The sequence below is a fragment of the Camellia sinensis genome, chromosome 11 (genome assembly GCF_055761805.1).
Source record: "Camellia sinensis isolate YWXY chromosome 11, ASM5576180v1, whole genome shotgun sequence".
NCBI classification, from domain to species: Eukaryota; Viridiplantae; Streptophyta; class Magnoliopsida; order Ericales; family Theaceae; genus Camellia; species Camellia sinensis.
Window position 1 is genome coordinate 98,770,517 of NC_138971.1, and position 144,179 is coordinate 98,914,695.

At 37.2% G+C, this 144,179-nt stretch overlaps 5 protein-coding genes, 1 long non-coding RNA gene and 1 pseudogene across 13 annotated transcripts; 4 read left to right on the plus strand and 3 right to left on the minus strand.

Annotated features, from left to right (window-relative positions):
* Positions 1 to 35,312: 35,312 nt before the first annotated feature.
* LOC114285583 (uncharacterized) lies at positions 35,313 to 43,604 on the minus strand. 7 transcript variants are annotated; one of them, XM_082894386.1, is made up of 9 exons: positions 43,148 to 43,549; positions 42,849 to 42,901; positions 38,632 to 38,723; positions 38,389 to 38,550; positions 38,187 to 38,261; positions 37,719 to 37,830; positions 37,456 to 37,549; positions 37,161 to 37,310; positions 35,313 to 35,539 (listed from the first exon to the last, which is right to left on the minus strand). In XM_082894386.1, the coding sequence occupies exons 3-7, from the start codon at positions 38,709 to 38,711 to the stop codon at positions 37,514 to 37,516; spliced, it is 465 nt and encodes a 154-aa protein (XP_082750512.1). In that variant the 5' UTR covers positions 38,712 to 38,723; positions 42,849 to 42,901; positions 43,148 to 43,549; the 3' UTR covers positions 35,313 to 35,539; positions 37,161 to 37,310; positions 37,456 to 37,513. The 7 variants fall into 7 exon arrangements, 6 of the variants coding, with proteins under 6 accessions (XP_082750512.1, XP_082750514.1, XP_082750515.1 ...); XM_082894388.1 differs by lacking the exon at positions 43,148 to 43,549 and having other exon boundaries at positions 38,389 to 38,440; positions 38,504 to 38,550; positions 42,849 to 42,987; XR_014344265.1 differs by lacking the exon at positions 43,148 to 43,549 and having other exon boundaries at positions 38,504 to 38,550; positions 42,849 to 42,987.
* Positions 43,605 to 52,863: 9,259 nt separating this feature from the next.
* LOC114287378 (uncharacterized) lies at positions 52,864 to 55,091 on the minus strand. Its single transcript, XR_014345304.1, has 4 exons — positions 54,887 to 55,091; positions 54,704 to 54,766; positions 53,041 to 53,419; positions 52,864 to 52,922 (listed from the first exon to the last, which is right to left on the minus strand). It is a non-coding gene; the product is annotated as an uncharacterized LOC114287378 (long non-coding RNA).
* Positions 55,092 to 66,170: 11,079 nt separating this feature from the next.
* Positions 66,171 to 66,656, plus strand: LOC114287376 (uncharacterized). Its single transcript, XM_028230705.1, has one exon. The coding sequence runs from the start codon at positions 66,171 to 66,173 to the stop codon at positions 66,654 to 66,656; it is 486 nt and encodes a 161-aa protein (XP_028086506.1).
* A 1,397-nt stretch (positions 66,657 to 68,053) lies between these two features.
* On the plus strand, positions 68,054 to 69,322 carry LOC145802504 (uncharacterized). The gene is made up of 2 exons (XM_082895224.1): positions 68,054 to 68,663; positions 68,766 to 69,322. The coding sequence occupies exons 1-2, from the start codon at positions 68,054 to 68,056 to the stop codon at positions 69,320 to 69,322; spliced, it is 1,167 nt and encodes a 388-aa protein (XP_082751350.1).
* Positions 69,323 to 70,432: 1,110 nt separating this feature from the next.
* On the plus strand, positions 70,433 to 87,301 carry LOC114307467 (transcription termination factor MTEF1, chloroplastic pseudogene; annotated as a pseudogene).
* Positions 87,302 to 98,362: 11,061 nt separating this feature from the next.
* On the minus strand, positions 98,363 to 112,988 carry LOC114291663 (uncharacterized). 2 transcript variants are annotated; one of them, XM_082894381.1, is made up of 6 exons: positions 112,699 to 112,988; positions 112,130 to 112,600; positions 107,642 to 107,788; positions 105,165 to 105,281; positions 99,769 to 100,196; positions 98,363 to 99,215 (listed from the first exon to the last, which is right to left on the minus strand). In XM_082894381.1, the coding sequence occupies exons 1-6, from the start codon at positions 112,769 to 112,771 to the stop codon at positions 98,589 to 98,591; spliced, it is 1,863 nt and encodes a 620-aa protein (XP_082750507.1). In that variant the 5' UTR covers positions 112,772 to 112,988; the 3' UTR covers positions 98,363 to 98,588. The 2 variants fall into 2 exon arrangements, with proteins under 2 accessions (XP_082750507.1, XP_082750508.1); XM_082894382.1 differs by lacking the exon at positions 105,165 to 105,281 and having other exon boundaries at positions 112,699 to 112,897.
* Positions 112,989 to 134,997: 22,009 nt separating this feature from the next.
* Positions 134,998 to 135,483, plus strand: LOC145802505 (uncharacterized). Its single transcript, XM_082895225.1, has one exon. The coding sequence runs from the start codon at positions 134,998 to 135,000 to the stop codon at positions 135,481 to 135,483; it is 486 nt and encodes a 161-aa protein (XP_082751351.1).
* Positions 135,484 to 144,179: the final 8,696 nt, after the last annotated feature.

The window sequence follows — 144,179 nt, forward strand, 5'->3', positions numbered from 1 at the left end:
AATGGAGTGGCAGGGGTGAAAGAGAGGTAATGGTAGTAGTAGTGGTAGTGGTGGTAGTGGAGTGGTGGCGATAGTAGTAGTAATGGTAGTCGTAGAGGTGAAGTGGCTACAGTAGAAGTAATGGTGGTGGTGGAATGGTGTTTGCAGTAGTGGTGAAGGTGATAGAGGAGATGGGTGGTGAGAAAAAGAAATGAGTGAGAGACAGATAGAGAAGAGAGAGAAAGACAGAGTGATGAGCGAGAGAGAGATAAAGAGAGAAAGAGATATAGAGAGAGATAGAGAGGCAGAGAGAGAAATCGATAGAGAGAGACATATAGAAAAATAGAGATAAACAAGAGATGAGAGAGACATATAGAAAGAGAGCGAAAAGAGATGAACAATAGAGAGAATAGAAAAATAGAGAGATAGAGAGAAAAGAGATGAGCGAGAGAGACAGAGAGAGAAAAGAGATGAGAGAGATAGAGAGAAGAGAGATGAGCGAGGGAGACATAGAGAGAAGACAAATAAGAGAGATAGAGAGAAGAAAGATGAACGAAAGACAAACAGACAAATAGACAAACAGATAGATAGACAAACAGACAGAGAAATAAGAGTGATGAGTGAAAGAGAGAAAGAGAATAGTGGTGGTAGTTGAATGGCATTTGCAGTAGTGGTAAATGTGGTAGAGAAGATGGGTAGTGAGAGAGAAAGATGAGTGAGAGACGAATAGAGAAAAGAGATAGAGAGACAGAGTGATGAGCGAGAAAGAGACAAAGTGGTCGCTAAAAGTGCATTTTCTTGTAGTGGATCGATAAATCGATAGGGAGCTCAATAAATAAAGAAGATAGATAATTCAAAACTCTGTTCAAAACTTAATTCAAATCAATTTTTTAAATATTTTAAATATTTAAATATTTTAAAAATATTTTAATTTTGTGAGAGACAGATAAAGAAGACAGATAGAGAGAGAGAGACGCAGAGATAGAGTGATGAGCGAGAGAGAGATAGACAAAGTGGTTGCCAAAAGTGTATTTTCTTATAGTGGATCGATAAATCGAGAAGGAGCTCGATAAATAGAGAAGATAGGAGTAAGAGAGTGAGCAAGTCGAACATAGTGAGGGAGAAATAGACAAATAGACAAGTAGACACAGAGAGAGAAAAGAGTGATGAGTGAGAGAGAGACAGGGAGAGAGAGATAGACAGAAAAAGAGATAGAGAGAGAAAGAAAGAGAGAGATGGAAAGATAGAAAAAGAGAGAGAAACAAGAGATGAGCGAGAGATAGACAAAAAAAGAGAGAAATAGAGCGAAAAGAGATGAGCGAGAGAGAGACACAGAAAAAGAGAGAGACAGAAGGAGAAGAGAAATGAGCGAGAGAGATAGAGAGAGAGATAGAAAGATAAGAGAGAGAGAGAAAGAGAGAGAAAAAAAGAAATGAGAGAGATAGAGATAAGAGAGATGAGCGAGAGAGACAGAAAGAGAAAACAGATGAGAGAGATAGAGAGAAGAGAGATAGGCAAGAGACACAGAGAGAAAATGAGAGAGAGAGAAACAGGAAGACATAGAAAGAGAGAGAGATAGAGATAGAGAGAAATGAATGAAAAGAGATAAAGAGAAGAGAGAGAGATAGAGACAGAGAGACAGGAAAATAAAAAAATGAATGAAAAGAGAAATGTTATATCAAAAGAGTAAGACGACATTGTTTTTTTTAATTTTTTTTGCGACAGAAAAATATCGTTGAATTTATTCAAATCATTTTGTGACTGTATATATATGAAGCTATCTCAAAACCACAATCACCAAAATCTTTTAAAAATTCACTAAATATCAAAAATACAAAAAAAAATACCATAATTCAATACATTTTTTTTGTATTTTTATGTATTTATTAATTTTTAAAAATATTTTTTCATAAATTTTTTATTTTTTAGATACATCTAAGTAAGGTACATCTAAAAAAAATATTTAAAATTTTAAAAATATTCACTAAAAAAAAACACGAAAGCCACCTTTTGTGACGGCAAAAAATGCCGTCTCAAAAAAGCAGAGTATTTGCGACGGCACCATTTGCCGTCTCAAAAAAGCAGAGCATTTGCGACGGCACTATTTGCCGTCTCAAAAAATGAGAGTATTTGCGACGGCAGAAAATACCATCGCAAATACTCTCATTTTTTGAGACGGCAAATAGTGCCGTCGCAAATGCTCTGGTTTTTTGAGACGGCAAATGGTGCCGTCGCAAATACTCTGCTTTTTTGAGACGGCATTTTCTGCCGTCACAAAAAGTGATTTTTTGAGACGGCAAGTGTGCCGTCGCAAATAGTTCCGTCTCATATACCCAGTTTTCTGGTAGTGCTAAAAGTCAGCCGCACACCAAAAATTAGATAAGATAAACAGTATTATTATTTATGTTTAAAATTTAAATCTTTTTTTAGATTTAATGATGGGTACTCTATGAAAATATTTGAATTAACTCTTTCTCTAATTTATTTTATAATCATTAATCAATTATCTTACTATCACACTATTAAATTAAAAAAATAAATTTACAAAAATAAATTTATATATCATTTTCTTAAAATAAAATATCCCCTCGTAAACGAAATTCTACACCACACAAATATATGGAAAATGATACAACTCTTCAAGTCCGAGGGACACTGAGTGCTGCGTCATACATACGTGGCCAGCCTCCGTAAAGCTGTTTTCTTTCTTTAAAAATGGAAATTCTTTCTTTTATAAATAGATATAATTTTTTAAGGGGCAAAAGTATATATAACTCTGAATCAAATTTTTTTTTTTATACTATATCAATTTCGGGCTGAGATTCTCTCAATTATAAAATTATAATGGAAATTTTCTATTATATGATCAAAGGATTGTGAAATAATCATGACAATTAATTAATATTTAAAATTTACAAAGAATCATTACAAGCCTTTAGATTTTTAATTTAGAAAGAAATATTTACAAGTCTTTGAATAATGCAATGGAGAACTCCCATTATAATTTTAGAATGGAGAGAATCATAATCCATCAATTTCTGCCATGACAAAAAATTAATAATATTACCATGAATTAATATTCTTTACTAACATATTTCAGTATAAAAAAAATGAACATATAATTGAAGATATTTTATTATCTGTGTTAACTTAATTACAAAAAAAAAAAAAAAAAAGAGATAATTGTTGAAAAGTCCAACTTGAAGAAGGTATAAGGTATTAAGTCCAGTGGATATTTTTTGTTAGTGAGAAATCCACTATTTGTGAAATACTTCGATGAGAAGTCCTTTTGTTTGTGTTTGTTTTGAAAGACATTTTATTTTTCAATTTTAGTCCTTAATTTTTGTTGTTGGATTTTTTTGACTATCTGTTCAAATTTATATCTATCTGTTCAATTTTTTTCCTATCTGTTCAAATTTTTTCCTTATATATTTAAGTTTTTCCCCTATATGTACAAAATTTTCCCTATCTATTTAATTTTTTTAACCCTATATGTTTAATTTTTTAATCTTTTCAATTCAAATTTCCTTTATCTGTTCAAATACCTATCCAAATAAAACCTATCTGTTGAAATTTATCAGTTCAAAAAATTTTATCTGTTGGAATTGCTAATTTTTTCCTATCTGTTGAAATTTATAGAGCATATTTTTTTTATCTATTTAATTTTGTGACTATCATCTGTTTAATTTTGTGACTATCATTTGTTCTCTCCCTATCTGTTGCAATTTGTTTCTTCATCACCATCATCGTCAACAACAACAACAAAAACAAAGAAAAAAAAAAAAACTAGCATCTATATACTTCCTCGGCATCATCAACTCAATACATGAAAAAACAATCCTACACGTTGAGATCATCCATAAAAAAACATGGCTCAAAGAACGATCCCTCGCTTAGATTTGAGATTCACAACCCCGCCCCGTCATCAAAACTCTTACCAACAAGATTGATAAAGAGAAAGATCTGAAGGGGGGGAGAGAGAGAGAGAGAGAGAGAGAGAGAGAGAGAGAGACCAACAATCCCAGATCCGGATCAACGAAAGCAAAGGCAAAAAATAATAATAATAATAATAATAATAATAATAATAATAATAATAATAATAATAATAATAATAATAATTAATAGATAAGTGACTATCATCTGTTTAATTTTGTGATTATTATTTGTTCTCTCCCTATCTGTTGCAATTTGTTTCTTCATCTTCATCATCATCATCGTCAACAACAACAACAACAACAACAGCAACAAAAACAAAGGAAAAAAAAAAAAACTAGCATCTATATACTCCCTTGGCATCATCAACTCAATACATGAAAAAACAATCCTACACGTTGAGATCATCCATAAAAAAACATGGCTCAAAGAATGATCCCTCGCTTAGATTTGAGATTCACAGCTCTGCCCCGTCATCAAAACTCTTACCAACAAGATTGATAAAGAGAAAGATCTGAAGAGGGGGGGGAGAGAGAGAGAGAGATCAAGACCAACAATCCCAGATCCGAATCAACCAAAGCAAAGGCAAAAAAAAAATAAAAAAATAATAATAATTAATAGATAAGAAGTGGTAAAGGGATTTTTTTGGCCTGGTTTTACTACTAGGAGTAGAAGAACCACTCTCCGCAACACTTTTAGCTTTCTCTTTCTATCCAACACATTTTAGTTTTTTCTTTTTGGAATTTGTCTTCTTCACATCCTTCACCACATCATCACCACAATCACTTTCCTCAGTCCTTTGTCTTCGAGGACACGATGCCACTATCTCCTATCCATCACTCAAATTTTTCACTTGATTTCCCTTACTCTTTCCTAGCCTACTCTCCATTGCCACCCGATGAAAATCATCCCTAAGCTTCCTTGCCAGTGTCTTTCTTTTCGAAACCCCGACCTCATCACCACCACCGCCATTTTTTCCTCCCTTTAAACTCTTAAACTCGAGTTTGCCTTTGTTGGAGATTTGCTTAAACAAGTGGAACTTTTTCATGGATTAAAACAACTAGTACGTAACAGAATCATCAAATTTCAGCCCCAACATTGTGCATTTAGAGTTTTAAAGCTTCAAATATTACCTTGATTCAATATTACATTTCACGGATCGTGTATTCGAACCAACACAGCCTAAATTAACTCAACGAAATGAAATCAAGTGTGAGTTCATACATAGCCACACAGATTGGAAGGACGAAACGCTTTAAACTAGCAAGCATCACCACATATCTATATATATATGTGTGTTTGTGTATTTTCAGCACACAAATATGAAGCATGAAATGCAGTGAAGAATTGAGTAGTATTGCTATTTCTTGATAACAAATTTTCCACTCAAGAGGCGGAGTTCATTTTTGCAGAGAAAGATGTCGAAGAGGGAATTTGCAGAGAATGCTTCTGAAACTACGTGTTCAAAGATGAAAAAAGAGAGAGTCAGGGTTTGAAATTGTGATGATGCATCGTGTAACAACCCCGATCCGTAATTAACTACTAATTTGTAATTAAGAATGCTAACTAAGTGTTTAGAATGGAATTATGTGCTAATTGTGTATTTTGTATGTTATTTGGCTTTCTACCTGTTACTCGTAGAAATATCTGTCTGGAATTCTGCTTTGATCTAAAAATTAAAAGCCTTATTAGCATCTAAAACTGAAATTGTTTACATCAATATGTTATTCGGAATTTTCAGAATCATATGGAAAATTTGATTAAAAAATTGATTCAGTTTGATTAATTAAGTTTCGTTTGGCAAGCCTACTGTTTTAATTCTTGTAGAAAGCCACTTTAGTTATATATTAGCCCTTAAGCTCATTTTTTAGCTCAATTTGCTTCATTTGAGTACAAAATTCTGAAAATTTATTTCAGAGAGAGAGAGTGCAATTCTAGAGAGAGAAAGGAAGAGATTGAAGGAGAATTGAAGATCTTGGCTAAAATCTATCAAGATTAAGCTAGAACAAGAGTAATTTAAGGCTCTAGGTAAGCTTTCGATTGTTAATTCAAGAAGATTATATGTTGTAGAGATGAATTCATCAAGTTGTTATGATCATTTTCATGTATTTCACATAAGTTTGTCAAGAAGATGAAGAATCTGATTATAATTCTCACGTGCATGTATATATAAGTGTTTAATTATCACTTTCATCAGGAGTTTTATCATTTGTGTTGAGTTTGGAGCGTGAAATGTACATGCATGCATATGTCAACAAGTTTTGTAAGTAAATTCCATGTTTGAGAAATCTTAGGAAAGAATTAAGAAGAGAATTCTACATGCATGCCTAAACATGTTGGGTTTTGCCATGTCAAGTTCGATTTTGATCATTCATGTAGAAATTATGGATAATTGGCACATGCACGTTTGGATCATCACATATTACCTCTTAGAATCATGTTCTGAAAAAGAGTTTTGTATATGCTTGAAGACTTAAAGCTCAATTTTGTTAAAGACATGGAATTTGAGAAAAAGAGTTTATGAAACTTACATGCATCGAGGTTTTGAACTCAATTTTGGTTAAATTCATGTGTTTTGAGCAAAGGGTTCTAAAGGATCATGTATTCATATTTTTGGAAAAGTTTTCAAGATTTAAAAATAAGCCATGCATGAGCTTTGCCTTTGAATTCGCATTTGGACGCTCAAAACTTTGTTTTGAAACCCAGTATTTTTGCAGGTCGCTCGAGTGAAGGATTTGCTGCTCGAGCAGACATTTCGAGCATCCAGTAGTTTTGCAATCTATTATAGACCGCTCGAGCGACCACTTGATGGCTCGAGCGAAACCTTTTGTGTATTGTGGGACCACTAAGTGAAGGAGTTATGGCTCAAGCGTAGAATGAGACCATCCAGTACTTTTGCAGGCAGAGCAGTCCGCTCAAGCGACCGAATGTGCGCTCGAGCGGTCAAGTCATTTTCAGCATATTTTCAAAAGACATTTTGTGTTCATATTTCTGTTCCTATACTTTTCTAAGCATATTTAGGCATGAATTATGACTGATTAAAGAGTATTAAGCTAAGAAATGACATAAGTAATTGAATTAGAAAATATGAGACAAATCCGATAATGTGATTCACGTGTACAAATTATGAGAATGGAATGAATAAGAAACCCATGTAAAGAAAGCTAAGCCGTAATGGCCAAGTGCATGTGTAATGATAAGATATGTTTGTGTTATGTACTTTTGTGTTTGTAGGTCAACGTTAGAAGATTGATTGACCGTTTCCAGAAGCCCACTGTGAGTAACGTTATTGTAAAGATATGTTCATATGAATTATGTTCCAAATGTGATTTGATAAGTTATGATTTTTGAAATGATATTTATTTACGTAAATGAATATCCTACGTTTTAAATCTATTATGGCATCCGTAAATAGTCCCAAGTCATGGGGGATGACATGTTAATGCGGGTCCATGACATATATGTGATTACGAGATCTCGTTAGCCACTTGTCAAAGTAGTGATGAGTTTAATCGGTATCCAGAACCGATTACTCTAGTTGGATGATGATGTGATATGTTCCATTGGATGTACCATTATTATGTTCGAATATAAGAATGATTATGTTATGATCTGTTTTATGATTATGAAATGTTCGAATTTTGTTCACTAACCTCTTTACCTTAATGTTATTCCCTGGGCTTTAGCTTACTGTTTGTATATATGTATATGTAGGTGAGCGTGTGCAGGACCAGGCCTAAGGGATTCTGTCTAACATTCATTTTTTCAAGCCAACCATTGTGCCTCACGTGGAGGTTCCTGAAGTGTCGCTTGTTATAAGACTTTGTTTATTTTGTTGGCTGTACTTAAGATGCTTTAGTTAAGTGTGTGGGTATAATGTGAGAATGATTTTTGGTTATGTATATACAGTTTTAAATTATCTGTCTCATATATGTCTACACAACTCAATGGATGATTTATTTATTTATTTGCTTCCGCAGCCCCTTTCTTATATGATTTTTAGGTCAGAGGCCTTTGGTAATCTCAAGATTATTGGCCAGCTACGATGCTAAACTTATAGGGGTGGGTTTGGGTCGTGACACATCGTCTCTGCTGCTTCGTTGCCATTGGTATTAGAGGTGGCGATAGACTTGAATCCTTGTTATCGTCATCATTGCCCGAATCACCGTGGAGATTGGCAATCATATTGGCGGACATTCAACTTCACTTCTTGAGGAATTTTTTGTGCTGGGTGCTGGGCTTCGTAACGTTGCCATTAATGTGGCCTTGGAGGCGGAAAAAATAATAACTAAGCTCGGCGAGCTGAAATCGGATAGAGAAATCTCAGGTTTGAGATCTAAGATCATGCGGTAGCGGCGGTGAAGAGGTTGATCCGGCAGCGACGACGGTGGTGGAAAATGAGGGGAGAGAAATCATTGTGATCAGAAAATCCTAGAGAAAGAGAGAGTTAGATTGCGAAAACAGTTTTGGTTTGGGAATAAACAAACAGATATGCAATATATATATATATATATGGTTATTTTAGTCATTTTACCTAAACAAACTAATTCAACACCTGCACATTTGGCCAAAAAAAATTCAAAATTAGATTTTTTGCCTAGGACCTTCAAATAAATAAATAAATAAAAGGAAAAATTAGTGAAACATCCCTCTCCAATTTTGTGTATTAGGAGAGGTCCAAGATTTTTTTTTTTTTTTTTAGCTAAGGTCCTTTAACATTTTCACGGAGAAAATTCGACTTAGAGAAATTTCGCGCGACTCAGAAAATTTCAGTCAACTCAAAGAAATTTTGGCCTTGACTCAGAGAAATTTTGAAATTTCTCTGGTATGATCACAGAGAAATTTCTCCGTGAAAATTGAAATTTCTTTGAGTCGGGGCAAAATTTCTCTGAGTTGGACAAAAGTTATCTGAATCGAATTTTTTCTACAGAAATCTTGGGGGACCTTAACTACACCTTAACTACTATGAAAATATTGTATATCATTTATCTTATAAAATCTTAATATCATAGACCTTGAAAAAAATTTCCTAAAAAATTATTGTTATATGTTTTTATTTATTAAATTTAAACATTTAAAATTGTACTCGAGATTCTTTCAAAAAAGGAAAATTAGTTTAAGGTCCCTGTCCCATTTTTAGTAATAGAAGAGATCCACAATATTATTTTATGATATCTAAGGTCCCTCAATCCCACACCCATATATTACAGAGAAATTTATCCAACTGCTTATCTAACCCCTCGTTGATTTGTTTCCGATGCAACGGAGCACCAATGATCTCTGATTTTGAGGATCCACCTTCTCCTTGATCTCTATATATATTTTTGTCTTCAAATTCGAGAATTATAGGTCTGGTTGATTGGAAAGAGCAATAGAGAAGATTGAGAAAGGACTGGTAAATTAGGGTTTGATAGAGACGGTAGAAACTAGGGTTTTGATCATGGCTTCTTCACTCCTCTTCTTCTCTCTGATTCTCTTCAACCTTCAAGGTATGTATGTATGTATGTATATCTCTTCTCTTCTTCAATTCACTTTCCATAATTTTCTCTAATTTTTTGAAATATTTTCCTTCAGTTTCCATGGCTGACAGTAACATCACATTCGAAGATGGCTACACAATCAGTACAATCATCGACGGCCACGGATTCCACATAAACCCTCGCTCGATTCTCCCTCAATTTGGATTGTCCAATCTCATCATCCTCGTTCAGCTAACAGTGCCTTTTACATTGTCTCATTTTCCAAATCCAAGGTACCATGTATATATATATATATACGTACGGATTATGTGAATGTGTTTGGAAAAGAAAATTGATTTCAATATTAGCTGTTAATTGTTGTTTAGTGAATGAGAGATGAGTATGTAGTCTGGCTAGAGAAAATACCTATACGAATTATGTGAATGAGAGATGAGTATGTAGTCTGGCTAGAGAAAATCACAAGGCGAGTATGTGATTTGGCCAAAGAAAATGAACAAATTTGTCTGACCATCATACAGAGAAAATTAACACAGAAAATTAAATCAGAGAGAATTTCTCTGGTTTGTAAGTAAACGCCATTGATGTAAAGCTCTCTCTCTCTCTCTCACTCTCTGGGCCACTGTTGTAACAACTCCAACCTGTGATTAACTGTTAAACCATGATTAAGAATGCCTAATAATTAATTAAGATAAAATTATGTGTTGATTGCACGTGTTATATGTTATTCGCATTTGTATCTATTTATCGTAGAAATATCTGTTTGCGATTCTATTCTGTTCTGCGAATTGAAGGTGTGATCGGCATTCGATCACGAAATTGACTTGGTTTTCGTATTATTTAGACTTTTTAGAATTTTATGGTAAGTTTAATTGAAATTTGATTCAGAACAAATTAATTAGAATAATTAATGTCACTTAATTAGTCATTAAGTAAACTCCCCAATTAAGCCTATATAAGGCAACTTGATAACTTAAGGGCCATTACTTACACTTTTGTTTCTCATCTTCTTAAGGCCCAAACATGTGTGTGTGTGTGTGTGTGTGTGTGTGTGTGTGTGTGTGTGTGAGAGAGAGAGAGAGAGAGAGAGACTAAGAGAGAATTGAGATCAGCAAGGGAATTGCTAGAATTTGGAAGGATTTGACTTGGAATCTTATTGAATTCATCACCTAGAGCTTAATTGAGAAGTTGAGGTAAGGATTCAACACTTAGATTACATAATTATAATATCTAGGACTTGAATTCTAGAGGATTAAGTTGAGTTATGCAAGAATTGAGCTAATGAGTTAGTAAGGAAGACCATATCATGCATACATGTTCATTTCACCACAATTTGCGTTTGATTTCAAAGAATTCTCTCATGCATGTACTCTTCTTGCCTTTGTTTTAAGAATTCAACATGTTTTTGTGCCTAACACCTCATTTGAACAAGTTTTGAAAGCTTTGAAACCAAGATACTTCATACATGTTATGTTTATGATATACCAAGTTTAATTTTATACAACTGGCAGGCCTTTGGGACTTGATTTGGAGAAATGGTTTTGAATTCATGATGTTTGACAAGTTTAGACATGTTTTCTCAAACTTTTGGCCCAAAAAAACATGATTTGTGGCTTTGAATTCAAGTTTTGAGCTTGGAAGCAAATCTGGAAATTCCAAAATTCTGCTTCTTCGCTCGAGCGACAGAACCTGTGCTCGAGCAACCACTCTTTGTTTTGCACTTCCGCTCGAGCGACCAAAAGTTGGCTTGAGCGTAAATTGCATGCTCCCAGAAGTTTACAAGTTTTGTAGACTGCTCAAGTGACCATAGTTGCGCTCGACCGAAGATCTCAATCGTACGCCCGAGCGATTGTCGAGCGTGTGTCAAGCGGAAAAAATCAAGCAACTAGTACCTTTGCAAAGTTTACAGACTGCTCGAGCGACAGATGCTGCGCTCAAGCGACCACCCTTATTTTTGACTCTCTGCTCGAGTAAGGACCGTGTTTTCAACAATTTGACGAAGTGTTGAATAGTATGTTTTGGCGTCCTCATTGCATCCTAGGCATTCCTAGACCATGATTGAGACATAACAATGAGGATAAGGACTAGAAACACACTAAGAACGAAATGAAATAAGTTAAGTACTATCTGAGTGTGTGTTTCAATATGTATATTTGTTATGTCTGTGTAGGTCACGCGCCATAAGCTATTTGATTTGTCTGCTCTGTCTTTCTACTTCTAGAGTCATCTGTGAATAATAACTTTGTAAAGCTATGTTCAGATTTAAGTATTTTTCCTATATGATATGATAAGAGATGATTTGTTCTCTGAAATGTTATGTTCTGTATCAATGAATGATTGTCCAATTTTTGACAAGTACTTGTGGCATCCTTAGCACAAGGCCTTTGCCCAGGGGTAACAATACCGTAGTCTATGAGCACAAGGCCCTTGCCCGGGGGTAATAATACCGTGGTCTAATGGCCCCTGCTTGGGGGTAACCATATCATGGCTTAAGTATGTTACATGTTCCCGGTATTAGAGGTTCCTTTATGGAACTGGTCAAGTATGACCCTTAATGCTCTATATCTGATTTGTTAGCGCTAATGGGTGTACCACGTATGATTCTCTGTGAAACTGAATAAGTACATGTTTCTAAACTCTGAATAAGAATATGAATCTGTTTATGCTTTCAGAATCTAATATGGGATATCATTCATTTAACCCTTTACTCTGTTATCATTCACTGGGCTTTCGCTCACTATTTATATTATGTATATAGGTGAGCAAGCGCGTGACCAGGCCTAACCTACTGCCTAGAGAGTTTGGGTCAACCATCCACCGTGTCTCCCAAGGAGGTTCCTGTTGAAGAATTCAAGTTTTGTGAATCATGTTATGGATGTTTTTGTTTTGTTTTTGTTCATTCGTACACTGGGCTACGCCCCCTTTGATAATACCTATATGGTGTTGCATGACTTATGTGGTTATGACATTATATATATATAAAGTTTTAAATTGTTTGTCTCATGTATGCCTACACAGCTCAATGGACATTGTATTTTGTATATTTGCTTTTGCAACCCCTTTCCTATATGATTTTCACGTGAGAGGCCTTTAGTAATCCTAGGATTATTGGCCAGTTACGACGCTAAACATATAGGGGTGGGTTTGGGTCGTGATAGTGTGGTATTAGAGTACGAGTTATACTACACACACGAGTCCATATGAGTTACAGGATATCCTAGTAAGACTTAAGGGCATTCTATCTGCATGTGTGGGTGTATGAACATATTTGAATCAATATGAAACAAATTGAATTGGACTTAAAGACAGAAAATAAGATTATTCTACCTATGTTTATTATTGTCCTATTTATCTATAGCAATGGAAAATACAAGAAGTGATGATACAGTTGGATCTTCTGAGGCTCAAATGTACCGGGTGGAACAAATGTTAGAAGCTTTGACAAAAGCAATAAGACAGCAACAAAGGCAACCACCTGTGCTCCTTTCACCACCTCCAGTGCCAATTGAGCCGGAAAACACTGATATGATTTCGCTGACACAGAAGTTCAATAAAATGAAGCCGCCAATCTTTTTGGGTGGTATTGAGCCGTTGAAAGCCGAAACATGGTTGCTAAAGACTGAAAAGATATTTGAGGTGTTCCCATGCTCCGAAACGCAGAAAGTTCTTTTGGCCACCTATACACTGAAAGAAGAAGCTAGACGATGGTGGATGCTTATCCGAGATGGTAGTGGGATTATGACATGGAGTCATTTTAAAGTAATATTCTATGAGAAATATTTTCCCCAATGTTTCAGAGACTATAAAGTGTCAAAATTCCAAGAACTCAGGAAATGCAAGATGTCTGTAGCCGAGTATGAGGCTAAGTTCACCGAGTTAGCTAGATTTGCTCCTCATATGGTCGACACAGATTACAAAAAGGCTCAAAAATTTAAAGGGGGCTTAGATTTGGATGTGTTTGATCGTGTAGGCATTTTGAAGTTGCCTACATATGTAAAGGTACTTGACAGAGCGTTGATGGTAGAGGCCACCCTGGCAGCAATGAAACAAGCTAAAGCACTAATAATAGAATGGCAAAATAAAAGATCTGGATCCAATTTTCGAAAAGGTCGTTCATCTTTCTCACACAAAAAGCAAAATACGGGATCTTCAAGCAGTTCAAGCCAAAGCAGTGACTCTATGCCAGTTTGTTCTGAATGTGGAAAGAAGCATAAAGGCACATGTTACCATGCATCTGGTGCTTGTTTTCGGTGCGGCAAGACTGGCCACATGATTAGAGATTGTCCGATGAGATTCGACGATACTAACCGTCTTGCGGCAAGTTCAGTCGGATCTACTCCTGCACCAAGAACAAATGTGAAAACCAATATCAAGAGAGAAACTCTGAGGCAAGGCCGAGTGTTTGCATTAGTACCTGGTGATGTATAGAACACCGAGTCAGTGGTGTCAGGTATGATCTCTATTTGTGCTCAACGTGCCTATGTGTTAATAGATTTTGGTTCTACGCACTCTTTTGTGTCGCATGCCTTTTTTTCAAAAATTAACTAGACCCTTAGAACCTTTGAATTATTTGTTATCTGTATTGCACCATCTGATGGCTCTATGTTATGTGCTTATGTGTGTCCTACATGTGACATCGTGGTTGGGGATATGTTATTGTATGTTGATTTGCTACCACTGGATATTACTCATTTTGATTGTATTCTGGGTATGGATTGGTTGACTAAATACTATGCCACCATTGACCATGTGAGTAAATCTGTCGTGTTTCGACCACCCGGTGTGCTTGAGTTTGCCTTTATTGGAAATGGGGTGGTTCCTCCACCGTACTTGATTTTGTTTATGGAAAGCTAGGAAGTTGTTGAGAAAAGGTTGTTGAGGATACTTGTGTTGTGTATTGACTGTGTCTTCAGTTAGTGCTAATGTGGAAACTATTCCTGTGGTTAATGAATTTCCTAATGTCTTCCCAAATGAACTGCCCGGGGATCTAATTGATAGGGAAATTGAGTTTACTATTGATGTAGTACCTGGAACACAACCTATTTCTAAAACCCCTTACAGAATGTCAACCTCAGAATTTAAAGAATTAAAAATCCAACTTCAAGAACTGTTAGATAAGAAGTTCATCCGACTGAATACTTCACCTTGGGGTGCTCTAGCTTTGTTTGTTAAAAAGAAAGATGGGTCCTTGAGGTTATGTATAGATTACTGAGAATTGAATAGAGCAACTATCAAGAATAAATATCCATTGCCTTGAATAGACGATTTATTTGAACAACTCTAGAAAGCCCTAGTGTTTCCTAAAATTGACCTTAGATTAGGCTATCATCAATTGAAAGTTAAGGCAGAAGACATTGAGAAAATCGCTTTCCGGACTAGATAAGAGCACTATGAGTTTTATTGATGATATACTGATTTATTCCAAAAGCAGGGAAGAACATGAAAATCATCTGAAAACTACCTTACAAATCTTGAGAGAAAAGAAGTTATATGCAAAATTATCCAAATGTGAATTTTGGCTTGACAGTGTAGCATTTTTGGGACATGTGATCAACAAGGATGGTATATCAGTGGACCCACAGAAAATTGAAGCCATTGTGGACTGGCTAAGACCAACCAATATGACAGAAATAAGAAGCTTTCTGGGACTTTATGGCTACAACCGCAGATTTGTGAGAGACTTCTCTAAGCTTGCCTTACCATTAACACAACTGACTCAGAAAAATACACCATTTGATTGGAATGACCAAAGAGAGTCTGCCTTCCAAGAGTTAAAGACCAGGTTAGTAACTGCACCAATTTTGACTTTGCCTAATGGTGCTGATGGGTTTCAAATTTATAGTGATGCTTTGTACAAAGGTTTGGGATGTGTATTAATGCAGAATAGGAAGGTGAATGCTTATGCTTCTCGACAACTCCATTCACATAAAAAGAATTATCCGACCCACGACCTTGAACTTGCAGCTGTGATTTTTTGCTTTGAAAATCTGGCGTCATTATCTGTATGGTACAACTTCTAAGGTGTATACTGACCACAAAAGCCTCAAATACTTCTTCACTCAAAAGGAGTTAAACATGAGATAGAGACAATGGCTTGAGTTAATCAAAGACTATGACTTGTAAATTCTGTATCATCCAGGGAAGACAAATATCATTGCAAATGCGTTTAGTAGAAAATCGATTGGGAATTTGTTATGTCTGCTTACCGGACAGAGGGAGTTGTTATGTGACTTGGAGATGAATGAGATTGAAATTGTGTTGCATGAACAAGGTGGGATCCTAGCCACCATTTCTGTCCAACCTGAGATCATTGAAGAAATTAGAGAGAAACAGTTGCAAGATGAATATGTGAAGAAGATTGTGGATGAAATCGACTCAAAACCGAGGCCGGAATTTGTGTTTGAGAATAATGTGTTGAAATTTTAGAATAGACTTTGTGTATCGGATTGTTCTGACTTGAGGAAACGTGTAATGACTGAAGCTCACAATTCTAAATTTGCTATGCATCCGGGAAATACAAAGATGTACCATGACTTGAAACAAAATCTCTAGTGGCCAGGAATGAAGAAAAGCATTGCTGATTTTGTAGCCAGATGTCTGCATTGCCAACAAGTTAAAGCTGAACATCAATGTCCCACTGGACTACTTCAGCCACTCCCAATACCGGAATGGAAATGGGAGCATATCACAATGGACTTCATTGTTGGACTGCCTCACTCCTCTTGAGGTATGGATTCTATTTGGGTCATTGTTGATCGGTTAACTAAGTCTACTCATTTTTTGCTTGTTAAAACCCTTTATAATGCAGATAAATTGGCTAACATCTATGTAAATGAGATTGTGAGATTACACGGCATGCCAGTATCTATTGTGTCTGACAGAGATCCTAAGTTCACTTCGAGATTCTGGCAGAGACAACAGTAAGCTTTGGGAACTAAGTTAAGACTGAGCAGTGCATGTCACACACAGATAGACGGCCAATCATAAAGAACAATACAGACTTTGGAATATATGCTCAAAATGTATGTCCTAGATTTCTAAGTCAATTGGGAGACCTACTTACCATTGGCCGAATTTGTGTATAACAACAACTATTATTCAAGTATTGGGATGACTCCTTATGAAGCTCTGCATGGTAGAAAATGTCGTTCTCCGATCTGTTGGGCTGAGGTAGGTGATAGACCTTTGTTGGGACCAGAACTTGTGCAAGAAACGACGAAAAATGTGAAATTGATTCAACAAAGATTGAAAACTGCACAAAGCCGCCAAAAGAATTATGCTGATGTTCGAAAAAGACAGAGAAAAGAATATGAAGTCGGGGATCAAAGTGACTCCAATGAAAGGGCAAACTCGGTTTGGTGCGAAAGGAAACTGGCACTGAGATATGTTGGGCTATATGAAATCCTTGAGAAGATTAATCTAGTGACGTATTGGATAGCTGTAGACACCTCATTTTTTACGGCACTTACGACTTAGACGTTGTGGAGGAGTGGTTTGGAAATACTCTTCTGATCTGGGGGGACGCTAGTAATCCTCTGCTAGTCACCTGAAAATGAATAAACACTCTGGTTAGGGGTGCCGGAATTAGCACTCCGACGGGCAAGTTAGTCTCTGCACTCAAGATTACTTGTATTCTTAGTTATGCACAATAGTTCTCACATACCTTTCTAGAACTGAAGATCTTGTATTTATAGTATTCTCTTTGGGCCTTGGGGTCTGGCCCAACCCTAATCCTTTACATGTACTTCTACTCGGACCTTGTTTCACTGGAAGGAATGCCGGCTACTTTATTCGGCCCTTCAACTTAATAGGGTCGATGCCGAATAGAGGTTATGTTCTGGACCGGACTGGTCCACTCCTGTTGATCCAATTTTATTCGGCTCCCATAATTTTCCCCCAAACACCCCGACTAGCATCAGTTAGTCGGCGTGTTTGGCTTCTAATCTGGAGGTCAAAAATTCGGCGGTTATTCCTCTTCCCGATGCATGTCAGAACGCGTACATGTTTTTTGGTCATTGTAACGCTTTCCCGCCCCTTCGTACACTGCCTCCATTTAATGCGATTTGGATTTGTCTCTTCGAATGTATGTTCTGAATACTCAAAGATATCTGGCTCGCCTTCTAGTGCAACTCCTACATTCCGCGGCTTCTGCAACCCTTTGTTTCTCACTCTTTCCTTCGTCTCCTGTAAGTTTTCTTCTCCTTCATTTTTGATCCCCCTTCTTTATCTACTTTTAGTTTTCCATAATCCTTGGGTTGGCCAAAATGGCAAAACATCTGAAGGAGCTCCTTTCTGTGGATCGAATCTCCGACTTTCGATGCCATTTCTCCATCCCCGACGACGTCCATCTGTCACTTTTGGCAGAAAACACCACTGATATGGTGAGGGAAGATGAGAGCACAATCGTCTTTCCTCTCCTATCAATTGCTGAGGACGGCGTCCGTTTTCCTATCCATCCACTTTTGAGGGCCGTTCTTCGGTACTGGGGTCTCATCCCTTCCCAGCCCAATGTGAACTTCTTTCGCATCACAATGGGCATTGTAGAGATAAATCGGCGTCTTAGAATTAATTTAGGTATTCCTGCCATTCGACACTGGTCCTAGCCAAATCTACCGGCCGGTTAGGACGCTACTTTCTCAGAGCCAAGGATACTGATCATCACTTAGTGACTATGCTTGCCATCTCTGCCAAGCGTGTCGATGACGTGATGGTCGTTATCCGCGGCAATTGGGAATTCGGCGAAGGTGAAGATCGCCTAGACCCTGTGCCAAGGCGAAAAGGCGAACCAGGTGGCCGATCAGATCACTTTGTTTTTGTTAGTTACTTATGTATGTATTCGGCACTAAGCTCATCTAATCATTTTGTTTATGCAGGCAGCAACTTGAAGAGAGTGTTGGTTTCAGACGACGACGTTGTGTTCGCAGAAATTAAAATTGCGCTACAGTTCGTCGGCCGTCCGGACCTTCAAAAACAAGGAAGGGCAGCCCATAATCTATTGCGGTACGAGCCAACTTACACGACGTTCTCGGCGGCAGACAATAGTTCGATCGCGCGAGGGGACGACCATCTTACAGCCCTCATCTTCCCCAGCTTCAAAAACTTGAGACAGATCAGCTTAGAATCATTTGATTCTGAACACATGGAAGAACTAGTGGCCGAACCAATTGCCGAGGACCTGGACCGGTTGGCCATGGAAGTTGACGATGCTATTAATTCGGCCTTTGAGGAAGCCGAATTGAACTCTTCTGACCCTCCGTCTACATCAGGCCGAGGGGACGCTTTCGAAGATATTTTTTCAAACTTGGGAGACCTTCCCGGCAATTTTTCTAAAGATATGGTTGGGGAAAATCTCACGCCGATGGCACGAAAAAGAAACGCTGAATGCATGGCCGACCGACAAAAGGCTGTAGCCATCCGTTCCGGACTTGTCCAGACTGAATCTGTTGCCCCTACTGTTGTAGAAGAAATGACTCACGTTGTCGTGGCCGAGACAAAAAAGGAGGTCGAGCGCCCGATTACGGAAGGGCAGTCGATTTTGGAGGATCGGGGCAGAAAACGAAGCGCTGAGGGCGAGGACGGCTTCGAAAAGGGTCTTATTGAAAAACGGCCACGCTTGGAGGAGTCAGCTGTGGTTGCTCTTTTCGTTATTGAGCCAAAGATGAAAAACATGCCGATCTCCTCCGAAGCGTCGGCTTTGAAAGATCCAACTGTGGCATTGAGCTTGGCTGCCTTGGTCTCCCTGCCGGCTGACAAGTTGACCTTTCGTACCGAGCCAGATTTGGTGACGATAGTATTAGCCGCCCAGTCGGCTCTTCTGGTACGTGACTAACTCTTTGGTTTGGTTTGCATTCGATGTTTCTTGGCATATGACGATCCTTTGCTTTGCAGACGGTTGGAAGGATCGCCGAATTGGGCCGCCGCCAGCATGACACTGTTGAAAGGATTGGCCGTTTGCAATCTGAAGTCGAGGGTCAAAGGAGCAGGGCGGAGTTTGAGGCAATGAGAGCCGCGATGGAAAGTGCGCGGGCCGAGGCTGAGAAGGAAAGGGCCAGGACTGCTGATCAACTCAGATTTGACGTCGAGGAGAGGGCAATTGCGAGCAAGGAATCGCTCAAGTTAGCCAAGGAGGCGCTTGCCAAGCTGGAGGCCAAGTTGGGAGAGTTGAAGCAGGCTAAGGAGAAAGCCGACTCTAAGGCTTCGGCGGCGTTCGAGGCTGGGAAGAGCTCCGCTCTTAATGACTATGTAGAAGAAGTCCCCAAATTCGAGAATTGGGGATTCAAACACGGCTGGCTCAAAGCCCTTGCTGCCGCTGGAGTTACATGGGCCACGCCAATTTCTTATGAGCAAATGGACATTGAGCCGCTTGAGTCTGACCCTGAGACTTGATTTGGGAGACATTCTAGTTTTGTTAGGTTTTTCTCCATTTCAATATATGTTTTTGTTTGGTAGATTTCTGTTAGTTCAAGGTAATTTTCATGTATAAATTGGTTACTATCTGCGCCTAATTTATTAATGAAAATTTCCTTTTCATTTCATAATTCACTGTACGCAGTTTTTGATATTAACGAAGAGTTCTGCTTTTGCTTTTCACTACTTTGAATAAGATGATCATTGTATGTTGTGCTTGCTAATTATCGATCCGATAGGAAATAGGATCATGAGATGAGTAAATTAAATATCCCATTGCATAGTTGCCGATTAGATAATGGTGTAAATCTGAATAAGTAAATCCATTTGGCGCCGTCGCATGCCCTTGGCCCAGCCAGAGCTCTTGGTGCCGAATCATATTAGTTCATGGGTAATGTACTAGTAAATCAGTTCATGGGACGGCTAGGGCACTCGAGTCGACTAGATTGATGAATCTGCCTTTGCCCCAGTTGGTTCATGAACGTTGGACGCCGAATAACACGTATTCATGAAGTACTGATGGATTGATTCATGGAGCGGCTGGGGCACTCAAGCCGAATAGATTGATGAAGCTGCTCTTGCCCCAGCTGGTTCATGAACATTAGACGCCGAATAACACGTACTCATGAAGTACTAATGAATTGATTCATGTAGCGGCTGGGGCACTCGAGCCGAATAGATTGATAAATCTGCCCTTGCCCCAACTGGTTCGTGAACGTTAGACGCTGAATAACACGTACTCATAAAGTACTGATGGATTGATTCGTGGAGTGGCTAGGGCACTCAAGCCAAATAGATTGATGAATTTGCCCTTGCCCCAGCTGGTTCGTAAACGTTAGACGCCGAATAACACGTACTCATGAAGTACTGATGGATTGATTCATGGAGCGGCTGGGGCACTCGAGCCGAATAGATTAACGTTAGACGCCGAATAACACGTACTTACGAAGTACTGATGAATTGATTCATACAGCGGCTAGGGCACTCAAGCCGAATAGATTGATGAATCTGCCCTTGCCCCAGCTGGTTCATGATCATTGGACGCCGAATAACACGTACTCATGAAGTACTGATGAATTGATTCATGCAGCGGCTGGGGCACTCGAGCTAAATAGATTGATGAATCTGCCCTTGCCCCAACTGGTTCATGAACGTTAGACGCCGAATAACACGTACTCATGAAGTACTGATGGATTGATTCGTGGAGCGGCTAGGGCACTCGAGCCGAATAGATTGATGAATCTGCCCTTGCCCCAGCTGGTTCATGAACGTTTGATGCCGAAAAATAGAGAGAGCGATTGGGTGATTGGGGCACGTGACTCGATCGGCGCCGGGCTGTTGAGGTTTCGATATTAAGGAAATTGCCTCGGAGGTGCTGCCTTTGTAGGGGGTAAAAGGGGTGTGTACTTCGTGAACGAAGGTCTTATTTATATGTTTTGACAGCAACTCAGTCCAGTTCTTAGTGGAAAATTAAACAAGTGTGAATGTCGAATAGACTTTTTTTCAACAGCAGAGATGAAACGAAGACGCTAGTTGAGCTGGCAGGAAACATGAATCGAAGTGGTGAACCTTCACACACGGGCAGTAGGACTTCGAGCGATCGGGAGAGACACCAATCTCCCCGTCGTCGAAGTAGGTCGCTCAGAAGGGACAAGCAGCCATAGCGCAAGTCTCCTTAACCTCGTCCTGGAAGGCAATCCGACGCGACTCCTCGCCCGTTAAGTTTTGCGGGCTTTGTGGGTAATAGACTAATGACAGAGGCGGATTCGATCGTTCGAGATCCAAATGTAGCAGTCGAGTTCGCTCAACATATCTTTTCGCCCGAAGTTCAGCAATCGATGGTAGGTCAGCAGGACTTCGAAGTGTTTCATGAAGGCGTTCACGGGGTGATGAAGGGACTGTACACTGCTTATGAGATCGGCATGCGTCTCAGAGCCGCTCGTTGCGATATAGAACAAAGAGATGAGCGCATTCGGAAGTTAGAAGCTCGCGCCAAGAAGGCAAAGCGTGAGCTCCGGAAAATCAAGTCCACCGAGCCTCAATCGGCCAGCCACCCAAACCCAGTTGTGGAAGAGAGGGTTACTCAAAGGCTGATTAGTGATGCGATCGCCAATCGGAACACGACCAGCATGTTCACGATCGAGACTGCGAGGACTACGGCCTATGAAAAAGGCTTCCACGACGGCCGAAAGGTCGGAATTCAGTAAACCAAGGAGAAACTCACTGAAGAAGTTTACCGATGCGAAAATCGTGGATTTAGGCACAGTTGGATCAAGGCACTTCAGCAAGCTGAGAGTCTCCAGGAAGCAGGGTTGGATCTGGCGTTTCTGTTGTACCAACAGAATGATTTCCCCTTCTCCGCTTTCGAAATTGAGAAGAGTGATGATGAAGAAGCCGCCGAACTGAAGAAAACCTTGTAATGATTACGTAGATTGAAAGTGAAATTATGTATTTATTGGCTGATTTTAATAAAATGCTTATTTCTCAATTTGTAGCGTACTTGTTATCTATGTCAGTACACATTTTATTCCGAATGTGCGCACGTTTTAGATTACGTTTATGCAGCTTGAACAATCTTATTTGAATATTTGCATTTTTTGGCCTTTGTTTACGGAGGCTTTAATTTGGATAATAGTACATTGTATATTACAACTGTTTGTTTCGTTGTAATCTTTATTCGGCACACACGTGTTTGAACAAGTGTATAAACATTGCATAAACATTGAGATAATTGTATAAACATTGACCGACATAGTCGTCACGCGCCGAGGGTGCTCCGAACCCAGAGGTTGTTTCGGCCCAAAGACGTCGTACGCTGATGGGCCTCCGAATTCGGAGTCTTTAATTGCCCAATCGTGATATCCACGAAGGGCGCTCCGAATCCGGAGGCTTTTTCGGCCCAAAGACGTCATGCGCCGATGGGGCTCCGAATCCGAAGTATTTTTCGGCCCAAAAACGTCGTGCGCCGATGGGGCTCCGAATCCGGAGACTTTAATTGGCTAATCGTGATATCCACGAAGGGCGCTCCGAATCCAAAGGCTTTTTGGCCCAAAGACGTCATGCGCCGATGGGGCTCCGAATCCGGAGACTTTAATTGGCCAATCGTGATATCCACGAAGGTTGCTCCGAATTCGGAGGCTTTTATTGGCCAATCGTGATATCCACGAAGGGCGCTCCGAATCCGGAGGCTTTTTCAGCCCAAAGACGTCATGCGCCGATGGGGCTCCGAATCCGGCGACTTTAATTGGCCAATCGTGATATCCACGAAGGGCGCTCCTAATCCGAGGCATTTTCAGCCCAAAGACGTCATGCGCCGATGGGGCTCCGAATCCGAAGACTTTAATTGGCCAATCGTGATATCCACGAAGGGCGCTCCGAATCCAGAGGCTTTTTCGGCCCAAAGACGTCATGCGCCGATGGGGCTCCGAATCCGGAGACTTTAATTGGCCAATCGTGATATCCACGAAGGGCGCTCCGAATCCGGAGGCTTTTTCGGAACACCTTTGAATTGGATGTTGAGAATAAATAGGGATCTTTGCATTACAGAAAATGAGGCGTACATGGCAAACCTTTCAAAACAAGTATCATGCCCCACAAGTCGGGTCAATGATAAAATTTGCGTAAATGCGTCGAATTCCAAGGTCATGGCAAACTCCTCCCTGACATGTCTTTGAGCCGATATGCCCCTACTCCTGCGATTGAATCAATCTGATAGGGACCGTCCCAGTTAAGACCCAATTTTCCATCAGCCGGTTTCTTGGCAACTGGAAGTACCTTCTTCAGGACTAACTCTCCTGGTGTGTAGCGGCGCAGCTAAACACGTTGATTATATAACTTGGCAAGCTACTGCTGGTACCGTGCCATCGACGCAAGGGCACGATCTCTTCATTCTTCGATCAGAATCAAATCCAATGCCAGCATCATGTCATTTTGGCCCATATAAAAAACTTGAGATTTCGGGCCGATCTCCAGGGGTATGATCGCCTGGGTTCCAAAGCACAGAGCAAACGATGTTTCTCTAGCAGATCGCCTCGGCGTAGTTCGATGAGCCCACAATATACTCGGCAATTCTTCGACCCATTTGGCTTTAGCTTTCTCCAGCCTCGTCTTGATGCCGTCCAAGATGGATTTATTAGAGGCTTCGGCTTGACCATTGCTTTGTGGGTAAGCCGATGTAGAAAAGTAAGGCCGGATGCCATATTTGCTGCACAGCTCTCGGTAGACGCCACAATCAAACTGGGTGCCGTTGTCTGAGATAAGAGCTCTTGGCATGCCGAATTGTGTTATGATATTTCTCCATGCAAAACGCTTAACATCAGCATCTCGAATGTGCGTTAATGCCTCCGCTTCGACCCATTTTGTGAAGTAATCTGTCGCGATGATCAAGTACCGCTTGTTCTCTGGGGCCCTCGGCAGTGGTCCTACGATATCAAGCCCCCACTGGGTGAACGGCCAGGGACTGGTAATGGAGCTCAACTCTTCAGCAGGCAAGTGGGTTAGTGGGGAGAACTTCTAACATTGTTCACATTTCTTCACATAACATTCAGCGTCAGCTCTCATTGTCGGCCAGTAATACCCCTGTGTTATAGCTCGATGGGCCAAAGATCGCTCGCCAGAATGGGCATCGCAGCTACCTTCATGTATTTCAGTCAAAAGCTCTTTGACTTTGTCATGGTGTACGCATTCCAAATATGGACCAGATAGGGATTTTTTATGAAGCCTTCCTTGCGGATCCAAGTAGTATCGCAGGGCTTTGTTTCGCAGCTTGTGCGCTTCTTTCTTGTCCTCTGGGAGCTATTCGGAAGACAGGAATGCAGCAGTGGGATCCATCCAACTTGGTCCAGATTCTATAACGTTGACCTGGACTTCCTCCGAAGGGCTGATGCTTAGCTCCTGGATGAAACCTACTTCGATGGTCTGTTTAATCTCTGAGTTAATGGCATAGGCTAGGCAGGCAAGGGCATCTGCATGTGTGTTTTAATCACGTGTTATCTGTTTCAATTCATGATGGTCAAACTTTGCCAGCAAGGAGTTGGCCGTTTTCATGTAAGCCGTTATTCGGTCGTTTCTTGCTGTGTACTCCCCCTTTAGCTGGTTGATCATTAGTTTTGAATCGCAAAATACAAGCAAGTGCCGAGCACCCAAAAGATGTGCATTCCGCAAACCGGCTAGGAGGGCTTCGTACTCGGCTTCGTTATTTGACGCTTCAAAGCCGAGCTTGACGACCTGCTCAATTATTACGCCATCGGGGGCCATGATCACAACTCCGGCTCCACTGCCCCGCTGATTGGATGACCCATCACAGTACAACTGCCAGATGTCCCTAACATAAATTCTCCAGTTCGGCTCTAGTCGAATTTCATTGGACTTGAAATCGGCAAGACCCCCAGTGAATTCAGCAACAAAGTCGGCTAGCACCTGTCCCTTGATTGAGGTTCTAGGTAGAAACTGAATGTCGTACTGGCAGAGTTCAACAGCCCACTTTGAAACACGTCCTGATGCTTCTGCATTTCGTAGTACTGATCGGAGGGGATAATCTGTTCGCACCCTAATGCTATGTCCTTGGAAGTAATGCATCAGTTTTCTTGCCGCCATGACTAGGGCTAGGATGAGTTTTTCCAGCACAAGGTAGCGCGTTTCGGCGTCAACCATTGCCTTGCTCACATAATACACTGGCCACTACTCCCCCAGTTCTTTCTTTATCAATGCGGTGCTGACGGCCCTGTCAGAAACTGCTAGATACAGAATGAGCGGGTCACTAGCAACAGGTGTTGTTAAGAGTGGTACTGAGTGAAGGTAAGTCTTGAGGCTGTTGAAGGCGGCTTCGCATTCGGCGGACCATTCAAAAGCCTTGCCCTGCCGTAGAGTATGGAAGAATTGTCGGCAGCGATCTGTAGACTGACTGATGAACCTGTTGAGTGCGGTGGCCATCCCTATCAACTTTTGAACCTCTTTTATTGAATGAGGGGAGTAGAGTTCCAAGATTGCTGTGATTTGCCTCGGGTTGGCCTCGATTCTCCGGTGGTTGGCAATGTAACCCAAGAAATTGCCGGAGCCGATCCCAAACGCATATTTGGAAGCATTCAGCTTCATTTTGTATTTGCGTAAGATGCCGAACGTCTCTTCTAGATCGGCTAGGTGGGTTTGTTCTTCTCTGGACTTGACCACCATGTCATCAATGTACACTTCCATAGTGTGGCCGAGTTGCTCCTTGAACGTAGTCGTAACCAATCTTTGGTAAGTTGCCCCTGCATTCTTCAGCCCAAAAGGCATAATCTTATAGCAGTAGGTTTCTCTTGGGGTGAGGAATGTAGTTTTTTCTTGGTCCTTAAGATGCATGGCGATCTGATGGTAGCCTCTGTAAGCATCGAGGAAGCTCATACGCTGATGGCGTGCCGTCACATCTACAAGTTGGTCAATTCTGGATAGGGGAAAACAATCCTTGGGGCAGGCTTTGTTCAGGTCCGTGAAATCGACGCACACTTGCCAAGTCCCATTTTTCTTCTTCACAACCACTGTATTAGAGAGCCATGTAGGGTAGGTCACTTTCCTGATTGCCCCGGCTTCAAGAAGCCTGTCAACCTCCTCAATAACGGTGGCAGTGTGCTTTGCGGCTGACCGCCGGCTTTTCTGAATAATCGGCTTGTATTTACAGTCAACATTCAAATAGTGCTGTGAAACAGACGGATCTATACCCGGCATCTCGTATGGAGTCCATGCAAAAATATCAAGGTTGCTCAGTAGGAAAGAGATTAGCTGCTGTCTGTTAGCTTGACTCAGGGAGGCGCCAACCATGAAGAACTTCTCTGGGGTTCCGTCAATTTCAACCCTGTCTAGGCCTTCCGTGGCCTTTTCACTTGGGAGCTGCCCAACATCGTCAAGGCTCTCCCGATCCGGCAACTCAATGGAATTTATCCTTTGTCGTCTTTCCAACGAGGTGATAGCGTGCTTGTGTTGATTTCTAGGAGCTGCGGATTTGCTCAATGCCACATTCCGTCAGGAAGCGTAGCAGCTGATGATACGTACTCGGCATGGCCTCCATGGTGTGCAACCAAGTTCGCCCCATAATGAGATTGTACGGCGAAGGCAGCTTGACGACCAAGAATTCTACATCCACTGTTTGGGAGCCCGCTCGGATAGGTAGTGTGATTTTTCCCAACGGGTACTCTGGATTGGCGTTGAAGTCGAATAATGGATAAGGGACTGGGGAGAGATCTGATTCGGAGAAGCCGAGTTTGGTGAATGTCTTGTAGTACATGACCTCCGATGTGCTCCCCGGATCAATGAGTACGCGCTCAACTATGAATCAGTTTACACGTAACTCAATTACAAAGGGATCAATGTGAGGCAGTGTCACTTTGGCCAAATCTGAATCATCAAAAGTAATGCCTGCGGTTTCATGGGGTCGATTAGCCGGAGTGAGTTGATTTTGAGGGTCAGAGTTCGACTGAATCGTATGCACCGCCGATGACATTGGTAGGCTGTAAATCATATGGATCACGCCGAGCGTAGGTGAATCCTGTCTTAAGGCTATTGCTTTGGTTGGGTTGCCTTTTCGGACATACTGTTGTAGGCGGCCATCTTGTACGAATTCCTCCAAGTGGTCCTTCAGTGCATAACAACTCTCAGTATCATGGCCATGGTCCTTGTGATACCCACACCGTCTATCCCCTCTTCTCGTGTCGGGAGGTCCCACCATTTTCGACGGCCACTTGAAGAACGGAAGATGTTGGGTTTTGGACATAACCACACTGATCGGCTCCGTCAACTCCGTATATTTCTTGTCAGCACGCCTCGTGCGCTTGCAGTCAACTTGCAGTTGTTCACTTTCTCGGTGGGAGCAGTGGTCGCTTGAACGGCGAGAATCTCGCCGCTTATCTCGTTTCACCCGATGTGGTTCAGTCACATTGCCGGCTTTAACCCTCAAGGCATCATCTTCCACTTTACAGTATTCTTCAACTTTCTTCATCAACGACCAAACTGTTTTCGGGGGCCGTCTGGTCAAAGAGCTGCGGAGGGCACTGTCAGGATGCAACCCCATCTTGAAGGCGGTGATGGCCATGGAGTCATTGCAAGCATCGTCTACCAGATTGAAACATTCCCAATACCGCGTCGAGTAGGCACGAAGGGTTTCCCCCGGTTGAATCTATATTGCCCAAAGGGAATTGGCTTGCTTTGGCTAGACCTCATTAGTGATAAACCTTGCCCTGAAGGATTTTTGAAGTTAGAGGAAGCTTTTAATCAAAGTCGGCTCTAGTTTGTAATACCACCTGACAGCTAGTGGTCCCAAACTGCTCGAGAAATATTCTGCACATCAAAGCCTCGTCATCTGCATGCAGTGTCATGGCTTGCTAGTAATGGCGGATGTGACGGTGGGGTCTGATTTACCGTCGTACAAGGTGAATGACGGTGCTTTGAATTTTTGGGTAGCACTGCCTTTGCAATCCGTCGCACAAAAGGATCGTGTTGATCTTCATCCGAACTGTTTCTTCTTCATTTATGCCTTATACGGGGACTCTTTTTAGAAGAACTGGAAGTTTCAGATCGTCCCTTCTTCTTGGGCTCCGGGGATAATGAGTCGGAGTCGTTATCAGTGTCTTGTTGTCGGGCTCGAGATCGTCGACCACCTGCCCTCACAGGTCGTTCCGGATCTTGGCGTACAGCTTGTTTGGACTTTGCCACTTCCAAGGCCAAATCCCGACGGAGACGTTCGTTCTCTGCAATCATGTTCTCCAACCTCTGTTCGTTTTGCTTTGCTTGTTCCATGATCGCCTGCATTACCTCATGCTCTAGAGTCGAGGGTGAGGCGAAGTTCAAAGCACGTCTTACAGGGATAGTCTTCGGTCCAAGCATGTTTGTTGGAGTGAGGTCGTCTCTCTGCGTGGTTTCATCAGTGACTATCGGAGGGTCTTCCGTTACACCCGCCATGGATGTGTTTGAGTATTCCCACAGACGGCGCCAATTGTAAAGGAGTGGTTTGGAAATACTCTTTTGATCTGGGGGGACGCTAGTGATCCTCTGCTAGTCACCTGAAAAGGAATAAACACTCCGGTTAGGGGTGCTAGAATTAGCACTCTGACGGGCAAGTTAGTCTCTGCACTCAAGATTACTTGTATTCTAAGTTATGCACAATAGTTCTCACATACCTTTCTAGAACTGAAGATCTTGTATTTATAGTATTCTCTTTGGGCCTTGGGGTCTGGCCCAACCCTAATCCTTTACATGTACTTCTACTCGGCCCTTGTTTCACTGGAAGGAATGCCGGCTACTTTATTCGGCCCTTCAACTGAATATGGTCGATGTCGAATAGAGGTTATGTTCTAGACCGGACTGGTTTACTCCGGTTGATCCAATTTTATTCGGCTCCCACAGACGTCATCGCTTACACGCCTACTAATGAGTCTATATGCTTGTCAAGTGCTCGAAGTCCTCAGCGGAATGCCACAGCCTTGGGCCTTTCAAACCTTGCACCTCTTTTCAAGCCTGCAACCTCTGGTGGCCTGTCGGCCACGTCTTTGGGCTGCCGGCCATCACTCTTGGTTGCCGGCCACCAGTGATGGCCGGCCGGCCACCAATGTCTTTTACAGATATTTTGTGACAGTTGTGCTAGTTGTATGCACAGATGCTTGCATCTGCTCCCACGTGTATGATTGGATGTTTATGAGAGAAATTCATGTTTTCTACATATAGAGGGCCTTCCTCTCATATTTGGAGATTAGAAAAATTTTGGAGCAAAATTTTTCCTCTCTCTCTACAATTTTCTATCTCTCTCTTACAAATTTCTCAACCTTTGCCTATACACTCTAAACCAAACCTTCTCATCTTTGAGCTGAGGTACTTTTGAGCTTGGTTTGAGCTCTAGAAGGGTGTGCTTGTGTCACGACCCAAACCCGCCCCTAAAAGTTTAGTCCATGACCAGCCTGTACTTAGGCCTCAAAATAAAACTTCAAAATAATATTTATTCAAATACGGGGCCATAAGCGGAAGTAGATACCAAAAATAATAACAGAACGTCCATTGAACAGTGCTTAAATGCCAGGATCTTAAACATTACATCATATATACAAATGTCACATACGCAGTTCATATATATACAGTCCAAGTCATATAGGTATAGCAAAAGTTCATAACCCAAAATTTACATATGAACCTAATGCGCAACAAAAGCCATCCTAGCCTGAACAAAACTAAGCTTGGTAAATTATACTATGTCTCTACATGGAGACACTTCTTGGGTGGCTTGACAGAAAGGCGGACCTTGATACAACTCTAGTGTTGATCCTCGATGGCTCACCTACATATATATAAAATAAAATGGTGAGCTAACGCCGAGTGAGTAATATTAAAGTAAAGAGGTTAATGAATGATGTCCTTAACATTAAGAAAACATATTTCAAAATTCTGAAATGTATTTTAAATCATGTTAAAACAAATATTTATCGTATCAAAATCTATGCTTTTTCAATGGATTACATATCAGAACCCATCACAAAACATTTTGCGTGGTACGTGATACATCCACTTATACAAAGGGTTAGAATCTCATTTCAAAATAGGACATCCATTCATGAATATCAAATAACATTTCGTAAACATGAGTCATATAACGATGTAATAACATTCATATTTATATCATATTTTCTAAATGACTTCGGGTCCACGTATAACAAAACGGCCTCGGGCCCAATCATATATCAAACGACCTTAGGTTGAAATGTATCATATTGTATCATTGTATCTTGTCGTGGAGTAGATGGAACATTGACATGTCTCCACCTCTCCTTGGGCCCAATTCATGTATGTATGGACCCAAGAGGTGTCTCATACGGATTCTAGAGGTGGCTCTCACTGTAGCACTTAGTTCTGTACAGCACTTTGTTCCATACCAAAGTCAATAGATCTTAAAGACTGAACAATTCATATCATGCCATAGCATAAGGAGAACGGATAAACGGAACGACCTTGGGCCCACTATATCATATTACAAACAATTTACATTTCTTGTTCATAACTCATTTCACATTTCTTGGAAACTTGTGCATTTTGAAAAAATATGATATTTAGAGAATCATATTGTACATAAATCATAAATCAAAATAGATAATGAAAAAAAATATCTTTACTATACTATTACTCACAGTGATGGGCTTCTGATAACAGTTGGACAATGTCCTCGTCTTGACCTACAACCACAATTACATAACACAACATATGAATATAACTGATCCCTTTCTTTGCTCTTTAATCAATTAGTTATGTTGGTTCTAAACTCATTAGTCCTCAATAGGTCATAATCTATGTCTAGGAAAATAGGAGGAAACGAAAGGAAACTGGGTTCGAAGAAGAAATAGCATGAAATCGGTAGACAAAAAGTGAACAACCTTCACTAATTTGAGCATATCTATTTTTATAATTAGCATTTGGATGTGAGACCACCACCATTTAAAACTAGACTTTCGGGGCTTGAATTTAGGCTCACGAATCACTTAAAACAAAGTACAGATGAGAGAGATATGCTTATTTGAAGTTGAGCTGAAACAAGGTATTCCGCACGTGCGGGACCAAAACCGCACGTGTAGGAAAATCAGGGCACGTGCGGGGGCACGTGCTTTTATTTCAAAATAAAAAATGTTGCTGGAAGAAGGCCTCTTCAAGTACGGGAAGCCCTACTGCATGTGCGGCTCTGGGCAAAAACTGTTGTCCGAAAATCTCTGTTGGTTCTATCACTTGTTTTTCCATTTTCTAAGCTAGGTTTCAACTCTAATCACTCAAAAACATGTAAAACTACCCCACAACATGATAAACTAACATCACTCAAGTGTAATTTCATCTTAGATACATCAATCTTGCTTAAAGTTAGAAATCAAAGTCTCATCTTTTCCATATATTCAAGATTTCATAATATATGTCCAAAATCATGTAAGTACATCTTACACATGGTTGATTCTCACACCAAATCTTGTTATTCCATGAATCATTCTTAAGATTGAACTCGACTCTGACAAATTCAAGGAAATCAAGGTTCAATTTCTTGAATTCAACCCATTTCATTCATAACCCAAAACCCTAGCTCATTTACTTATTAAATCTCCAATTTAATCCTTGATTTCATGTGGTAGATGAGTTGTCTACAAAGATAATAATTAAAGCCACATACCTTAACTCAAATCCTTACTTTTCCCCTTGAACCTCTCCAATTTTCCCGAGCTTTCATGGTTAATCTTCTTCCTTTCTCTTCTTTTTCTCCTTTCTTTCTTTTTCCTCCGTTTCTCTCTTAAGCCTCCAGAACTCTCTCTTTCTTTCTTTCAAAATATCTTTATCTCACTACAAGAAATCGCACTTTTGCCAACTAAACATTTGGTCGGTAAAAGTCTATTTTTAGTCAGCAAAAGTTATCCGCGACCAATTTTTTTGGTCGCCACTTTGGTCACCAATTGAGGGTTGGCAAAAGTAATTAGCGACCCAAACTTTTTTTAGTCAGGAAAAAGCTAGATTTATCGACTAAATTTTTGGTCGCTAAATATATCATTATTGCGACTAAGCCATTTAGTCGCTAAAACACTTTAGTCTAAAAAGTGACATATTCCAAACCAAACATGTTAGTCGCCAATTGTCACATTCCACGACCAAACATGTTAGTTGCCAAAAGTCACAATCCACAACCAATAGATTAGTCGCTAAAAGTCGCATTCCACGACCAAACATGTTAGTCACCAAAAGTAATATTTGCGCGACTAAAAGTTTAGTCGGCAATAGACCTATTCGCGACCTAACTCTTTGGTTGCCAAAATTAACAATTTTACTGACTAATTATTTAGTCGCCAAATGTACCCTTTTGCCTACCAACATTTTGGCCAACAAAACCACAATTTGGTCGCCAACATCTAATAAAATAAACCTGTAATTGAAGACAAATATTCCATCCAATCCATTCAATATAATCTGTAATTAAAAAAAAATCATTCATACCAACAAAGTATCTGAATCATGAGCATTCAATGAAATACAAAAATCATCTAGTCCTGAACCTGTTTAATAAAAGTCGGCAACTATTATAAGTTTCCATCCACAAGTAATTCCAAAGTACATATTTCTTCAATTAAAATTCCGATTCACATCTATCTAGCATAAAATTTTAAAACATAACAAGTACTTGTTATTATGTTTTAAATTTTTATCCATTCCCATCTATCCGAAAATATAATTACTAGTCTACCCAAATATTTTTCATACACATCTATCCAAAACTATATAATCCTTGAAAAAATGTAACAAGTGCCAACTAATCCTGTACAATTCAGCTTGTTGCCCGAGTTCATCCATCTGTACAGAAGAAAAAGATAAAAAAAAATGTCAGGTAATGTTTCTATGAAAATATTTGCACGTCAAATGATTGTAAAATTGGACAACAAAATAAAAAGTTCCATGGAAAGTAAAGGTAACATAAACAAGAAAGTAAAGGTAGAGATTTCATTTAATTTGGTGTTACACCAGAACAGGGCAAAAAATGTCCAAGCAAACTTTAGTTAATAAATAAATTAATAATCATGGTCACCCTGTCCTGTTTTAGGAAGTGACCATAATCAGGGTTTGTAATCTATTACTCTAGTATCACCTACAAGAATTTGGTTGTTGCGGGGGAGGGGTGACACTAACATGGCATATGAGAGGGATTTGTGCAATTGGGGGTTTGAATCTTATATCTATCAAAAAATTTAACAAATATTTTTTCAAACATATGAACAAAACAGGCATCTATTAAAAAAATGTTCTTTTAAAGTAAATAAAGGATCATAGCAATTTTGAATTTAGACCAGCAGAACATGTAATAGATCAGCAAGAAGGTATTTGACAGTGGACCATCAATTATCCCAAAGTATAAGTACAAACCAAAAAATAGCTTCAAGCCTTATTCTATGCGAACACTGATTTTAGAACCCATGTGCTGAGGTTGTTACTAGCATTCCTACTAGTAATTTAGGTTTAAGGACATACCTCCACTACAGAAGTTCATTTTGCCTCCAAAGTTAAACAATAAACAACAACATTCCATTTTCTGGAATAGCTATCAGGGACACAAAGCCGGCTATAATACTACTGCATCTGATGGAGAGGAGCTAAGAAAACATGAATGCCATTAGTTTGACAATTCAAAAAACAAAAAAACAAGCATATAATTACTTGAAACATAAATAATAAGTTAAAAAAAATTAATGCTGCTGCCGCTGCTCACATTAAGGACACAATATATTAATATATGAGAGGAGACTTTTAATGCAGCATTCCATGGGATGAGTGCAACTTCCTTCGCAAATATATATATATATATATATATATATATATATATATATATGTGCTGCAATGCTGCTCAATGTGTATTGTTATATAGAGAGAGAGAGAGACGAATCATTTTGAACCATCAAAGAGGCGATCCGAGTTAAAATGAATGGAAAAACAGAGAGAGAGAAGAAGATTGAAGAGCAAAGACATACCCATAAAAAGCAATCAGTGATTCACTGAAGATTTTAAGAAGATTGGGACTGATATCACTACAACAAATTTGGGATTTAAAGACGAAACAAATTTGTCCCAAAATGTATATATTTCGTCACTCAAACTAATTACGACGAAAATTTTTCGTCACCCGTTTTGTCGCCAAAGCGTCGTCGCTAAAGGGTCTTAGAGACGAAAAAACAAATTCGTCATTTAAAATGATAAATTTGTGACGAATTTTTTTGTCTCCAATACACTCTGTTGGAAACATACTTGTAAGTAATTAGCGACAAAATATTTTGTCATTAAAGAAAGAAATGAGAGACGAAAGTATTTTGCCATAAATATAAGAAATAGAGACGAAATAATTGTCATGTTTAATATAAACGAAGACGGAAATTTTTTGCCAAAGAAGCTACCAATAGAGACAAAAACAAATTCATCATTAAAAATGATAAATTTGTGACGAATTTTTTTGTCTCCAATACACTCTGTTGGGAACATACTTGTAAGTAATTAGCGACAAAATATTTTGTCATTAAAGAAAGAAATGAGAGACGAAAGTATTTTGCCATAAATATAAGAAATAGAGACGAAATAATTTTGTTACATTGAATATAAACGAAGAAGAAAAATTTTTGTCAAAGAAACTACCAATAGAGACAAAAACAAATTCATCATTAAAAATTATGAAATAATGTCAAAATAAAATCGTCACACATTGAGGGTAATAGTGACAAAATGTGAAAATATTTTTCGTCGTGACAAATTCATTTAGCGATGAAATAAAGAATTCATGACAAAATTAATCTTCCACCTAAGCCAAATAAGAGACGAAAAAACCTTCTTTAGGGATGGAAAATTTTGTCACTAATTCCATAATATTTTTTTTCACATTATATACCTATTTTATCAAAATCTGAATTTTAGTTCAACAAATATAACCCTGTTCATGTTGAAACCTGTTGAATATAACAATTCCATTCACAACTTAACCAAACCTGTCATCAACACATTTACGAATTAACAAAATGAAAATATTCATTCATCATAACAAATAATTTCATCATAATACAATAAAATAGTTCAATATCTACAAAATATCCAAAACTTATAACTTGTACAATTCTACCAAACATCCAACAATAACTAGTGCAACTCCACAAAGTATGTGTATCCTTATCAAACAAAATGAACATTCAAGCAAATTACATCATTGTTGCACGTCAAAAATGCCACCCCAATCCAATCTGCAAAAAAATAAATTAAAAGCTTTAGTAATTAATTAATTATACAAAAGATTAAAAACATTAGTAACTCATCAATTTACAATTAGATCAATTATATAATTTATCCCTCTAACAGACTTTTTTTCGAGATTATGAGAACAAAAAATTAATTTAAGGCTAATTCACAAATGGTGCATCCCATTAATGTGCCGTAAGTTCATACAACTTATATTGGTCCCTCCTAAGGTGTTTCTGTTGGATCCTATACAAATCTGTGGTTGTGTGATAATTTAGCCTTTCAACGGCCTTTTTTGAAGCTTTAAGTATAGAGAAAAAGAAATATTTTTTAGACTAATTCACAATTTATACACCCCGTGCACCTGTACAAATTGGATGTCCTATGCATGTTTCCATTACTTTCTAATTTTTCAAACATATATTCTTTTATAAAATTTGTTATATTAAAGTTAATATACTTTACCAAGAAGTATGTCCACTTGTGGATGAGTTCCCTTCACTTCCAAAGTGTCCAATGAATCCTTTAGTCCTCAAAAAGTTGACAACATCAGCCATTATCTCCCCTTGCTCCTTCCTACCCTTTGGTCCCCAAAACTAGTTTATCTATAATGAAATCCGGCTCTAACTCCCAAACCGGGAACTCGATTCGTGTCCCGTCTTCTCCCACAAGTCTCTCATGCCTAGGCGGTCGTGTGTGCCAAATTTCGTGCTAATCCGACACCGTTTGGTGATTTTAGGGCGTCAACACCTCGAATTTTAAGTTTCTTAAAGAATTAATTTACCTAGAGTGAAATCTGGCTCTAACTCCCAAACCGGGAACCCGATTCGAGTCCCGTCTTCTCCTACAAGTCTCTCATGCCTAGGCAGTCGTGTGTGCCAGGTTTCGTGCTAATCCGACGCCGTTTGGTGATTTTGGGACGTCAACACCTCGAATTCTACGTTTCTTAAGAAACTAGTTTGCCTAGCGTGAAATCCAGCTCTAACTCCCAAACTAGGAACCCGATTCGAGTCCCGACTTCTCCCACAAGTCTCTTGTGCCTAGGCGGTCATGTGTGCCAAGTTTCGTACTACTCCGACGTCGTTTGGTGATTTTGGGGCGTCAACACCTTGAATTCTAAGTTTTTAAAGGAACTAGTTTGCCTAGCGTGAAATCCGACTCTAACTCCCAAACCGGGAACCCGATTCCAGTCCCATCTTCTCCCACTAGTCTCTCGTGCCTAGACAGTCGTGTGTGCCAAGTTTCGTGCAACTTTGATGCCGTTTGGTGATTTTTGGGCGTTAACACCTCGAATTTTAAGTTTCTAGGGATGATTGATAACTCTCCCTCTCAATCCACACTTGTTAAGCCATATTTTTGCCTGTGTAGTAAGCTTCATTTGAGGAAGAAACATGTAGGGCCATTTCAAAACCTTATCCAACAACAAAGTATTTTTCGGTTTTCTATACAACTTCTAAAACAGCTTTTCCAAATATTAGAAGTGAAAACTGTTACTGTTATTGCATGCATTATCAATTTAGCATAATGTGAATCAAAAGCACTGAAGTGAACATATGCATTAACTGATAGATAAATAAATATATGCATAAATGCATTCTTGTGGAAGAAAATAGAAAGCAATCGAACATTTTTTGTTGCAGCTTGTTCAATCAATGCACAGCCCAGATCAAGGTTATCATTAGTAACAAGTTGCACAGCTTGTTCAAGTTCACTTGCAATATTTAAACCCTGAAGCGAATTCCTAAGCTGACTTGATATTGAGCCACATAAGGGTTCCTATCAGTAATCACACAATCATTGTCGAACACCAGGTAACAAAGGCAAACAAACATAAGATTCTAATCAGATAGGAATGCTATATTTTCAGATAACAAAACAGGACAATAGAACAGCAAAAGAGATCTCCAGTTTGAGATGAAACCTTGCATGTTACATGAGCTAAACTTCCAGCCAAACTGGCAACCATCAAGTGTGCTGCATTACATGTGTGTCTCATCTAACTCCATGGCATAATCCTACAATTGCATTGTTATTCTCTAGTAAGAAAGCAACTAATAACAAATTACCATATGCATGAAATAATAATAATAATAATAATAATAATAATAATAATAATATCAAATAGATGATAGGTGATAAGTGTCTTGTGCAACACTAGTTTTTTCACAGAATTTACCAACATGCCTTAGTAAGATAAACAGATGCGAATGAAACTCTAATAAAATATCCGAAGACCATTCCCATAATAGTCGTCATTACAAGTCTAGCACTGCCACTTGATTTCTTAGAGACTCCACTGCAAACAGAATGAGAAAACTAATCACAATGGTTTCACAGGTTATGCACTAGCACTACTACAAAAACAAAAAAAGATCACATTTTTTTGTGTGTGATCTATGTTATTTAATCACACTTTTTAAGTTTTGTCGAAGTGTGATATTTGGGAGTGTGATTAAAAAGGGTCATTTTTAATCACATTTTTTAAGTGTGATTAAAAACTAAAAAAACCTGTGACATTAATAACATTTAGATCACATAGGATCGCCCAGTGTCACGACAACTGAATCATATGCTCCCATAAAGTCAAAATATGCTAATTAATGAATAAGTTTTGTCATTAATAACATCAAGGATTACAATTTGGAAACTTACGCATGTATCAGATTCATGTTTGAGTGGAAAAGTTTAGATGGAATGCTGCCAAATAGCTGATTCATTCCCAGATGACTGCGAATAATTGGCAGAAATTTTCTTAAATTTAAATAAAAATAATACTAAAACATGTTATCTTTAAAAAAATTTGAAAAAAATAAAATAAAATTTAAGTTTGATATTTCAAAGAGGTGAGACATACAAGTGCCTTGCTTTAACTTGCATATCCAGACCAGTTGTGCTCCCACTAGAGACTGTAATTGTTCCATTAAGTTGGTTGTCGGTTAAATCTAGCCATGAAAGATTAGACAAATTACCAATGGAAGGCGGGATCGGTCCACTGAAGTTGTTCACATCCAGAGCTCTGCAGACAATGCCAATAAAAGTTTAATATATTTACTGTACCATAATTAAAAAGACCAAAGACATGAGACTAGACATATACACCGGACTTGAAATTCTTACAAGAAGACCAGCTGCTGCAGAGATCCTATTGAGTTTGGAATTGGACCAAAGAAACTGCATGCAATGAGGATTCTGTATGCAACAAAGAGCAAGTGATTCAATGTAAGGAGTGATTCAATGTAAGAATCTTTTTAATCACATTTTCATTAAAAGTGTCATGTTTTAATTTCCTTAAGTATGATCTTTAAGCATTTTTGTAGTAGTGCTGTCAAAATAAAGATTCTTATCAAATTGAAGCCACAATATGAGACTTGCAAAATGGCATTCTTAACATTTAAAGACCAAACATTCACAGCCTGCAAAAATGGTTTACTCGAGATGATTCATCATAAATGCTTTTCCAATTTCTTAAAAAAGAATGCCATCGTAGAAGACAAAAATTGCTAATAAGGCATTTAGTTGAACCAGACGAAAAATTAACAACAAAAACTACAAAAATCTAACCAAGGAAACACTTAGTTTAACAATGTTTGCATTGGGTTTGGGGATATGCACAACAGCTACTGCTATGCTCAAAACTGTGACATTTTGAGTGCTTGAATAAAAGCTATCTTCGTCCAAACACCGTCTTTTCCGTTGTGGAAACTTTACATTCTGTTGTGGAAACTTTAAATATAGCGATCCCGGGTTTACCCTTGTTGTACAGTGATCCGGACATGTGTCCGTGGATGTTGGTAGTTGTTTATTATCTTGTTTGCATCCTTTTTGCTTCTTATTAAGTTATAGGATGTGTTGGGCAGGTTTGTTTCAGGTTGGTTGTGTTTGGGAGCCTAGTGTTGCTGCCCAGATTTTTAGCCCTTCGCTCGAGCGAGGAGTTGGTCGCTCGAGCGAGAGTGAGGTTCGTGTCTGGTGGGTCGAGCCAGGGTGGCTTCGCTCGAGCGAGTGTTGCGTCTGGTTCTGGACCTGAGAGTTGCCTTTCTTGGCTCGAGCGAGCTTTTCTTGGCTCGAGCGGTCTGGGTTTTTCTTCGCTCGATCGAGAACTTCTTGGCTCGAGCGAGAGTTTCTGTGTCTGGTCGCTCGAGCGACAAAGGCTTCGCTCGAGCGAGCGTGTTTTATATCAGCGGACAGTAGCGATTTTGAACTTCAGTTTTTCACTTCTTTTTTTGATCAAACCCTAAATCCGAGACCCTCTCTCTCTAAACTTACACCCTCTCTAAGATTTGATCTCCCTAGAGTGTGAATCTAGCCTAGGGCTTTTGTTAAAAAGATAGAGGGCGTTGAGAGCTTTAATTTAATCTGAAAAAGTTTGGATTTGGAGCAAGTTGATCTTCGAGTCTTCATCTCCTTTTTGGCTCAAACTTCGAGGTAGGGATATCCTACTCCTCTCTATGGATTTTGTCTTTAAATTTTGGTATTTTGAGATATTGGGCTTGGCTTGGTAATTTTGTGAAAGTTTGGGGCTTGTGTAATTTTACAAAAGTTGGGGTTTTATTCATAATAAACCTAGATGCATGTTTGGAATAGAGAAATGGAATAAATGTTAAATCATTGATGAAAATGGGACCTAAGGGTTGAAATGGTAATTATGGAAAATGGCCTAATTACATTGTTTGATTAATTGGGATAATTAATGGTGAGAAATGAGGAAATGAAATGTTGATTGAATATCCATTTGTGCATTTATTTTCTGTTTAGAAATAACTGCTTGGGCTATCGGTGGAGGATAGTCGTGATTGTTGTAGACAATGCATGATGATTAGGCAAACTGAAACTAATCAATGAAATGTGTCATGGAACTTGACGGTTGATAGAATACATTAACTGTATGTATTGGGTGATTGTATATAGAACCGATGTGTTTATATACGTTATGTGTAGAGGAGGAGATGGGGGATGTACTCCGCGGTTTAGGGGAAGATAGGGGATGTACCTCTAAACCGGATAGTGTTGGGAGAAGATAGGGGATGAATTCCGTAGATACAACTCATATGCTTGTCTAAAGAAGTGAAGATAGAGCTTATATGCTTATCTTTGTGATGTGGGGATATAGCTTTTATACTTATCTGTGAATGTGGGATGTTGTTGTTATACATATCTGTTGAGAATGTGGATATAGCTTATATGCTTATCTGAATGTGGGATATAGTTTTTATACATATCTGTGGAAATGATGATAGAGCTAGCATGCTTATCTATTGAAAAAGAGAAAATGAAAGGTAACTTGGACTCATAAGTTGTATGACATAAATGTGTAATTTATGTGAATGTATCTGTGTTAGCCATCTATCAATTGCTAATCTTTTAGTCATTGTTCATGGTTGGTTTAGTGTATGTCTACTGGGCTGTGGCTCACCCTATATGGGAATATCATTTCAGGTGCAGGAAGCATGCCACCTCCAAGGACATAGGTTGGGAGGCTAGAGGCGGACATACTGTTGTCGTTTTACTTTTTGATGTATTACATGTAAATACAAGCCAAGGGCTTAATGTGTATGAGTTAGTACTCTTTTGTTGTAACCAAGTGTTAACTTGGAAAGCTGTAAGCCTGTAGGGCATTTACTTTTGTTGTTAACATGTAATACATTTTGTAATGGAACTCTAATGAATAAAAGAATGTGGTTAGTTTATATGTAAATGCATGTCTTATCTGATGGGTTTAATGTTGTCTTTTTGAGGGCGTTACATTAAATGAGTTTTGTCTCTTTTTTTATTTATTTTTAGTATCAGGTTGATGAAGATCTCGCCAAAGGTCCTCTACGCGAAACTCAAATGAGTGAGTTCCATTATTTTTCTGTATGAGTATTGAAGTTCTCAAATGAAATCAAAGGGAAGTAGAAAAGAGACCAAAAATATTTTAGCTAAATGTGGAATTTGGTCTCAAATCTTGCAGATTTCTTTCACTTGAATGTTTTATTTCACTAATTTTCTATTTCTTTTATGTATTTATATTTTTGCAAACATGAAAACATGGTTTGTTTTCAAGTTGCTTCCTGTTGACCCATCCTATGTTTCATAATGAATCTTGGAGGAGATTATTGTACTGCATACACAAAAAAATGAGAACTTCATTAAACTGACTAATTTGGTGTGTAGTCTTGGAATTATTAATTATAACATCAAAAAGGAAGTAGTTTCGTACTCTAAAGTAATATAGTGAGTCGCAAGGGGCTGAACTTGTTAAAGGTATTGGTTTCACATAGAAGAATAATTCTTTAGGCTTTAGCATTGAGAACATGATGTACTATAAAAAAAAAAATGTACATGAGATTCTATTATAAATTGTAGACATTGAGTACATATATTATTTACAATCCAATGTGGTTTATGTATGTGAATAATAGAAGCAAGAGATATTAATAATTATAGAAGAAATTAGATAATTAAAAGTAATGGTTCACTTTGGGGGCAAGAACACTAACATTGCAAATAAGAATATTATTGTGAGCAGGATCATGAATATAAGAAAAAACACATCATTCCTAAAGAAAAGGCTTTCCTTTTTTAATCTTGATGCTTCTTGGTTGATCATGATAAGATTCAACAATGTTTAAGTAGGGCCATCTGGCAGTGGGTTCTACAGTTTTACCCTTGAAATTGAAGCTATTCACATGCTTTGTTGTATTTTGTTGTATTTTCTTGCAACTCATCAGTCTAGTTATTTTTGTATGCCACAGTCCCTACATCACCTTAGTAACTTGCCTATGAGAGCATGGTTGCTAAAGTAAGTGCCAAAGCAACTGGCAAAGTGGGATTGATATGTGAGGTTTAAAAAATTGGAGGAGCAAAATTAGGAAGCGAGAAGCAACTAGGAAAAGCAACCCTCTGCTAAGGTGATAAAATAGGGGTATATATAGCTGATGATGGGTAAAAGTGCAAACCATTAAAACCAACTTTGTACACCCTACTTGACATAGAACACTCTTGTTGGCAATTTGACAAACACATTATCTACGAAAGTTTATAGATAATGGTTAACAACAGTTCAATCCTAATTGCTACATTCATTGAGAGACTTCCATTCTCAAAAAAATTTACCTCAAAGCTAATCAAAATTGTTGTTAAAAGCATTCAATCCAAACAAACCCATCAATAAAAAAATGCCCACAAATATTAATGTAAAATCATAAAAAAAACACAATTGATTAAATAAAACAAAAAAATCAGGCACACATGCAAAATGGGTCTAATAAAAGAAGAAAAACAAATTGATAAGAAGTAAAAGTTTTCAAATTGAAACATAGAGGGAAGAGGAAATACCTGGCAAGAACAATGGTGGCTAACAGTGGTGTGGTAGCAGGCCAGTGATTACCCTATTTTCAAAATCACAAAGTAGGGTCTAGGTTTTCGATTTGAATAAGTATATATGGACAGTTGAGTAGAGGTCTCTGTTCTATATACATAAATATAGAGACAAATATATATGGTTGCACATAGATGTTTTTAGCAGAATCAATAGAGAGAGCGAGAGAGAGAGAGGGAGGGAGAAATGCTTTTTTGCTCCAGTGGTTGCTGGTGTTCATGTGCGAAGTAGTAAAGCTAGAGTTGAAGGATCTGACCGTGGTGACACAACGCCGACAAGAAGAGTTGGGCTGACGTTGTCAGCGCTGAAGATGAACGGTCTAACAATGGTGGAGGCAATGGAAAGTTGAAAGAAATAAATTGAATCACATAACCCATTATCTGAGGGGAAGCTCAGAAATCAATCGAATCACACAACCCAATATTAGAAGTAGTGTGGGTAGAAATCAGATCAGATACAGAGAAACGTAATATATATAACCACACTTATTTAAAATGTGTAATTAAGATAACCACGCTTATTTAAAATATATATAACCACACTTGCAGGTGGAGGAGTCGGAATGAGAGCGAGATGAGTAGCGCGAAGATGGAGATGGAGATGGAGATGGAGATGTGGAGAGAGAGAGAGAGAGAGAGATTGAACGTGAAAATGAGAGAAAAGGGAAAAAGAAATCATAGGCGCCAAAGGGTTTGAGGAAATTTGGAAAAATTGGGGATTTTGACTATTTCTAAGAATATATATTGATCACACTATATTGATCACACTATGGGGTTTTATTATTTTTTTTGTTAATTTTTTTTTTATAGTTAATGCAATTTTTTTCTTTTGATTTTTCATTTTTTTTTAGTTACTAAGGTTGAAAATTTATTTGTTTCATTTTTACTTTAATGAAAAAAATTATTATTATTTTTTTATTTGGTAGAAGTAGGAGTAATATTTTAATGAAAAATATTTTCTATTAAAATAAAGTTAATTTTTTGTGGTCAATAAAAAATATTTTTATGCGGCGCTTTTTTTTTTGTTACTAAAAATCAAGAACTAATTTTTTGTGGTAGAGGAGAGGGAGCGGTAGTAGTTGTGAAGATGGTGGATAAGAGGTGATGGTGGTGGTGGTGGTGGTGGTGGCGGTGGTGGCGGCGATGACGAAGGAGATTAGTGGTGAAGTTGTGGTAGTGGTAGAGGAGATGAAGTGGCGGTGGTGGAGGAGAGGTAATGGTAGTAGTAGTGGCAGTAGTGGTGGTGGTAGTAGTGGAGTGGTGGTGATGGTGGTAATAATGTTAGTTGTAGAGGTGGAGTGGCAATAGTGGTAGTAGTGGTGGTAGTGGAATGACATTTGCAGTAGTGGTGAATGTGGTAGAGGAGATGGGTGATGAGAGAGAGGGATAAGTGTGAGACAAATAAAGAAGAGAGAGAGAGACAGAGAGACAGAGAGAGAGAGACAGAGTGATGAGTGAAAGAGAGAGAGAGAGACAAAGTGGTCGCCAAAAGTGCATTTTCTTGTAGTGAATTGATAAATTGAAATTTAATTATTTAAAATCAAAAAATTAGAAATTTTGGTTTGAGATATTGAAGCACCCACAAGACTTGTGGTTAGAAACCCCATTTTACTTGTATAATATATATATATATATATATATATATATATAGATTTAATAAGAATTTATATTCATTTTAGATATTTTTTTAATATACAAATTATTTTTAAATTTTTTTTTATAAAAATAATTTAATAATCCCATCAATAACCATAATGTATGGGAGAAGCTGAAAATGGTGTAGGAGTAGGTATGAGAGAAGTCGAAAAAGCTTGTGGGTTGAGAGAAGTCAATAAATTTTAAAAATTAAGATTGGGATATTGAAACTCCCACAAGGCATGTGAGTTAGAAACCCTTTTTTCCTTATATAATACACAAGCATATCACCCGTGCTACGAACGGATTGCGTTTACAATTATCTATATACGTGAATTGTGATTTTTAATTTTTTTTTAAATGTCTTTTTTTATTTTCCTTTTTTATATTATATTAAAGTTTAATATTTTGATAATAATCATATGTGTTGAACTTTTCAAGGAATTAAATGTCTTTTTTTTTATTATATTATATTAAACTTTAATATTTTGATAACAATTATATGTATTGGACTTTTCAAGAAATTTTTTTTTATGCTTGTTCTTAATGCATTAAAGTGTTATTATGAGGGATAATAATCATATGTGTTGAGACTTTTCAAAGAATTCATATGTGTTGGATTTCAAAGAATTTTTTTATGCTTGTTCTTAATGCATTAAAGTGTTATTATGATAGTAAGACTTGGGAGTTGGGAGAAATTAATAAATGTTAAGATTTTTTTTTTTAAATCAAAAAATCAGGATATTTAGTTTGGGAGATTGGAGCTCTCACAAGACTTGAGGTTAAAAACCTCCTTTTGCTTAATATATAGTATAGTATAGATAGATAGATAGATAGATTTAATAAGAATATATGTTTGTTTTAGATATTTTTTTAATATACAAATTATTTTTTTAAAGATTCTTTTATAAAAATAATTTAACAATCTCATCACTAGCCATAATGTATGGGAGAAGTTGAAAAGGGTGTAGGAGTAGATATGAGAGAAGTCAAAAAATGGGTTGAGAGAAGTCAATAAATGCTAAGCTTTTTTTTTTTTAAATAAAAATTTAGAAAATTAAGATTGGGATATTGGAACTCCCACAAAGCCTGTAAGTTAAAAACCCCCATTTTCCTTATATAATATGTAGATATAGATATAGATAGATAGATAGATAGATAGATAGATAGATAGATAGATAGATAGATAGATAGATAGATAGATACAGATATAGATATAGATATAGATATAGATATGGCACATACCATTTATATGACACAAGGACCAAAGTATCGGGACAACTGCTGCAATTTTCCCTCATCTAAATTAAAGGGATTTAAAAAGTTAAAAAAAAAAGAAAGAAAAAAAATTATAATATTAAAAAAATGTTCACTAAAAAAATATTGATTAAAAATTACAAATTAATTATTGAAAACTCCATACTAAACAAGGTAATGTTTTCTATTAATTTTGAAAATTAAAAAATTATTATTAATTTTTCTTTTGTTTTTTTTTTCTCACAAAAAAATAGCTACATTAATTATCTTTTTTTTTTTTTTGTGGAGAGGGGTTTTGACCTGCGATTTTTCTAAAATGAGTGTTCTAGACGGAAATGGTAGAGTTGGTTCAGACAATAAGAAAAAGTGCTTATGCAAGAAGCGCCTTCACTATGAGAAAGAATAGTCGGTTTTGCATAGGGTGCCTTCTTGGATAATAGCTTCAATACTTGCATGCATAAAGGGCTTAAGTGTGAGACATATGAGAGGGGCTTTAGTGCGAAAATAGAAAAAATGGATTACAGAGTTTCTTCTTGTTTCACGACTTCAATACTTGTGAGAGTGGAGTAGGCTCAAGTGCGAGAGAGAAATGAGGGTTTGTAGGAAGTGTCTTCTTGGGTCACAACTTAAGTGTCCGTGCACATGAAAATGAGTGATAAGGGTCAGAGTGTGTCTCTTGGGGTCACGGTTTCAGTGCTCCGAAACACAAAACCATAGCATATTAATAAAGAGAAATAATTAGTGATAAAATATTTTTGTCTCCTTAAATACAAGAACAGAGAATTTATTTTTGGTGACGAAATATTTTTGTCTGCCACAACATAATCTTATGAGACGAAAAATATATTCGTCACGCAATCAATCAGAATTTATTAGTGACGAAATATTTTCATCTCCCACAACTTATTCTTCAAAGACAAAAATATATTTGTCACCCATTTAATAGAAAGATGAAACGACATCGTTTGCATGATAGAGTGTTTATTGGTGACGAAAATGTTCGTCTCCAATGAGATAAAATAATTCGCGCCAATGCAAATGAAATTGGTGCCTGAATTTTGCAGACGAAATTTTTTTTCGTCTCCTATACATTTGAGAAAAATTAAAAACGACAAAATTAATATTTTGTCATCTTTAGGTTAAATTTTAAGACAAAAAAAAATTCCGTCACCAAATTTTGTCACAATAGCCTAGATTTCTTATATTTTGTTTCCTTGTTTAATTATTATTATTATTATTTTCTTTTTGTGGAGAAGGGTTTACTGTGAGAAAAAATAGTAGCTTTGCACAAAATGTCTTCTTGGATAATAATGTTTGCATGCACAAACGGCTTAAATGTGAGAGAGAATAGAGGAGCTTTAGTGCGAAATAGAAGAGATGGTTTATAGAGATTGTTTTCTCGAGTCATAGCTTCAATACTTGTGAGAGAGGAGGCTCAAGTGCGAGAGAGAAATGAGGGTTTGTAGAGGGTGTCTTTTCGGGTCACGACTTTAGTATTTGTGTGTGTGTGAAAGTAAGTGATTAAGGTGAGAGTGTCTCTTAATTTCTGATGAAATTTTAATAAAGAGAAATAATTAGTGATAAAATATTTTCGTCTCAAACTCATATGTTCGTTGCCTAATCAACAAAATACAAAAACAACGTTGTGTGAGGATAGAGAATTTATTGGTGATGAAATATTTTCGTCTATTTCAACTTAACCTTATGAGACGAAAATATATTCGTCGCGCAATCAATCACATGGAGAATTTATTAGTGACGAAATATTTTCATCTCCCAAAACATATCCTTCCGAGACAAAAATATATTTGTCGCCTAATTAACAGAAAGATAAAACGAGCATGAAGAGTTTATTGGTGACAAAATATTTTCGTCTCCCATAACTTATCATTCCCAGACAAAAAATATATTTGTCACCAAATAAATAAGAAAATGAAACAACATCGTCTAATAAGTTTAGAATTTATTGGTGACGAATTCCTTTTGTCGCAAAAAACTTTAAATTTTGTGACAAAAATGTTCGTCTCCAATGAGCTAAAATAATTGGCGCCAACAAGAAAAAAAATTGGCGCCTCTTTTTTTCTGACGAATTTATTTTTTTGTCTCCTATAGTTTTGAGAAGAATTAAAAGAAACGACAAAAGTAATATTTGGTCATGTTTGGGTTACGTTCTAAAACGAAAATAAATTTTATCACCAAATTTTAAAAATTAATTATTGAAAACTCCATACTAAACAAGGTAATATTTTTTATTAATTTTGAAAATTACAATTTTTTTATTATTTGTTTCTCTTTATTTTTTCTCACAAAAAAAAAAGCTACATTAATTATCTTTTTTTTTTTTTTTTTTTTTGTGGAGAGAGGTTTTGACCTTCAATTTTTCTGAAATGGGTGTTCTAAACGGAAATGGTAGAATTGGTTCAAATAATGAGAAAAACTGCTTGCATGCAAGAGGGGCCGTCACTATAGCGATCCCGATTTTACCTTCATTGTTTAATTGTAATATATGACAACTTTTCAAAGATTATGCATGATTATACTAGATTCATCTCATTAGTAAGATACATGTACATCAATTAGATGGTGACTAATCATTGATACCTATTTATACAATGTATAGAAGACTAATGCTAATACATTGAATGTGATGGATTTATTATGAATGAATCTTAGAGATGCATTATGTTTCTATTATGAATATGTAAAATACATTAATCTATCTAATGAATTCATTAATATAGAAGATGCATTATGTATCATGAATGTATGAGATACATTAATCAATTTAATGAAGTTCATTGAATGAATAACTTGAGAGTTTCTCTCTTTAGACTACATCTTCTCTCTATAAATACATCTAGTTCTAGTGATCTTCTACCCTAGTTCCTTTGTATTGAGTGTGGAGCTTCCCTTGATCTTCATTTTAATCTGAAAGTTTGGCGATTTGGAGCACTTTGGTTTTTGGCCTTCATCTTCTCCATTTGAGATAGGGGATGTACTCCACGGTTTAGGGGAAGATAGGGGATGGACCTCTAAACCGGATTTTGTTTGGGAGGAGATAGGGGATGGACTCTATTAGCACCACTATATGTGTGCTTATTGATATTAGAAGTGTTTTTGTTTGATATTGATACAGCACTAAAATGTGTATCATTTGTGAAGTATAGAAGTGTTTTTGGTTACTCAACGGTTTAGGGGAAGATAGGGGATGGACCTCTAAACCGGATTTTGTTTGGGAGGAGATAGGGGATGGACTCCATTAGCACCACTATATGTGTGCTTATTGATATTGGAAGTGTTTTTACATGTTATTGATACAACACTAAAATGTGTATCATTTGTGAAGTATGGAAGTGTTTTTATCTGAGATTGATACAGTACTAAAATGTGTATCTATTATGAGGTATGAAATGTTTAAAATGAGTTATTATCTCGCTTATCGCTTGGCGTATCCTTAGCTTACTGTGCATATAGCCGGTAGAGCAGAGTTTTAATTGTTATCGTCAGTGTATCTAAGTATGTTATGGGTTGCGATGGTTACAGTTTTGAAAGGCCGAGCTGCCTCATTTGTGGATTATATACATGTTGATGATTTGTTATTTCCCTTTTATTTAAGATATGCATGTATTGATATGAATGTATTGGGAACAAACCAAAATGCCATTTTGAGATTTTGGAAAGTGTGAAGGAAAATGGGGTATTTGTGAACATGTTTTCAAAAAAGGTCATTTTGTTGTAAGTACGGAAAATGGGGAAAGAGTAATGGGCTTGGTGAAATTGTTTTTATCTAAAACTGTTATAGTCATGAAAGTTTGGAAAAATGGGTAATAAAAAGGAAAAAAAAAGGTGAACCGCTTATAGCGTCGAATGAAATGGCTGTTTTCGAAAAGTTCATACTTATGTATATTTTGTATAAACTGCTACATTACTATTCTAGTATGAGAATGAACATTCATGATCATAGCTATCTGTAAGTTGTTATTGTTGGAGATCATGTTGAGATCCCTACTGGACTATATGTTCATCCCACGTTGTTGAATCTTTTTCAGGTGATAGCCAGGATGTTCTACAAGGTTGGATCTTTTTATTTGTTGGCCACGGGGCCTCTTTTGTGTTGACGGAATGCCATTTTTGTAAAAAGGGTTATACCCTTCTTCTTGACTTTTAATGATGTAAGCCCAAGGGCAATTTATTTAGTGTACTCATGTTGTATTTACTTGCATACGAATGAGAGCAATGTTATTCACTTCTACAAGTTGAATGTACGAGTTTATTTCCGCATGTTATCTCTGAAATGGAATTAAGTAAATGAAATTGGTAATACTTTGAGTAATAAAAAGTGGGGCGTGACAGTCACTGTGAGAAAGAATAGTGGGTTTGCATAGGGTGCCTTCTTGGATAATAGCTTCAATGCTGGCATGCATGAAGGGCTTAAGTGTGAGACAGAAGAGAGGGGCTTTAGCGCGAAATAGAAGAAATGGTTTACAGAGTGTCTTCTTGAGTCATGACTTCAATACTTGTGAGAGAGGAGTAGACTCAAGTGCGAGAGAGAAATGAGGGTTTGTAGAAAGTGTCTTCTTGGGTCACGACTTCAAGGTCCATGTACATGAAAATGAGTGATAAGCGCCAGAGTGTATCTCTTGGGGTCACAATTTCAATGCTTCGAAACACAAAACCACGACATTTTAATAAAGAGAAATGATTAGTGATAAAATATTTTTGTATCCTTAAATACCAGAACAAAGAATTTATTATTGGTGACAAAATATTTTTGTATTCCACAACTTAACCTTATGAGACGAAAAATATATTCGTCACACAATCAATTAGAATTTATTAGTGACGAAATATTTTCGTCTCCCACAACTTATTCTTCCGAGACAAAAATATATTTGTCGCCTATTTAATAGAAAAATGAAATGACATTGTCTACATGATGGAATGTTTATTGGTGACGAGATATTTTCGTCTTCGATAACTTATCCTTCTCAGACAAAAATATATTTGTCGCCTAATAAATGAAAATATGCAACGACATCGTTTAATAGGTATGAAATTTATTGGCGACGAATTACGTCCATCACAAAAAAAATTATATTTTGTGACAAAAATGTTCGTCTCCAATGATCTAAAATAATTCGCGCCAATGCAAATGAAATTGGCGCCTCATTTTTGCAGACGAAATTTTGTTTTCGTCTCCTATACTTTTGAGAAAAATTAAAACAAACGACAAAATTAATATTTCGTCATCTTTGGGTTAAATTTTAAGACAAAAAAAAATTTCGTCACCAAATTTTGTCACAATAGCCTAGATTTCTTGTAGTGTATCCTATGACCCAATTCTATCCTGACATTGACTCCAAGGTTGATAAGGAGCCAAACTCAACAAGTAAAACCAGAGAAATAATATAAATATCGGCATAAATCACCAACAAATGTAGAAAAAATATATATATAAAAGGAAACAAACAACGAAACAATCATCATTACTCATGAGAAAATCATTAAGGCCAGTTAGACAACAATGTCATCTCCACTAATGCACTATCAGCAAATACCTGAATTAACCCAAACACATTTGAACATTTCCACACTTGGGTGGAGTTCAGCGTTTTTGCTTTTTGGCTTATTTAGTAAAAAAAAAAAAAAAAAAAAAAAAAGGTTTTTCAAGCCCAAGCCAAACGGGGATTCCTATTTTGTTGAGATCATGAAATGTGGCAGCATATTGGAAATCTTTAATTATTTGGGGTGTTCTCAAGCTCTGCAATAGAGTGATATATGATTTTTTATATACATTATGATCATCAAATAATTATTAAAATAATTAGTACAGCCACATGAAGAAGCAACCAATTATTGCATTGAACATGTAAATTAACTAGTAGAAATTAACTACGGTAGATAGCATGGATAACAGAGGCTATCTCAACAGTATCCTAAACAACATATGTAAGCGGAACACAAAGAGATGGAGGTTAGTTTACACTATGAGAAAGCAATCTGATTTCAAGGTGATGTATAAAATGGTGGATATCCTTGGAAAGGCAAAGAGCTAATACCAATGTCCATCCAAGAAAAATCAACCAAAACAATCACCAGATTTATTAGCATTTATCAATAAACTTATTTAACATATTTCGGTTTTAACTCCATATATGTACAGTGCATGTGGTGGATATTTTGAAGGGCAATCTTGACTCCAAAAGGCAAGCATGGAGTTAAGAAACTTAATGTAATAATAGAACATGCCAGAGAAACTTATGGACCTGTAAAGTAACTCAAACATGGACCTGTGGTAATAGGCATTGAGAAATTTAACATGATAATAGGCATTGAGAAATTTAACCAAACAATTGGTGGCCATGTCCTCAAACATGGACCTGTGGTAAAGTAACTCAAAGATGCAACATAAATAAAAATCTTAGGATAGTTTGACATGATAATAGGCATTGAGAAATTTAACCAAACAATTGGTGGCCATGTTCTCAAACATGGACCTGTGGTTAAGTAACTCAAAGATGCAACATAAATAAAAATCTTAGGATAGTTTGACATGATAATAGGCATTGAGAAATTTAACCAAACAATTGGTGGCCATGTCCTCAAACATGGACCTGTGGTAAAGTAACTCAAAGATGCAACATAAATAAAAATCTTTCACCTCAAAATCTGCACTATTCATGCATAATATATGATTCGAAATAAGCTCATAAACTAAAATCATATAATGCATCAGCTAAATCATAGAACTAATTATAATACTTGTGTACAACTGTTACTACATAAAGAAGAAAATTACCAATTGTATCACAGTCATCAATTTGAAAACAGGATTGAAATATAAAGATCCCTACTTACTGTGTACAACTGTTACTACTATAAAATATAAATTAGTGTGATATTCACTATCCAATTGGATTAATATTCATTGGATTAATAATCCCACCCCTACCCCATTACTAATAATACTACAAATTTGTTGGATTAATTATCCATTGGATTAATTATCCTAAACCAAAATGTTAAAACAAACATAGGATAATTGGGCCCACGGATAAATAATCCCAATCCCATGCTCTAATCCACCCAATCAAACATTGTCCTCCTGTTGCCATGCCAATGCTATATGTCTGTATTAATCTGTTGGTACGTAATAATTATTCAGAAAAATAAAAGAAAAAAGAGAGAGTAATAAAGCATCTAACCACAAGTTAATTAAAAATAAATAAATAAATAGAAGTAGAGCAAAGGAACAAACTTCGCCATCTCTAACTCCCAGTGCCTCATTATATAATTGTTCTTGGAGCTCACGAGCCAACATCTCATCTGCTTCAACTTGTCTAGCGCTACATCTGAGCCATCATCACTACCACTACCTATATTGTGGGACCCAATGTGTCTCATTTCAGGAGAGAATTCATCAATTTCAATAACGGGGTCCAAAATGCTCGGACCATGAACAAGGGAACATTTATTTTCATTGTTGGGTTACGTGTGTCTCATTGGAGAAGGGAACATTTATTTTCTTTGTGCGGTTACGTGTACTTCTCTACCCACTTATTCCTTCAAAACATCTGACTGCATCTCCACTGGAATTACTAGTTCCACTAGCCTCCTCATTGTGAGCTAATGAACTCCTGCGAGTATATATAATAAGATGATGCTTTGAGTGTGTGTGAGTGAGAGAGAGAGAAAGAGAGAGAGAGAGAGAGAGAGAGAGAGAGAGAGAGAGAATTCATGCACCAAGACCTCTAACAATAAAAAATAGGAAGAGGTCTAATAGTTTGAAATTTGGAGGTGTCAATTACAAGCCACAGTTTCCATCAAGTTACTGCCCCAGATGTCAAACAATGTTTTCAAGGTTTCTTTTCACCCTTTTCTGGTCCAATTGGAATGAGAAATTATAACATTTATAAAAGTTAATGTCAAAATCTAATTTATTGCTTACCACGGGGAAAAGAAACTAAGAAACTATCAAATTAGAAGAGGCACACTATTTATGAAAATTTGAGAGAAGAACTGCTTCCATTTGTTGTACACAAAAACATAAAAACCATGAATAGAATTAACCAGTCAACAACCATTCAAGGGGATCTCAATCCCTTATTCAACAACAGGTTCTAATACACAGAAGTCAGGTTCAATAAAATCCCATGATATTGAACAAGAATACAGGAGAATCAAATGACAAATGGAAGCATTTTAGCCAGGAAAGACGGAGAACGTCAGATTATATTCTTAATATTCTTTTCCTGATTAAATCTGAAAAATCAGATTATAATTTTAATACTCTGTTTCAATAAAAGCCGATCAAGACCATTTAAGAAAATTACTGGGCAAGTTCAAAAGTGTTTAGCCGGAATAGCACAACTCCAAATGGTTTAGCCATTCTCAATTACTACCCTAACCATCCTAAAAGATCTCCCCCAACAATTCCACCCACCGGCCCTCTTTGGAACGATGTGGAAGCCAAGGTGAATCAAAGCGTAAAGATCAAGGCTCAACAAGGTTACATCCTACCTCCTCTCCAAACACCAGACAGAGTAATTGTGATGCTCAACACTAACAATACCATCAATGGACACAGACGCTGGTCCATCAACAATGTCTCCTTTAACTTTCCCCATACCCCAACAAAATTTAAGGCACACATCCAACCAAAATTCTCCTTCGGATGGTTACAACTTTGCCATCATCCACACAGAACAAACAACAATATATATATATATATATATATATATATATATATATATCAGTTTTCATTTTTTTCATTGTCTGGAGAGTATGATTTGAGGCCATCCCTTTAAACATTCACTCATTAAGGTTTTGAAAATTAGGGAAAATTTTCAAAATTGATTTTGAAAATTAGGGAAAACAAAGGATAATAGAGAAATTGAGTGACAGAGAGAACGGACCCATACCTGATCTCGGGGTTGTTTGAAGATAGGCGAACTGGTAGTAGCAGAAAAATGGTGATGGTGGTGCTGTTAGGTGCGAAAAGAGAGAGCAACCATGTGAGTAAAAGGAGTAATGGAACACAAATACAAAGATTGAGAGAGAGAGAGAGAGAGAGAGAGAGAGAGAGAGAGAGAGAAAATACATACCTAACAATGGAGGCCCAAGTACTTCTCGAAGTGCCGCTGATGCTTGGTCGAAAAAGCGACACAGGCGACTGCGATGACGGAGGAGGAGCGACTTTGTTGACTACAATCGAGCAGGAGAATCGACAATGAGATGTGTATGAGGAGTGGTGCGCGGGAGTGACTGTATAAAGAGTTTGAAAAATTCACTCGGCCGATATAGGGCAATTTTTTCCCTACAAAACTGTTTGGTCGGTATTGAATCAAAATTTACTTAAATAACATTCAAAACAGGGTCGTTTTAACATCTGCGACCAAATTTTGGTTGTTAAAAATTTTACAGATGTTTACAATTTTATAGATGTTTTCAATATTATAAAGTCATTTTTTTTCAGATGTTTCCAATTTCGAATTTTTTTTGTTTTTGTTGTGTGGGCATATACAAAATGTATTTACGTAGTAGTTTAAACCGATAGCGTAATACGAAATCTTGTGGATTGAATATAATTAACTCATTTATTTGAGGTAGTTGACAAACTATTTAGTGTAATTTATGATTTCTCATATTTTGAGCATCACATAGTCAATGCCATATGATACTCGAAAACTATGTAATAATTTCCATTTAAAATACATCATTTGTAACCAATAAGATCTCTTTAATATTTTTTGTCAAATAAAAATTAAATAGATTTTATAATAATTAGTGTTATAAATGATGTGTTTTTATTTTCTAAAAATAGGAATTTTGAAGCCTGGTAATTTTTGTGCCAAAATTATATTACCATCCCGCACTGATGTATTACACACTATTATAGAATTTTGATTTGTTCCTATTAATAATGATTTTTAATTTGTTATGCTTAAATTTAGCTCATAAAATTATTCTTATCTTAATTTAGCTCATAATGATTTTTTTTAAATAACAAATTGTAATTAATAACTGCCCCCTCTAACTTAAGTTCCTGGCTCCGCCACTGGTCGCCGCAACATCAAGCCCATCTCCAATGGAAGTAAACAAAGCCGAAAAGCCAGCAGTGGAGGCTCCACCAGCTCCAATCCCCAGCCTAAGAAGATCAAGCATGGTTGGCTTGTTTCCATAGAACTACGGTGGACCCACCATCAATTAGTCAAACCGAAGGGAGCTCAATCGATGTGGAGCCCTAGCCCTAGCCTATAGCTATTGATGAGTTGTTCTCTGGTATCACCACCACAAGGCTTACAGTCATATGTGCTAACCGAGATCTAGGTATGAATACTTTCTTCAATGGGTTGGGTCTGTAGGAGATATAGAAGGATGGCTTCGACAAAGCAGGGTGATGGATAAATAGATTGAAGGAGTTCTCACTTTTGGCCACACCAACCCTTTCAACTCCAAGGTTGATTTCTCAACCAAGATCGATACGATTTTTATCAATGAAGGAAGATCTTCATGCCTTAATCAATTCTCAAGTGATAGATAAATGCCTCTTTTCTTCTTACTGGCCTAGCTGTTAGGCAAAGACCGCCGGTGGTGTCGGTGATGGTGGCAAAGACATACAGAGCGTCTTAACGGATTGAGATCGATAACCCATAAATGGGGAAGAGAGAGCTCCTTTAGATAAACAAATTCAATTTAGGGCAAAAAAAATGAGGAAAGAAGAATATATATATGTGGTTATTGGCAACTAAAATATTTTTTAGTCACTAAATATATTTTATAAATCTCTCCAAAATTTGAAATGTTTCCCTCCAAATATTTTAGTTCTTTGGCGACTAAAAATTGTTTTAGTCACAAAAAATAAATATTTGGCAACCAAACGTTTGGTCGCCATTGTTTTTCATTCAGCGACTAAATAATTTTAGTAGGCAAAACTAACTATACAACAACTAAAGTATGTTTTAGTCGCTAAAAATAAATATTTTGCGACCAAACTTTTGGTCGCCAAAGATAAAAAGTAAATTTTTATTTTTCATTCGGCGATTAAATAATTTTAGTAGGCAAAACTAACTATACAACGACTAAAATATGTTTTAGTCGCTGAAAATAAATATTTGGCGACCAAACTTTTGGTCGCCAAAGATAAAAAGTAAATTTTTGTTTTTTCATTCGGCGACAAAATAATTTTAGCAGGCAAAACTAACTATACAACGACTAAAATATGTTTTAGTCGCTGAAAATAAATATTTGGCTACCAAATTTTTGGTCGCCAAAGATAAAGAGTAAATTTTTTTTTTCATTCGGCGACTAAATAACTTTAGTAGGCAAAACTAACTATACAACGACTAAAATATGTTTTAGTAGCTGAAAACAAATATTTGGCAACCAAACTTTTGGTCGCCAAAGATAAAAAGTAAATTTTTGTTTTTCATTCGGAAACTAAATAATTTTAGTAGGCAAAACTAACTATACAATGACTAAAATATGTTTTAGTCGCTAAAAATAAATATTTTTTGGTCGCCAAAGATAAAAATTAAATTTTTGTTTTTCATTCGGCGACTAAATAATTTTAGTAGGAAAAACTAACTATACAACGACTAAAATATGTTTTAGTCGCTAAAAATAAATATTTGGCGACGAAACTTTTGGTCGCCAAAGATAAAAAATAAATTTTTGTTTCTCATTCAACGACTAAATAATTTTAGTAGCCAAAACTAACTATACAGCGACTAACATATGTTTTAGTCGCCAATTGTGAAAAATTTAGTGACTAAATTTTTTGTTAGTCGCCAATTGTGGCATTTTTAGCGACTAAATTTTTTTTTTAGTCGCCAATAATCAATATACCCTGACTAAAAAATTTTAGTAGCTAAATACTGTACTTTTGCCGACTAACATAATTTTTTGTCGCCAATTCCACAACTTTTGGCGACCAAAATGTTATTAGTCGACAAAAGTGGTCACCAAAAATGTATTTTCTTGTAGTGTCTCCAAAATGAGGTTGAGCCCAAGAGGCTTGTATAAATATATATATATATATAATATAAATTATTAATAAAATCAATTTAATTTATTCTGAATCAGATTTTTACAAAACTTAATACTAGGCTCTAAAAATCATGATGATCACAAATATGTGGTCGGTTTCAGTTTATCGCGCCTTTAAGGCTTTCAATTTTCAGTCCAAAGGTCACAATTTCAACAGATTTCTTATAACCGACAGACACAACTTCAAATCCTTAATATGCACATCCTTAAACATGCAATTCCACATCAACAACATAAAATCATGACTAATCATAAGTCCCACATAATTTAATTAACCTAATTTGACTTCCACTAGAGCCCAATTAATTATATTTAAATTTATCCGTCCGACTCAGATTTTTAATCAAACTCCCAAAAGGCTCCAAATATCAAATTAAGCTTATTCCCATCATCAGTTGTGATTTCTCACATCAGTAAGGCCCTCAATTTCAGGTCAACTCAAGGTCTCTGGTATTAAATTATATACTCAGATTAAATGCCTCATAAATTAATTTAATCCACAATAACCTTAATTCCACTCCTCATAACGTAATTAAGTCCAATTCAGACCCAATTAATCAAACTTCCATTTTACAAATTTGAATCAAATTTTTTAATTACACCCCCATATGGCCCGATACACGAAATTAAAATAAGTCAACTCACTAATGATTCTTTCTTGAACCACTTAGGCTTTCAAGTTCTAATTCCAAAATAAATCTCCCATAAAATCGTATACAAATCAGTTTCCATAATTTTCATAATTCTCAAATTAAATCAAAATAGTAGGCCATAAAATTCAAATCTCTGTCGTTAATTAAATATAAAGTATTACGCGATGGGGTTGTTACAGTTTGTCTTGATTTGTTGCCTAGAATTGGTCTTCTCTTCAATCTTTATAAGGCTTTGCTTGTTGCTTTGTTTTATTTGCTATTATTCCTACTGTTTTCCCATTGTTTTTGGATTGTAAAAACTCTGTATTTTTGGGATGAAATTTAAGTTTTAAGACCAATAAAGATTGAGGGGTGGTTCACCCTTCTTTATACCTTGCTTTTAAGGCCTTTGCCCTTGTGTTTCCCATTTCTTCACTATCTTTTTTCGAGCTTTTAAACACTGATTTTTAGAGTTATTTCAGTGGCTAAAATCATGGTTTAAAGTCCAAAATTGGAGGGGTTACCTCCCCTCCTTGTGTTTTGCTTACTAGTGTATGCTTCATATTTTAGTATATTAATCTAGCTATTTTTGTCTTAATTTCAGCATGTTTTAGTACTGTTTTTAGACTATTTTAGGACTGTTTGTAAGTTTTTGTTGCATTTGAGCTTTGTTTTGCATGCTTATAGTATAATTGTCCTAATGAGTTTGGTGTTTTAGGCATTAGACACCATCTTATTTGAGTTGATTGCATTTATTTATGGCTTTCCATACTTGTGATCCCTCTTAATCACCTCTGCTACCTCCCTCCTTTCTTAGCTTTTGTTTTGCTTTGCTTTGAAAGTGGTTTCAAACTACTTATGTGTTTAAGCATGAGATGTCATGCTTAATGGTTTAATCCCTTTGGGGGTTCATTACCAACGATATGATATCTCTTTCATGCCTAAAGAAACTCTTGCTTTGAGCCCTCTTTCCATTAGAGGACCTAAATTCCCCTTTGGACTCAATTGAATAAAGAATGGTTGGTAAACTAAAATGAAGTAATAAAATTAACGCTAAAAAAGAGTGCAAGATAATAACTTGTTTGGGTTCAATCGGACGTTAATTGAACCCTTGAGTCTTGAGTCTTTCATACTCATTAGTGATGAAAACGGTTCAAGATTCTTTGTCAACTACTTCCCTTGATCTTTCATGATAGGGTGGTGGTTTTGAGAGTCTTGTTTTGTTGCATTTATTGAGCTTGCACACTTTGGTTCATAGGTCATCATGCAATGAAATTGTTTCCATTGATGGTTTGTGAACCAAGCTTACTACTCTTTCGATTTGTTCATAATAAAGAGGGGTAAATTGTGCAAACAAACCCTTGAGAATACACTATCTATGCTCTATTTGCTCTCTATTGCAACAGGGAAGTTTAGGAATCAGTGGCCAGCAGGTCCCTATTGGTGGTCGACAGGCCATCATCAATGGATGGCAGGTCCTCTGCCGGCCACCAGTGCAAAAATTAGCAATGTTCTTCTGAAGCAGAGCAAAGTTGGTCTAGCGGTGGAAATCAATGCTAGTGATCTACTGTGCAACAAAGACATTTAGTAGCAGAAACATTGACTTTTCTGGTGAAAACCACATTCATGTATGAGTCCTCCATTAATCCTCGGGATCTGCATTGTAACCATATTAGTGTTGTGCTTCAAGTAGTGGCTTTGAAAAATAATTAGTTAGAATAGCTTTTTCGTCTTGTGTTGTAATTATTTTAATTAGCTAGATTAGTTAATTAATTCGGTTTGTAATAATTAGTTAAGTAATTTAGCTATTTATTCATTTGTTTTGTTAATTAATTAGCTTAGCTTTAATTAGTTAGCTAATTAGTTCATTCGGACTCTCCTTTGTGATAGAGCAATGTTGTAATAATTTGTATGTCTTCCAACCCCACGTCTTTCTCCCTTTTATTTACTAGCTTATGATGGTTAGTTTAGGGCATCATGTTTTGTTTAGCATACTTCATATTTGCATCCATTTATATTGCATGCACCGAGGCTCGGTTCATCATTCTAGCTTGCATTGTTAAGTTTAATACTTCTTTGAATACGTGCTTAGACCACATGCTCAAATTGATTCATATGCCATATTAGTAGCCAAGCCTATTAGTTGTATATCGCATGTGTTACATCAGTCATATTGCATAGTTAGGAATCATGCATTTTTTTAACTCATTTCTCTTTTGGCTTGGAGTACTAGGTGAGCCTTTACTCACTTTAGCATAATTGCATGAGTGTCGATGTTGCCATGTTTAGCATGCTTGCCATGAGGCTAATTGCTTAAGTGCTATAACTGTTTGAATGCCTGTGGATGGAGGCTAATTGCTTGAATTGGAATAATTTGAGTAATGTTTATACGCGATCACTTTTTCAAGTGGTACATATTTCAAAACAGCTTTCAAAATAAACACGAAATCAAGTGTTCCAATTCTTGCAAGTTAGTCTATACTTGTGTGTGTGCACGTCACATAGTAAGATAGCCTAATAAGCTGGAACAAGAGCATATAATGTACATAAGATTCATATCATGATTAGTAGAGGCCGATCTTTGATCGGGCAAGCGGGGGTGCTCAATTCATAACCTTCCCCTCTCGTACTAAAGTTCCCAAGCTGAGACAATCTTGGTGATGACGAACACGTGGCCTTTGGCATGAGTCATGGGTTTCCTAAATTTCCCAAAAATATTTAGGTGGCGACTTTGTATTTGGCAAAGTAGTCCATTTTTGGCATTTTGATTCAAAATTGATTTTCTAAAAGATTTGCCGAATTGGGACTCTTTGGTGTTTATGTATTTCACATTGCACTTGTGAGATGAGATTCAGAACCGCAGGAGTCCGATACTAGAGGGCTTATTTGTCTTCCGAAAGGGGGCGTGAAAAAGTTGAGCTACAGTAGCCTTACCGCCGGTCATAGAACACATGCATAATGTTTTTCATGCTTCAATGCTTCGAGAACATTTGCAGGATCTGCACCATGTGATTGAACCAACTCATGTGCTTCTGAAAAGATGACTATACGTACGAAGAAAGGCCAATTCAGATTATGAATCGCAGAATTAAACGATTAAGGAACAAAGAAATACCCTTAGTAAAAGTTGATTGGCAAAACCATGGAGGGGCATATGCAACAAGGGAAACGGAAGATGATATGATAAAGAGATACCTTAATTTATTCCCTTTGGATTCAATATTCTTCCAAAACGAAGATAATTCGAGTTTAAAGAACCAAACTCTTCAAGGGGGGAAGACTATAACAATCCCGACCTGTGATTAACTGTTAAACCATGATTAAGAATGCCTAATAAGTAATTAAGATGAAATTATTTGTTGATTGCATGTGTTATATTTTATTTGCATTTGTATCTGTCTTTCGTAGAAATATCTGTTTGCGTTTCTGTTTTGTTCTATGAATTAAAGGCCTTATCAACATCCAATCATAAAATTGACTTGTTTTTTGTAAGAATTAAGCTAATGAGTTAGTAAGGAAGATCATATCATGCATGTATGTTCATTTCACCACAATTGCATTTGATTTCAAAGAATTCTCACATGCATGTGCTCCTCTTGCCTTGGTTTTAGGAATTCAACATGTTTTTGTGCCTAACACGTCATTTGAACAAGTTTTGAAAGCTTTGAAGCCAAGATACTTCATACATGTTATGTTTATGATATACCAAGTTTAATTTTATATAATTGGCATAACTTTGGGTCTTGATTTGGCGAAATGGTTTTGAATTCATAATGTTTGACAAGTTTAGACATGTTTCCTCAAACTTTTGGCCCAAAGAACATGATTTGTGGCTTTGAATTTGAGCTTTGAGCTTGGAAGCAAATCTGAAAATTCCAGAATTCTGCTTCTCTACTCAAGCGATAGAACCTGTGCTCGAGCGACCACTCTTTGCTTTGCACTTCTGCTCGAGTGACCAAAAGTTGGCTCGAACGTAAATTGCATGCACCCAGAAGTTTACAAGTTTTGTAGACCACTCGAGCGACCATAGTTGCGCTCGAGCGAAGATCTCAGTCTTACATTCGAGCGACCGTCGAGCGTGCGTCGTGCGGAAAAATCAAACAACTAGTACCTTTGCAAAGTTTATAGACCGCTCGAGCGACGGAAGCTGCACTCAAGCGACCATCCTTATTTTTTATTCTCCGCTTGAGCGAAGAAAGCTATGCTCAAGCGAGGACCCTATTTTCAGCAATTTGACCAAGTGTTGAACAACATGTTTTGGCATCCTTATTGCATCCTAGGCATTCCTGGACCATGATTAAGACATAATAATGAGGATAAGGACTAGAAACACACTAAGAACAAAATGAAATATTTAAGTAATATCCGAGTGTGTGTTTCAATATGTATATTTGTTATGTACGTGTAGGTCATGCACCATAGGCTATTTGATTTGTCTACTCTGTCTGTCTGCTTCTGGAGCCATCTGTGAGTAATAACTTTGTAAAGCTATGTTCACATTTAAGTATTTTTCCCATATGATATAACAAGAGATAATCTATTTTCTGAAATGCTATGTTCTGTATCAATGAGTGATTGTCAAATTTTTGACAAGTACTCATGGCATCCTTAGCATAAAGCCATTGCCCGGGGGTAACAATACCGTGGTCTATGAGCACAAGGCCCTTGTCCGGCGGTAATAATACCATGGTCTCATGGCCCTTGCCCGGCGGTAACAATACCGTGGTCTCATGGCCCTTGCCCGGGGGTAACAATGCTGTGACTCAAGTATGTTATATGTTCCCGGTACCGAAGGTTCCTTTATAGAACTGGTCAAGTATAACCCTTAATGCTCTGCATCTGATCTGTTAGTGCTAATGGGTGTACCACATATGATCCTCTGTGAAACTGAATAAGTACATATTTCTAAACTCTAAATAAGAATATGAATCTGTTTATGCTTTCAGAATCTGATGTAGGACATCATTCATTTAACCCTTTACTCTGTTATTATTCACTGGGCTTTTGCTCACTATTTATATTATGTATGTAGGTGAGCAGGCGCATGACTAGGCCTAAGCTGCTGCCTGGAGAGTTTGGGTCAGCGAGCCACCGTGCCTCCTGAGGAGGTTCTTGTTGAAGAAATCAAGTTTTGTGAATCATGTTATGAATGTTTTGTTTCGTTTTTGTTCATCCGTACACTACGCTATGCCCCCTTTGATAACACCTATACAGTGTTGCATGACTTATGTGGTTATGACATTATATATATATATATATATATAAAGTTTTAAATTATCTATCTCATATATGTCTACACAACTCAATGGACTTGTATTTTGTATATTTGCTTCTGTAGCCCCTCTCTTATATGATTTTCAGGTCAGAGGCCTCTAGTAATCCCATGATTACTAGCCGGTTATGATGCTAAACCTATAGGAGTGGGTTTGGGTTGTGACAACTGTAATGGTGAATATACAGGTATTCCAAATGGAGCACAGTGAATTGCTTTGTATTTGTAAAGTCTAGTTTCAAAAATTAACAATTTTGTTCAGAGAAATTTCAATTTTTTCTGGTTTGATTCTAAAGTAATTCTCTGCACGTAATGAGACAAATTTCTCTGATTTGGAGAGAAATTCTCTGAATCGAATTTTTTCTAGATCGATTCGAGGGACCTTAGACATTATGAAAATATTTGATGTCCTTTATGCTATAAAATGTTAATACCAAAAACCTTAAAAAAAAAGTCCCCTATAAAAAACGTCTATTATATTGTCATTTCTCATATTTCTAACCTCAATGGATTAAACTTAAAGTTAAGATTAAACCAAAGAAAGACGAGATTATTAAGTTAATTGAAGTGAAAACTACTTTTCGTGTAAAATCTTTAAATTTAATTTTAAATACAAGAACAAGAGTAACTTATGATAATATATATATATATATATATATACTAGTTTAAGAAGGCCTGTGCAAGGCACGGGCTATTATTACAGTATATTTAAGTTTTATATTTTGATAATTTTTTTAAAATTAAAATATTATTCTATGAAATTGAATAGAATACATCATTAAATATATAATAGAATTATACGTTATGATATGTATCACTTTTTTATTTGCTATACACCCAATGATGGAGACTCCAATTCTATTATCATATTATTTTGTGTGAATTTATGAGTCTTTAACATTTCTTCTAAATTTATAAAAAAAAAAAAAAATTATGGTGTGCAGATTTTCTCAACAGATAAATATAAAATAAATACAAAGATAATTCTCTCATCTAAAAAAAACAGCTAAGATAATTCACTGAACTAATAAAGAAACAAAAGAATATATATATATATATATATATATATATATATATATATATATAAAACTAATTTTATTAATACATAAATCATACTCGCAAAACAAATAACCAATTTTATTAATAAGTAAATCATTAAGTAAATTAAAAATTTTAATGATATGAAAAATATTTTTTAGTTAACCATTTTGTTAATAAATAAATCATTAAATCAATTAACATTTTTTAATGATGTGAGAAATATTTTTCAATAAACAATTTTGATAATTTATTATTGCATAGAACAATTAGTTTTTTTTTTCCCTAAGTAAATAAAAATTTATAACAAACGATAGTTGTAATTTCTAATATTATACGACCGATTCATATCTTAAACAAACCTTATGGGTGTATTTGTAAGTTGTTAAAAAAATAAAAGATTTATATTTCATAATTGACTAAGAATTTTTGCATAATTACAAAAAAACACCTGTTTCATAATTAAACAAGAATGTTCGCATAATTATGAAAAAAACCTGTTGCATAATTGACCAAGAATGTTTGCGTAATTACCACACACAAAAAAAAAAAAAAAAAAAATTCACTCAACATATAGGTCATTATTAGTAAATTATTTAAAATGAAAGGGCAAAATCGAAAAGAAAAGACGAACTATGGGTTATTATTACAGTATATTTAAGTTTTGTATTTTGATAATTTTTTAAAAATTAAAATATTGTTCTATAAAATTAAAATAGAATAAATCATTAGATATATATTAGAATTATGTGTATGATATGTATCATTATTTGATTTGTTATATACCCAATGATTTAGACTACAAGTCTATTACCATATCATTTTTGGTGAATTTATAAGTCTTTAACATTTTTTTCTGACTTTATTAAAAAAAAAAAGAAGTTATGGTGTATAGTTTTTCTCAATAGATAAATAGAAAACAAATATTAAGATAATTCTTCCATCTAAAAAAAACTATTAAGATAATTCACTGAACTAATAAAGAAGTACAAGAAAATATATATACATACATACATACATATATATATATATCTAACTAATTTATCAATACATAAATCAAGATGTGTACAGTAGGAAATTCTCTCTCTCTAAGATGAGAAGCTCTCTCCCACTGTTGGGTATGGTCTCTGGGTTTATCCCTGCTTCTCTTCTCCTTTTTCCTGTCCCATCTCTTCGTCTCTCTTCCTGAACCCTTCTTCTGGTTACCCTTTCTCACCACTATTCTCACCTTTTGCTCTCCTCTCCTCCCCCCTCACCCGTCCACTCGTCTGTTTCCCTAATTTCCGTACCCTTGTTTCTGGGTCTGAGATTTGCTCACCTTTGCCCTTCCCTCTTTCCTACCCAGCTTTACTTTCATTTTTACATTCATCCCCCTTTTCATTTCCTTTGCTTGAGCATATGACGACGCATACGCAAGGCTCGAATGACCCCTTCACCGTTGATCTGGAAGAAGTTACAGATGAGAGTGTTGATAACTCGCACCTTTGTCTAATCGGCAAGATTTTAGCTCCTACATCCCTTAACAAACAAGCGGTCTCCCGTATCATTCTTGGAGCTTGGAAACTTAAGACTGAGGTTTCTATATCCCCTTGGGCAGACAACATTTATTGTTTCAACTTTCAGAATGCAGATGACAGAGCTATGGTTCTTCGAATGGCCCCGTGGTCCATAATGGGTAATCTCCTCGTTCTCCAACCACTCTCTATTGAGAAAGCTATACCTGGGATAGAATTTAATTATTATCCATTTTGGGTTCAAGTTCATGGTCTCCCCTTGGACAAAATGACTAGACGTAATAGGCAGATTATTGGTGGATCGATAGGGAAGCTCATTGGAGTGGAAGCTCCAAATGACGGCCTTCTGCTCTCACGCAGTGTTCTCTGAATTTGGGTGGATATTAATGTCACTCTTCCACTCCCTAAGGGGTTTATGCTGCAGCGACTGAGCAAGGGTTCATCCGAGATGACAGAGGCCTGGATTTCCTTCAAGTATGAGCGTCTCTCTGAATTTTGTTACGATTGTGGCAGAATTGGCCATGACAGAAATTCCTATAAATTTGTGTCTAGTGAGGTGGGACGTCTTTCTGGCTATGGGCCTGACCTCAGAACTGGGGTAGCTCGCAATTTAGGTCTTCCAGTGGAATTTTACAAGCAACAGATCAATGAGTTGGAGGAACGCCTTAGCCCTTTACTCCGGCGTACTTCTAACCTTCCTAGTGAATGCGGGGATGCTCCGAGGGCGGACCCTCTGACCAGCCACACCAGTACTCTGGCCCATGATGCACCACTACGTTCATTGCCCGTAATTTTGGCAAAATCGGCAGTACAGGAAAGAACGACTCTTTGTCGCCTACGTGGCAATAGGGGGGATACACCTGGGGTAACAGCGCCTACTCCACTACCTGTGCACTCTCAGCTTTTGCTACCACTTGAGGTAATGCTCCCACCACCTTCCTCTTTGGCTCTTTCTCGACCTGGGCCAAACCTATATGAAAATTCTGTTCCTGTGGGCCAAAACCATGCTGAGCTAGCCTACTTTGTTATTGAGCCTTCGGAGGAAAGCCCTAACTCTCCTAATAGCCCACCCTTCCTCCTGTCTAGAGGCCCAAACCTTTCTATTGACAGTAGCCCCATTCCTAGCCCAACTTCCTCAGCAAAAGCCCTCACCCTCTGTAAGGAAGCCCCAACTAATTTCTTATCCAAGGCCTTTCATGGGCTATCTTTAAAAAGAAAGGCCTCTACAGAGGAGTTCAATAGCCCAAGCCCCACAAAATCCCTTAAACCATCCTTTGAACTAGTACCGGCTCTGAACCTCCCTCTCACAACACTTTCCTCCCCAGCTCTTTTCCCTCCCTCCATTGGGGGCAAATCCCGCCCTCGAAAGAGTAAGGTGTATAGATCTCTGAAACCGAAGGGAAACCCTACTAGTGTGCATGCTGAGCCACACTTATTCAATGTGGAAATTTGGGATGAACTCACTGTTTGGGCAGATTCAGAGGACCTCCTTTCCCAGGTCCCTAGCACTTTTCCTATGGAATCCGAAACTTGCAACTCAAAGGCATTGGTGGCTGGCCTTCAACAGCCACACGGGCCATGCTAATCATCAGCTGGAACTGTTAGTGGATAGGACGACCTCTGACAGTCCAGATCCTCAGAGGGTTATGCATAACCCATCGTCCTGGTGTGGTGTTTCTCATGGAAACCAAGAATAAAAGGGAGGTTTTGGAACGGATCCGAAGACGACTTCAATTCCCTAACTATTGTTATGTAGATCCTGCGGGTATGGCAGGGGGACTAGCTCTGTGGTGGTCTGATGAGGTTAGTTTGGACGTTAGATACAAGAATGCAAATATTCTGAGGTGTGTGCTCACTGATTCTGGGGCCCAGTGGCTTGCTACTTTTATTTATGCCCCTGCTAGAGCTAGTCAACGAGATGTCTTCTGGAACCAACTCCGGCTTATTGCAAGGGACAACCGTTTGCCATGGTTGTGTATAGGGGACTTCAACGAGATCGGGTCTGTCACCGAAAAAGAAGGAGGGACTGTGCCGAATCCTCGAAGAATTGAAAATTTTCAATCTATTTTGAATGATTGTGCTTTCATGGATCTTGAGTTCAAAGGCAATGTGTTTACTTGGTCCAACAATCATCAGGGGTCAAGTATAGTTCGGGAGCGCATAGATCGGGCGGTCACCACAGTGGCTTGGAGGGTGTTGTTTCCCTATGCCCAAGTGTTTCATGAATTTATTTTCAGCTCTGATCATTGTCCACTCTTGCTCAATACTTGTATTCCCCCCGATAAAGTCCCTCGCCTCTTCAAGTTTGAGTCCATGTGGACTACCTCTCCAAATTGCCGAACTGTTATTCAAGAGCATTGGTTGATGTCCCAATCGGGTTCTCCCATGTTTCGGTTTTGTCAAAAACTCAAAACATGCTGTAGGGGTCTTAAAGCCTAGAGTTTGGGTGAATTTGGAAATAACTGGGTAAAAATTCTAGCTTTGAAAGAGCATTTGGCGAGGCTTCAAGCTTCTCCTTCCTCTGCGGACACTTCAAATGCCCAAGGTCGTATTCAAGCTGAACTTTCTGAAACTATGTTACAAGAAGAGATGTTCTTACACCAGAGGTGCCGGGTCAGGTGGTTACAATATGGCGATCATAACTCTTCTTTTTTTCATGCCTCTCTTACTCAAAGACGGCAACGAAATCAGTTAAGTGCTATTCAAAATGAAGCGGGGCAGTGGTTGACCACGGATGACGACATTAACTCCCATATTTTGGAGTATTTCTCTAGCCTGTTTAAGAGTGAGCCTCCAAGGACTATGGATGCTGTATTGCAAGGGGTTAGGCATTCGGTTACACCCGAAATGAATCACACTCTCATAAGACCTGTATCTGACTCGGAGATAAAAAAGGCAGCTTTCCAGTTGGGCCCTTTGAAAGCCCCTGGCCCTGATGGTTTTTTTGGGATTTTTTACCACCAGTATTGGGATGTGATTGGGGTGGAAGTGACTAAGACAATTCGGAGCTTCTTTGAGAATGGGTATCTTCTTTGAGAATGGAACCAAACTAACTTGGTTCTTATCCCCAAGGTCTCAAATCCAGTCAAGCTCTCTCAATATCGTCCCATCAGTCTGTGCAATTTCAATCTAAAAATCATTTCTAAGATTTTGGCTAATAGGCTTAAACCCATTCTCCAACAGGTGGTTTCTCCCCATCAGTAAGCTTTTGTTCCCAGCCGTATGATCCAAGGCAATATTCTTATAGCTCATGAAGTTTTCCACCATTTGAAACTTAAGCGGAGAGGGGTCGACTGTGCAATGGCGGTGAAGCTGGATTTTAACAAGGCTTATGACTGAGTTCAATGGGATTTCTTATCTGCCCTCTTGGAGAGGATGGGGTTTGCTGGTCTTTGGATTCAATGGATTATGGCAGTTGTTACCACGGTGCCTTTCTCAGTCTTTGCTAATGGGAGGAAACGTGCTTCTTTTATCCCCACTCGGGGCTTGAAGCAGGGTGATCCCCTTTCTCCGTATCTCTTTGTTCTAGTCACTGATGTCCTCTCTGCTTCTCTGACCAAGAGCCTTCATGAAAGACGGATCAAGGGCCTTAAGATTAAGCCCAGTAGCCCTCCATTGACACACCTTTTTTTCGCTGATGATGCATTACTTTTTGCCAAGGTTGAAGCGGAGGAATGCCTAGCTTTAAAACAGACCCTGGAGTCTTATTGCTTAGCTTCGGGACAGCTCATTAACTTGGACAAGTCTGGGATTGCTTTTTCTTCTAACACTTCGGCTCAGACCCGTCTAGATACTTGCAGCAATTTGGACATCTCCCCTACCCAACAAACTTCTAAATACCTTGGGCTTCCTTCTAGTTAGGATAAATCAAAGTCTGAAGCTTATAATTGTCTCATAGATAGAGCTGTTCAGAAAATGCAAGGGTGGAAGTAGAGATTACTATCACAAGCCAGTAGAGAAACCCTTCTGAAAGCGGTGGTCCAAGCAATTCCTTCCTATGCAATGTCCTGTTTCATGCTTCCAAAAAAATTCAGCGATCAACTTAACTCCTACACCCGCAACTTTTGGTGGGGTGGCGACCCGGAGGATAGCGGCATCCACTAGGCGAGTTGGGCCAAACTCTCTCTCACTAAGTCTCATGGGGGTATGGGCTTTCGGGACTTTAGAGCTTTCAACCTTGCCCTTCTCGCTAAACAAGCTTGGCGGTTGTTTAAATTTCCCAACTCCCTTTGTGCCCAACTTCTAAAGGGAATTTATTTTCCATCTTCAGATTTTCTTTCAGCTGGAAGGGGGAGAAGGGCATCTTGGGCATGGTTGAGCATTCTCCAAGGGAGGGATCTCCTTCGTAAAGGCCTTCAGTGGCAAGTTGGTAATGGTCAGTCCATTAATTTTTGGGAGGACCGTTGGATTCCTTCTTCTCCAAACTTTAAACCAGTCAGTTTGAAACCAGATGGCTGCCAAGTTCAGTGGGTCGGGGATGTAATCAATTTGACCCACGCTGTGTGGGACAGAGACAAATTCTGGGGATTGTCAATCACGAGGATGTTAGTAATATCTCAGTCATTCCTATTTCATCTGAGGGTCAAGCGGATACTCTGATCTGGCACTATACCAATAAAGGAAATTATGAAGTCAAGAGTGGTTATCAGGTGGCCCGACAAGAGATGTTGGAAGTGCGCTCCTCTGTAGCTTCCTCCTCTGTCCAGCCCCCTAAAGGTTTCTGGAAGTTCATTTGGTCCTTAAAGGTCCCCCCGAAAATCTGAAATTTCTAGTGGCGAGTATGCTGTAACATGATAGCAACAAAAGAAAATCTATTTCGGCAGAAGTGTGCTGCTTCTCCTAACTGTCCAGTATGTTAGGAAAGTGTCGAATCCATCGAGCATATTCTCTTCCACTGTGACTGGGTGAGAGCTGTGTGGTTTGGATGTAATTTGGGGCTCCGAATTGGGTCCGATCCGATTGCTTCAGCTCTCTAGTGGACGATATCTCTGATGCAATCTTGCTCTCAGGCGCTTGACAGAAGAGAGATAGTGAGTAGGGTGGCCATCGTTGGTTGGTGTATATGGAAAAGTAGGAACAGTTGGGTTTTTCAACAATGCTCTGTGGATCCTCATCGAGTTTCTCAACAAGCCCATGCTTATTGGTGGGAATTTGAACAAGCCCATCACCACCCCAGGCCTCCAAGACAACAGAATTCTATTCCAGATCGCTCTCTCCCTCGTTGGATAGCTCCCCCCCTGGTTGTATGAAAGTTTCCTGTGATGCCAGCTTCTCTTCTTCGGATGGTAGAGTAGCGTTGGCTGTCATTCTGCGAGATAGCCACGGGAAACTAATTGATGGTGTGACCTCTATAGCCTACTCTTCTTCAGCTAAACAAGGAGAAGCTCATGATATTCGTTTTGCTTGCATGTTTCTTCGAGCTCTGGGTCTTTTGAATCTTCAAGTGGAGAGTGATAGCCAAGAAGTGATCACCGTTTGTGTTTCTGAGATGGTTCCTCCCTGGGACATTGCTGCACTCCTGCATGATATTCAGGTTCTGTCTTCTTCTTTCCAAGTTTCCTTTGCTTAGATTCCTAGGGAGTCAAACGAAGTAGCTCACTGGGTAGCACGAGCTCATCTTCATGGAGCTCTGCCTTCTAACTGGGTTTCTACCCCTCCTGCTGCTCTCACGGCTTTGCTTTTGGCAGATGTTTCTTTGTAGCCTTTGGGCTTTTCATTGTAGCCTTCGGGCATTTCTATGATAAAAAAAAAAAAAAAAAAAAAAATCATACTCACATAACAAATGACTAGTTTTATTAATAAGTAAATAATTAAGTAATGACTAGTTTTATTAACAATTTTTAATTATATGAAAAATATTTTTCAATTAACAGTTTTTAATGATATGAGAAATATTTTTTATTAAACAATTTTGATAATTTATTATTGCATAGGAGAATTTTTTTTTTCCCCCAAAGTATTGTATTAAATGAAAATTTATAACAAACGGTATTTGTAATTTCTAGTATTATAGGACCGATTCATATTTTAAACAAACCTTACGGGTACTTGTAATTTCTTAAAAAATAAAAGATTTATGTTTCATGATTGACCAAGAATGTTTGCGTAATTACAAAAAAAAACATGTTTCATGGTGGACCAAGAACGTTCACATAATTATGAAAAAACATTCACTCAACATATAGGCCACCATTAGTAAATTATTCAAAATGAAAGGGTAAAATCGGAAGAAAAAAAAAAAAACGAACCTCAAGCAGCTAAGCGATTCTTATATATATATAGATATATAATCAATAATAAACATATTGAAACATGACTAGTAGAACTAATTTAAGAATTTAATAAATATAGTTAAAGGAAAAATATAAATTAAAAAAAATTCTAGAGTTCGATCATTGTAACAAAATAAATTTTTAATTTTGTCAATTTAAAATCCAATCTTTTCAATTTTTTGCAATCTAAACCATTTACCAATTTTTAATTCCGTGGCCGCAACCGACCCGCGCCCACCCTTAGTACAGTGGTATCACGAGGTCTCAAAAAGTGATAAATAAATTGCATAGAAGAAAGGATCCAAGTTTTCATAGAGGAGTAGAAAAGGCATTCACAAGGAAGGGAACAAATCTCCACATAGAAAGAATTATTACATCACCAAACTAAAAATTTTAAAAATCAAACAAAAAAAATCATATCCAAGTTGGCATCAAACCCATACAAAACTTCAACTTAGAATATGAAAATCCCACATCTGCTGGTTAAGATAAAACATTGAGGTTGAGGTGGTCGCTTAGTGTAAAACAAATGCGTCGGCCTTCAGACTATGAGAAGATCTAAAGTTTGATTTTAAAGTTTTAGGTTCAAAGGTAGAAAAGATAAAGCTGTGATGGTCGGACTTGTGAAGTAAACATCAGATTTAGGTTAAGATGCTGATCGTAGGGAGAGGAAGTGAAGGAGGGGCAGAGGAGAGGAAGATCAGAGAGGTGGGGGAACCATCGCCGTCTTTCTCTCCCCTTGCAAAAAAATCTAGAGATAAAAGTAAGAGGGTTTAGGGTTTAACAATAGGGATTTAATTGAATTAATGTTAAAAATTAAAAATTATGTATATGAGATAGGAGAGAGAAAACAATTATGATTTGAGAGTATTATAGCCATTTCACATATATAGTTAATGATGTTAACGGTTGTACTTTGGTCCAAAACCACCTGGAAGCATTCTGCTTATATTCAAATCATAAGGGGGTACAGTGCTTTAGTTTTTCAAACCACAAGAGGATAAAATAAATTTTGCCTATTTATTTTCATTGCTCAATATAGTTTTCCAAATGATGAAAGATGTTTTTTTTATATAATAAATGTGGTCTAAATTGAGGGTGGGAATTTGCAACACGACACAACAACATGACTCGAACCGTACATAAAATTAGCGGGTTAGGGTTGACTATTTCATGGCATGAACACTTATATGAGACTACCCGATAATAAGAATATTAAACAGGTCGGGTTAGTGTCAAATCTGTATAACACGAAATTGACACGTGTAACGCCCCCAAAATATATTACCATAGGTATGATCCACAACAACATAAATAACAGTTACATAAATCAGAGTGTAAGTAGTCCTTTCATTTCATGAAATAATAATACAAAAGAGTTTAACATAAGCGGATGCCCTTCGGACTTACATCTTTCCAAGACATTACTTGGTTATAACAAATGAGAGTCATAAGCTCAATACATGTAAAGCACTTGACTTGAATTAACATTTAAACATCCAAATAACAAATAACATAATAGAGTCTCTAGCTCCTAAGTCCTCCCAAGCTACATCCTTAGAGGAAGTATGACACTGGTACCTGAAAATGGTTTCCCAAATACACCACAGAAAAAAGCATATTCGGCGACTAAATTTCCTGACCAAAACAGCATTAGTAGCCAAAAGTAAAGCTTTTCGGCAACTAAACAATTTTAGTAGCTAAAAGTCTACAATTGGTGACTAAAACTAAGTTTGGTCACTGATTATATTGGTTTTAGTGATTAAAAAATTTTTAGTAGCCCAAAGTAAAGCTTTTTGGTGACTAAAAAAATTTAGTAGCCAAAAGTCTACAATTGGCGACTAAAAATAAGTTTGGTCACTAATTATATGGGTTTTACCGACTAAAAAAATTTTAGTAGCCAAAAGTCTACAATTGGCGACTAAAAAATAAGTTTAGTCGCCAAAAGTGGCCATTTTTAGCGCAGGAGAACTAAAATCCTAAGGCGGGAATTAAATTTTTTGGCAACCAAAATTTTGGTAACTGAAAGTGCATCTTCAGTGACCAAATCCAACTTTAGTCGGCAAAAGTTAAGTTTTTTAGCAACTAAAAAACAATTGGTAGCCAAAAGTATAGAATTGGCGACTAATATTTTTAGTCGCCAAAAGTGGTCTTTTTTTATTTTTCTAGTAAATAGTTTATTTTACATAAATTATGTTCAATAAAATAATTATGTTTATACATATGCTTTTATATTAATATGGATGTATGTACTATATAAATAATATATGTTGCATATATAATCATGTGGTGCTATAGAGGTGTAGTGGGAAGATGTAGTGCATAAGGTTTATGGTGCAGGAGTTTGGCGATTTAAGTCTCCGTAAGAGCGGATCAAATTATTCTACAATGATTTTTTTTTTTTTTTTCATGTTTGAAGTTTTTGGCGACTAAAGGTGTTGGTCGGGGATTGGTTGCGTTTGGCGACTAAAGGTGTTGGTCGGCGATTCCTTCGCTATTGGCGTCTAAAACATTGGTCGGTGAATGTATGATTTTAAAGAAATATAATTGACTATTGGCGACCAAAATTTTGGTCACTAAAGACTTGTTTTTTGCCGACCAAAGGTTATTTGGTTGGCAAAACCCTCCAAGACCTTTCCCTGTAGGGTTTTGGCGACAAATGTTTTGGTCGCTAGAATGTCATTGGCGACCAAAAAACAGACAATTGGCGACCAATATTTTAGTAGCTAAACGTGACTTTTTTTGTAGTGATAGGGTGAGCCAAAGCCTAGTAGAAATATCCTAACACAATATATGAAGTTTAACTAAGATATAAGTGTCAGGTAAACGTTCCACATTCATAACCAACTCACATTCTATCCATGTTCGTTCACTACTGATACCCATATCTCAATTCCATTTCCATCTATTTAATTCATATTAATTCAATTAATTCCGAGACAATTTATGGGACAAGTTCATTGTTATCTAAACAATCCAAAATGAGGCTATGACTCAATGATTCACAATTCAATACAACTATTATTCAAACACTTTAAGTTTGCCATTTTACGAAATTTTCACCCGAGGGAACCGACACCTATATATGCACAAGATTTGAAGTTTTGCCATTTTATGGAATTTTCATCCGAAGGAACCGACACCCATATATGCAGAAGATTTGAAGTTTTACCATTTTACGAAATTTTCATCTGAGGGAACCGACACCCATATCTGCACAAGATTTCGGGACTTTCACCCTGGACACTCCGGCCAACTTAATTATAGATGGAGTCCATCCCCTATCTCCTCCCAAACAATGATACATATACAATGTGTTTAAAAGCATTATCATATGAAATGACTATTCATATCACATATTTAATGTTTTAATCGTACCGTCATATTCAACGACATAGTTCAATTGATTAGTTTCAATTCACCTAATCCTCATGCAATTTCTACCACAATCATGGCTATCCTCCACTAATAGCCCAAAACAAATATTTCTAAATAGATATACTATTTATCAACAGATAAATTATCGAATTTTCTATAGGTGAGTGATTAAACAAATCTAACTACACCATTCATTCACACAACTTCCCAATTTCATATTTCTCGCACCAATTCCATTATTTACACAAAATAATTATTTAGCTCATATTAGGGAAAATTTCCCCTTTCTCAAATACTAACCCAAAGGTCAAATTCATCTATCTCAACACAAAACCACCTCTTATCCCAACCCCATGGTCAAATATACAACAACACAAAAAAAAAATAATAAAAATAAAAATAAAAAACCCTCTTTCATAAATTTGAACCTAAACCGTAGGTTTTCTCCAAACATCCCAAATCTCACCATATTTTCATAACAACAAATAACTAGGTTAAAATTCATAACAAAGTATAGAACATCCCTACCTCAAAGTTAGGAGATCAAAAAAGAAGATGGAGATACTTCAAACAAGCCGAAACCACGATCTATTCGGATCAACACGGAGTCCCCAAGGTGCTCTACCTTTTTAACAAAGGCCCAAGGGTGGAGAAATCAATGGATGGAAGTGAAAATGTAGAGAGAGAGAGTGATTTTTAGAGAGAGAGGCTGCCGAATTAGGGTTTTGAGTGAAAAGAGATGCAAAAAGTGATACAAAAATCCTCTGATGTGAACTGATATACGTGGTCTTCGCTCGAGCGAAGGAGTTGTCGCTCGAGTGAAGGAGTTGTCGCTCGAGCGACCAGACACAACAAGTGAACTCGCTCGAGCGCAAAAAGCATCGCTCGAGTGTAGAATACAAAGCTTCAGGTCTTCCATAGATGCATATGCTCGCTCGAGCGCAAAAAACCTCGCTCGAGCGAAGAGCTGTACCTTCCCAGAAAAGCTGTGTCTGGGTAAGAAACCTGAGAATTCCTAATTCTCGCTTGAGCGCAAGAAACCTCGCTCGAGCGAAGAAGCAAAATACAAGAAGCTCGCTTGAGAGCAAGAAGCCTCGCTCGAGCGAAGAGGCCAAAAATCTGGGCAACAACAATCTACCCCAACTGACAACCAACCTGTTTCAAATTCAACCAACAAGTTCTAAAACTCAAATACAAAGTGTCAAAAGGAAAAAAGAACAAGGCATGGAAACAATATTCAATTACGGAACCCGAGTCCGGAACACAATAAAGACCAGGGCAAAACTGGGGTCGCTATAACACGGATAACTTGTACAATGAAGAATTAGTTACACATTTTAATATTATTTCAAATAAAGGATATCATGACATTTTTTAATCTTTAATGTAATTACATCCAATTTATTAAAAAGTATGTAAAATATGATTTTAAGTGTAATGTAGGTTTTGTTTTTACTTTTAATTGAATTTAATGTTTTTTTTTTGTCTATTATTCGAGTTAATCTAGTAAAAAATATAATAATAAAATATAATTTCTATAAATTAAGAAAATAAAATTAAGTTGAAATCAAATATTTTTATAAATAATTTCATTTAATAGAGATGAGTTTCATTAAATTTAAGTTGTGAAGAAATTTTCAAATTTTTTTCATACATTTCATATTTTTAGTTAATAATGAATTTTTTTTGACATGACACGTTAAGGACCGAAAATGACATGACACATGAGGGCGCCATACATTTTTTGAGGCCAAGGCATGTTTCCTACACAAATGTTGGACCAACTTGCTTTAACAACAAAAAGTCGCCACTTAATTTTTGAAAGCGAATTAGGAAACCTTTAACAATGAAAACTATAAGTTAAGGCCCAGTTCATCATAACCAGAAAATTTCTAGGTTCGGGAGCTTAAGTACAAAAGGGAAAGGTCATTTACATGAAAGCACCCCTTTTGTCCAATCCGAAGATTGGCCTCTATTCACTCTCTAATTTATGATTTTAGTGGTTAATTATTTTATATAATCCACTTTAAGCCTAGAACCTTTACTAACCCTAAAACTATGTGATTTGAATAAAATACATATCGTTTATTTTGGATTTAAAGAATAAAGCCACACCTTTTCTAAAAATGACGATTTCCAAGTAAAGAAAATCTTTAATGATCTTGGCCTTAAACTTAATCCAAAATAAATAATATTCATAAAAATCATTCAAAACAACCAATTTTGCAAGAAAAATCATTTAACTTGGATTATTCAAAAAGACAATGTAACAAGGACACACATGTGCTATGGAGATTTAGAAGACTTACTCGGATTTCCACTCACACTTCTTTCATGCAAAACATAAAATTAAACATAGCCTAAACATGCAACTAAACATATAAACATGAACCTAGGCCTAGTTTAAGGCTACTAGAATGATGAATATGCACAAAAGAACACTTAGCAAATAAAAAGATAAAATATGCAGAATATTTACTTGATTCAAACTGAGCTTAATGCATGAACATTATATGATTAAACAAACCTAAACATATTGTTCTAATAAAAATAAAGAAATCATGCTAGAATAGGCAAGAAAGTAAATAAAATTAAGGAACTACATGATGATCAAGCCATCCTAACTACTTTAGATGAGTACATGTTGAAAAGAGATGAGAAATAAACACTGAAATAAAGAAAAAGCATGGGTTTACCTGTTGGTTTTCAAGAATCGAAGCACACACGAAGAAAACAAGGACTTATTTGCTTGTACGCATTTCTTAAGCTTAGGTAGCTAATTATAGTTCAAGTCTCCAAGCCTTAGGTTGTTTTTTATTGCCTTAGGGTGACAATTTTGGAATAGAGGATGAGGGGAGAGGTCTCTCTCTCTCAACCTCTCAAATGCTCTGAAAACGCTTCAATTTTGTAACCCATTAAAGAAGAGGGGAGGGGTTCTTTTATAGGCACTCCTAGCTTGGGGAGGAAGCCAACAGAGGTTACTAGGGTTGAGCATCGCTTTCTCTCTAGCACCTCTTCTCAATTCCGCATTGTCATCTTTGTAAAGTTTCCATTCCTATTTGTTGGGGGAAGGTGCGGCTGCACAAAAAAAAATGTAGCCGTACAATAGAAGTGTGGCCGTACAATCTAGGTGCATCCATACCATGCACGTGCGGACGCATGTGCAGCCAAGGGTCCAGATGTCAACTACGCAGGTTAGGTGTGGGTTTGCGTGACTTTTGCTAACTTTTGTATCTTGTGAACTTTAATATTTTGTCTAAGTATGAGGAGCATGTCTTGTTTTGTGATATTGTGTTTTGTCTAAGTATAAGATCCATGCTTTGTTTCTTGCTTTGTGTGTTGAACCTAGGCCATCTATCTTTGCTACCTCACATCTAGGTCATACCTTTGAACCTCTTACACCTAGGCTGTTGAGTGTCAACGCCTAGGATTGTCTTGGAACCATCTTGGTTGACCTCTACCTTCATCCTTGCACCTTGGCCGAGGTGTGCATCACCTAGGCCTCCGAAATCTTTGATCCTTGAACCTAGCAATCTTGTTCCTTAACTTGTGCAACCCAGGTCGAGGTGTGTCACACCTAAGCCAAGTGTTACCCCTCCTAGCCAAGATCAGTAAGGCCTCACTTATCCTTCACTTTTCTGAAGCCTATGTTTTGATCCAAGATCCTTGTCTTGTCAGAGTGCCCATATCACCTTACTTGTTATATACACTTTGACCTACTCTTGTCTTTTTATTCTGACACCTTTTTGAAGAGATTGATCAGATGATGCCACATGTCCCAGTAGTGGGTTTAAGTCAGATTAGTAGTTGAGAACCCATATATTTTCCATATCTTTGTCTTGAAGAGAGAGAAGCTCTAGGAAAAAGAAAAAGTTCTCATAGTGAGAGAGCCAGACTTTCCAAGCTTGATTTGCAAACCTTGAACCATTTAGATTTGTGTTTTGAGGTTAGATTCTTGATCTACTTTTTTTGTTCTTTATTTAAAGTTTTGTTTTAGAGAGAGAAAGTGATGTTCTTGTGTTCTTAAATAAAACCTTTGTTTTGATCCAAAAGTTTGTATCAAGTTCCATGTTTTTGTGTTTGTTTTCTTGAAATCTTCAAACATGGGTACCCAGGTCTATGTTTTTGAACTCAGATCATGAAATCTTAGATTTTGAATGAAAAGTTATAATTTTTAGCATTTATGTTCTTCATGTTCTTTAAGAGGAAACCCAGATTTCCAGACTTCACTTCCCTAAGTGTGGTCACTGAGACCACATTTGTCCAGCTTCCACACCTAGGCCAAGCATTGCATCTCACTTTGGCCTACCTTGCATGATCACTTACACCTTAGTCTACCTAGCATGCACACCTAGGCCGACCACTGCCTACCTAGACCGACCATAGTACATCTTTGTCGACACCTTGTAACATCCCGGGCGGGCAGCCCACATCTCAGCTAAGGAGATCACAACTCGGCCAAAAGGTGTGGAGCCTCGGCCAAGACCTCTTGAGTTCACCCAGCTAAGCCATTTCGGCCTAGCTCATCTCTATGCATCCATTCTAAGATCTGGTTTATACCTAGCATGCTTTTCCAAGAAGAAAAACATTAATTTAACTTTTAGCCCATGTTTTGCTTGGTCTTGACTTGGTTTTTAGAAAGAAATGTCAGGATCTATTTCACTCACTTGAAGCTTGTTTTGAGAGTGCATTTCATAACTATCTTTGAGCATATCTTCTTACCTTCGTGAAGTGCATTCAATGGAATTAATATGTACTTGTAAGTCTTGGATCTTTGCCTTAATCCCCTTAACTGAAGAGCTATTGTGAGTGGTATTTTTAATGAAGTTATGTTATAATATTTTGATAAAAGCTTTGCTTTATTTTGGAAAAGTATTTGATCAAGCATGAATGATTATTCCTTAGTTTTTGTATCAAGTATTATGTTTGTTTTGATGATATTCTTGAAAGGTCCTTATATGTTAGAGGACTTTAATGCAACTAGTACCTTTATTTGAGATATCTCATTTATCGACGAGTGGGCTTGTCTAATCAATTCTGGGTCGGTTATTCCTTTGTTTTTTCAATAAATGTCATTCTTTGTATTATGTAGATGTTAGTAAACATCACTTGAAGTTTTGAAAGCCTTTGATTGATGAACTCAATTCATCATTTGATTTTGTTACAAGCTATGATATGTATTGTTTTGATAAAATCTCAGACATCATTCATTCAAACCTTTATTACTTATATCATTCATTGAGTTTTCAGCTCACCCATTTTCCTTATATATATGTAGGTGATGAACAAGGAGGCGATGTCACCTAAGCATTATTTAGAAGATTGTTTTGGTTCTTGATTTGTAGCATCTTGAAGATTATGCTTCTTAGCTTTGTAGATAACTTGTCTTGTATGTTTAGGCTTGAGAAGCCTTTTGATTAAGATGTAATATTAGGTTTATTTTATTTTGCATTCAAGTTGTAAAACCATGTCAATATGTATGCCATTTCATTTCATCTATGCACAGCTCTTATAGACTAATTAGATTTAAATTTATTGCTTCTGCACATGTATGCCCCATATGTATACTCTAGTTGTGTGAATCTTTGTATGTTGGCCTTTAGTAATCTCAGATTACTGGCCATCATGGCATCATTCTAAATGGGGTCGTGACAGATTGGTATCAAAGTACAAGTTCCTTATTGTACATTTATTCACACACTCTTGGTCCTAAAGAGCATTGGATTTCCCTTAGAATGATGTTAGGATTGTATCATATTGCTTGCTATTTGACAAAGTGTACATTATTTCGGCATGTTTATTTGTTACTTGCCTACTTGCCTATTTGTTCATCTTATTTTAAAGTCATATTTCCCATACTCTTAGCATCATGAGAAGAGGAAGACCTCCAATTAGACGAGATCATTCCGAGGATAGGTTGGACATATTAGAGAGGATGGTAAAAGGTTTGACTCGTGAGTTGAGGCAAGCAAGGCAACAAAACACTAGTACCACCTCTATTTAGGCCGGGCAGAGAAATGGCCGAAATGCAGTTTCACATCCACCTTCTCCAGTACCACAAGTGCCTCCATAACTAGCTTTACATAAGGTGTCATTGGCAGCATTCACATTGGACGACGATGCTTGTAGGTGGTGGATGATGATCCGAGAAGGTAATCCGGGTTTGATTTGGGCTAGATTTTTGGAATTATTTTATGACAAGCACTTTTCCCTTAGTGTTTGAGATTGCAAGACCACAAAATTCAAGACTTTGACACAGGGTAACAGAACAGTAGCTAAATATTATCATCTTTTCACTGAGTTGGCTAGGTATGCACCTCACATTGTCAATATAGAATACAAAAAAGCTAGAAAGTTTGAGAGTCAACTTCGTGGACCAATATAAGATTGGGTTAATATGCTCAACATGCAGGCTTACATTGGGGTATTGGACAAAGTCATCCTGGCAGAAGCTAACTTAAACATATATTAGAGTTCAAGAGAGAATCAAAGAAAGAGACAAAAAATTGTATGCTAAGCTTAGCAAGTGTGAGTTTTGGCTTTCAAGCCTTTCATTTCTGGGTCATATGATTAATGAAGAGGGCATTTTTTTTTATCCTAGCAAACTCAAAGCCGTTATGAGTTGGCCGAGACCAACTAATATGTCTGTGGTCCGTAGTTTTCTGGGTTTGGTAGGTTATTACAAAAAGTTTGTGAAGGACTTCTCAAAGATTGCAGTGCCATTAACACAGTTGACTCAGAAGGGAGTGTCATATGAATGGACTGAGGATGGAGAATCAGCTTTTCTGAAGCTAAAGACGAGGTTAGTCTCAGTACCAATTCTTATACTACCATCAAGTAATGAGGAATTTCAGATTTATAGTGACACTTCATATAAGGGTTTGGGTTGTGTATTGATGCAAGGAGGTAAGGTCATAGCATATGCATCTTGTCAGTTGAAACCTCGTGAAAAGAATTATCCTACCCATGATTTAGAATTAGCAGTCGTGGTATTTGCTTTGAAAATTTGGCATCATTACTTGTATAGAGCTTCTTGTCAAGTTTTCACAGATCACAAGAGTTTGAAGTATTTTTTCACTCAGAAAGAATTGAATATGAGACAGAGAAGATGGCTTGAATTATTGAAAGACTATGAAATACAAATTCAGTATCACCCAAGTAAAGCTAACTCAATAGCCGATGCGTTGAGTAGAAAATCTGTTGCAAGTTTGGCATGTTTACTGACCGCGTAGAAGACCATTCTTCGGGATTTGCAAGACCTAGATATTGATATTGTACGTCGCTGAGATGAGAGAATTTTAGCAATGATTTCAGTAGAGCCAATTGTTATTGAGGAAGTAAAGACAAGACAAATGGAGGATGAATTTTTCAAGAAGGTAGTTGATGAAATTATCACGAAGTCGAGACCATGATATGCCATTGATAATTAAGTACTAAAGTTTCAGGGAAGGTTGTACATGGCCAACATCCCAGAGTTAAAAAGGAGAATTTTGCAAGAAGCTCATAGTTCTCGATTTGCCGTTCATCCAGCAAATACCAAGATGTACCAAGATATGAAGCAAACCTTTTTGGCAGCCAAATATGAAAAGAAAAATAGCTGAGTTTGTATCACAATGTTTGTATTGTCAACAGATGAAAGCAGAACATCAGAGGCCAGCCAAACTTCTTCAACCTTTGCCAATTCCTGAGTGGAAATGGAAACACATCTCCCTGGATTTTGTTGTGGGTTTGCCGAGGACACAAAAAGGTATGGATTCGATTTGGGTTATAGTTGATAGATTAACTAAGTCAACACATTTTTTGCCTGCTAAGACTACATTTAATGCCGACTGACTTGCTTCGTTGTATATGAATGAGATTGTTAGACTTCATAGGGTGTCGATGCCTATTGTGTCAGACTGAGATCTGGAATTTGTTTTTAGATTTTGGTAGAGTTTATCAAGAGCTTTGGGAACCAAGTTGAGATTTAGCATATCTTTTCATCCTCAAACCAATGGGCAAATAAGGAGAATGATTCAGAAACTTGAAGATATGCTTAAGTTATGTGTATTGGATTTCAAGGGAAGTTGGGAATTACATTTGCCATTAGTAAAATTTGCTTACACCAATAGTTTCCAAGCTACCATTAGCATGGCGCCGTATGAAGCTTTGTATGGGAGAAAGTGTAGATCACCAATTTATTGGACCAAGGTAGAAGATAAAACATTGATAGGTCCCGAGATAGTTCAAGTGACAATTGAGAAGATTAAGCTCATTCAACAAAGGATCAAAACCGCTCAGAGTCGACAAAAGAGTTATGCCAACAAAAGAAGAAGATAGATAGAGTTTGAAGTTAGAGATCACGTATTCTTGAAAGTTTCGTCGATGAAAGGAGTTTCAAGGTTTGGGAAGAAAGGTAAGTTAGCGCATTGTTGCATTGGCCCATTTGAAATTCTTGAGAGAGTTAACCCCGTTGCCTACCGACTTGCTTTGCCACTGCAATTAAGTCAAGTCCACAATGCGTTTCATGTTTCGATATTGAGGAAGTATATTCGGGATCTGGTGCATGTGATTGATCATTTCGAGATTGTGGTCAATGAAGATTTAGGTTACGAGGAGAAGCCGATACGGATTATTGATAGGCAAGTGAAATAGTTAAGGAATAAGTCGATACCGATGCTGAAAATTGAATAAAAAGAGCATTACGGCAAAGATGCTACATGGGAAATGGAAGAGAAGATGAAAATCCAATATCCAGAGTTGTTTTCGGGGCAAGGTAACTTAAGTTTGGGGACCAAACTTCTTTAAGGGGGTAGACTATAACAACCCTCATTTTGCCTTAGTCATATTCATGAGAATTTAAATGATTTTGGTTTGTTAAGCTTACATCTTGGGAACTTTAATATTTTGTCTAAGTATAGAAGCATGTCCTGTTTTGTGTTGTTGTGTTTTGTCTAAGTATAAGATCCATGCTTTATTCCTTGCTTTGTGTGTTGAACCTAGGCTATCTATCTTTGCTACCCCACACCTAGGACCATCTGGGAACCATCTTGGTTGACCTCCACCTTCACCCTCGCACCTTGGCAGAGGTGTGCATTATCTAGATCGAGATGAGCATCACCTAGGTCGAGATATGCATCACCTAGGCATCTAAGATCTTTGATCCTTGAACCTTGTAGCCTTGTTATGCACCATAGCCAACACCTAGCAATCTTGTTCCATGACTTGTACAACCCAGGTCGAGGTGTGTCACACCTAGGCTAAGAGTTACTTTTCATAGTCGAGATCAGGAAGACCTCACTTATCCTTCACTTGTCCGAAGCTGACGTTTTGATCTAGGATCCTTTCCTTGTCAGAGTGCCCATGCCACCTTACTTGTTATATACACTTTGACCTACTCTTGTCTTTTTATTCTGGCACCTTTTTGAGGAGATTGATCAGATAGTGTCACGTGTCCCAATAGTGGGTATAAGTCAGTTAACAGTTGAGAAACCCATATCATTTGCCATGTCTTTGTCTTCAAGAGAGAGAAGTTTTAGGAAGAAAAAGAAGTTCTTAGAGTGAGAGAGCTAGACTTTCCAAGCTTGATTTGCAAACCTTGAACCACTTGATTTGTGTTTTGAGGTTGGATTCTTGATCAACTCTTGTTGCTCTTTATGTTAATCTAATCACATTGAACGATCAAGCATAATTCATAAGACATGCATTGATTTAAAGTTTTGTTTTAAAAAGAAAGGTGATGTTCTTGTGTTCTTGAAAGAAAACTATGTTTTGATCCAAAAGTTTGTATCAGGTTCCATGTTTTGTGTTTGTTTGCTTGAAATCTTCAAGTATGGGTACCTAGGTCCACGTTTTTGAACTCATATCATGAAATCTTTGATTTTGAATAAGAAGTTATGATTTTTAGCATTCATGTTCTTCAAGAGGAAACCCAAATTTCCAGACTTGACTTCTCTAAGTGTGGTCACCGAGATCCACTCTTGTCTAGCTTCCACACCTAGACCAAGTATTGCATCTCACCTTCGCCTACCTTGCATGATCACTTGCACCTTAGTCTACCTTGCATGCACAACTAGCCTGATCACAGTACACCTTTGCTGACACCTTGTAACATCCCTAGCGGTTAGCCCATATCTCAACCAAGAAGACCATAACTCGGCCAAAAGGTGTGGAACCTCGGCCAAGACCTCTTGAGTTCACCCAACTAGGCTATTTTGGCCTAGCTCATCTCTGTGCATCCATTCCGAGACTTGGTTTGTACCCAACATACTTTTCCAAGCAGAAAAACAATGATTTAACTCCCACCACCACCACCGATCCGCCGCAACCAACCTTCGACTCTGGCCTCCGCTTCCGCGAGAAGCTCCTCTACCTCCAAACCCTCAAAGTCAATCCCTCCAAAGCCCTCCACAAGAACCCTAATTGGTTTGTACCCAACATACTTTTCCAAGCAGAAAAACAATGATTTAACTCCCACCACCACCACCGATCCGCCGCAACCAACCTTCGACTCTGGCCTCCGCTTCCGCGAGAAGCTCCTCTACCTCCAAACCCTCAAAGTCAATCCCTCCAAAGCCCTCCACAAGAACCCTAATTTCCAATCAGCCCCACTCGACTCCCTCAAATCAATCGAGAAATGCCTCTCATCCATGGGCATTGACCGCTCTGCCTTGGGCCGCATCTTCGACATGTACCCCCAGCTCCTCACCTGCGATCCCTACTCCGATCTCTATCCTGTTTTCGACTTCCTATTGAACCACGTCAATATCCCTTTCCCCGATATCCGAATATCGATCATTCGCTGCCCGAGACTCTTAATTTGCAGTGTAGATCACCAATTGAGACCCGCATTATGTTTCCTAGAAAATTTGGGGTTTGTAGGGAAACACGCATTAACTTGCCAGACCACACTGTTGTTGGTTTCGAACGTCAAAAACATGCTTATGCCCAAGCTGAATTACTTGCAAGATTTGGGTTTTTCGTATGAGGAGGTGTTGAGGTCGCCGGGGTTGTTGACGTTTAGTATTTCCAATAATTTTGAGCCGAAAGTGGAGTATTTCTTGAAGGAGATGAATGGGAATTTGGCAGAGCTAAAGAGGTTTCTGCAGTATTTTTCGTTTAGTTTGGAGGGGAAGATAAAGCCTCGACACCAGCTCTTGATGGAGAATGGGTTGTCTCTCTCGCTGCCGCAGATGTTGAAGGTCAGCGATGGGGAGTTCAATGCGCGGTTGATTGAGATGCGATTGCGATTAGTTGATCAGAGACAGTCACAGTAAGTTTCCTTGCAAGTTGCAACTTATATTATTTATACTTTGCTTCCATAGTGAAAGTTCACAACTCATTGTGTTTGATGGTCAAATGTACATTTTTTGTGCAATATAACGTCTTTATTGAGAGACAATTGTTTCATTCCCTCAATTGTTCTCTAGACATGAAGTGGAAGTTAGAAGCTATAGTAAGAAACCTAGTTTAAAAAAAAAAAAAACACCCATTTAATACACATTAATGTGTGATTGAGAGGGAAAATATTGAGTACACACTTAACCTTTAGCATAATACACAAAGTGGTAGTCCTAAGACTTGAACCCATAATCTGAAGGTTATTAGGCCAAGTCTTAACGATTGAACCAATAGTCAACCCTTAGTAAGAAACCTAGTTAACAAAATTAAATTGGTGGTAATTTACATTTTACACTTGTTTGTTTGTTGCTATATTTTAGCTTACCCAAGGTTAGAACTTGATAAATATCCAAATATGAGTTGTTGTTCTTGGCAAGCTTGAAATGAAATTAGTAAATTCTTTACCATTCAAGTAAAATTTAAATTCGTAGTGCCGGTGGAAACCAGAACACTAATGACCAAGCATTACTGCTAAATTTGGGGAAGATAATGTGAGATAGTGGGGCAGGAAAGAAGCCTTTGTTTATAATTTATTCAGTATTATGGTAAACCCTTTGTTTTGAGACTTTTCGAAGGTTTGAACATGATTCTGCGATTTATTCAATGCTAATATTCATTTTGTTAGAGGAAACTGCCATAGTGGATTGTCCTCAAGTTATGGACTTAAAATCATTTGCTTATTTGATGCATGAAATCTGGGCTTCAATTATTAGGGAGTTGAATAATTGGGAGGGCATGTATTGGCAGTGATTGATGGGAGATGTCATTTATGTAATCAAACATTTAGAAGCTTAAAGCCTAATTCTATGGTTCTTTGTTTTTGATGATAGGATAGCTAGAGTTTTCATGCATATTTCCTCTCACCAAAGAATAATTAGTCTAAAATTATCCAATATTTGTCACAGAAACTCCTATAGTCTGATCCAACTAGAATGCCCAATTTTCTACTGCTGTCATGGAGAAGCTGGTTTTATAATCTTTCCACATACCTGACCCTTCATCAGTAATCAATCGTCACCATATTGGTCTTGTATGCATAATGTGGTCACTTAGTAGGGTAAATTACCAATAGGTCCTACTTTTGGGACTTATTACCTATTAAGTCCTATTGATAAATTTATCAAGTGATAAAATTATTAGTCTCTCTTGTTTTTACGAATAAATTTACACTCAGGACCTATAGGTAAATAAGTCTAGTTAATATGACTAATTGGTAAGTGTCACAACTTAGTAAGGGCCCTGTCGTGGTTATTGCTTGGAAAACAAAACAGAATGTTGTTTATTCAAACCTATAGCTTTTGCTAAATTTCAAGTAATGGGTCCATCCTGTGTTCGCTGCACTCATCCTTTTTGGGTGATCCTCAGAGGCATAAGCTAGGTAGCAAAGACTTAAACAGGGATGAAGGCTTTACTTGGTTCACTGATATATGAGCCCTTAACTTGTTGAGGATTGTTGAGGATGCAAAAAGGGTGTTTTATCCTAGATTTGTGTACTAAACTATGTTATTAGAGTTCTACTTACACGACAATGTTATCTCCTTGCACTAAGTTTTCTAAAATTCCACTCTTCCAAAATTAAAAAAATTATTATTTTATCTCATTACGCCCTCCATAATCCCATATATATATATATATACTAGAGGTTGTGCACACCCGCATGGATGTGCTTAAAATTTTCGTTGTGGGTTGAAATTGGCTATTATAGATTGAATAGGTAGTTATAGAAAACTTGTGCTTCAATTCTTAGTTACAGAAAGGTAATTTGGGAATAAAATAGTTTGATGCAAAAGTGTCAATGCCAAGTTAGTCCTTTACATATATAATGGAATAGATAGATAAATCCATTGCTAACCTTTTATTTTGCTTTAGTATTAAAAATTGTTTATTTAACGTTTAATTAGTTTTACAATTGATTGAAATCTATGTGAAAGTGGTTTGATATATAATCCATCAAAATTTTAACTCCAAGGGGTTGGCTTGGTGGCAAGGCCTTAGGTCTTGCGGGTGTGCTCCCTCTAAGGTTTGAGGATCGGAACCTCTTAGGTACTAACAATTCCTTGGGGCTATTGGATTGGGAAAAAACCCTTGAATTAACTGCAGTGCACTTGCAGGAAACTCCTTGCCGAGGGCTTGTGCATCCCTGGGAATTAGTCAGACTTTGATCCGGACATCCTGATGCCAATAAAAAAGAAAAGAAAAGAAAGTATAATCTATCAAAATTTTGTTTAAAACTTTGTTCAAACTTCTAGACAATTCCTTGGGGCTATTGGATTGGGAAAAAACCCTTGAATTAACTGCAGTGCACTTGCAGGAAACTCCTTGCCGAGGGCTTGTGCATCCCTGGGAATTAGTCAGACTTTGATCCGGACATCCTGATGCCAATAAAAAAGAAAAGAAAAGAAAGTATAATCCATCAAAATTTTGTTTAAAACTTTGTTCAAACTTCTAGTGTGAAACAAACTTAAAATTTTCGAACTTATGTGGCCGATCAAATTTGAAACATTTGTATTTTTTTGGTGGAACAAAACTAATTTGTTCAACTTTTAGGCATTCAGCCAAAAAAGTCCAAACGAATTAAGTTTGTTCATTCGTAAAATTCCGAACCAAATTCAAATCAAGAAAGGAAACCTTTTGTAACCTTTTGTAGGTGGTTGATGGTGGGTCTAAATCAGATGACCAAGGTTTTAAATAACGGTGGTGGTTACCATAGTGGTAACGATAGCGTTGATGCAGTTGCGGGGTGTAACGGTGACAGCAACTGAAACCATGAATTTTTTATTTCTTCGCACAACTTTAAGAAAATATACAAATACGCATGTTTTTATTCCAGAATCACATTTAGTGAGGTTTTGGGGTTCAATTCACATTGAATTTGGTTGATTTATCAATGCATATCAACTGTTTCATTTTCGGTTACGGTGAATTCTCAACAATCTGAATGGTTCTAGTAGAAATGTGTTATGAGACAAGGGGACCCATTGGCTCCATACCTTTTTATTTTGGTGACTCAAGCCTTATCTTTGGGTTTAGATGTTCTTGCGTCCCAGGGTGTTTGTACGGGGATGTCTATTTGTCGTAATGCACAGGTTATTTCTCATCTCCTTTCTGCAGATGTTTGTTTATTTTTCAAGGAGTTGGAATTAGTTAGCAACGTTTTGGTGTTTGAAATGGTTTCTGCAAGCCTTCTATCACCAATGGAGTCTTCAGATTAATTTTCATAAATCTGATCTCTTCGTTAGTCCTAATATGAGTCCAGCTCATTGAGTTTTTCTTAGCGAGTGTCTTGGGGTTGAACTAGTTCATAGACCTGGGTTATATTTGCGAGCGGTTCTGGGTGCTAGTTCTCATAAGGCAGATTTGTTTAGTCATATGAATAGATTTTCTGCTAAGCTGTTGGGATGGAAACATAGTCCTCTGTCATTTGCCGGAAGATGTGTCCTGGTTAGACACTCTCTTTTGTCAATTCCTTCTTATCTGTTATCTGTGTTTACGGCTCTGGTGTATTTCATCCATCAAATTCGCAGTATTATGGGGAGTTTTCTGTGGAAACATTCAGGTGAAAAGGGGATAGTTTGGGAAAGCTGGGACAGTTTGTACCAGTGTTGTGAAAAGCGCGCCTAGGCGCAAGGCGAGGCGAGGCGCACTGTCTGTGCTTGAACGGGTCCCAGGCGAGGCGCTTTGAGTTAGGCGTGCGCCTTAGCCGCGACTTGAACTAGGCGAGAGAGGCGCAAGGCTCACGCCTAGGCACGATTGATTGTTTAAGAGATAGATCTGATCTAACGGCTCTAGGGGTGTGTTCGAATGGCACTTAACCACAGAGGATTACAACTCATGTACCATATGAGCCAAATACGACTCAGATGAACCCTAATCTGTGTCGTCTCTTCCTCTCTCTCCTCGCCTTGGACTTCGACTTCGGCTTCGGCTTCGCAGGTATACGACGACTTTTCTGCTTCGATTTTAGTTCTTTTTTTTTTTTTTTGGGCTTCGACTTCTTTAGGTCTGTTCGACTTCGACTCTCTCTCTCCTTCTCCTTCTCCTTCTCATTCTTCTTCTACCTCGACTCTTCTGTTTCTGCTTCGACTTCAGTTCTTTTTTTTTTTTTTTTTGGGCTTCGACTTCTTCAGGTGTGCGCGTGTTCGACTTCGACTCTCTCTCTCTCTCCCCCCCTCTCTCTTCTTCTTCTTCTTTTGGCTTCGAGTGCTCTGTTTTGCTTCTTCTTTTTTTTTTTTTCTTTTTTTTTTTTCAATTATGCCTTCGAGTTGAGTCTCTGAAAAAAAATGTAAGAGAAGAATTTACAAAATTTACAAATAATTAATAAATACACTGAAAAAAAAATACATTGAGTTGGTCTTTTTTTTTTTTCCTCTATCTGTTAGGGAAAAAAAACTACAAATAATTAATTAATACAATGTGCTATTGGTCTTTTTTTTTTCCCTTTATCTGTTAGGGAAAAAAAATTACAAATAATTAATTATTCACAAATAATTAATTAATACAATGTGCTATTGGTCTTTTTTTTCCTTTATCTGTTAGGGAAAAAAAATTAATTATTTTATATTTTGTCTTGAATCTTGATTAATTTTTATTTTTAAAAAAATTGTCTTAGTAGTTAGTACTATGAATGATCAGTCTATGTTAATTTTTCTATTTTTTACCAAGACTGTGCGCCTTACTTCAATAAAGCCCGTGCCTCGCCTTGCGCCTAGGCCCCAAGAGACCTTTAGCGCCTTAGTGCGCCTTGAGCCCTTAAAAACACTGGTTTGTGCTTACCTAAGGCAGTAGCTAGTCTTGGATTTCGAGATCCGGGGTTGTTGAATCAATCTCTGCTGGCCAAGGTAGCTTGGAGAATCATTTTGATTCCCCAATCTCTTATAAGTAGACTTTTCATGGCAAAATATTGTTCAAAGGGTGTGTTTCTAGATGCTACACCACACCTAAGTCAGGTTGCTCATGGGCATGGAGTATCCTATGGGAAAGGATCTTCTTAAAAGAGAACTGGGGTGGGTTGTGGGGAATGATGAGAATATTGATCCTTTTGAAGACCAATGGATTCCTACTTTAAAGAATGAGATGGTAGGAAGGGGGATGGGTAAGTTGTTCAGCTCTTTTAAAGTTGCTCATCTTATTAATCAGGATACTAAATCGTGGAGAGAACCATTGATTCGGGCCCCTCTTTCCGGAACATATGGTCACTAATATATTGAATATACATATTCCCCAAATTAGTAAACTTGATCAATGAGTGTGACAGCTGGCCAAGGATGGACAGTATTCAGTTAAGTCGGGTTTTTTCTCAGTTATGAAAGAGTGTCAGACTTTGCATCATCCAGGTAATTGGGATAGTGGTCGGTGTTGGAAGAGGTTGTGGAAATTAAATTTGCCTGCTAAATGGGCATTATTTATTTGGAAGATTTTACATAGAATCCTACTTGTCAAAAATCTTCTTGTCCACTGGGGAATACCATTAGATCTTGGGTGTTCAAGGTGTGGTGTTAAAGAGGAATCATTAGAGCATCCTTGTTTCCAATGTATTTCTCTAAACACATTTGGCGAGGGTCTAGTGTTGGTCTTAATTTTGAGGATGGGGAGGGATGTTTGGTTCATGACTGGATGGGACAATGGTTCCAAAAGGCACCAGATGATGATGATGCAATTCATGAATCTGTTAAGGTTTTGTGGCGTATTTGGCTTCATAGGAATACAGCTACATTTGAGAATGTGGTGGAAGACCATGTTTTGAGATTAATTAGCTCTCTGAATTGGGTACATGATCAGAATAGGATATTAGATATTAATGATTTGTTCACAAATCGTAGTAACATGGGTGTTGCTTCACCTGGTGATTCTTTTGTATTATCTAATTCTGCAAATTGGTGCCCACATCCCTGTTTTGACTGGTTTGTTATCGACGGGGCGTGGAAGGAACTTACGGTCAAGGCGGGTGCAGCTTGGGTTGGAATGGACAATAAAGGAAACTAGTTTGCATGGATGAAATTTTCCTTTGTTGCATCGTCAGCCTTGGTAGCTGAAGCCAGAGCTTGGTAGCTGAAGCTAGAGCTTGCTTAGAAGTAGTAAAGTGGTGTGTGCAGAACAATGTGAAAGCAGCTACCATACCCACCGACTCTTTATTGTTAATCCAGCGGTTGCAAAACGTTAATAAGAAAGAATGGGACCTGACAAACTTTTTGCAAGACTTATGTTATTTTTGTATTATGTTAGATTATGTTTGTATTACTAAGGTCCCTAGACAAAATGTAAAGGTGGCTTATATGTGTTGGCAAAAGCAGCCTCATCAGAAGGCTAAACTGTGTAGTCTTTCTTATATATATGCATACATATATATATATATATGTGTGTGTGTGATTATCTTGGTTTTATTAAAAAGAAAAAAAAGAAAAAAAAAGTTTAAAATACAAAATGTCAACATAATAATGTAAAAGTACATAAGCTGAAATCTAAATTTTGTTCAATAAATTTAACATAAGAGAAATAGATGTTAGTAGTTAAGATGAAAAAGTAATGAAATCTTGAAGATTGGGCATTCAAAACATGTATAGATAAGATTTTTACTTAAAATATGTATGGACATTTAAAAGAGAAAATAGTATTACATACAAAATTTATAAAAAATATTATGTTCAATGATTTAATTATTGAGAATGTATAAACATTTATTTAGGCTTTAGTTTTCTGTTCCAAACATTTTCATATGTTTCCAAATTGTTTTTCCATGGTTCCGAAATGTTTTAGTTTTCTAGCTAAATGAAACAACACACTGAATGAGAAAATAGCATTTTATACAAAAAAAAAAATTAAAAAAATTAAAAAATAGAAGCGTAACCATTGTAGTGACTGTAACTGCGCTGTAGCGGCAATGTAACAGCCGTTACGACCTTTATGTAACGGTAGCGGTTGTTACGATTGTGAATTTTTGTCACACTGCTATAGCCGCCGTAACTGGTGGCGGTAACCATCACACCTGTTACATAATGGTTGCGGCCACTTTTTAAAACCTTGCAGATGACTTAAATCTTAAATTTTTGGGGCTTAGATTTAGTGGAGTAAAGGATAATGAAACTCAAATTTAGTTAGGGAAGCAAAATTTGTAGAGGGTTAATTTATTTATTTATTGAATTCGGGTCTCCTACTGCCGATGATCCAGCACCCTTGAATAGCACGACCTAGACTTTCACAATCCATCACCTTGCACAACCTAGTTCATCCTCCAAAACCAACACTGTGTACTACAGAGAAAAAGAGAGATTCAAGGTAAAGGTAGAAAAAGAAGATGGACGATGTGGGAGGTGACGGCACTGAAGGGTAGTGTCGAATCTAGGGAGTGTGGGAGGTGACGTCGATGAAGGGTAGTGTCGAATCTAGGGAGTTGGGGAGGAGGATCGGTAACAAGGAAGGGGCTAAAAGGGGGGTTGATGAAAGAGAGAAGCGATTGGGGGGGGATTGTGATGGTCGGAGAGGTGGGAGGTGATGAAAATGAAAGGTAGGTGTCAAATCTGGGGAGTGTGGAAGAGCGTTGGGAGGGGGGGCATCGCGATGGTTAGAGGTGGCGACCGTGAGAGGGTGGCAATGTGGAGGTTATTGGTGGGAGCAAGGCTAGATGTTTGTGGTTGAAGATGGCGATCATGGCTGCTAGAGGTGGTGATTGGGGGGTGGGGTAGAGTAGAGTTTTAAAAGGCTTTCTTGTGGCTTGCCTCAATGCTCACCTTGCCTTTGAGACTAAGGTAAAACGTATCAAGGTTTTGATTTTGAAGTATTACTCTCCAAAGAGTTGCGCATCACAGTTTGAGACATGCGACTTAGGTGTGTTTTTTACGTTTTTTTGTGCATAAGCATGTGAAGAGTATTCACATGCAAAGGTTGCTTTGGGTTTTTGTTAAACTTAGTCTATTAGATTATTAACACACACAAAAAATAAAATAAAATAAAATAAAATAAAAATTCATTTTTGCAACTATATTCAATAGGAAAAATTAAGTAAATGGTCAATAAAAAAAAACACAGTTAGTGGTCTAGTGAGAAGCTCAATCACTAAAGTTAAGAATATCAATTTCATTTTTAGTGATGGAAAACTTCCTTCTATGCAGTAAAAGGTTCAACGTCTTAAGGCAAAAAGTATTTACACTTTTATATTTTAATTTTTTTTTTAATTTAAAAATATTTAATTCATTCACTTTATATTAAAATTTAAAATTTGAAATGCTTACGTCTCAATGCCTTGAGACTTACACCTCGCCTCATGAGGGGTGAAATGTCTCGAGGTACGCATTCACCTTTAAAAACTTTAGAGTAGAGTTACAGTTTGTTAAGTTTGGGATGTAAGAATGAGGGTTGTGATTGGTATTATGCTGATTGCGAAAAGATAAAATTAATAATTTAAGTTTTTGTACATTGTGTAAGGAGAAATGGATTGTGATGAGAAATTTTATTGTGTAAGAAGAATTACTAAAAGCATCCCTATGCTATTAATATCGTGTATTTGAAGTTCCAGTTTTAGCCCCCAAAAAGCATCAAGTTGCCCCATCCCACATTGGAGTCCAATGTAGAAAACATTAGGCATTAACATCTCTGGTCTGGCATTGTCGGTTTTCCTTTTTGTTGTTTGTTTTTGTTTGTTGTTTGTTAGTTTTTTATTTTGTTATTTAGTTGGAATGACCCTTGGAGTGTTGTACTGTTATTATTTTTTAATAATATAATATTTCTCATATTTTGAAAGAAAAAAAAAAAATACTCTGATCCGGCCATAGGATATAGATCATAATGGGCCCAAACATCTAGAGGTGGTACTGTGATGCTCCACATGACTTTTGCATGCCATCTGTTTGAAACTGATTTTGCCTTTTCTTCCTTTTATGAAAAAATATATACCCCACATACTGTTTAAACATTGTTGACTCACTTTTCTATTACCTGAGGTAGTGTATAATGGATTTGTAATACAGGCGTTTACACGCAAATCTTAATTTATGAATATATATTTCATTAAATTTTTTTATATTTTCAAATTTTATTAAATTTTTAATAATTTGAATTATCCTTCAAACAATAATTGTTCATCGTTTATGATTATCTATAAAGGAATATGATGATTTGACATTTATTTTGACTTTCATCACTTTAAAACATCAACTTTCAAATTGAAAAAAATAAATAAATTTATGTGCATAAAAAAACTAATATTTTTTTTTTGAAAAAACTGAATTATTTTTTTTATGCAAAATTAAAAAATTTGTGTCTATAAAGGAGTACGATGATGAAACATTGATGTGAAAAATTGGAAAAAAAGAAAAAATTTTAAAAATGAAAAAACTGATAATGTTCTCAGTTTTAAAACTGAAAAAAATTGATAATATTCTCAATTTTATTGGATAGTTAAATCAAATCAATAAGTAGAATGGTAAAAACGTTTAATCTTACGTTCTGTTTTTTTTTTCATCAGTTAGTGAAACAATTGTCTAGAACATTACTATACAAAATTGATAATGCTCTTAGTTTTAAAAATTAAAAAAAAAAATTGATAATATTCTCAGTTTTATTAAATAGAATTTATTAATTTAAAAAATCTTAAATAAGATTTGAGCTACCATAACATTTATAAATAAGATTTTAAACAATTATCTCTACATTTTATAAGTGTATAAGATCCAAGTTGCAATTGCATACTGTTTGTGCCCAAGGCTTTTAGATTCTCAGTGTCAATACAGTTGATTTAAGCCTAGCTAGTAGGATACTAAAAAAGAGATGCAACCAATATCAAACCAGTAACTATGGGAAAACTTGTGAGCTTTATTATAATTATTTAAATTCAATTGGGGTTGAATTATAATAATAAAAAGTTTAAATTTTCCCAGGTCATTATAAATTTGTAGTTATGTTTCTAAAGTATTCAAATCCATATATATTTGTTCATTCTTTCTAAGGACATGTAGAAGAAAATTATGGTTTTGGAATGTTTTGACAGAAGTAAGCTTAACCAATTGTCGAAGTCATTAAAAAGAATTTTATCATTCTGTTTGGTTTCAGTTTTTAGAATTCACTTTTTTAAAAAATTTATTTTTTTGTTTTCAATGATTTTTTTAATATTTTAAGCAATTTGTTTTAATTTTTAGACACACGTAACATATATACGCTTAAAAAGTATAACATTTGTCAAAAAAAAATCTTTAAAAAATCTAGTACATACCAAAAATACAAAAAAAATGAAAATTTAGTTCATTTTTCGTATTTTTGTGTATTTATTAAAATTTTAAAATATATTTTTACAAATATTTTACTATTTAGATACATCTAAGTAAGGTGCATCTAAAAAGTAAAAAATTGCTTGAAATTTTAAAAATATTGACTAAAAACAAAAAAATATATATAAAAAAAATAAAAAATTTAATTTCTAAAAAATTAAATTTAAAAAATTAAAATCAAACACACTGATTATTATTATTTTTCCAGATCTCTTTTGGGTAAAGAAAAATGTTAGTGGTCAATGGTGCTTTATTATCATTGTACATTGGATCAAGTAACAAAACTTACTAACTTGTAATCGATGTCATTTTATGAGATACTATGTTATTTTTCAACTCCATTATGTTAGTATTTGATAAAATTAAAAATTAAAATTGAATTTTTTTAATTTAAAAAAGAGTAAATTGGTGATAAATCCAAATTAAGAAGGATTTAAAATATTAGGTTCAGTATATATTTTTGTTAGTGAAAAATCTACTCTTTATGAAATAGTTTGGTGAATGGTATCATGACATGCTCACGTTGAGGGGCATGAGAATTCAAAAGATGAAGGAAAACAACCTCTATTAGGGGCAAATCATGAAGATAACTGTGTTTTCGAAGTGGTTGAGTTTAGTCAAAGATTTTGGGTATGTGGTATGACTTCGGGTCAAGGTGCCATGTGGCATGATAATGTTGGCCAAGGTTGTGGCATTGGTCAAATTTCAGCACACACAGGAGGCTATTGCTGTGATGTAACAAAACGGTTGTACGGGTATGCTCCAATAACAAACTACAGCAACCCAGCACCGAACACAACTTAAGACTTGATACATTAGAGACAATTTAGCAATAATCAGGTTCACTAAACGCTTGATTGAAGTGCTTAAAATTATTACCCACAAGCACACATTTAATATTACAGAGAGGGAGAAGGGTGGGAAGAGAGTTTTATTCATCTTGCCTATTTCGCTATGGCATCGACGAAATGAGCAATGTTGCATTTCCACTTTGATACAACGTACGTGTAAGGAAGCTCAAAATCTTACGCCTTTCCGACTATTTCTTCCATCCGAAAGGTTGAACATGCTTCGGCCATATGTGGTTTTCATCATATTTAGGAGGAGGGGAAATTGTAAGAAAGCAAACAAGGTCACTAGTAAGGACATTATGACCACTGGAATAGGAATCCAATGTTGGAATTCTATGAAAAACATGAAATATTGGGCAAAACCAAAAGCTATAATAGTGGATGTTATAGAGACAAACAGGGAAATCAGGCCAATTATTAATCTATTGGGCAGGGAATATAGAAAATCAATTGCTGCATAGCGTGTAGTGAAGATGGATAAAAAGATTAAGAATGTGGAGATGGCCGAGTATAGTGCGGCTGCATTTGATATGGCAAATAATTTGAAGCTCTTTCGGCCATTTAAGTGTGGGTGGCCTGTATCATTGTCTCCCCCCGGCACTTGAATGGCTGCCGAAAATGCTATTGTGCCAATGATTGTCGTTGAAACAGTGCATGCACTTGCCAGGCTTACAATCCATTGCTCTTCAGATTGGATCATACGACGATGGTCCTCATCAAATACCATCAAAGGTGTCTTTCCATCATGGTTCATTGTTGTTGTTGCCTGCACCGGCACAAGCTTTTCTACTTCCTACGCCATCAAGTTAGTTTGGAACGAGAAAGCAAGTTTATGGTGCATCCCAATAAATAATAATTATGCATGCACAGAAAAGTATCATTAAAAAGTGCACAAAAAATGTTCAGATTTATTCAAAGCACTTGTATATATAAAAAATGTTCAGATTTATTCAAAGCACTTGTATATATAAAAAATGTTCAGATTTATTCAAAGCACTTGTATATATACTTTCCTATGCATGTAACATTATTGGGTACTGAAAGGTAAAATAGTTGACGAAATTCTATAAAAGAAAATGACACATAATAATAAAACAGAATAATTGCATGCTTCTATGATTCATACAAATTTTGTTCGGCATCTTTTATTTTTCTGAAAATCAATAATTTATTATTTGTTATGTCTTGAGCTTCCCTATAGTTTTTTCCCTATTTTGTCATTTTCTTTTGTAAAATAGTAGAGATAAATAACAACTATTGTTTGTAGGGAATTCAAAAAAAAAAAAAAATCAAGATGTAATATAAACTCGAGAACTTTTTGCCTGTATACAAAACAAATGTATTACCTTGTACCATTGCAATTCACGCTGCATTTGTAAAACTGCACCAGAAGCAACTTCAAGTTGTGGTTGATATGGCATTCGTCCAACCAAGTGCAAGATATTGTTGCCTCCATTGTCTACTTTCAACAATAACTTTTTACGCACTCCCATTTGTTGAATAATAAAATTGAAAACATGTTCACAACGGTACATAACTGCAAGATGGAGAGCAGAATGCCCCTCTTCATCTACATAAGAAATTGCATCTGGAAATACCACTAAGATCTCTTCTACTATTTCTTGAATCCCATTTTTTGCTCCTAATAGAAAGGCCTTTTTAAGGATTGATGAATGTTCTGGACTACCCTGAAGTCCCCAGCAAAACATTCTCACAAACAATTTTGTGCGATCATGCATTGATTTTATCTCTTGAATGTGCTTGACATATGGCACTACAATTAGAATGAAGTCAAGAATGAAGTAAGTTTATAATCAAGTTGTGTGCAGTTAGTTGCAAGTAGCTACTGCAGAATTTCAACTATCTTTTGAACCATTTTTTGAGTATTAGTTGCTTGTAATTTACGTCGAATTGTGAAAGAAAGCAATCCAAACCAGTTAAGAACTAATAATTAACTTTCACTGAGAAAAAAAAAAAAAAAAAATCCAAACTAGTTAAGAATTAGAGGACAGTGCCGAACCTGTTAAGAATTAGAGGACAGTGCCAAGGTGATAGTTGGGGTTCATACTAATTGTACATAATACAACTCTCAGCAAGGGTACATGAAAATTCAATTGAATAATGATGGTTTTCCATCTTAAATTGTTATGCCCTCTGTTTTTGTGTTCTTTGTTCTTTGTTTTTGGTTTTGTTATCATTCTTAAAAATATGTGCTTTATGTCACTTTGGTTCTCTAAGTTATATTTTTTTTTCAATTTTGTCTTTAAACTTTCGTATTTGAGTTAAATTGGTCTAATTTCAATTGTGTCATCTAAATTGCATATATAGTTCCCAAAACATCTGTTTTGTGTTACTTTAAAATTTTAATTTTTTCAATTTCTTCCTATTCCCATTTTGTGTCATTCAATTTCTTCCCAAAATATCCGTATTTGAGTTAAATTGATCACCAGCTTGTTGGTCACCCATTCCAGTCTGCTTTTTTAAGGGTTTGCGATTGATATATAGGCTCATAAGGCAAGGCTGGAATGACTTTTTAGCTTCGTTTATTAAATGGGTTGGACTTAGGAATGCTACTAGCATTAATATATATATATATATAGGACAGTTTTATAATACATACCCTTTTTTGGAGTGTGTATTATATGTTTCAATTATGATGTTTGTGATATTTGGTTATGACATTGTGGTTTTATTTACAACTTGGTTATGATTCGGTTATGACTCATTGTGGTGTTAGTTATGATTCATTTTAATATTGGTTACGACATATTATTATTATTTTGGTTGTAATCCAAAAGGTCTTCAGCTATAGCTTATATTAATATTGTTTTTGGTTACAACTCATTATATATATATATATATATTTTATAGTTATGCCTCAAAAGAATTTAGTTATGATATTTGTGATAATTAACACTACAAATGTCCTAACTTATATATGATATACAATCTTTTTGAGGATATGTATTATAATTTCTAGCATGAGCCAGTATATACATGCATATAATTTACTTAGTTTTTATTTATTTTTATATAGAAAAGATTTACTTAAGATGGAAAACATATCTAACTTAGTCTCTAGTTAAAATGTAATGACTAAATATTTTGTGTCAACTCAATTACAAATTATTAATTTTAATTTTATAATATATTTTTTATTTAATAAATGGTTTTCTTTGATGAAATTGGGATTGTAATACCATGTTAGGGACGGGTTTGAGAGAGATTTTTATGTATAGGGTCGATCTTGGGCAAGAGATATTTTTGTATTTCTTAACCTAGGCTCAGCCCTAATCCGACGCAACTTGATATTTGTCCACCCCTGTAATATGCTTAGTCTTCTTCCGTCATTGTTTAGGAATCAAAGTCACTTAACACACTTTATGAATGGTATATTTTATTATCATTTTGTTACAATTTTGACAGTACATTAGAAATTGGATCAATTTGACACATTGAAAAGTGACATAAAATTCATACTTCAGAGATTATAAGTCTTTTTATATTTGGCTCTGTTTGGTGAAATTTTTTTTAAGTTAAAAGTTGATAATCAGAAAGTAGAATCTAAAAACATCTCTTTTTCAGCTTCTAAATAATCAGTTTTTTTTATTTTGTTTTATTTATTTCTACCTAATAAGTTATAAGTAGAAACTATATCAAACAGTTCGACACAGGCTTTTAAATTAAAATAAATTATAATCACATCCTAAAAAGTGTACCAAACAGCCCTTTTTAAGTCCGCAATGGTCTAATTCTTATACAATAGTATGGATCAAACCATAGTCTCATTTAGTCTTTTCTAATATTTGGATTAGAACTTATTTACCTATAGTCGGCTAACGCATGATTTAGTGACACCCAGTTGGTTGGGCTTCTTGTGTGCCTGTTATTGTGTGTTGTTGACTTTCTCACATAGTTGACTTTTATTTTAATGTAATTATCTATCTTCTACCAATAATTCCCAAATTATGAGTTTTATTGCATTTTAATTGCTAATCTTTTGATTTTGTCAATTTTGATCCCCCATTTGTGAGTTAAATAGTCCTTGCCACTCACGCTATCTAAAATAGTTAAATGGGAAGTGAGGTATTATTTAGACTTTATTAAAAAAGGGACAAATTATACTACTAATTCTTATATTTTGATTTTTGTATCATTTTGGTTCTTATAGTTTCAATTAATTCAACTTTGACTTTGAATTAATGACTTTGTTTTAATTTGAACTAATTGATTACAATTGTTAACAAGTTTTTTTTTTTTTTTAATGAAAAACTCACTCAACAGCGGCATGTATCAAACTTTTAAACACAAAATTGTAAAGTTGGTTAATTGATGAGTTAACATGAACTAATTCAATGATTGTTTTATGTCAAAAGTTCTAACAATATTATCAATTGGACTAAATTGACACAATTTAAAATTACCAAAATTAATCAAATTGAAAGTCTAAATAACAAAATGACACATGGGACAAATATAAGATGAGAGGGTAATTTCTGTAGCACAAATTGGGCCGAGCTAGGTGGAAGTGGGCTTAAGACTTGGCCGCATTAGTGAATTGAGCTATGCTTCAAATAGAGCTTGGTTTGGGCTGCACGAAGGTCAAATCGGTCAAAGAAGTTTGACCGAATAGGTAAACACTAATGTTCTTAGACCGAGCTACTTTCTAATGGCGGTCAAAGGTTTGACTGAGCTATATGGGAAGATGGTCAAATGTAATTGGTAGTAAAGCTTTGATTGGGCTAGGAGAAAGGCCATGCAACGTTAAGCATGGTGGTGCGTCGTGCTAGGCTTGCACGGCGCTGCGTGTTACACGGTTAAATCAGAGACGGACAGAGCAAGGTAGTTCGGCTGCTTGGCTGGAAACCGTGTAAAGAGTTGTGCCATCTCAATTGGCTTGCAGTGAGGAAGGTGTTAAAGGATGATCATTATCCTTTAAGAATGTGATTCCTAGGAGGACTCTACAAAGGAGAGTTAGAATCCTATTAGGATTGTGCCATGCAAAACTTACAAAAGCTCAAACCAAACCCTAATTCCAGGTATTGCAATTATTATTCCCGAATTTACAAAGCTTTTGTCTCATTCTTAGTCTATTTACTGACTTAAGCATGTGAGGGGTTTCTGGTATACACTCGTCGACTAGCTGATGTTTGTGATTTCAGGTCTTACGACGACGTTTGAAGGAACGCAAGTTTGATCAACATGATTATACAAGCGACAATTATTTCGTGCTCGCACATAGGGATTATCGATATAGTTTACCTTAAAAAAAATCTAACCAAATTAAAGGGAAATTTATGCAAATAGTCCTTGTAGTTTACACGATGTGTCAATTTGGTCCCTATAGTTTCAATTTACTCGATTTTGCCCCTTAATTTAACTGATTGTGTCATTTTAGTCCAATAAATAACGGTTGTTAAGTTAATTTAACGGAAAGTCAAACAATGTGTCAATTTGGTCCCTGTATTTTCCACAATATATCAATTTAGTCCCTGACAAAATCGAGAAAATTGAACTTACAGAAACCAAATTGACACATCGTGTAAAGTATAGGGACCAAATTGACATATTGTTTGACCTTCCGTTAAATTAACTTAACAAGCGTTATTTGTTAGACTAAAATGACACAATCTGTTAAATTAAGGGGCAAAATCGAGTAAATTGAAACTATAGGGACCAAATTGACACATCGTGTAAACTACAGGGACTATTTACATAATTTACCCCAAATTAAAAGATTGAAAATCAAAGGGGAAAATTTAACAGAGCGCACACTATGCTTGTGTTTATAATCGTTTTGGTTAGGGAGCAAAATACAATCAAGTATATATTGAGAATCATGTCTGTTTTTAATCATTTTTAGTTTTGTTGAAGTTTTATGCGAAATTTTGAAAATATTCTAGCTCCAGTTAATTAATGTGGACAGAGTAAATTGTGGGGGATCATTAAAAATCACATTTTACACTTTAGGCACCAAATTGACAAACCTAAAAAACTAAAGGATAGGAAACAATTTTTTTTTTTTTTTCCGGTGAATATAGGAAACAATTTTAGTTCCTAAAGTATGTGTTATTTTTTATTTTAGTCTCTTAAGTTTTATTTTTATTTTTTAATTTTTTCTCTCGAAATTGTCAATTTAAGTCAATTTGGTTTTAAGTCTAACGTCCGTCTACATTGATAACAAAAACGTAGATAAAAGATAATTTTGATCCCTACAATATGCGTTTCTTATCATTTTATTCTCTCAAACTTCAAATTTTGTCATTTAGGTCACAAAGTTATCAATTTGAGTCAATTTGATTCTAGCTCAAATTGACAACGTTCAGAATTAAAATGAAAAAATTTAGAACTTCAGAACCTAAAATGACAAGAAATTCATATTTTAAGAATCAAAATTATCTTTTATCCAAGGATTACATATTTTTTCCGTTATTAACGTCAACGGACGTTAGAGAGATAACTAAAATTGACAATTTTAAGAACTAAAATGATAAAATTCAAACTTAAAAGATTAAAATGACAAAAAAACACATACTTTAAAAGGCTAAAATTTTTATTCAAAATTAAAACTAAAGGTGTTTGGTTTTTTTTATTATTTATTAAACAGTTAAAGGTGTGTAGTTTGAGAACCAGGTTGATTAACTATTATATTTCACTGAATCAAGTTAGTGAGTAGAGCTTTATATATACTTGCAAGACTGATAAGTAAAAGCAGAGAAGAAGATAAGCAATTCTGACAAACCAGATAAGTAGTCTTTTCTAAAAAGTCGAATTTGTGAACTTTGAATTGGCTTCTTCGTGTCCTCGCAAGCATTCGGTGAACGTTTGAAGACAAAAGGACCCTTTTGAACCGGAACAACTGAAAAATATATAATTCCACATGTGAACACCACTTTCCATGTAGAAATTTAGGTAAATTACACTATTAATCTCTCTAGTTTGAGTAAATTACATTATTAATCTTTCTAGTTTGAGTGAAATTTCACTTTGCTCCTCGTAATTTCAATTTGAACCTTATACTTTTAATTTTGTTACAATATGATTCTTTCGTTGGTTACTGTTAGAATTTTGAACGGAAAAAGAGCACATACAAAACTAGAAAGACCAATTGAAATTCAAAAGAAATTACAAAGGTCACTGGGGTAGTGAATAAATTATGCCAATGGTTCCTATAGTTTGTTTTGAATTTTACTTTGATGCCTCTAGTTTGGCATATAGTTTCATTTATTTATTTATTATTTTTTTTTCCGCTCAAAATGTCAACCGCATATGATAGATATATGACATTGCAATAAAATTAAAAATATGAGATTCAAATCATAAGGACTAAAACTGTAATGATTAAAGTCATACTTCTGTTAGACTACATGAGCTAATAATATAATTTATTCTAAGATTTATTTGCTTTATCAAAATAAACAGATGTGCCATTTCATTAAATTAAGAGTAATATGATTGTGGGTAATTTAGCATGGGATTATATCAGAATCTAGAGGTTATTTTTACTCTTTTTTTTTTTCCTTTGATTTTTCCTTTTTTGTTACCAAAAAAAAAAATAAAAAATCTCCAGTGGATGGTTTGTTGAGATAGCTCTTTGCCTCAAGAAGAACGGACACTTACATGGAGTTGAGGCATTTCGTGGTGGGCACCCACATTTTGTGGATACTCTTAAAAGCGTGCCACACACTTTTTTAATTAAAATTTTGAATTCATAATATCGGACAATTTTTAACATCTCGTGGGCATTTTGAAAACATATCTTAAATCTTCTGTACATAACCTATTCGATGATTATCTTCATAATAATAATATTTTATATTCTTTGAAATGCAACTTGTACACTCTAAGGTATGGTTTGGGAAGTGGGTTGGCTTTTTGATTTTTTTTTTTATTATTTTAGTCTGGGGCTAAAAAGCTTGGTTTAAGAAGAGTTTTTGACTTTTTTAATTTTTTTGTAAGAGAAATAATATAATGATTATGGGTTAAATGTGATGTTTTGTCTTATTAGGTTAAAAAGTTTATTTTGTTTTTTGTGACTATTTTAACAAAAAAAACGTGACTTTTTTCTTCCCAAACCATGCCTATATATATTTTAAAATATTTATGAGATAAATATATTATGTATATTTTAATATTCTATAATTACTTCACATTCTTTAAATCAATTGCAGATGTTAGCCATCATGCTGTTGTTAAAATTTGGCATGATAAGTACAAAATGCTCCAGTAGTGCTATCAATTGTGCCAAATTTGAAATGATAGAAGTAGTTTGCCAAATTTTAGCATGATGAATGACTATTAATTTTATTAAATTTACCATATTGCCCCCCAAAATGCCACGTCATAGAGCCAAAGGGTGTTTTTCCAATGGTAACCAGAGTCCTTCCAATGACATTTGGTGGAGCTTGTAAACCTTCCATGACAATATCATGTGGTCCAACGGTCCAAATATTCACCATGAGTAGCACCGATTGACCTCGTGGCAGCCAATACTCCAAAATGATCACGTTATGGATATTAGCATCCAGCGGTAGGCCCCCACGAGCCTAGCCACATTTTTTTTATACCATTTTACATTGGGTAAATTATGTCTTTTTATTTTAACTCTTATATCATTTTAGTTCCGGTAATTTAATTAATTTAATTTGAATTTGAATTTATAATTTTATCTAAATTTGAACCAATTAACAATAACTCTTATAATTTCTTTTTATTTGTAAAAAATACGCATATAAGTGGCACGTGTCATATTTTTAAGAGTAAAATTTTAACTCAACTCAGTATGTTAATCAATTCGGTGATTATTTTTCATCAAATACACTAATGACATTATCAACTGGATTAAATTGACACAGAATCTAACATTAATGATCCAAATTGAGCCAATAGAAAATATAGAAATTAAAATGACATAAGGTATAAAACATATGGACCACAGGTATAATTTGCCCTTACATTTATCATTTCTTTTTTTACCACATTATTAGTATAATAGCTCTTATCACTCATACAAGTTTATCTCTAATGAGGTGCTAACAGATGAAATAATAAATATAATATGGCATAAAATTTAGTAAGGGGAACATTACTCTTGAACTACACAAGAGTTAAATAGATTTTGTTTTTGTTTTTGTTTTTCTGTGTGAAGATAAATAAACTAATAAATGTGAAAAAGACAGCATAAAAATCATGAGAAAGGGAAATAGCCAGGAGACTTACAATAATAGATAAAACGCTTCCAGATGTTTAATTTTGTTCCGCTAGGAAAAGCGGACGGCATTTGGGCTAGTATTTCCAAATGAAAGACATCCTGCCACTGGGAGAATGCTAATCTAGGGTTGCTTGCAAGTAAATACATAGCCAAATCTGAAGCATTAATGGCATAAATCAAAAAAAATGATGATTATATGTAAACACTTAAATTGAAATATCTATTATTAGACTTGGAAGACAATTATTATTTTATCTTTTTGAATAATCAACCATGTAATGAGAACAAGCAATTAAACTTGTATTATTGTGTTTGATGCAGCTTAAGTTAACCAGCTTATAGCTTAAATCAAGCTATTTCTCAGCTTATCTCAAAAGCTGGTCAGGAGGTGTTTAAATTTTTGACTTAAGCACGAAGCTGGTGTGGGGTGGCCAAAATTACTTAAATGCCCTTGTCAATATCCAAATATTAATATTAATATTAATTAAAAAATAAAAAATTGTATATTTCTGAAGAAAAAGAAAAAAATCAATATTAATTGAAAAATAAATATTAATTGGTATTAATTATTAATAAATTCATATTGTATATTTTTATATAAATTAAAAAATAAAAAATTGTATATTTCTGAAGAAAAGAAAAAAAATCAATATTAATTAAAAAAATCAATATTAATTGGTATTAATTATTAATAAATTAATATTGTAATGAATTAATTATTAATTGATACTAATAAAAATTAAATATTAATATTAATTTATACTAATTAATAATTTTAATATTAATTGAGACTAATTAAGTCATTAATTGATACTAATTAATAATTTTAGTATTAATTGATACTAATTAAGCAATTAATTGATACTAATTAATTTATAATGGAAAATAATTGTGACAATAATAATTCCATTACATTTTTAGCAAATGTATCAATTTTTATATTAATTGATACTAATTAATACTACTTATAATAACTTTTATTAATTAAATATATATACATATATATATTTTTAAATTAAAATTGAAAAAAAAATGACAAAATAATAATTTTTATATCATATAAGGGCAGAAATGACAATTATACAGTAAAAAGCTATTTTACAGCTTATTAACCAAATATTACTTTGCTGTTTAAATCCATAATCTCACAGCTGCACCAAACAAGATAACGGCTTATGTTCACAGCTATAAATCATAATCTGTTAAGTTATAATCTATAATCACTTTTCCACAACTCTACCAAACGGGGCTTATATATCTCTCTATCTCATATGCAAGCTCACATCACCAATTTATTTTGATTAAGTTTTATACTTACCAATTTATGTGGATTAAGTTTTATTCGTGAATCAATTTAGGCTAGCTCAGTTGGCCACTCCTACACACTTCCCCTTCGAAGACTAGGATCCTTAGCACTAATTACAAAGATTGATAATTTCTCACTTATTATGGGGCTTTGGTATGTTATTTACTTCTTTTCCATTATGAAACTCTTTCTTAGGTCGGTTAGACTTTTCTATATTGTATATTGTATACTTCTACTAATTGAAAAAAATATAAATAAATAAATAAAATAATCATTTCTTAGTTTGATTGGGCTTCTCTATATTATAAATATTCATATTGACTGAAAAAAAAAAAAAAACTTCTTGTTTGGTTTCCAAACTGAAATACAATTATTTATTTATTTTTTAAAAATTTTTAGATGCACCTAATTTATAATTAAAGGCTAATATTGAAATGACTCTCCTTCTCTCTAGAACTCCAACCCTAAGGATTGCCATAACCTAAACATTTCGGTTTTTGTTATTAACAATATAAAACCCTAGTATTTAACTCATGCATACATCGGAACTTAAAAATATAAATTTTAGCTTGATTTATGTTTATTTTAGATTTTTTTTTTTAATTCATGTTATATTATAAATGACTTGAAGGTAATGTAGTTACTACTTTCAACTTTTATTTTATGTACAGTCATATTATTTCAAAAATATATTAGATTTTACAATTAAAAACAATATTTAAGCATATTAATTATATCATGTAATGAAAATTAAGTATGGAAATTTTTTAGCATTGAGTACATACTAATCTTTTAAAAGCTTGAATATTTCAATGCAAATTTATTAGTTGAATTTAAGGCAAAATCTTACACAATCCAGCATATCCAGCATTTTAGAAGAAGGCAAAATCTTACACAATCCAGCAATCTAACGCAATATGTGTTTTAGAACAGGTTAATTTTACACTTATTCATATATTTGTTTCTTTTTATTATTGGGGATTGATACAAATATTTGTATTTAAAAGAATGTTTAATAAAGACTTAAGGCTTGGCTTGGTTTGGTTTGGTTTGATCTTTAGTCTCGAGTATCTACATGTCCAAACATCTACATGTCCAAACATATGTATGCTAACGTATTTGTAAATAATAATATACGTTTGTGATGTTAAATATATGTTCATATGTATAAATGTATCATAACTTTTATTCACACATTTGCTCTTAAATCATTGTTCAATTTATTTTGGTTAATTGATTGATCCTTCATACATTACTATTTTTTTTTTTTTGATCAGCAAAGAAAAATTTCATTTAACAGCATGAAATTAAAAGTACAGGAAGATGACATGCATCGAGAGAGATTCAGAAAGTACAAAATACCCCTACTACTGCTACTCGCATCCATACAACCAACTCCTTAGCCTCTCGATTTTTTTCTTAAAATAAATACATAAAAAAAAGTTAAGAAGGACTTAACTAGAAAATAAAGACATGAATCCCCACATAATCAACCCACCAAAACACCCAAAACAAACTAAACTCAACTAACTAGCCCAACTCCCAAGCTGCCGAACCACCCAAACTAAAGACAAATCACCACCCACTCTGCCAAGACCACACCTCTGAAGCTGCCCACGCCTGTTGCCCACGCCCCACACCTATGCTGCCCGCACCACCCTATGCTGCAGCCCACGCCTACTGCTCACGCCACCCCTAAGTAGCTGCCAACTCCCAACTCCCAAAGCCCACACCACCAGAGCTGCTGCTTGACCGGCCAACAACACCTAAGCTGCTAATCCACAGTCATCACCGGCAAACTCCCCTGCTGGACCTTGACATTGCAGCTCCAACATTGCAGCTCCAACATTGCCGATCATCACCCACATGCAACTCCAAACATTGCAGATCAACACCCACATTAACTCCCAACATTATCTCACCCACAGAACATCTCCCAACCGTTCTTCTTACTCACTGCCAAACCGCTAGGACACCAACCACTGGGAATTCGAACACCGACCAACTAGCAGAACATCTTCCTTCTCCAGTTCTTCTCCTAACACCCCTCAAACTCTCCCACGAAAAGGAGCGCTCGAATGAAAACCAGACAGAGATGGATCAACTCCGACACCCAAGTTTCCGCTCAACCAAGCATCGAATCTTCTCCAAAAATCTGAACCAGAGTTCACCCCTCAAGCTCCAACTTGCAAGAGAGCGCTCGAGTGAAGTTCCTGGACGTCCCCTACTGAAAACACCACACCAATACCCCCAAAAGATCAGCTAAAACGGCCCGGAAGCACCAACAAAAAACACCGCAGCACACCAAACACTCACCGCAGCACACCAAACACTCCTAGATGGGAAAATAATGGGGGACTCAAGTTTATTAACGGGAAGACAACAAACAAACACAGAGAAAGCTAGCCCAGCCGACCGCCATAGCCGAAGGCGGCGGCCGGCCGGCCCAAAGAGAGGCCCGGGGAGGAGTTTGTTCTTAAAATCCTCATTAACTACATTGATTTTAAGTTAATCTTGTCTCCAAATGTTTATCATTCAAAATATATCACTCAAAATCTCAAATCCGAAAATTACATCTCGCCTCTTAAAGTTTAAAATTTCATAACAAATTATCCATTTTATTAAAAAATATCAAATCAATTAACAATTTTTAGTGATATTAGAAATATATTTCAATTAATAATTCAAATAGTTTTATTATTGTATAAGAGACTAGTTAGGAATTGAGATATTTATAATTTTTCAAATTACAATAGACAATTCGTATTAAACAAAATTCAAGAGGTGTATTTATAATTTACTGTTAATTTTGAAATTAATTTTAAGTTATTTGTTTAGCCTGTGCATAACGACGTATGCTAACATATATATACACACTAGCGATTTGCGAACGCCAAGAAAATTTGAAAACTTAGGTATATGACATAATATAGGTGTATGCCATAACAATAGTAGTGGTAGTAGTACCAACTAGGCTTAACCTAGTTGGCTACTCTGCCTTCCTTAAGGCTTAGTCCTAATGAGGTTATGGGTTCAATTTTTTTTAGGAGGTTGAATTAAGAGAGTGTAAACACTTAAGTGCTTTGCCAAGGGTGGAGAGATTTTCTCCCATAAGTGCTAACAACTAACATTTGCCGATCACCAAAAAAAAAAAAAAAGAAAAGAAAGTAGTGGTAGTAGTAGAACTTACCGAAGAACCTGGCAGTTATTTCAAGATGCATAAGCATATCCAACTCCGATTCCGATAACTGTATGTTGTGCACCTCACCTACTCTCAGAAAATAAAACAGAATCTCCCTCTGACCATAGGCAGCGGCCAAGTGAAGCGGTAAATACCCATCCAAATTACGAATGTACAGCAAGCTTCTGTTTCTTCCCACTAGTAACTCAGCAGCCTTTAAATGACCAACAATTGCAGCTTCATGAAGTGCAGTATTCCCCTCTTTGTTCACTCTTCTCAAATCCACCCTTCCAAACTCCACTTGATTCGTTATGAATTCTATTTTCTGCCCCGACATAATCCCTACCATCAGCGCTGTATCGGAGCTTTCTGTGATGCTATTTGTCACTGCTTCTGGATGTGACCTGTAAAAGCTTTCCGTGCTCTCCCAATCACCTTCCAGTATCGCTCGGTGCAGTGGCCCGTATTGGCTAAAATCGGCTTTTTGATTTTTTCAAGTTAAAACACACGTACACAAAAATGAGATTTAATTAAAAGTGGTTAGGAATGAATGAAAAATTAAAACATTGTCAACTTACGATGAGTTCCATACGATGCGGGATTGAAATCACTAGTAAAGAACCTTGTGTAGTTGCCGGAGATTGCTTTCATTTTATTTTTTTTTAAACTCCTCCTATACTCGAATGTATTATTGCTATTGCTAATGCTACCTCGATTTTATTTATTTATTTTTAATCTGTTTAGAGATCGCTCACTGTCATCTTATTTATGCTCTTAGTTTCACCTTCGAGTCTGATTATTTTTTAAGCCTTCTATATATATATTTTTTAATTTGACTTTTTAAATTTTTGATTATTTTAATCTTATTAATTTTTTTTTGTTTTTTGTTTTTGATGAACTTTTGACTTTTTTTTTAATATAATTTTTGTAAGAGAAAAAGTAAAATGATTATGATTTGAATGTACCATTTTATTTTATTGACTTTTTAATCCTATTTAATCTTTTAGTGAACTAAGGAATTATTTGAGATGATTTAAATAAGTATACTTTTTGACTTTTTATGAAAAGATGCGCAAAAAATTCGAAAAGATGTACAAAAAAATAGAAATGATATGACCTAAATAAATACACTTGTTTAATTTATACTAAATAGTAATTAAATTAATTTCAATCATCTTGTCAAATGGGACCTAAGTGAACTTAATGAAAATTAGCCATTTAACCGCACACCAAAAATGAAATAAAATAAAATTATCCCCTCCAAAACGAAATTCTACACCACACAAGTATATTGAAAAATATACAAGACCCGACTCTTCAAGTCCAAGTGCTGCTTCATACGTGGGCAGCCTACGTAAAGCACTTTTCTTTCTTTAAAACTGGAAATTCTTTCTTTTATAAATAGACATTTTGCGCCATTCGAACGGTCAATGCAAGGAAGGTTCTATACTATATATATATATATATATATATATATATATATATATATATATATATATATTTTTACGCTAAAAAATATTTTATTTATAAAAATAATAAGAAAGTTATATCAATAAAGAAGTTAAATGTATAAGTATTATAAAAAAGTAAAATGATCTCAATTAAGTTAGTATTGTATAGCGAGTCCAATCATTTGGTAATATACAACATGTTAGTGAGAAACCAAGTAAAATAAATAAATAAATAAAAAAAAAGCACCAAACAAAACAAACACCCCTCTGCTGACAGATCCAGGATTTTTATTCTTAAGGGGCAAATATATATATATATATATCAATTTAAAAAAAATTATCTAATTTTTTTTATTTTTTATTTTTTTATACCATATCAATTTCTACCATAACAAAAATTTAATAATATATTCTTTATAAACATATTTGAGTGTAAAAGTTTGAACATGTAATTGAAAATATTCTATTGTCTGTGTTAGCTTATAAAAGAAAAAACATTCATTGTTACATGTTTCTATTTACTAAAAGGTAGACATTTATAATTGTTCTTAACACTTTTTCATGATATAGAAAACATCTACGATAGTGTCACTTCTCAAATTCCTCACCTCGACTTAAAAGTGAGATTAAACCAAAGAAAAGCCAGATTATTAAGTTAATCGATATGAAAACTACCTTTTGTATTAAGTCTTTGAATTTTGCATCAAACTTAAAAATAAGATTAAACCAAAGAAAGGCCAGATTGTTAAGTTAATTAAAGTGAAAACAACTTTTTGTAATAAATCTTTGAATTTTATTTTAAATACAACAATAAGAGTAACTCGTGATAATATTGTGGGAGCCGAAAAAAGATATACATAAAACGGTAAACAGAGTACATCCAAGCCCATCTGAGATGGATTGAATGAAGCCAAAGCCTACTGGACTGAAAGTCATTGCCGAATAGACATGAAATACAAAATGAGGAGAACGCTGAGTTAAGGGTACTTGTGCCGTACGTCAGAGCCGAGTATATCAGGTAAGTCGGCATTGTCCCATTAAGTGGGACCGGGCTATCCCTTTCTAAAAAGTATAGTAGGGAGATGGGTCTTGACAGAGTGATGATGAAGGGCTAAGCTACATAGAGAAAATATCAAGGAGAATGACTCTATAAAAGGAAAAAAAGAGGTTGAAGGAGGAGATATGTTCTAAAAACTTGTACCTTAAGAAACGAAAAGCAGCTAATCTTTTTATAGAAGCTAACTTGCTCATTGGAGTGTTAATTCTAGCACCACCGGCAAGAGTTCTTCTATTTCAGATGACATCTCAAGGATCTCTTGAGGGCTTGTTTGGATTAAAGAAGTATTCCAAAGCCATATCCTCACAATTGGCGCGGTCTGTGAGAATACTCAAACTCATCCATGGCAGGCCTAGCTCAAGATCCTTCGATCATTGGAGACAAAAATGTTCTACTAGGAACGATATTCGGTTCGGAAGATACTCTCGCACAAAGGTCTTTGAACTTTGACTTGACAACTCCTTCTTTGCCTTCAACATCAGTAGAAGACGCCATGCAAACCTTGATAAACCAAGCAAAGCGGAATGAGCAACGTTTGGAGGATATGGCAGCTAACAATGAGCACCCACACCAAGAACTGGCAAAATCCCAACAGATTGGACCACGGCATGAACGGGGTCAATGTCCAAGAAGGAAAGCCTATCAGCGAAATCAATCCCAGAGACATGATGATAGTAGTAGTACATCAGATTCCTATTGGGAAGAACCTAGAAAGTGAGGCTGAGTAGACTTGTCCAGCTAGTTAGATAATGGAAGTCCTCCACAAGTGCGACGTGGATGTAAAAAGAGAGACGATGACTTAGATTTAGAAGATAAGCATGATCCTTTCATATGACGTATAGCCAAGGCCGTTTTTTCTAAGAAGTTTAAAGCATCGTTGTTCACTCTATATGATGGAAAGTCGGACCCCACGGATCACGTTCGTCATTACAAGCAAGCAATGACACTGCATGCAGACGACGAGGCATTCATGTGCCGAATATTCCCTAATAGTTTGGGACCGCTCACCATTAGATGGTATTACAAGCTTGAACTGAATTCAATTGGGTTTCCATCAACTCCAAAAGTCCTTCAGGGCTAGATTCATTAACAATAAGACTCAACCGAAACAAGTAGACTCTTTGTGGGCAATGAAAATTAAGCCGAATGAGATTTTGTGTGAGTACTTGGCACATTATTGGGAGTGCTTTAATTTGGTGGATGGAGATTGCAACGACTCCATAGCAATCATTGCCTTGAAGATGGGATTGGATCCTGATAGCTCGCTTAAGAGTTCGTTGACTCGAAAGCTCTCCAAGACAGTTTGGGCCCTAATGAAGAGGGTCGAAGAGTATTGCAAAGTGAAAAATGATGCAAATCGAGTAAAAGCCGGACTGTAAGCTACGGAATCGATAGCACCTATTTTGGTACAGTTACTGACTGCTGCACCACCAAATGAAACGCCACCACGGAGGAGCCCAAAGCCAAGATGCCTATCAAGAAGGAAGAACCGCCGAGATTAGTGTTGATAGAATGAACAATATCAGGTAAAAAATAGGTGCTCCAGATGGTCAGATAAGAAATACACGGAACTGTCTGAGCAAATTAGTAAGATTTTGTCATAAATCCAACATCTGGCTTTCTTTAAATAGCCGCCTAAGATGTTTGGGCCCCTTGACATGAGACGGAGAGACCTGAGATATGAGTATCACAAAGACCATGGGCATGTGACTGAGAAATGCTACGCTTTGAAAGATCATTTAGAAGACTTGGTCCAGGGTGGCTAACTAACTGAATACCTCCCCAAAAGGGGTTGACCCACCAGGTGTGGTTGTCATACGCCCCGATTCACCGCCACTCGGCATAATTCACATGATATATAGCTTTACCCCCACCAAACAGGGTGAATACAATCCAGTTGCAACAATTCTCCTAACCCAGCTCCGAGCCCCGTATATCAACCAAATGACTATGGTTGTCAAACAAAATTAGCTTCTTCGACGCTGATCTCGAACGGGTCACGATGCCTCATGATGACGCTCTCATGATCGAGTTATGAGTAAATATGTTCACCGTTGGGTATATCCTGATCGACCAAGGAAGCACCTCTGAGATAATGTAGTACAAAAGTTTCTTAAGCTCGGCTTTAAGGATGTGGATCTCATGTTGGCTGACTACCCTCTTTTCGACTTTAATGTCAATTTGGAATACCCTCTAAGTAAGATCGTAATACCAGTACATGTAGGCACCAAGACGCTAGAGGTTGAATTCCTAGTGTCAAGCTTCCATCACCTTATAATATAATCATGGACCGAACATGGCTCCACACTATGCAGGCTATACTGAGTACTTACCATCATCTCCTTTGTTATCCGACTCAATACGACATCGAGCAAATCCGTGGTTCTCAGAAGTCAGCAAAGCATTATTATCTCACAGCCTTGGTGAAGAAGCCAAAGTAACTAGAAGTGAATTCAATTGAATTTTCAGATCAGGAAAGTCTTGAGGATGTTGGGAAGAGCTCAGTTGAGAAAGTAACAGAAGATCTGGACCGAGATAATTAATGATGATCTTGAGAAATTCGTTTTGGTTGGCACAGGTCTTAGTGCCACCGAGCGACAAGAGCTGGTTCCTTTCCTCCTTGACAGCATCGATGCTTTTGCATGGTCACCTTATGACATGCCAGGGGTAGACCCCGCCATCGTTATGCATAACTTGAATGTCGACTCCAAAGCTAAGCCATTCGTTTAGAGAAACTGCCGTTCAACTGCCAAACATGCTGCGACCGTAGTTGACAAAGTTGACAAGCTATTGGAAACTGGGGCAATTTGGGAAGTTACCTATCCTACGTGGTTATCCAATACTGTCGTGGTAAATAAAAAGATGAGGTCGTGGCATGCCTGCATAGACTTTGCAGATTTGAACAAAACCTACCCCTAATGATTGTTTTCCTTTATCTTGAATTGATCAACTTGTGGATGCAACTGCCCAACATTAGTGCATGAGCTTTCTAGATGCTTATAGAGGGTATCACCAAATTGCCATGGATCCGGCCGACAAAGACAAAAGTGCATTTCTCACTCCAAGGGGAACCTATTGTTACAAGGTTATGTCTTTTGGATTGAAAAATACCATGGTAACATATCAGAGATTGGTCACTATCATGTTCAAAGATCAAATTGGCAGAACCATGAAAGTTTACATTAATAATATGGTGGTGAAGTCCAAAGAAAAGGGTGCACACTTAGCCAATCTTTCCACAACCTTTGATATTCTCTGGAAATACAATGTCACGACCCAAACCCGCCCCGATAAGGTTGGCATCGTAATCGGCCAGTAATCCTAGATTACCAGAGGCCTTTCTGTACAAAACATACATAACCGGGGCTTGCGGAAGCGAAAACAAAACACTAATAGTCCAAAGAGCTGTGCATTTATATGAACATACATTACATGCCAAAAATGTTAATTTACCCACTACATTACATCACATATAATCAAAATTCATGTGCAAAACATAGGCTCACGCCACATGTACAACCAAAACCAAGCTTCCTAATGGCCTTCTAGGCCTAGCCCCAACTCGGAGGCACCAAAACACCGGGTAGGCTTCAAAACGGCGGCTCGGCTCGAACTCCGCCTAGGCTTGACTCCCAGAGTGCTCACCTATAAATATATATATACAAACAATGAGCTAAAGCTCAGCAAGTAACATTAAAGTAAAGGAGTAGTGAACGAATTCCACATTTTATACATCCATAAAATAAATCATCCATAAACATATTCATCTCATATCAGAACATACATAATGGCATACTCCATAGAACATAACATTTGTCGTCCAACGACTAGAGTAACCGGTCCCGGACACCGATTAAACACATACCGAGATCTCGTAAACTGGTCCACTTAGGACTATCTATGGATGCCATACTAGATTCGTAAACTGGACATTCGTTCACAGAAAACATTTATCATTTCAAAACCATAGCATAACGTAGCACTTTTAAACATAGATCATACTAACATATCTTTACAGAAATGTTACTCACAGTGGGTTTCCAAAACCGATTGCACGATCTTCGCCTCTTGACCTGCAACTAACAACATTATAACACATTTCTTCAATACACATTATCATTAAATCACTTAATTCATGCCATTCTATTCTTCCCTTATGAAATTTCATGTTCATGAGGTGCCAAATGATGCTAATAACATGATAAAATCAAGTAATTCATGCCATATATGGACTGAATACAACCCTCAAAATTTTCTTGAAAATAAGTCCCCTGCTCGAGCGCCACTTTGTCCGCTCGAGCGGACTGTACAATTTTCCAAAACTGCTGGGAGGCCGATTTTCACGCTCGAGCAGGAATACCTCCGCTCGAGCGGACCACGCGAAAATCTAAAATTCTGGACTCTTCTCAAGCTTCAATCTCTCATTTTTGCAAAACCACTTCAAAGTGATGAAACTCAAGTCTCAAAACACTTGAAACACAACTTGAGTTAAGCATTATAGCTTCTAAACAAACCCAAATGCATCATATACAAGATCAAACCATGAATTGAGCTGAAGAATCATAACTATTCATGTAAAAGCTTCATTTCTTCATATCTATGGAGGTTCTTCCTCAAGAATGCCAAATATAAACATAAATCATCTATTCATACCATGCATGCTCAAATTAAACACATTTCCCCTTTCAATCCTTTTACTTGCCATGAGATTAAGGATGATTCAACCTTATTTCAAGAAACTAGAGAAGAAATTCTTACCTTAAGCGCTTAATTGGAGAAGATGTAGCTTGATTCTCTTTTTCCCCCTTCTTCCCCTTTCTCACGAATTCTCCTCTCTCTCTCTCTCTCTCTCTCTCTCTCTCTCTCTCTCTTTCTAGATTTTTCTTTTCTTATTTTTGAGTCAAAGAGTCAACATCCTTATCTATTTATAGATATGTCACAAAAAAAAAAAAAGAATTGTGCCATAATCTTGAGCCAAACAAGGCTTAACGAATCAGACAAAATTCAGTCCTCAATTTATTGTCCCAAATGGTTCTAAAAATTCCCGGTATCACAAAGGCGTGTTCAATTTCGTTTTCTGAACCCATTACGGTCATCAATTTCAGTCCCAAAGTTCTCATCTCAACAGATATTCTTCTAATTCAAACAGATATTCTTCAATTAATTCGCATAAACACATAATTAATTACAGATAAATATGACACATGTTTTGGGGTCATTACACTCGCCCCACCTTAAGAAGTTTGGTCCTCCAAACTTTGCTTATCCAGGCACAAGCTCAGTCAGAAACAACTCGACGGTTCTATTCAGTTATTCAGCATGATAAGGTAGTTCGTATGTCAATTCCATAACAATGAAGGCAGTATCGTAGCAGTCAAACACATAATGAACACATTTTACATATACTGAAGTCGGCTAACAAGTTCCATAGCGTTCAATTCAAAGGTAGTAACGTCGATATAACAATCCATAGCAAAGGGAATAGCAAAGGTAAATTTGTTTCATCACAGTCATAGTCAATTTATTTCATGCCGTTCACTTTCAATTGATTTAACATAATTTACGTATGATTTGTTCCGTCACAGTCACATGTTCAATATTTTCCATCGTATAAGTAACATAGCCATCGCACAGATAACAGTGCTAACATCACAGTAGATAATAAAAATCATACCTGTATTCGCTTTTCCAGTATTCTGTGTCTTTTCTGAAACTAGGGTGAAAACCCTTCCTTGCCTCAATGTATTCCCCTCAGGAGTAGATGTTACGGTTGTCTGTGGTGTCATTGTTGAGTTAACTCCACTAGCAATGGGTCTTTCATTTCTTACGTAAACTTGTGGGCAAGCTTTAGCTATATGTCCTTTTTGTCCACATTTGAAACAGACTCCAGTTCCACGGCGACAAATACCCCAATGTTGCTTTCCACATTCCCTACAAGTAGGTCTACCTACACTTCCACTACTGCCCTTTGTTGTATTATCACTAAAACTTGAGTTCAAATTTTCATTCACGGAGGCCACTGATTCACTAACTGTTTCCACTTTCTGTTTCTTGAATTTCTTACTTTCTGTTTCGGTCATTGTTGTTGGCTTACACATTTTCAAGTTAGCAATATTCGTTTCAGCCATCAAGGCTCTGTCAAGTACGTCAACATATTTTTCTAATTTCAACACATTCACCCTGTCAAGTACCTCCGCATGTAATCCACCCTCAAACTTCCTTGCCTTCTTGTAATCTGTATCAACCATATGAGGAGCATAACGGGCTAATTCAGTAAATTTACTCTCATATTCCGCTACCGACATAGTGCCTTGCTTCAACTGTTCAAATTCAGATATCTTCCTATCTCGCATACATTGTGGAAAATATTTTTCATAAAACGTCTCTTTGAATCGATCCCATGTTAAGTCCCTATTCTCACCTCGTACGAGCATCCACCATCTTCGAGCTTCTTCTGTCAGAGTAAATGTTGCTAACAAAACTTTATAGACATCTGTACACGGAAACACTTCAAAAATCTTTTCAGTTTCTAATACCCATGCTTCCGCTTTTAATGGTTCAATTCCCCCTGCAAATTCTGGTGGTTTCAGTTTCTTGTATTTCTTTGTCAAGGTGATAACATCATCATTATTAATCGGTTCCATTTGCACAGGTGGTGGTGGAGGAGGCGGAAATGGTTGTCTCTGTTGTTGTTGGTTTTGCTCTTGCTGTTGTCTCACCAACCGAGTTAAAGCTTCCACCATTCTTTCTAACCGGTCTATTCTGGCATTAGAAGATTCTAACTCATCTACATTCCTTGCATTAGTGTTCTCCATTGGTCTCTAGTACCCATAGCAGATAGAATATTTCATTCTCAACATAATAGTTCCTCTGTTGTCTCATCAGTTACAGTTCTTGTCTCTTTATCTATTCAAACACACGCACACATGCACATATGTTTATGCCATGCCCCATTTCTTTTCTAGGACACCCTACAGCTCATATGGACACGTGTGTGAGTAAATTAACTCGTGCGCTTTGATACCATTCTGTCACGACCCAAACCCGCCCTGAGAAGGTTGGCATCGTAACCGGCCAGTAATCCTAGATTACCATAGGCCTTTCTGTACAAAACATACATAACCGGGGCTTGCGGAAGCGAAAACAAAACACTAATAGTCCAAAGAGCTGTGCATTTATATGAACATACATTACATGCCAAAAATGTTAATTTACCCACTACATTGCATCACATATAATCAAAATTCATGTGCAAAACATAGGCTCACGCCAAATGTACAACCAAAACCAAGCTTCCTAACAGCCTTCTAGGCCTAGCCCCAACTCGGAGGCACCAAAACACCGGGCAGGCTTCAAAACGGTGGCTCGGCTCCGCCTAGGCTTGACTCCCAGAGTGCTCACCTATAAATACATATATACAAACAATGAGCTAAAGCTCAGCAAGTAACATTAAAGTAAAGGAGTAGTGAACGAATTCCACATTTCATACATCCATAAAATAAATCATCCATAAACATATTCATCTCATATCAGAACATACATAATGGCATACTCCATAGAACATAACATTTGTCGTCCAACGACTAGAGTAACCGGTCCCGGACACCGATTAAACACATACCGAGATCTCATAAACTGGTCCACTTAGGACTATCTATGGATGCCATACTAGATTCGCAAACTGGACATTCGTTCACAGAAAACATTTATCATTTCAAAACCATAGCATAACGTAGCACTTTTAAACATAGATCATACTAACATATCTTTACAGAAATGTTACTCACAGTGGGTTTCCAAAACCGATTGCACGGTCTTCGCCTCTTGACCTGCAATTAACAACATTATAACACATTTCTTCAATACACATTATCATTAAATCACTTAATTCATGCCATTCTATTATTCCCTTATGAAATTTCATGTTCATGAGGTGCCAAATGATGCCAATAACATGATAAAATCAAGTAATTCATGCCATATATGGACTGAATACAACCCTCAAAATTTTCTTGAAAATAAGTCCCCCGCTCGAGCGCCACTTTGTCTGCTCGAGCGGACTGTACAATTTTCCAAAACTGCTGGGAGGCCGATTTTCACGCTCGAGCGGGAATACCTTCGCTCGAGCGGACCACGCGAAAATCTGAAATTTTGGACTCTTCTCAAGCTTCAATCTCTCATTTTTGCAAAACCACTTCAAAGTGATGAAACTCAAGTCCCAAAACACTTGAAACACAACTTGAGTTAAACATTATAGCTTCTAAACAAACCCAAATGCATCATATACAAGATCAAACCATGAATTGAGCTGAAGAATCATAACTATTCATGTAAAAGCTTCATTTCTTCATATCCATGGAGGTTCTTCCTCAAAAATGCCAAATATAAACATAAATCATCTATTCACACCATGCATGCTCAAATTAAACACATTTCCCCTTTCAATCCTTTTACTTGCCATGAGATTAAGGATGATTCAACCTTATTTCAAGAAAGTAGAGAAGAAATTCTTACCTTAAGCGCTTAATTGGAGAAGATGTAGCTTGATTCTCTTTTTCCCCCTTCTTCCCCTTTCTCACGAATTCTCCTCTCTCTCTCTCTCTCTCTCTCTCTCTCTCTCTCTCTCTCTCTTTCTAGATTTTTCTTTTCTTATTTTTGAGTCAAAGAGTCAACATCCTTATCTATTTATAGATATGTCACAAAAAAAAATAGAATTGTGCCATAATCTTGAGCCAAACAAGGCTTAACGAATCAGACGAAATTCAGTCCTCAATTTATTGTCCCAAATGGTTCTAAAAATTCCCGGTATCACATAGGCATGCTCAATTTCATTTTCTGAACCCATTACGGTCATCAATTTTAGTCCCAAAGTTCTCATCTCAATAGATATTCTTCTAATTCAAACAGATATTCTTCAATTAATTCGCATAAACACATAATTAATTACTGATAAATATGACACATGTTTTGGGGTCATTACATACAAAATGAAGCTCAATGCCTCGAAATGTGCATTCGACATTGGATCAGGAAAATTCCTTGGCTATATTGTAAATTATCGTGGAATCAAAGCTAATCCAAAACAAATCAAGGCCATCATGGAACTTTGCTCACCAAGGTCGGCCAAAGAAATTCAAAAGTTAATAGGTATGGCTTCAATACTTAACAGATTTATTAGTCGGTCCTTAGATCTGTAACAACCCATATTCATATCCTAGTCATGTTTGCATGCATTTATATAATTCTGTCTTGCTAAGTTTGAATTCATGAATCTTGCCTTGTTTTGCTAAGTGTGTTGCATGCTTTGTTCCTCCATTGGTGTCTCAAGCCTAAGTTATGTCAAGCCTAGGTCATGTTATGCCTAGATCATTCTAAGCCGAGGTCATCTTTAGTCTAGAATTTATCTTGGAACCCCTTTGTTTGACCTCCACCTTCGCCTTGACATATTGGCCGAGATATCATTATCTAGGCCGAGGTGTTCATCACCAAGGCCGAGATGTGTACCATCTAGGCCGAGATGTTACCTTTGCACCTAAGTCATCTTGTCCTGGAGTGGTATGACCTAGACCGAGGTGTGGCACTTCTAGGCCAAGGTGTGGCACAGCTTAGTCAAGTGTTGTCCTTCCTAGCCGAGGTCATTGTCACCTTAGTTGCCGAAGTCTTGTTGTTAGCCGATGTCATTACTCGCCGGAGTGCCTTGCCGAGTAGCTTGTTAGATACACTTTGTCATAGTCTTGTCTTGTCAATCTATCACCTTTTTGAGGAGAGCCAACCAGCCATTGCCACGTGTCCGAGCTGTATGTTAAGTCAGCCAGCAGAGGGAGAAAACCTATCATTTTCTATATCTTTGTTTTGAAGAGGAGAGAGAAGCTCTAGAAGAGGGAGAATAAGTCTTTAGAGAGAGAAGTAGATTCCAAGCTTGATCCCTAGAGATCGAACCGTTAGATTCGTGTTCTAAGGTTAGATTCTTGATCTGCTCATGTTGTTCTTTATGTTCATGTTATTGCATTGCATGATTGAATATGATTTGTAAGCCATGCATTGCCTTGAAGTTCGGTTTTAGAAAGAGAAAATAGCATTCATGTGTTCTTCAAGAAAAGTCATGTTTTGATCCGAAAGCTCATGCCTAGATTCATGTTTTTGTGTTTGTTTCCGCATGATCTTCAAGTATGGGTACCCAGGTCCATGTTTTCGAACTCATAGCATGAAATCTCAGATTTTGTAATAAAGAAGTTATGATTTTTAGCATTCACATTCTTCATGATCTTCATGTTCATGTTCTTCCTGTTCTTCACGGGTGGAAACCCAGATCTCCAGACCTCACTTCCCGAAGTGTAGTCGCCGAGATCACTCTCACCTAGACCTCACACTTAGGCCAAGCATCGTATCTCACATTGGTCTACCTTGCATGATCACTTACACCTTTAGTTGTCTTGTGCGCACCTCGGCTTGCAGCCGCACGCCGAAGCCTAGGTAGCCACACCTCGGCCAGGAGGTATGGGACCTCGGCAAAGACCTGGTTGGTACCCAGCATGTCTTCCTGACATGTAAAACAGTGTTTTGACTTCCAACATGTTCTCCCGAGATCATTTGCATGCATGTAAGACTTGTTTTGAGAAGTATGTTCAATAGACTTTGCTATGTGTTTGTAGGACTTGGACCTTTGCCTTGATCCCGACATCCCAAGAACTATGTGAGTGGTATTTTTAATAAAGTTACGTTCTTAAGGTTTTGAAAAAGCTTTGCCTTGTTTTGATAAAAGTATTTGTTAAGCATGAATGATATCCCTATTTTATGTATCATGTATAAGCTTCGTTTTGGATGACAAGTTTGGAAGTCCGTACGTGCTAGGGGACTATAAGCATTCGTAGCACACATGTGAAGTCCGTACGCGCTAGGGGACTATAAGCATTCATAGCACATATGTGAAGTCCGTACGTGCTAGGGGACTATAAGCATTCGTAGCACATATGTGAAGTCCGTACGTGCTAGGGGACTATAAGCATTTGTAGCACACATGTGAAGTTCGTACGTGCCAGGGGACTATAAGCTTTTGTGGCACCTTTGTTGTTTTGTCCGGAATGTCATCACCCCATGTTTTAAGTTGACGTATGTTAAGTAAGTATGTAAGTAAGTTTTGAAAGACCAAAGTTCCATTGATGTTTTATTTCAAGCCAAGTTAAGCTATGTTATGTATGGTTTTGACGAGGATATACTATGTATTGTTTTAAAAGGATCTCGGGAATCATTCATTTAACCCCTTTATTACTTGTACCATTCACTGAGTATCCAAGCTCACCCTCCCTATGTATATATGTAGGTAACAAGCAAGAAGTCGGCTACGCCAAGATGTGTGTTTTGCAAGATGTTTGGGATGCATGTTATGTCTGCAATCTGAAGATTATATTTCTTAACTTGTATTTCATGTATTTTGTTTATGTCGGCTTGTGAAACCCTTTGTAAGATGTAATATGTATTTTTGTACTTTGCTCTAATTGTATTCAAGTTGTAAAGCTATGTAAAGATGTATGCCATTCCATTTGACTTATGCACTGCTCTTATGGACCACTTGTATTTTAAATTATTGCTTCCGCACTTGTGAGCCCATATATTTATACTCTGATCGTGTGTGAATTTTGAAAGTTGGCCTTCGGTAATCTCGGATTACTGGCCATCACAGCACCAAACTACTAGGGGCGGTTTGGGGTCGTGACAGAATGGTATCAGAGCACGAGTTCCTTATAGTACGTTATTCACACACTTTGAGTCCTAAATAGCATAGGATGTCCCCTAGAATGATGTTAGGATTGCATCATGTCGCTTGCTACTTGGCAAGGTGTGCATCATCTCGGCATGAGCATTTGTCACATCGGCATGATCATGTTCACTTGCATACGTGTTCATTTGTTCATTTTGTTCTAAGAGTCACATCCTGCATACTCCTAGCATCATGAGAAGAGGTAGACCTCCAGTTGGCCGAGATTAGTCCAAAGACAGGTTGGACACATTAGAAAGGATTGTCGAGAGTTTGGCCGAGGAGTTAAGGCAAGCAAGGCAGCAGAACGCTGGTACCACCTCCGCCCAGGCCGAGCAGACAGATGGCCGACACGCAGTTCCACCACCGCCAGTACCACAAGTGCCTCCACAGCTAGCCTTGTATGGAGACGACACCCTGACCTTGATCAAAGAATTCAAGAAGATGAAACTGCTGAAGTTCCATGGAGGTATAGAGCCGATGAAAGCAGAAGCATGGGTTCTTGAGATGGAGAAGTTGTTCGAAGTTTTCTCTAGCACCGACGCCCAGAAGGTGTCGCTGGCAACATTTACACTAGAAGACGACGCTCGTAGATGGCGGATGATGATTCGAGAAGGCAATCCAGACTTGACTTGGGTCAGATTTTTGGAGCTGTTCTATGACAAGCATTTCCCACTCAGTGTCCGATATCGCAAGACCACAGAATTTCAGATGTTAACACAGGGTAGCAAAACAGTGGCAGAGTATGATCGTGCCTTCACCGAGTTGGCAAGGTATGCACCACACATGGTCGACAACGAATACAGAAAAGCTAGGAAGTTTGAGAGTGGGCTACGAGGGCCAATACAAGATCAGGTTAATTTGCTCAACATGCCGACGTAAGCTGGAGTGTTAGATAAAGCCATCCTTGCAGAAGCCAACCTGAACAGAAGTCACAGTTCGGGGAAGAATTAGAGGAAGAGGCAGACCTATGACAATCGCAAAGAAGAGGCAGACCCGAATGATGCCGAGGAGAAGACAGAGGTGGACAGTCCCAACAACGCGAATCCGAGAGGTGGCACCAGGCTGACATGTGCAAGTTGCGGGAAGCTACATTTTGGGGTTTGTCTTCGGACAACTGGAGCATGTTTCGGATGTGGTGACATGGGTCATCGCATTAAGGATTGTCCTAAGATAAAAGCTAGAGATGATAAGAAGAGATGAGGAACCGACATTCAGAGTTGTTTTGGGGAGCATGGAAAGTTGAGTTTGGAGGACCAAACTTCTTTAAGGGGGGAAGGATGTAACAACCCATATTCATATCCTAGTAATGTTTGCATGCATTTATATAATTCTGCCTTGCTAAGTTTGAATTCATGAATCTTGCCTTGTTTTGCTAAGTGTGTTGCATGCTTTGTTCCTCCCTTGGTGTCTCAAGCCTAAGTTATGTTAAGCCTAGGTCATGTTACGCCTAGATCATTCTAAGTCGAGGTCATCTTTAGTCTAGAATTTATCTTGGAACCCCTTTGTTTGACCTTCACCTTCACCTTGACATATTGGCCGAGATGTCATTATCTAGGCCGAGGTGTTCATCACCAAGGCCGAGATGTGTACCATCTAGGCCGAGATGTTACCTTTGCACCTAAGTGATCTTGTCCTGGAGTGGTATGACCTAGACCGAGGTGTGGCACATCTAGGCCAAGGTGTGGCACAGCTTAGTCAAGTGTTGTCCTTCCTAGCCGAGGTCATTGTCACCTTAGTTGCCGAAGTCTTGTTGTTAGCCGATGTCATTACTCGCCGGAGTGCCTTGCCGAGTAGCTTGTTAGATACACTTTGTCATAGTCTTGTCTTGTCAATCTATCACCTTTTTGAGGAGAGCCAACCAGCCGTTGCCACGTGTCCGAGCTGTGTGTTAAGTTAGCCGGCAGAGGGAGAAAACCTATCATTTTCTATATCTTTGTTTTGAAGAGGAGAGAGAAGCTCTAGAAGAGGGAAAAGAAGTCTTTAGAGAGAGAAGTAGATTCCAAGCTTGATCCCTAGAGATCGAACCGTTAGATTCGTGTTCTAAGGTTAGATTCTTGATCTGCTCATGTTGTTCTTTATGTTCATGTTATTGCATTGCATGATTGAATATGATTTGTAAGCCATACATTGCTTTGAAGCTCGGTTTTAGAAAGAGAAAATAGCATTCATGTGTTCTTCAAGAAAAGTCATGTTTTGATCCGAAAGCTCATGCCTAGATTCATGTTTTTGTGTTTGTTTCCGCATGATCTTCAAGTATGGGTAACCAGGTCCATGTTTTCGAACTCATAGCATGAAATCTCAGATTTTGTAATAAAGAAGTTATGATTTTTAGCATTCACATTCTTCATGATCTTCATGTTCATGTTCTTCCTGTTCTTCACGGGTGGAAACCCAGATCTCCAGACCTCACTTCCCGAAGTGTAGTCGCCGAGATCACTCTCACCTAGACCTCACACTTAGGCCAAGCATCGTATCTCACCTTGGCCTACCTTGCATGATCACTTACACCTTTAGTTGTCTTGTGCGCACCTCGGCTTGCAGCCGCACGCCGAAGCCTAGTGTAGACGTCCCCGAACGCTCCCGGGAGGAATGAGCTCCCGTTCCGTTCATTTTGGGGTCACTACAGCTCAGGACTCTCAAATTTGTCACGGTTCTAAGTCTGAACCAAAGAGTCCAAATCCGGCAAATCGTTTTGAGAAAACAAATTTTTTGAAAGAAGTGCCAAACATGGACTGCTTTGCCAGATACAGAGTCGCCACCTAAATATTTTATTTTGGAAAATTTAGGAAACCCTAACTCGTTGCCTAAGGCCACATGTCCGTCATCACCAAAGTTGTCTCGGCTCGGGAACTTGGGTACGATTGGGGAAGGTCACTTCGTGAGCACCCCCGCTCACCCGATCAAAGATCGGCCTCTACTAACCATGATATCAAGTTTTGAAAACATTGTATGTTCTTATTCCGGTTATTATCCTAGGTTACTATGTGATGCATACAGCATATAAGTAGAGACTGGGTCGCCCGAATTGGAACAAAACATTTCATGCTTGTTTATTTGAAAGATGGTTTGCTACTCGCAAGTAGGCTTAAAATGCAGATTTTGCCACCCTCAGGTGGGCTTAGGAAAAGATGTTTTTGCCACTATCTAGTGGGCTTAAAACATTTGATGATTTATTCCAATTTAAGTAACCCAACCTTCACCCACAGGCATTCAGGCAGTTATATCACATAAGCAATTAGCCTCATGGTAAGCATGCTATTCATGGCGGTCACTCACACGCATGCAAGGATGCTAAAGCATAAAGCTCACCGGGTACTCCAAGCCAAAACAAAAAAACTCATTAGAAATCATGCATGAATCCTAAGTATACAGAAATGCCTAATGCAACACATGCAAAAAGGCAAACTATAGCAGGCTCGGCTATTCTAAACATGGCATATGGAATGCTACAGCTAACATGTATTCAACTTGGAAATTGAAATACAATGCAGTTAGTATGATGCGCCGAGCCCGGTGCATGCAAAACAGATGAATGAATGCAAACATGCTATCATACTGTATGCTAATTGAAATATGTCCTAATCTAACCATCATAAGCGAATAAATAAAAGGGAGAAAGACGTGGGGTTGGAAGACATACAACACACACACACACACTTATTACAGTTATGCCCTCGCACAGAGGGTCCGAATAAATATACAGTCCCGAATAAAAGAATATTACAGTCTAAATAATATACAAATTGCTAATTAATTAATTAAATTGACTAAGAAAGCTGTAAAACTGGCGTGCAAGCCAGGGACTGCCTTGCTCCTGATGAATGATGCATGTCTGGGCTGCCTTGCGCGGAAATCCACTGGGATGCCCCAATTAGCCTCTGTTTTGCAATTATTCTTGGAAAGCGTGCTAAGCCTCGGAAGACCGCTGATTCTTGATTTGCTACAACAGAGAGCAGGAAAGGGGCATAGCAATGTATTTTCACAAAATGTATGCATGCCTCGATCCTCGTGCCACCAATCACGCATCTCGATGCATGATGGCCGAGGGGTCGAATTGTGCAACTCAATATATAGAATGAATGCATATGAAAAACAAAACAAAACCTAACTCCATCATGGATAATTCGGAGTGTCGGTGACTGGGGAATTGAGACGCGTTCCGTCACTCGGAGTACGAGACGCACCTCGTTTCCCACGCCCGGGCTAACTCCTATTCCGAACGCAATGCAATATGCATGACATGCATGAATGCAACTAAGATACAGCCTAGTATGCACTATGTTGTGAAAATGAGATGCCTCGAAATGCGTGCACACGGGCACGCAAACCAAGGCAATGGCGTATGCAATGCAATATGGCTAAAATGGCATATAGAATGCAACATGGACTTATACTAACATGAGAGAGCCTCAGCCACACTCACATAAGAGGCCGATGGATGAAAATGAAGTGCCTCGAAACGCGTGCACACGGGCACGCAAACCGAGGCAATGGCATACGCAATGCAATATGGCTAAAATGGCATATAGAATGCAACATGGACTTACACTAACATGAGAGAGCCTCAGCCACACTCACATAAGAGGCCGATGGATGAAAATGAAGTGCCTCGAAATGCGTGCACACGGGCACGCAAACCGAGGCAATGGCATACACAATGCAATAGCATGGAAAATGATATGCAAACATGCTAATGGAATTTCAGCACTGAAATGTGGGGGAAAACAGCCCCGAAATGAGGCGAAAGTACACCCGATGCACGGAATAGTCCCGAAATATGGATTTTGGCACCCGAAATGGCCTATAGCTATACCAAACATGCACAATATGGACATGCAATGAATAGACAGTAGCAAGACAGCCCCAAAATAAGCATTTTTCCAGTTCAAAGCATGGCCAAAAAGCAAACATAAATAGGGCAAAACTAGTATGCAAAAATGACCCTAAATATGAGATTATGAAGCAACTCACAGCTGCTGACTCCAAATAGGTTAGGGCCCTTCAACAATATTGAAGAGGGGCCCAAGATAAGCCACTTTACAGAACTGTAAAATCCCCAAAAACAAACATAGATATGGCTAAGCTCTTATGCAAGAAAATGGGCCAAAAGGTGGCCAAGGAAGCAAGTGGTATATGCAAAGCCCAAACTGAAAAATTCCCTTCTACAACACTGAAGAGGGACCAAAAATATGCACATTTAAAGTTTATGGAAACCCTAAAATCAGTACACAAACATGCTAGAAATGCAATGCAAAATGAGGCTCAAAAGTAGCTATAACATGAGGTATACAAAGCATTCACCAAACGAGAAAAGACCCTTAATAAAACATGTTAAGAAGGTCAAAATAAGGCCAATTTCAGTTCTGATCATGGTCCAAAAATAGAAGAATGATAGGCTAGTGAAGCATACAAAAATATTGACATACAAGGAGATATTGAAGCAAGTGCAATATGGGGGCCTCAAACAGTGTTGAGCCCTTAAGAAAAAGTGAAAAAGAGCTCAAAAAAAGGCCACTTTCAATTAGGGCCGGAGCTCAAAACAGTAGGCATATATGGATAAGAAATGGTGCAAAAATGAGCTAGAAAAGAGGGAAAGTCTACTTACCCTTGAAGACCAACACTTTTGTTGCTTCTTGGACCAGATTTGATGACTCTAAGCTGCTGGAATCCCTTCCTTTGCTGCTGGAATGGAGTGGTGATGGTAGAGCTTGAAGATGATGAAGAAAATGGAGCCAAAACTTGAAGGAAATGGAGTGATATATATGTATATCCTCAAGCCAATTCTTGTAACCCTTTCTCTTGAGTTGGGAGGCCAACTATATAGGCAAGAGAGGGAGAGAAGGGTCTAGGCAAAAGTGGAGGGAAATGAGGCCTCTTTTCCCTCCAAAAGGGTCCCCATAGATATTTTCGGGGGAAAACCAAGGCACAGCTGGAATGTACTCAACTTGAAGAAGCAGTCCGGCCTGACATTTTGGCTGCAGGTGGCCGGCCGGCCACCACCCATGGCCGGCCGGCTAGGGGTCAAAAGGGGCAATGTGGTTTTCTGGCCGGCCACCACAAAAAGGTGTCCTCCCAGGTCCCCTCATCACAACCCTGTGGTTCGAAATTGGCAACTCTAAAACAGGAGAGAGAACAAGCCATTTTTAAGAGGGGTTCAAAAGGGTCAAATGGAATTTCTGGCCGGCCATATGATATTAGGATCCTCCCATGTGTGTACAACACAAATATGTGGTTTTGGGTTGAAGAAAGTGGCTCCAAGGTGTTCAACATTGGCTCGGAAGTGAGAAAAACGGGTGCCGGAGGGTGAAAATGGAATATAACTGGTTGCCAAGATAATTGTTGGCCTCCCACCCTCCAGTGACCTTCCTGGTGATAAAACAGAGGTACCTGCCAAAAATGAACGAAAACCGATGCAAAACGAATGCTCGGGGACCAAAACACGCAGTTCGGGATTCCGAAAACTGCCTGTTAAGCACCGAAAGTGGCATTCGACCACAAAGTGGGTCTCTCAGACCTCAGTGTCCCTCAAAAGGGAGTAAATAAGATGCATGCCAAAAATCAGAGCGAATGGAGATGGTTGAGCGGTCCCGAACCGAGGCACACGGCCTGACGGCTCCGAAAACCGGAAACCGGACATCGAAATGGGCAAAATGGCCTATAGCCACAAAATGTAGCCCACGGCCACTGAGAGATGGTCTACAGGACCTCTCCCTCCCCTCAGGAAAAGAAACAGAGAAAACTGAGCCTGGTTCGCAAACCGAGGCAAAGCACAAAAGAGGGTTCGGAAGTCCGGAGGCAGGGTTCACAGCCGAGACTCTGAGACTTCTGAACGAGCACATTATGCAATATCACCAAGTGCTCAACTGGTGACGTCTGAGTCTCAAGGTCGGTCAAAAATGGGGTGCCTACACCTAGGTAGCCACACCTCGGCCAGGAGGTGTGGGACCTCGCAAAGACCTGGTTGGTACCCAGCATGTCTTCCTGACATGTAAAATAGTGTTTTGACTTCCAGCATGTTCTCCTGAGATCATTTGCATGCATGTAAGACTTGTTTTGAAAAGTATGTTCAATAGACTTTGCCATGTGTTTGTAGGACTTGGACCTTTGCCTTGATCCCGACGTCCCAAGAACTATGTGAGTGGTATTTTTAATAAAGTTATGTTCTTAAGGTTTTGATAAAGCTTTTCCTTGTTTTGATAAAAGTATTTGTTAAGCATAAATGATATCCCTATTTTATGTATCATGTATAAGCTTCGTTTTGGATGACAAGTTTGGAAGTCCGTACGTACTAGGGGACTATAAGCATTCGTAGCACACATGTGAAGTCCGTACGTGCTAGGGGACTATAAGCATTCGTAGCACATATGTGAAGTCCATACGTGCTAGGGGACTATAAGCATTTGTAGCACACATGTGAAGTCCGTACGTGCCAGGGGACTATAAGCTTTTGTGGCACCTTTGTTGTTTTGTCCGGAATGTCATCACCCCACGTTTTAAGTTGACGTATGTTAAGTAATGTAAGTAAGTTTTGAAAGACCAAAGTTCGATTGATGTTTTATTTCAATCCAAGTTAAGCTATGTTATGTATGGTTTTGACGAGGATATACTATGTATTGTTTTGAAAGGATCTCGAGAATCATTCATTTAACCCCTTTATTACTTGTACCATTCACTGAGTATCCAAGCTCACCCTCCCTATGTATATATGTAGGTAATAAGTAAGAAGTCGGCTACGCCGAGATGTGTGTTTTGCAAGATGTTTGGGATGCATGTTATGTCGGCAATCCGAAGATTATATTTCTTAACTTGTATTTCATGTATTTTGTTTATGTCGGCTTGTGAAGCCCTTTGTAAGATGTAATATGTATTTTTGTAATTTGCTCTAATTGTATTCAAGTTGTAAAGCTATGTAAAGATGTATGCCATTCCATTTGACTTATGCACTGCTCTTATGGACCACTTGTATTTTAAATTATTGTTTCCGCACTTGTGAGCCCATATATTTATACTCTAATCGTGTGTGAATTTTGAAAGTTGGCCTTCGGTAATCTCGGATTACTGGCCATCACGACACCAAACTACTAGGGGCGGTTTGGGGTCGTGACAAGATCGGTGCAGGTCATTCTTTCAAACACGTTGGCGGGGAAAATTATTTAAATGGACTCGAGAATGCCAAACCGCTCTAGAAGGGTTGAAAACCTGTCTCAGTTTTGTCCGACCTTTGGCTACCCCCTTGCCAGGCGACGTGCTTATCTTATGTTTGGTAGCATCCGATATGGTAGTAAGTGCATCTTACTTAAAGAGGAACTCTGTGAGCAAAAGCCCATTTTCTATGTTAGCAAGGCAATGGTGGATGCCCAAACTTGGTATTTACTCCTAGAGAAGTTAATTCTACTCTTGTAGTGGTTGCCAGAAAATTGATGCATTACTTTCAAGTCTATACCATTAAGGTATTAACAGATCACCCCCTCTGTTTAGTCCTTCCCAGAGCAGAATCATCGGGACGAGTTTCCAAATGGACAGTGGAACTCGGACAATATGACCTCTAGTTTTCACCAAGGGCGGCTATTAAGGTGCAAGTTTTGGCCAATTTTTTGTTACCGAGTTTACTATGCCTACTTTACATGCTCAGTTAAACATCTTGAACCAGTCAGCTGCCCAACCACAGGCGGAATGGAGAATATATGTCGGGGATATTTGGCAATTATATTGTGACGAGTCATCCAATCAGCACAACAATGGGGCAGGAGTAGTTATTATGACCCCTAAAGGAGCAGTGATAGAACAATCGGTTAAACTTGGCTTTGACGCCGCAAACAACAAGGTCGAATACGAAGCCCTGTTGGTCAGCCTAAAAAACTCACTTCAAATGGGAGCTAGAAGGTTGCAAATCCTTTGTGATTCGAAATTGATCATAAACCAGTTAAAGGGTAAATATACAGTTAAAAAGGACTGCATGGTGGCTTATATGAGGATTGCTAACTCCTTGCTCATGAAATTTGATAGCCATGTGCTGAATCAGATTACTCGTGACCAAAATACACATGCTGATGCTCTCGCATATTTAGCTTTGGCTGTAAGTTCAGAAGTGAAATGAACCATCGAAATGGATTTCATTTTGGAGTCGAGTATCAGCATCCCCGAATATCCCATTATGAACACCATCCAAAGGGGCTCGAGTTGGATGGATCCCATTGTTGCATTCCCTACTTCAGAACAATTGCCGGAGGATAAGAAGGAAGCTGACAAGCCGTGGAATAAGGCTTTGAGATATTATTTGGATCCTCAAGGGAAACTTTTTAAAAAATCTCTCTCTGGGCCTTACATAGAATGTGTCCATCCGGACAAGATTCCGAATTTTTTGGCTAAAATACATGAAAGCAATTGTGGCGTTCATTCAAGAGGTAGATCATTACCTCACTGAGCTGTTACTCAAGGGTATTGATGGTCGACTATGTGTACTGATGTTGAGGATTATGTTAAGAAATGTGAATAGTGCCAAAAGTTTTCTCCATTAACACTTTTGGCCGTTGAAGAACTGAACTCTGTGACCAGTCCTTGCCCTTTTGCTCAATGGGGCTTGGACATAGTTGGGCCACTGAGGAAAGCTCCAAGCAATAAGCAGTTCTTAATTGTTACTAATAACTATTTCACAAAGTGGGTTAACGAAGAACCATTGGCACATATACGAGATGTAGATATCAAGCACTTTGTTTGGAAGAATATTATCACTCGATTCGGTATACCCAGGGTGCTTATCTCAGATAACGACATTTAGTTTAATTGCGACGTTTACTAGGAGTTGTGCGGCATGTATGACATTCGACCTTATTTTTCTTCACCTGCTTATCCACAAAGTAACGGACAGATAGAGGCTTCCAACAAAGTAGTCCTGGGCAGCATCAAGAAGTGTTTGGAAAAAGCCAAGGACAAGTGGGTTAAGGAATTGCCAAGTGTATTGTGGGCCCATTGCACTACGCCGAGAGGATCTATGTGGAATACGCGATTTGCTTTAAGTTTTAGCAATGAAGCTATTATCCCCCTAGAGATTGGCTTACCGACCCTTTGATCGAGGGCTTTTGATACAGGTTAAAATGATATGATGCTGGCCTTGGATATGGATTTACTTGAAGAATGCCAAGATCGGGCCCTTGTGACTATGGCACAATACCAGCAACAACTTGCTAAATCATACAATCAATGGGTGTACTTGAGCCGATATATTTCTAGAGAGTTGGTCCTCAAAAAAGTACTACTAGCTACTAAGAATCCCGCAAATGGTAAACTCCACCCAAATTGGGACGGCCCATAACAGATCAATTCCATCACAGGGACAGGGGCATATCGACTCTCAGACATGAATGACAATAAGTTAACTCGGCCTTGGAATTCAACTCATCTCCACAAATTTTATCATTAGTATTGATGGTTATGTTAACTTCTTCAACTTTCTCATATTAATGTTTATTGGCTTTTGTGTATATTATTAATTTGTATACGTACAGTTAATCAATGATACAAGACATTATGTTAGTTTCTTGTTTATTTAACTTTAGTTGGCTTACTTTTATTCAGCTTCTGAATTCGGAGGAAAATCTCTTCGTACTCGGCACGAAGCGCCATCAGTTTAAGCCTCTGAATTCGAAGCGCTCTTCATGCTCGGCATGAAGCGCCATCAGTATATGCCTCCGAAGTCAGAGCACTCTTCGTTCTCGGTACGAAAGCGCCATTTTTTAAGCCTTCAAATTCAAAGCATTTTTTGTGCTCGGCACGAAGGGCCATCAGTTAAGCCTCCGAATTTGGAGCGCTCTTTGTTCCTGGCATGAAGCACCATAATTTAAGCCTCTGAATTCAGAGCGCTCTTCATGCTCGGCACAAAGCACCATCATTTAAGCTTCTGAATTCGGATCGCTCTTCGTGCTTTGCACGAAACACCATCATTTAAGCCTCCGAATTCGGAGCGCTCTTTGTACTCGGCACGAAGTGCCATCAGTTTAAACCTCCGAGTTCGAAGTACTCTTCGTGCTCAATACGAAGCGCCATCAATAAAGCCTCCAAATTCAGAGCGCTCTTCGTGCATGGCATGAAGCGCCATCAATAAAGCCTCCAAATTTGAAGCATCCTATAAAGTATCATTTTTACTTACAGTATGTAATTTAGAGACATAATTAATTTGACGAATGCAAACAAACATAATTGAATTTTTATTAAGAAAACATCATGACAAATTCAAATTACATTATGGGTACATTTATCCTAAATCCGATCGGCGTCCTAGTTATAGGAGTTGAACCCAAGAATCAAACCAGAGTTTATTACTCAAATTAACTTTTCTTAGGGTTTGTGGCCTCCTCTCCATTGTCCGTTTTCTAGTTGTCGTAGGCTTCAAATGGCATTACATAGCTCTGGTATAACGGCAACGCAAAATCCACACCCGCCGCTTGAAGTGCTTTGGTCTATTTGTACTTGAATCCACAATTTTCACATCAGCAAACGTCGTCGGCCAGCTTCTCCATCGTCTTGTCAATACCAATCTTTCTTCTTTCAAAGAAGCACTTGTTATAAGCTCGAGTCTTTATGGCCTCTCGCAAAAATGTTGGCAGTATCACGATCAGCTATCGCATGATCCGTGAGGCATTGTGTACTGTACAGTCCTTTGATAGCCCCGTCGATTGCTTCCCTCGAAACCTCATAGTCACCTTGATTGGTCATTGGTTAGTGCACTTCAGAGGGAAAGATTTTCCATGTAAATTCAACTGCCACATTTGGGTCGTGGACGATTGGATCGGCCTCGGTCATGGGTTTGTTCCCAATAAAAAATAGAGAAACTCAACGGACGTAGGGGCCTACTCAGCTCATTTCGAAGGTCTGGGCATTAGTAATTCTGGTGTTTCCTTTCTTTTGGATCCCACTTCTAGGAGATCTGCTTCGTCATCTAGGTGATCGATGCCTATTTTGCTCTTCTGGTTTGGTGGTCCCCTTGCGAAGAGAATCGTTGGGCGCTTCTTGACTCATCTCCATATCCAGCTCTGCCAAACTCTTCTCGTCTTCTCTACTATTGAAGAACAACCTTCCTGACATACATGATCCTGCGAACTTCGACGATGGAAAAGGTTTCTTTTGCGTTTGGTGTTGCTCCAGTGGACTCTTCGCAAAAACTAAACCTCTTCATCGAATGTGATGAATATATTTAAAGTAACCAAACTGGTTGTAGGTTGGCTAGGTATACAACTTTATATTAACTATAGAGGCACTACTCTAGATACAACTAAAATGACTGCACGTATGCTTCGTCCCATTAATCATTAGTGTGCATCGCTGATGTGTATCATATGTGGTTGGCCCATTTTTGGTATACCATTCCTTCATTCTCGGCTTGGGTAGGGGCAGATATATGAATCTACTCGGACTCAGGCAGTGCCCCACCCGTAACTCGACAGCATGCATTTGGTCATGCATAATGCACCCGTTCTCAACTGGGGCATAGGTAGATATATGAATCTATTCGGCAATTAAGTCGTGTGAAAATCACAAAAAGGTGCCGAATTAACATAGTGTACCTAGTTTGAGAAATGACAACTTGATTGCTCGGTTCCCGCTTTGTTTTTGGGTTCAAGCCCATGTTTTTACCCTTGCTCTCTTAATCACCGTAAGGGCAGGTATGTGGATCTATTCGACAGTAAAGTTTACCTCATTTTCCAAATCACAAAATCATGCTGAATTAACATTGTTCAAATTGCGTCAATAAGTATATTATGCTGATTATATAAGCATTAATTTAAAAATGATAAGTACAATTCAATTACACTTATTCAATAAGACAATTTTGATGCACAATAGAATGTTTTCATTTATAAATTGACTTGGTACATGAGTTGGTCACTTTACATATGAAAACGGCCCTAGCACATCGATTGCAAATCCTTAATTTTGATCTTAATTTCTGACCCTCTATAGTTTTCAAATCCTTTTGTAATTTTCTATGTTCTTCTTCTTGTAGAATCTTGTTGTGATTATGCCATGAAATCACTCCCCAGTTTCCAGTCAATGGGATAGAATTTAATCATTTAACACAAGAGGTTTGGCTTGGAGACACCATAACACTTTTGTCTTGTATCAACAATTGTGATGGACTAAAAGTATCTCTAATTCTTAAAATTTTTTTTTTTTTTTATCAAATTTATAATTAAAAATTATTTTTAATCCTTTCACCAAATGTTCATCAAATGAAGATTAAAACTTTCATGAAATTTGAATCTAATGAAATTTTTTAAAAATAAATTATTGGAGATAATTATTTGAGTAAATTTCATTTTGCGTCACAAACTATCAGTCAAAAATCAATTTAATCTTTATCCTTTCAATTATATTAATTTTATATCTAAACTATTCGATTTTAGATCAATTTCACTAAACTTCATTTTACCTTCTAAAACTATCTATCAAAAATCAATTAGAGCCTTGAACATGAAAAATATAAATGAATAACTATTTAATATTAATTTTTATATCTAAAAAAGTGAGAAAAATAAAATTTGAATATTTATGTTGTTGAGTATTCTCTAGAGAGTTGTTGCTAACTTTTGCATCGAAGTGCCATTCATTCAATTATATGACCAGATAAGTACTAACCATAATTTTGTAGGCAGAGATCTTGATATATTTATTTTGATCGTTCAATATAGTTTGCCAAATGATGAAAGATGTTTTTCTCATAATAAGTGTGGTCTAAATTTGTTCTCTGAAACTTGGGAAACTTAGAAACACGTTTGACTCTCAAAACCAATATATAGGCAGTAATTCGTCATATTTAAAGATCTCAGCAAGGGAGTTTAGGTATAAAAGGAGAATGCCATTAATTGAGTACACCTCTCACCCAATCAATTGATTAGCCTCTACTAATCCGTTATTTTATGACTCAAATTGACTCTCATGAACTCAATTATTAACTCTAATACTTTACTAAATTATGGACTACATAATTGAATAAACAAGATATCACCTAAGTTGGATAGATGAATACAACCATATAAGCCATGATTTTCACAAAACAAATTGATTTTCTTACTAAAAAGACAATGGTTTAACCATATATGATCATAAACATAATTCGAACTCAAGTAATATCACAAAACATCCAAAACATACAATTGAACCACATAAGGCATATAAACTTACATTATTGAAAAGACAGTGGATCACACAAGCAATATGCTATAAAGAAAGAGGACTTACCTAGTGTTGATATTTTTTTCATAATAATACTAGAAAAACATATAAAATAAATTAAATAGAAATGACAAAATAAATATGTATATTTTTTAAATTAAAGAATGAAATACATAATAAACTACAAAACTAAAAGTATAGGAATGAATTAGATTACATCATGGAACATATTACAAGATGGATTTACATAGACATACAAAATAATATATAAGAAATAGTTTAAATCAAAAAATTTGAAGGACAAAAGATAAGAGACACAAACTGAAACCTATGTGATGCCACAGTTTTCTTAAAATAGATTCACCGCCTCCCAATGGTGTAGACGTCCCCGAACGTCCTGGGAAAAATCCCGTTTTGTTCATTGGGCTCACTATAGTTCGGACTCGATGTCACGGTTCTGAATCTAATCTCGCAAAGTGCAATGCAAGATCGATAAATCACCAAAGAGTCCAAATCCAGCAAATTATTTTGAAAAATTGATTTTAGAAAGAAGTGCCAAACATGGACTGCTTCGCCAGATACAGGGTTGCCACCTAAATATTTTATTTTGGGAGAATTTAGGAAACCCTGACTCGTGCCTAAGGCCACGTGTCCGTCATCACCAAAGTTGCCTCAGCTCGGGAACTTGGGTACGATTGGGGAAGGTCATTTCATGAGCACCCCCGCTCGCCCGATCAAAGATCGGCCACTACTAAGCATGATATCTTGTTTGTGAAAACACATGTGCTCTTATTCCGGTTATTAACCTAGAATTACTATGTGATGCGCACATCATACAAGTATAGACTAGATTGCCTAAGTTGGAACAAAGCATCGCATATCCGTTTGTTTTAAAAATGGATTGAAGTTTGCTACTCGCAAGTAGGCTAAAACACGGGTTTCGACGAATTATTCCAATTCAAGCAACCCAACCTTCACCCACAGGCATTCAGGCAGTTATATCACATAAGCATATAGCCTCATGGTAAGCATGCTATCATGGCAGTCACTCACACGCATGCAAGGATGCTAAAGCATAAACACTTACCGAGTACTCCGAGCCAAAAAAAGAAGCTAATTAGAAAACATGCATGAATCCTAACTATGCTGAGATGCCTAATGCAACACATGCAATAATACAACTAAGATAGGCTCGGCTATTCTAAGATGGCATCTGAGATGCTACAGGTAACATGTATTCAACTTGGAATTGAAATACGATGCAGTTAGTATGATGCGCCAAGCCCGGTGCATGCAAAACAGATGAATGGATGCAAACATACGAGCATAAGGATGCTAATTGAAACGTGCCCTAAAACTAACCATCATAAGCTGATAAATGAAAGGGAGAAAGACGTGGGGTTGGAAGACACACATCACACACATGCACACTTATTACAACATTGCCCTTTCTCGGAGGGTCTGAATAAATAATACAGAATCGAATTAACAAATTATTACACAACACTAGCTAAGTAACAAATTAACTAAACTAGCATGCAAACTATGTAAAATGGGCTGTGTAGACACCCCATTTTTGACCGACCTTGAGACTCAGACGTCACCAGTTGAGCACTTGGTGATATTGCATAATGTGCTCGTTCAGAAGTTTCAGAGTCTTGGCTGCGAGCCCCGCCTCCGGATTTCCGAACCCTCTTCTGTGCCTTGTCTCGGTTTGCGAACCAGACTCGGTTTTCTCTGTTTCTTTTCCCGAGGGGAGGGAGAGGTCCCGTAGACCATCTCTCAGTGGCCGTGGGCTACATTTTGTGGCCGCACGCCATTTTGCCCATTTCGGAGTCCGGTTTCCAGTTTTTCGAGACCGTTGGCCGTGTGCCTCGGTTCGGGACCGCTTAACCATCTCCATTTGCTCTAATTTTTGGCATACATCTTATTTTCTCCCTTTTGAGGGACACTGGGGTCTGAGAAACCCACTTCGTGGCCGAACGCCACTTTCGGTGTTTAACGGGCAGTTTTCGGGACCCTGAACTGTGTGTTTTGGCCCCCGAACATTCGTTTTGCATCGGTTTTTGTTCATTTTTGGCAGGTACTTCTGTTTCATCACTAGGAAGGTCATGGAAGGGTGGGAGGCCAGTAATTGTTTCAACAACCGATTTTTTACTCCTCCGGCGCCCTCCGACGCCCGTTTTTCGCACTTCCGGGCCAATGTTGAACACCTTGGAGCCATTTTCTTCAAACCCAAACCACATATTTGTGATGTACACACTTGGGAGGATCCTAAAAAGTGGTGGCCGGCCATTAATTCAATTTGACCCTTTTGAAGCCCTCCTTCCGGGCTAATGTTGAACACCTTGGGGCCATTTTCTTGAACTTTGAACCACATATTTGTGATGTACACACATGGGAGGACCCTAAAAGTTTATGGCCGGCCATTAATTCCTTTTGACCCTTTTGAACCCCTCCTAAAATTGGCTTGTTCTCTCTCCTGTTTTAGAATTTCCAAATTCGAACCACAGGGTTGTGAAGAGGAGACCTGGGAGGCCACCAATATGTGGTGGCCGGCCACTATTTCAAGTTGACCCTTTTGACCCCTAGCTGGCCGGCTAGGGGGGGTGGCCGGCCGGCCACTTTCAAGCCCAAAAACCAGCCGGCCATTTTCCTTGTGCCAGGAACTTTACAGCTGTGTAGCCCTTTCCCCCAGAAAATATCCCAATCCGGGGGATATTTTGTGGGGGAAAGCTTGCCTCCTTTTCCCCCACCTTTACACCCTCCTTTTGGTCCTTATAACCAGCTGCCATTGTTTGTTATGAGGGTTAGAAAATTTGTTCTTCAAGCCTCAAGATCCATATCTCCCTCCATCCTTCTCATTTTCCTAAAAAAACCTTAAGTCCTACACCTTATTTTCTTCATCACCTCCAAGCTCTACCATCACCACTTCATTTCCAGCAACAAGGAGGGCTTCTCAAAGGCTAAAGGAGCTGCAAATTGGTCCAAGAAGCAACAAAAGACTTCTCTCCAAAGGTGAGTTGCCATTTTCTCTTTTTTGAGCTTTTCTTTGCAATATTTCTTAGCCTCTCCTTCTTATACATTTGAGCTCCGACCAAAACTGAAAGTACCCTTTTTTTGAGCTCATTTTCATGTCTCATTAAGGTCTAAACCCTGTTTGAGCCCTCCATATGCCACTTGCTTCAATACCCTTCGTAAATACCGTTTTCTTGCATGATTTTTTTAGCTCGTGTGTAATCTGTTTTGGAGCATGACATAAACTTTAAATAGGCTTATTTTGAGCCCCTCTTCAACATTGAAGAAGGGATCAACACTTTTTTGGACCTCCATGTTATACTTGCCTTTATACTCCCCTTTTGGTCCCATTTTTACATGCTATGGAAGCCTACCATGCTTTGGTTTTTGGCCATTTTACAGTTCTGAAAATAGTCTTATTTTGGACCATTCTACATGTCTCATTAAGAGTCTTTGGCCGTTTGTGGAATATTTTGCATACCTCATGTTATAGCCTCTTTTGAGCCTTATTTTGCATTGCATTTCTAGCATGTTTGTATACTGTTTCTGGTTTTTTACAGTTCTGTAAACATGCTTATTTTTGGTCCCTCTTCAATGTTGTAGAAG

Excerpts from the sequence above, each read along its gene's own strand:
- LOC114285583 (XM_082894386.1), bottom strand. The coding sequence starts at position 38,711 with ATGCAGTTTCTTTGGTCCAATTCCAAACTCAATAGGATCTCTGCAGCA. Across the intron at positions 38,262-38,388 it reads CAAGTTAAAGCAAGGCACTT|TCATCTGGGAATGAATCAGC; the intron begins GTATGTCTCACC and ends AATTATTCGCAG. Across the intron at positions 37,831-38,186 it reads AACATGAATCTGATACATGC|TGGAGTCTCTAAGAAATCAA; the intron begins GTAAGTTTCCAA and ends TTCTGTTTGCAG.
- LOC114287376 (XM_028230705.1), top strand. The coding sequence starts at position 66,171 with ATGACGACGCATACGCAAGGCTCGAATGACCCCTTCACCGTTGATCTG.
- LOC145802504 (XM_082895224.1), top strand. The coding sequence starts at position 68,054 with ATGGCAGGGGGACTAGCTCTGTGGTGGTCTGATGAGGTTAGTTTGGAC. Across the intron at positions 68,664-68,765 it reads TTGGTTGATGTCCCAATCGG|CTTTGAAAGAGCATTTGGCG; the intron begins GTTCTCCCATGT and ends TAAAAATTCTAG.
- LOC114291663 (XM_082894381.1), bottom strand. The coding sequence starts at position 112,771 with ATGAAAGCAATCTCCGGCAACTACACAAGGTTCTTTACTAGTGATTTC. Across the intron at positions 112,601-112,698 it reads CGCATCGTATGGAACTCATC|CCGATTTTAGCCAATACGGG; the intron begins GTAAGTTGACAA and ends AAAATCAAAAAG. Across the intron at positions 100,197-105,164 it reads TAGAAAAGACTACTTATCTG|TGCCATATGTCAAGCACATT; the intron begins GTTTGTCAGAAT and ends TTCTAATTGTAG.
- LOC145802505 (XM_082895225.1), top strand. The coding sequence starts at position 134,998 with ATGCCTACTTTACATGCTCAGTTAAACATCTTGAACCAGTCAGCTGCC.